General features: G+C 32.2%; 11 protein-coding genes, 1 long non-coding RNA gene and 2 pseudogenes across 12 annotated transcripts; 1 reads left to right on the forward strand and 13 right to left on the reverse strand.

The window, feature by feature from the left end:
• Nucleotides 1-16,514: 16,514 nt before the first annotated feature.
• On the reverse strand, nt 16,515-31,329 carry LOC128160300 (uncharacterized). The gene is made up of 11 exons (XM_052823592.1): nt 31,254-31,329; nt 27,933-28,042; nt 24,822-24,948; nt 24,568-24,699; nt 22,567-24,394; nt 20,325-20,480; nt 19,170-19,343; nt 18,478-18,798; nt 17,395-17,609; nt 17,126-17,198; nt 16,515-17,008 (listed from the first exon to the last, which is right to left on the reverse strand). Exons 2-11 carry the CDS (start codon nt 27,998-28,000, stop codon nt 16,635-16,637), a joined length of 3,468 nt encoding a protein of 1,155 aa, XP_052679552.1. The 5' UTR covers nt 28,001-28,042; nt 31,254-31,329; the 3' UTR covers nt 16,515-16,634.
• A 4,831-nt stretch (nt 31,330-36,160) lies between these two features.
• LOC128160965 (multiple epidermal growth factor-like domains protein 10) lies at nt 36,161-38,996 on the reverse strand (annotated as a pseudogene).
• A 4,907-nt stretch (nt 38,997-43,903) lies between these two features.
• Nucleotides 43,904-47,987, reverse strand: LOC128160366 (uncharacterized). Its single transcript, XR_008240275.1, has 3 exons — nt 47,924-47,987; nt 46,844-46,969; nt 43,904-46,383 (listed from the first exon to the last, which is right to left on the reverse strand). It is a non-coding gene; the product is annotated as an uncharacterized LOC128160366 (long non-coding RNA).
• Nucleotides 47,988-57,811: 9,824 nt separating this feature from the next.
• Nucleotides 57,812-59,583, reverse strand: LOC128158553 (multiple epidermal growth factor-like domains protein 10). Its single transcript, XM_052821429.1, has 4 exons — nt 59,519-59,583; nt 59,173-59,228; nt 58,849-58,974; nt 57,812-58,098 (listed from the first exon to the last, which is right to left on the reverse strand). The coding sequence occupies exons 1-4, from the start codon at nt 59,581-59,583 to the stop codon at nt 57,812-57,814; spliced, it is 534 nt and encodes a 177-aa protein (XP_052677389.1).
• A 6,116-nt stretch (nt 59,584-65,699) lies between these two features.
• LOC128161252 (uncharacterized) lies at nt 65,700-69,682 on the reverse strand. The gene is made up of 4 exons (XM_052824494.1): nt 69,471-69,682; nt 67,726-67,787; nt 66,640-66,765; nt 65,700-66,245 (listed from the first exon to the last, which is right to left on the reverse strand). Exons 1-4 carry the CDS (start codon nt 69,566-69,568, stop codon nt 65,752-65,754), a joined length of 780 nt encoding a protein of 259 aa, XP_052680454.1. The 5' UTR covers nt 69,569-69,682; the 3' UTR covers nt 65,700-65,751.
• A 3,801-nt stretch (nt 69,683-73,483) lies between these two features.
• LOC128160535 (multiple epidermal growth factor-like domains protein 10) lies at nt 73,484-76,408 on the reverse strand. Its single transcript, XM_052823873.1, has 4 exons — nt 75,938-76,408; nt 75,563-75,615; nt 75,326-75,451; nt 73,484-75,081 (listed from the first exon to the last, which is right to left on the reverse strand). Exons 1-4 carry the CDS (start codon nt 76,000-76,002, stop codon nt 74,741-74,743), a joined length of 585 nt encoding a protein of 194 aa, XP_052679833.1. The 5' UTR covers nt 76,003-76,408; the 3' UTR covers nt 73,484-74,740.
• A 3,377-nt stretch (nt 76,409-79,785) lies between these two features.
• LOC128160074 (uncharacterized) lies at nt 79,786-81,678 on the reverse strand. Its single transcript, XM_052823340.1, has 2 exons — nt 80,063-81,678; nt 79,786-79,898 (listed from the first exon to the last, which is right to left on the reverse strand). Exon 1 carries the CDS (start codon nt 81,649-81,651, stop codon nt 80,290-80,292), a length of 1,362 nt encoding a protein of 453 aa, XP_052679300.1. The 5' UTR covers nt 81,652-81,678; the 3' UTR covers nt 79,786-79,898; nt 80,063-80,289.
• A 915-nt stretch (nt 81,679-82,593) lies between these two features.
• LOC128160966 (uncharacterized) lies at nt 82,594-90,323 on the reverse strand. Its single transcript, XM_052824243.1, has 6 exons — nt 90,172-90,323; nt 89,364-89,889; nt 88,020-89,316; nt 87,802-87,904; nt 83,746-83,918; nt 82,594-83,595 (listed from the first exon to the last, which is right to left on the reverse strand). Exons 1-6 carry the CDS (start codon nt 90,245-90,247, stop codon nt 82,594-82,596), a joined length of 3,177 nt encoding a protein of 1,058 aa, XP_052680203.1. The 5' UTR covers nt 90,248-90,323.
• Nucleotides 90,324-92,186: 1,863 nt separating this feature from the next.
• On the forward strand, nt 92,187-95,831 carry LOC128160967 (uncharacterized). The gene is made up of 7 exons (XM_052824244.1): nt 92,187-92,654; nt 93,433-93,818; nt 94,002-94,243; nt 94,541-94,844; nt 94,987-95,120; nt 95,235-95,504; nt 95,714-95,831. The coding sequence occupies exons 1-7, from the start codon at nt 92,207-92,209 to the stop codon at nt 95,829-95,831; spliced, it is 1,902 nt and encodes a 633-aa protein (XP_052680204.1). The 5' UTR covers nt 92,187-92,206.
• Nucleotides 95,832-103,876: 8,045 nt separating this feature from the next.
• Nucleotides 103,877-105,794, reverse strand: LOC128160968 (multiple epidermal growth factor-like domains protein 10). The gene is made up of 4 exons (XM_052824246.1): nt 105,785-105,794; nt 105,668-105,703; nt 105,328-105,453; nt 103,877-104,556 (listed from the first exon to the last, which is right to left on the reverse strand). Exons 1-4 carry the CDS (start codon nt 105,792-105,794, stop codon nt 104,207-104,209), a joined length of 522 nt encoding a protein of 173 aa, XP_052680206.1. The 3' UTR covers nt 103,877-104,206.
• Nucleotides 105,795-122,836: 17,042 nt separating this feature from the next.
• LOC128158067 (uncharacterized) lies at nt 122,837-127,213 on the reverse strand. Its single transcript, XM_052820758.1, has 4 exons — nt 127,016-127,213; nt 124,899-124,960; nt 123,785-123,910; nt 122,837-123,374 (listed from the first exon to the last, which is right to left on the reverse strand). The coding sequence occupies exons 1-4, from the start codon at nt 127,111-127,113 to the stop codon at nt 122,881-122,883; spliced, it is 780 nt and encodes a 259-aa protein (XP_052676718.1). The 5' UTR covers nt 127,114-127,213; the 3' UTR covers nt 122,837-122,880.
• A 3,097-nt stretch (nt 127,214-130,310) lies between these two features.
• On the reverse strand, nt 130,311-131,649 carry LOC128158309 (multiple epidermal growth factor-like domains protein 10). The gene is made up of 4 exons (XM_052821093.1): nt 131,545-131,649; nt 131,156-131,208; nt 130,919-131,044; nt 130,311-130,674 (listed from the first exon to the last, which is right to left on the reverse strand). Exons 1-4 carry the CDS (start codon nt 131,607-131,609, stop codon nt 130,334-130,336), a joined length of 585 nt encoding a protein of 194 aa, XP_052677053.1. The 5' UTR covers nt 131,610-131,649; the 3' UTR covers nt 130,311-130,333.
• A 2,700-nt stretch (nt 131,650-134,349) lies between these two features.
• Nucleotides 134,350-135,344, reverse strand: LOC128158033 (uncharacterized; the record flags this gene model as incomplete). Its single annotated transcript, XM_052820705.1, has 2 exons — nt 134,350-134,969; nt 135,215-135,344. Coding segments are annotated over 2 exons (471 nt in total), but the record flags the coding sequence as incomplete, so codon positions are not given.
• A 4,882-nt stretch (nt 135,345-140,226) lies between these two features.
• LOC128159191 (multiple epidermal growth factor-like domains protein 10) lies at nt 140,227-141,293 on the reverse strand (annotated as a pseudogene).
• Nucleotides 141,294-144,179: the final 2,886 nt, after the last annotated feature.

Raw genomic sequence — 144,179 nt, forward strand, 5'->3', positions numbered from 1 at the left:
GCTTTTGGAATGCACGTCATCATGAAACAGAAGAGTTAAACAATATTTTATCTTCGACTTTAGTGGATTATTTCCATTTGCTCACAACGAAAGTGAATGAAATCCTTTGAAAAAAAATATCATACAATATTCAGTCGCGGCAGTTTCATTAATCAACGTTTTAAAGAACATTTATTCTATTGTATTTAGCTACAGATTTATTAAAATCATTTGAATGAATTCGGGAAAGTCACATATATATTTTATCGCTTCTCAGTACACTTCAACACGCATAAATTACTTGCTACATTAAACTTTTATAGTAAACTTACAACAAATATTGATTAATTATTCAAAATAAGTTTTTAAAAACATCAAACAAACAAAATCCAAGTTGAACGCACGTTTTTCTGACCTTACAGCTGTGTACATTTTGATTTTATTCTTCGCATGTACTAGACAATAGATCTAGGGTTCGCAAATCCCGGCAATATTTCCGGAAAGCTATAGTTCTGTAGCTCAGCAGAATACTACAGTCATCTATAAAGCACATTTTGTTGCCTTCATGATTCATGATTTATCGCAAATATAGCATGGATGTATACGCTACGGTCGATGTAGCATTGCGTTGGTTGACACTTTCTAACCGGTGTTTATTTTAATTGCTAGTCGCAACAAACTGGCACATTTATATAGTCCTGCCTATTTGTAAATGCATGTTGACAAAATGATGCGAGCACTTCGAAATAAATGTCGAAGAAAGCTCATAATAGAGTTGTACTCGCGAGTTAAAAATTATTTGAGAACAAACGGGGCGATGTTTACGTACATATGTAAATAATGTTATCAAAAAAAAATTCCCCCAAAACCAAAGAAAAGATTCTCTAATACATTTAGCAGGGACAGGCGCATATGGATTTGTACTTCGCTCATCGAATTGCGTTATTTAGTTCATTGTGAAAAAATTCGACAGAAACTGTTTAGTTAAAATTATTATATCTTACATTACTGTTCACAATGTACCATGAATGCATGTGGAGTATCGCATGAGTTGAACCGATTGTTTTTTCTCACAAAAAAAGCTAGCGTTTGCTGCAAATTAAAGATAAACGAGCTGACGCGCCGTGAAATCCACAAGACGTTTTACAGCATATGTCTTCAATCCCTTATTTGCTTACTAAAAATCTGAACTGAAAATCTTTGAAACATCGTAAAATTTGGTTTCTTTATATACATGTAAAATTGTAAAATGGCGACTCGATTTGCACGTGAATTTTACAATCCGACGTCGAATAGCGTGTTTGAGAGAAAGTCAGTATCAAGTAAAGCGTCAACATCGGTAGTAAATATTGTCTGATGAATATTGAGGTGCCTGTTATAAAATTAATGTTTCTACAGACTGAGTGAGTTACAAATAAAGTACATTGTAAATCACAGGTCAGTCCAAAATTATTAAACACATTTGTATCGTAAATTGAATGTTTATTGAAGGTTTGAAAACACATGCACACTTGTAGAAGAAAGTGTGCCATTGATCGGTTGAAGTTCGATTAATGTAATATTCATTGTCAGTATCTGTTGTGAATGCTTTGGAATAAGCTACAACAAAATAAATATACTGCCTCAACTAAAACTAATCCGTTGAAAATGAGTGAATTTATCGATGAAGCATAATTGCTCAAATATGAAATGGCGAACTAGTTTAAATAATGTGTTTCTGACAATTGTTTGCATCATAAAAAAAAACAAGAAGCGATTATTGTGAGATATCTTGGCCAATTATCGCAGTGATATAGTTTATGTAGTCCTGATACAGAGTTAACGTCACAACTGGCAGTTGGTGCATAAATTATCAATACCGCATATAAGCAGACAGGGTAACTGCTCATTTAAAATAAAACACAATTTCATACATTATTTAAATGAATGTACAAAATAATTAACAGCTATAATGCTTAAAATATCTGATAAGATTAAAATTAGTTCTCATACTGAAATAGACACATAGATAAAACATTGCCTGTAACACTGCATAGTTAACAGAGTTATCGTTCCTTATCCGCTAGGGTCCCCGTGAGAAATACTCTTCCGGTCAGGACCGTAGCAATAGACCGTGGCTATTTATAGCCACCGTCTAAAAAAGGATACAGTCACATTATATATGCATTATTCTATTTAATTTTGCTAGATTTGATCCGTTGTGGAAATTGTTATGGATAATTTTTTATCGAAAAATCTATTTGTTTTTTCAGGGATAAAGACTCACGCATAATGTTAAAAAGCAACATCAAATACTGCTCATGAGTATGCTCATAACTAGATCGTTGTTTTAAAACTTGCTGATTTTCATTCGGGTCATTTTTAAAGTCCACATTTGTAAATATAACCACAGGCGTAAAATGTCACTAGAAACTCATCTAACTGAATAAATCTTTGTTTTCTCTGTATAACGTATAATTATCGTTGATGACGTCACATGCATGTTTAATAGGGAAGATCAATGCCGTGAGACAAATCATCGGAATGCAGTGTGAACAATGCAGAAATTAGACTTATTTAATACAGATATCCAAAATTCAGATGAATATCAGTTAGGATATAATTATAATTATGATTATACAGGCATGGATGTTTTGTTTCATCAGCGCGTGTTATAAGGTATGCAGATAGACATTTATATGGCTTGACCGGCCTTTTCTCTGTCAATGTGTACAAAAAAGGCAAACATGTAACACTACCTCGAATATTACGAAAGTTAAATTTGGCAAATATCAAAAGCACATAACTTAAAATACTTGAAAAGTGCTGCTAGAATCCTGTGCTTTGTTGTTACAAATACGCAGTATTTGCAATGAAATTGAAGAAGTTGAGTGGGTTTCCGATAAATAATGACAACTTTTATGCGAATAACTATAGGATTCTAGCAGTAATACTGATAAACCTGAACTAATTGCTGATGTCATTATTGTATCATAAATACAAATGAACTTCGGGGTAGTGTTACACTTTCTGATTTTTTGTTAAGGTAAAAAAATGATCTATTTTTAAATGTCGAGAGTTACCATGGCACGGCAGCTTCAAAGATTGACTCGATTCTGAAGTAGAAAAATAATATCATGGCAAACACATTAACTTGATATTAATATTCAGCACTTTTTCATAAAAATACACATTTTTTTAAATTGATCATAATATCGACGGTAAAAAAAAGTAAGTTTAACTTCGTTGCCTTAACCTACCCGCGCATATGAAAAGTGTTGATGTTTTATTACATCAACCCATCCTTACCATTACCATCTTTTAAAAAAAAAATATCTTTGTAATATCCAAACGCTCTGACTCCATGTAGAAGTGCAAACAGTTCATAAAAAAGCCTTTTTCAAATAAAACTAAAATTAAACCGCTGAAATTTCTACATTAGACATTTTTTCGAAAAACGTTCAATAATATTCAAATAAACTTCTCAGGTATAGACAAGGTTATACACTGCGATATCAAATTTGATTGATGTGCTCCAATATGTAGCACAAGTTGACATTTTTTAAATGCACATTAATTTTTTTTTTCTTGTGCGTATATATACTCGGCTTTTACGTTTTTTCTAATATTTGGCGCTTCTCTGTCCGAAAAAAAATTTCAGATCTCTAATTTTTTTTTCTTCCTGACGCCAACGTTGATCCTTATTGAAATTTTCAGGTCTGATAACATGCCACGCGATGTTGTCGTTTCATTTTTTACTTGAGGGTCGGACTGATACTGGCTCTGCTTGTTCTATAAATAGCAGTGTAAAACAAAGTATAAGGATGTTATTTATTAAACATTGTCAAGCAAATATAGCTTTCCAAAAAAGTTCCATGATTGAACAAATATAAATTATTTCACTTGAAGCATGTATTAGTTACCCTAGCTGCATACCTGTAGATCTTGGTCTGAAATCAAAATCAGATCGACTACCATTCGAATTTTTCTATACCAGGGGCTTCAGATTTGCAGCAAATTTTACATTAAAAAAAAATACAATTTGCCGCTGTTCTTGAATTCTTTAAAGAGACGTGCATATTCAAGTAGACATAAGTCATTTGACATATGATTTATTACGTCCATTCATATTGTTTTCAATAAAATTATTTCATTATTTCAAGCGTTTTATTGAAATGGAAACAGTTATATGCAACATGGCATAAATATGACAAAATTTAATGCATTTCCGTCATTTTTAAAGGACTCTCAAAACAAGAAAATAAACTGCATGCATAGTTCATGTATGCGCTAGAGAACTCACATTGTATGATGTGTCTTAAAAGTTTGTATTTTGGACTCGTCCACTATTACGGTGCGTAAAAATTAATGAATGATACATTCCTGTGCAAAGTCCTATTTAATGAAACTTCTATTGGTTAGAATGGATTCTTCAATCAGGTGGGGGAATCATTCAGGGCTTTGAACTTGTTAAGATATAAAAGATATATAAGATATATAAGTTATATAAGATCGAATATTTTAAAAAGGACTTATTACTCTAACACACATGTACAGTTATTTTTTAAATAGGCTAGAGTGAGAAAATGTACATTCACTGAGACACGAATCTTTACACAATTATTTTGTATATATGTTCTGTTTTGACTGTATTTTCAATTTCTTTCCGTATTCTTACGATCAATTCAAACCGGTTTTCTTTTTATGTACTTCCACAGCATATCCGATGTATAGAGAGCTCCTGTCACCAAACTTCTCATACCTAAGCTATATTTTTGATACACATGATTAAGGTAAACTCAACCTATATTGAGATGACAGGGGTTCATTTTCATTCTTACTCTATGAGAAATTTACACTTCTTCTGCATTATTTTTTTGCTCCTCATGTTAGGTAATATTGAAACCAACCCAGGACCAAATAACAATACTTCTTTTACGAAACCTCTTAGTATTGTACACAATAATGTATGTAGCCTCTTACCCAAGTTAGATATTATTACTGCGGAATTATCAATGTATGATATAATTACAATTAGTGAAACCCACCTTGATGATTCTATTAATAACGAAAGTATACAGATAGATGGCTTTCATCCACCTATACGTAATGATAGAAATAGATATGGTGGTGGTGTTGCAATATATATTTCTGACAAATTAAGTTATTACCAGCGTACTGATTTATCAATGCAAGGGTTAGAAATTGTTTGGTCAGAAATTCAGACAAATAACAAAAAATTTCTGATAGGTACATTATACAGGCCGCCTTCTTCTTTAGTTAGTTATTGGGATTTACTCGCCCGAAACCTTAACAAAGTTTTTGATCATAATCTCCCAACATTTTTGGTGGGTGATTTTAATACCAATGTTTTTTCAAATCAAAGTACAAGGTTCAAACAAATACTTCAACAACTCAACTTACACAATTTAATCAATACACCGACAAACTTTACAATCACAGAAGGTACATGCATTGATTTAATAGTTACAAACAACCCAGCCTTAGTTAAAAATACAACTGTATCTCCTCCATTTTGTAGTACACACTCAGTTGTAGGCATTGACTTGCATTTCTGTTCACACAAACAATATGCTTATAGGAGAGAAATTACTGACTACAACAATGCTGATTTTGATGAACTCAATAACGAGTTGAGTAATGTTGATTGGGATGTAGAAGTCTTCAATTCCACAGATATAGATAAAACATACTCAAATTTTACAAACACTTTTAAAACTATTGTAGACAAACATGTACCCAAGAAAATGTCACAATAAGGCCACGGGATAAAGTATTTATGAATAGCACTATCAGAGTTTTAATGAGGAAGCGCAATCGTATCCACCATAAAGCTGTAAAAACCCAAAATCCTCTACACTGGGAAAGATATAGATACTTGCGTAATAAAGTTATAGATGAAATACGTGCTTCTCGACAGAAATATAATAAAAAAATTTCAGACCAAATTAATAAGTCAATTCCTCCTGGTAAATGGTGGCGAATATTTAAATCACTTTGTAAATTAAACAACAAACACAAACCATCACCTCCATTGAAAGTCAATGGTCAGACATTATTTCATCCCATAGACAAAGCTAATGCATTTAACAATTTCTTTACAAATATGTCTACCATATCTGTGTCCCAAAACTTAGCACACAATGTACCAGACCCACCTTTACATCACATGAACACTCACTATATTACTGACAATGAAGTATTGGATCAATTACAAGCTATCAATATATCTAAGCCATCAGGTCCTGACTCCATAACACCAAGAATTTTAAAACAGGTTGCACATGTTATTTGCAAACCTTTGGCTAAACTATTCAATATGTCACTAAGTAATGGTGTACTTCCCCACATATGGAAAATCGCAATGGTTACTCCTGTTTTTAAAAATAAGGGTACTCCAGATGATGTAAATAACTATAGACCCATATCAGTTACATCTGTTATATGTAAGTTATTAGAAAAAATTATAGTCAAGCATCTCAATAACTTCATTCTTGAAAATAACATTTTGTACAAATATCAATCAGGTTTCCAAAGTGGAGACTCAACCACTAATCAGCTGGTTGAAATCTACAACACCATTGTTTCCAATTTAGACAAAGGCAAAGACATAAGGTTCATATTTTGTGATATATCCAAAGCTTTTGATAGGGTTTGGCATGAGGGTATCATTCTTAAATTAAAACAGTATGGCATTTCAAGTCAAATTATTAACTGGGTAAAAAATTATCTATGGAATAGAAAACAAAAGGTTGTCTTAGATGGTTTTACATCTTCATTGGGTCCTACTAACTCTGGTGTCCCACAAGGATCAGTGTTAGGGCCATTCTTATTCCTATTGTACATTAATGATATTGCCTCTGACTTGTCCAATAATGTTCGACTATTTGCTGATGACACATCACTCTATGTTATTGTTGATCAGGATATTATGGAAGCAGCAGATTCTCTAACAAAGGATCTCGACAAGTTAGATAAATGGTCCAAAAAATGGATGGTTGATTTTAATCCTAAAAAAACTATAAACTTAAACTTTACTCGGAAAAATATTCCTCATCCTACTATTAAATTTGGTAATAATGGTCCTGATATTACAATACAAAATAATCATGTTCATTTAGGACTTCATTTCCAGTCTGATGCAAACTGGAAATTACATATACAAGGCATATATGAAAAGGCTTGTAGTAGATTAAACATGTTGCGTATGCTCAAACACACACTTTGCCGCGATGCATTAATAAAAATATATCTGTCCTTTATCCGACCTGTTTTAGAATATGGCGATGTTATTTGGGACAACTGCAATGACAGGGAATCAGATCTTTTAGAAGATGTTCAAATCACAGCAGCTAGAATTATCACAGGCTTAAGAATCAATTCCTCTAGAACAAAGTTGTATTATGAATTGGGATGGGATATGTTATCAGAAAGAAGAAAAGTGCACAAGTTAATTTTGTTTTATAAGATGGTAAACCACATGGTACCTACTTACCTTGAAAATCTTTTAGAACCATGTATTCCACCCATAACCCCATATCCTTTAAGAAATCATGATAAATCTACTTACACTATCCCTCAAGCCAGAACAACATCTTATTTAAAAAGTTTCATACCATCTACAGTTAAGCTATGGAATGATCTTCCACTAGCTATTAGAAGTCTTCCAAAGTTGGCTTGCTTTTCAAATGCTATTAAGAAATATTTTTTTAAGACTCCAACAAAACTTTTTAATTTAGGGAATCGGAGGGAAAACATTATACATTGTCAACTAAGAAATAATGCTAGCAGTTGAAATGCTGACTTATTTTGTGATTTTATTCGAGAAAATTCTGTTTGTGATTATTGTGGTTTTCATACTGAAAATGCAAATCATTTTTTCTTTGAGTGCCCAAAATATAATGATGAAAGAAATTGTTTCTTTCATCAAATATCTATGTTAAATCTCCAAAAACCAATTACCTTAGATCTATTACTGTATGGAGATAATGATGTTTCATATGATGAAAATGTTAAATTGTTCAAGCTTGTACATGAATACATTAAAAAATCCAGAAGATTTGTGTAAAGAAAATAATGTAATTAACACATATACTGAAAATGTAAACAAAATTATGCATATACCTATATTTATATATATATATGCTGTAACCTTATTGACAAAACTTGATAATTCTGTTCTACTTTTGTTATAACCGGTTTTGTCAATTTTATCTTTTTTCCCCTCTTTTTTTCTTTTGTTCACTTTGTTACACAAAAAAATCATGTATTCTTAATTGTATCATTTAACTCCACAATTCTTGTATTTTATACATATGACTACCTTGTACCTAGTGGAGAAGGCTTAAATAGGCTTTGCCTGCTGCCCAATCCTATTATGTAAATATTATTTTGCATAATAAAATATGTTCAAATCAAATCAATCTTTACACAATATTTAAAATGAATGAAATCGTCCAGCAGATAGAGAAACGGCTTCTGAAACAAAACTCCTTGGTATTTTAGTTCTTCCTGTTAACTTCTAAAACTGTATTTCAATCAAAACTTTGTTTATTAGTTAATAATAAATCAACATCAATTATTAATTAACAATGTCCAATACAAAAGTAATTAACAAACAAAATTGACCCCGATAAATATTATTAAAAATAAACCTTCAAAACAAGCTACACATTCAAACTACATCCGAAATATTGCCTTTTCGATCTTTGTGAAACTGTGATAAAGTTATCATTTTCTAGCCCTTAAAACCCCTATAAGAAGTCAAGAATTGTACTCTTTATTTTAAGCTAACAGAATTTTCAAAATATTTTAGAAATCGGACTAAAAATACAATAATTACAGCTAAAGGGTATTTTTCAATGTTGGCCCCAGAAGATCTCTCATTTCTTCAAATTGTTTTCCCATCACCTTTTCCGGTCTGCACATTGTGTGTATTATTTTAAAAAATTGAGAATGTACTCAAAAGTTTTTATTAGAATTTAAAATTTGTAATAAATCACTCCAATCAATCCAACACTTTGTAAACGTCTTGTTAAAATGTGTAAGGTTGCTTGAAGTTTTGTATTTTCATCCCCCTTTTTTCAAGGTTGAGGCCAAGATTCATAAAAACGGTAAGACATAAAAAATACTTAATATATATAATGCAGTTTTGTACAGTTGGGCAAAACACATCTTATTCTAAACATTGAATGCTCTAACTCAAACAGTAAGGACTATCGTGAATTTCCTTCAATTTTGAGTATTTGCCATGTGAAAACCGGAAGTAATAAAACTGGAATTCCAAAACCTTACATACGCGTTTCACTAGTTAATTGCTCAAAGTCTATTGCAGAGTTGTTTCAATAATTATTTCCGTTTTCAAAACATCGCTGACTTATATCCTTTCGAGAATGATAATAAATTAGACGAACAGGTCTTTCGATGGAAAGTCAAAAATCCGTAAAAAGATGAAAACAATAGGTCTTTTCAACCGAAATAACATTTCATGTACAAAATTAAAGCCAAAAAGGTGTTGAATGTTTCTATGGAATGATACATATCAAATGTCGTGTTTCATCTTCTCGTTTTACTCCATTTGCATAGAGCCATTAGTTACATTTACTACACTACCAAATGCTAATGTTTGAAAGGTTGATCTGAAGAAAAATAAAGCCCTAATGTTTGAAAGGTTATTCTGAAGAAACAATAAAGCCATTGAACCTATTTATGTACCTGCAACAATTACTTTTGGCACACCCAATTGTAGGTGTGTTTTGAAAAAAATGCTTGCAGTTTGATTAAATCTTGTAAAGAAAAGTCATTAGATACGTAATTAACCCTGCCACTGTTTTAATTTTATTGTTTTTATGCACACCAAAATTATTACAAAAACAATAAAGCTGTTTTCGACAATTTAGATATTAAATCAAAGTACTGAAGAGCTGACGGGAGTTGATTTTGTCGATGTTTATTTATTTTAAAATCAATGATATGTTATTTTGCATGACAAGTACATGTATACGTAGTTTCTAATTTGAATTACGCGTATGTTTATAATATGAATATTTGAAATGAACTTTTTCGACTAGAATGTCGAGAAACCTCCATATGAATCATGTTAAATAATATTTAAAGATAAAATTAATTCAATCAAACTATGTATCAGTGGTAGAAATATTTCTCGAAAATTGTATGGATCCAAGCAATATTGAACTCTAGTCTCGTTCAACCAAACGCTCGGCTGACACCGTAAATCTCCGACAAGGGTTTACGGAGACAGCCGAGCGTCGAGTTGAACGATACTATATTGAACTCTGGCGTAGAAATACATACGACTACAAAAAATATTTAAATTGTTCATATCATTTAAAATCTGACTATTTTTAAGGTATTTGTAAATAAGTTTCCTTGAAAAAAACAATGCTTTAGCATACATTACATCGAATTCATCAATTAATTTCAAGAACTAAGTCTTGTCAGGAGCAATGATTTGTGCTGAGGTCCAAACACTGTTTTACTTTCGGTTTCTCCGCGTGACTGCATAGGAGAGTTGATTAAAAATCAACTCCCAAAAATAACTCTTGCCTAGTCCACAACAATAAACAAAATGGCACTGCATGTTTTTCAATCAACCGAAATGTGACTGAAAAAGTTAACCGAAAGGTAAAGGAAAAACAGTTTATAATGCGTTATGGTTAATGTAGTTAAAAACTATTGGCGATATATTTATCTTTGTCTCTTTGCTTTGTTTGTAAGATCACCGAGATACATGTAATTTATTGACACCTCCCCCTTGTTAGGTTCAATTTATTAGAGGAAAAAATACAGCGAAGTAATGTCTCGAACTCCGCCTTCTACGATGTGAATGGACAGAGGTCAGTCAAAACATAACGTAGGAACATTTCTGGAGTTAACTCCTATTAAACGCTTCTATGTACTTCGCTGTAAGAAGAAATATGACATTTTCTTTCACTGTTGAGTAATCAAATTTCTTGTTTGAGCAATCGTCATCGTTTCTCAAAGTGCACCAGTTGTCTCTTTTAAAATATGTTGGTGTACACCCATAAACATTTTATTCTATATCAATTTTGGTTGATGTGCTCCAATAAGTAGCGCATTTTGATATTTTATTAATGTGCAAATTTTTTTTCCTGTGCGTAGACACCTGGCTTTTACGTTTTTCTAATACCTGACACTTCTCTCTCTCTTAATTCTGTAACAAAAAGGATACAGTCACATTTAATATTTATGGATCATTCCATTTAACTTTGCTTTTAAACTGCTGTGTAGATTAAAATACATAATATTTTTTTCCGAAAAAGTCTGTTATCAGTGATAAAGACTCAAACACAATGCTGAAAAAAGAAAAGCTATATCAAAAAGTACTCATAACTTTAATGGTGTTTTTTTAATGTTGCAGAGTTTGTTTCGTGTCAATTCACAAGTCACACCAATATAAATATTACATTTGAAAAGCTTTAATGTTTTATTGCACCCCACCTCATCCTTACTATGATCATCTTTTCCGAAATGAAATTTATATGTGTAATGCACCATCAATCAAACCGGTCGGATTCCAAGTAAGAGTGTCAATAGCTAATAAAATAAGTCTTTTCCAAATAAAACTAAAAACAAACTGCTGAATCATTTATATTATACATTCCTATCATCGAAAAGCTTTGCATAATATTTATAGAAACCTCTCAGGCATAAACGAGGTAATGCATTGCGATTTTTAAGACAGTTCAGGATCAATAAATTTGTTTCATTCATTTGTTCTTTTTTATGTTTCAAATATTATAATATACAATTAAGAATCTTTGCACTTGATAAACAACTAAAATATCTTGAAGAGATGAACCTATTTTTGGGTTGCATTATGTTATTAAACATTCAAGATGACCGTTGATGTATAATTTCTAAAAAAAAAATATATAAAAATATAAAATATCGAACAGTGTTTACAATACAAGCCATAATTCTCAAGGCAAAAACAAAATGGTATGAGTAATTTTAAATGTAATAAAAGTTACTGCTATAATACATTTACCATTTTTCAATTTTTATATCCAGAAATGTACTTTAAACATTTACTTTATTTAAGAATGACATTTTCAAATATAACATATTTTTTTCAGATTTGAACATGGCCTTGGAATTTATCGCTGTTTTATCTTCTTTTGTTCATTTCAATAGAGAAAAAGAGATATAAACATAATAAAGAAATAAAATTCTGCATTTTACTGTTTACAAATAAAAAGTGCGTAAAAATTCTTTTGTGCATTTTAAATATTTTTTAAAAGTGCATCTGAGGTGTCCGTATCATAAAATCGGTTGATGTACACTAAAATATAACTTTGTATACAATATACAATAAAATATATATTATTATAATATAATATTCATTTATTTATGATCCGAGATCAGAAAAGAAAAAACAACTTATTAAATGAACTAGCAACCACAGGCCGAAGATTATATAAATGTATTATTAAATACCGGCATGCAGTTACCAGCTGGATTCATAAACATTGCTACAGATTTTACTTTTTCTATTGTAGTTTTTATGCAAAACTATTCAAGTTAGCCCCTATGTTCATTACTTCTTCTGCATTCATTAACATATTCCTGGATGCAAATGGTTGGCCTTACAACCATAATTAACATTTCCAATTTCAAAAACAAATTAATTTAGTCAACTAATCAAAACATTTACCCAAATTACATTCAATGATGTGGTTACTCTAATTAATAGTTGTGATGTTAAGTGTGTGAATATTGCATGATAAGCCATTTTGTAACGTTTTATGACCTTGTCTTTATATGACCATTAATAAATAGAGATATCTTCTTCCAAAATTGACTTTTCCGAACAATTTGGTACAGTTTGTTTGAAAAAACCCGTACGAAAAATTCCACCCTGACTTAAGGCGGAATGTAGGCGAAATTTGAAAGGCGGATTCCGTCTTTCATTCCTCTGAATGTATAACAAATATCACAGATTCAGGGTGGAGTCCGGGTGGAATCCGGGCGGTATATGGCTCGAAATATTTAAATGAGATTAAGCGTATTCCGGGTAATAAAAATCCGCCTTAAAACAAACGGGAATCCGCCTTAATCCTAGGTGGAATCCACCTTATGATAAATTGGAATCCGCCATAATATAAGGTGGAATACGTAAGATTCCGCCCTAAAATAAGGTGGAATCCACCTAAATATATAAGGTGGAATCCGCCTTAGTATAAGGTGGAATCCGCCGTAATAAAAGGCTGCGTCCGAATCCGCCTTAGGGTAAAGATGAATACTTTTTACAATGGACAGAAAAACTTCTTTTGATTTATGCTTTTGAATCTGGTGACTAAATCCTTGTAAATTAGCACCGGATGAGGTGGAATCATTGCCTTCATTTCTTTTATAAATCAGTGGCCAGACTTAAAACATAAAACCATCTATAATTCCTGTGTATTTTCTTTTTTAAACACATCATAATACAGATATCACATCCAGAATATCTTTATATTTTCCTAATGTTTGTCTTCCACTTAATATAATAAGTTGAACTTTTTGATTTACAGTCCACGTTTTCACTCTTTTGTACAGGTAGTTCCTTGAAAAGTTTCTAGAGTAGCTCAGATCTTCCTCAAATCTTTTCGGTAATTGCATCACTAAACGCACTTCTCTCACATATTCTGAAAAAATTACATGTAATTTGATAAAGTATTACTTATAACCAAACACTCGATCAAATATAAATATATCAATATACATATATACCTTTTTGTTATTATCATGATTATAAATAATACCTTTCAACAATATGAACAAATAAAAAGAGATCCAATCCTTACCTTCCAAAAGTTTGATTTTGGTAGGGTTCATGTAAATGGTATGACTGACATTCTACTTTTTAGTACCCCATGTCCATTGTCCTTCTGCTTTTGAGCTAGTTTTTATTTTTATCAGGCTGTTTCTCAATGCTCATACTAGGACAGCTTACATATAAGAAGGCAGCTTGCCACCCTCCCAATGACTTGTTGGCATTGTTGCTTTCCCTGTTTTTTAATTGTTTAGCATAATGTCAGTTGTTTTCAACAGCTTTCAAATCTAAAGGAATGAAGGGATTTCTATAGTTTATACATTGTGTGACATTTACGCACTAATATCTTTTAAATGAAGAATAGTTTAAACCTATTTTTATCTTCACATACAATTAGAACAATTTTAACTGTACTTTAGTACTATTATCGATAAAGTCATGATCATAATTAAAATTTATATTGACTTACTTTCGATATTGACATTAAGGTTCCTGTGTTCATGCCCTTAGTCCACATAACGCGCACACTTTGCTTAACTCCATAAGACTTGGTTTACATCAAATAGCTGTAAATAAGTTTCACTGTATTTCCCCCTAACATAATCCTCATAACGGTTTACACATGTCTAAATTTTGTAACACAAAGATGATCAAGAAAGTTAGGCATGACCGTTAATGCCAAATTCAAAACTCACAAAGCGCGAGCCTCTGAGGCCAGAAATATGATAAGGGGTAACGCTTATTTTATGTTTACAAGTGCTTGATGGCCATAGGAAAACAATTTTTAGTAGCAGTTTAAAAGTTCAATAAATATGATAGCGTGTTCATAAGTCATTCCTGTTTTAAATATATTAATTAACATTGCGGCTAAAATAGTATGAACATGTTTAAAATTATGATAGAAAAAAAAAGATTTTCCCTGTTGACGCCCCTTTGCAATACAGGGAGAGGCTGCGGCTCTTGCCTATTTACAAATGGCAGCCTGTGTATTGAGGTCAAGATAAAATTAACCAGCCTGTGTGTAGAACATATATATATATAACCTGTTTGATAGTGTTATCGGATTATCAATTTGAATTTAAGGTTACAAAATTAAACAATTTGAAGAAAGGAGTAAAGTTTATTGAGTGAAGGCAACAGACAGTTTATAAGAAGGAGCTATTTATAAAACAGAAAATGAACTGTTGTGCGCCTGTAACACGATTTGGCCAAGTTTTAGCCGTAAATTTTATATTATAACTTGCAAAGAATTGCCAATTCGCTAGGTTAAGGCGGAATATTTAATGATGGTTAGGGGAAAACGGGCAGTGAGAAATAATACGGTTAACTTTGACAGAAAACGGCTATATGCTGAAAATACGGCTAAGGTTTGAGGTTAGGTCCGGTTATGAATAAGATGGAATCCGTCTTACATTCAAAGCGTTTTCCAGGTACGCCTTTGATACTCCTAAGTACGGCTATGTTTTAACCGGAATACGTCTAAGTTCACCCTGAATCCAGCCGGAAAACTGCCAACATTTTCGTACGGGAATAGACATCGATTGCATACAACCAGAAAAAAATATTCACTTTTGAGATGGGGCTTATTTTGTCCCTGAGAGCCTCTAGCTTTTTGTGGCTTGCAAAAATGAGATGACCACTGGGAAATTTAACTATAAGTATTGATAAGGGACCGCTTAATATCCAGAAACCCATATTTAAACATAATTCTGGTGTCGGGATGGGGTCCAAAGGTAGACAAGAAAACTCCCAAAAGGAGTTAGGTGAACACGGCCATTATCAGGTTTAGTTAGCCTGTTAAAAATCCAACAAATTCCATATAATATGGTTTTAATGGGATTATTATCTAAGGGGAGGCTAACATCCAGGGTGCCATAGTTAAATCTATCCTTGTCAGAATGGGGCTCTTGAAAGGGCAAGAACTGTCGACCCACAAAAGGAATATGGTTTCCACGACCATACCTTTTTTTCTAATCATGGAAAAGTAGTTGTGAATGTCTTGTAAATGCTGAAAGAAGAATCTATTAAACATTAATAGTTTTATGCTAAAGCAAATGCAATTGCTATAGTTCTTTTAATATTAATGTGATTAATATGTTTCCATTCAACACACATTACTATTATAACAGCTTAGGAAAAATTATATTCATAATAACGCAGTGTTGCGTTGTCAAGGCAGTTTAGGTTAAGTTTATAGTCAAGCCGCGTTAGGTAGGGAAAATACGACCACATAATTTATGGTGTAGGTCTATGGTATTAAATAGTCACAATTCTTGTATTGTTTTTTTTTTAATTTTCATTTTCTATCGTAATCAATATGTTAATTGTGCGACCCTTTCGGCGAGCGTAGCATGAATTTGAATTAAACGTACACATGTACGTATGTTGTCATAGAGTGGTTTGATGATGCATGATGCAATAAACATCGAATAACTGAAACCTTTTCCAAATGGATGGATGGGTGAGTACGTGCTTCCTTAGGCAAAACTTTTTTTACAGAATAGGTTGATCTGTTAAAGAAATGATTTTCATATGAACATTACAAGCTCAAAGGCAAAATCAAACAAATATTTAAACAACTATTGATATATTCAAAACCCGTATTGACGTCACTAGTGTTAACATCCGGCGACCAGACTAGACGTGTGTTAAAGAAATACACATTTTCAATGCAAACATAAGGAGAGTCATGCAATAAATGTAAATATTGTTTTTTATTTACGTTTTAATTTGTATATCAAATATAATGCCAACCAATATAATAAAACCAAAAGTCTATTAAGTTTACTGTTAGAGATAAGCACAAGCAAAGTAAGAGCAAATATATGTGTTAACTGACCCGATAAATTTTTATGAATTAAGACATCAATCGTCCAAATTGCGTCAGTATATCACTAAATCGATATACCGTCATTCCAAGAATCTGAATACATATAGGCACACAGAAAAGACAAAACAGAATTAGGCCATACAAAAGTCTGTCCATGAAGAATTTCATCAAAAGTGCATCCATTCCTATCCAAATGGCGACCCAGAGGAAATTAACAGATAAGAAGGCTATAGTGGCCTTCGTTCGGAGAGAGCGCAAACCTTTGGCCCGATCTTCTTGCAAAATTCCCGGGTTGACACCAACCCCAATACAGTCATTTACCAGATTCTGCCAAAACAAGGCCTCGTTCTCGCTTATATCTTGTAGGTCAATGGCTGAATTTTTAAATGCATTTTCTCGATCTGTTAAAACAGTCAAAAATGCAAAGACTCAATTGTATTGTATTTTTTAAAATTATAAACATATAAATATTTCAGTTTAATCGCAAAAACAAATAGTTTCTTTTTATATTTACGCACCTTTCAAACTGGAACTCTTCTTTTGTTTTCTGAATTTTGGAAAATGTAAAAAACTGGAAGCCACAGCATTTTGCTGAAATGTTTTTTAAATAGATTGAGTAACAACATTGACAACATCTTAGGTGTACATTAACAAGGTATTGTACGCATATAACAGAAAAAAAGATGGCAAAATGCACCATACATTTAGCTTATGTGGTTATTACAGATCTAGACCGATTTGATTCTTTTTCGGGTTTAGTTTAAAAAAAAACAAAAAAAAAACGTACATTATCTCTCGTTCCCCATGTTTGATCAACAATATTGCAAACTGCGTACAGTTGGATAAAAATAAAGACGAATGGGATATAAAACAGGTACACAATCCCAGCCAGTAACAAGTGTATGTCAAAAGGGTGCAGCAATATCGCGTAGAGGTGCAGGAATATTACTCCGAGCAAAACCAAAATTGCGATGTGGGAGGTCGCAAACAAGAAGCCTTTGTCTGTAAGAAATGAATGTTAGAGCCTTCAATAAGAAATACCGGAAAAATTAAAACGTTTTTATTGGTCCAATGAATGCATTAAAATTCAATGTTATTTAAAAAAAACCCATTACATTTAATCAGTGGGAATACCTACCTTTTAATTAAAAGACATACCAACTCATACAATTCTTCCCAATACAAAAAATTAAATAAAATTGGTCATATAAGGAAAGTATTTTTATCAAATGTAGCATTACTTCCAGAGACACTCTCAAAAAAAAAAATCTTAATTCATGTATACGTGTATTCTCTGAAAGCATAGAATTCGGGTAATTTGCAAAATGTGAGTTTCAATGAAATAAACTACAAATGGAAAAGCCGGGATACATGCATATGTAGGCATTCGTGATACCATCAGGTTAACAAAAAGGGTATACCGATTACGTAATCATTTCTCATTTTCTAGTTAAAGCATCAAATGTATTGTCAGCGGCTGTTCCCTTATATCAATTCGGCGTTGCGAAACACAACTTTTTATAATTGTTTGTTTACATTTTTACTTTTGTTTATCTTCAAAAATCCTTCAAAACATTTTTGAAAAGTTAAACAAAAGGACATAATTCTATGTTACATTTCAAACACTTAATTCTGAAATAAATACCAGTAGTTCAATACTTCATTTAAATACTTACTGTTGTAAATTTTTATTGAAACGCGAGAAATTATCATCTGTGTAAAATCTCAAGAAGCACAACAGGAGTATTTTATAATCTTGCTATGTTCCAGCTATCTTTCAATATTTGCGACTCGATGCTTAACATTTGAATCGCGGAACTAAGCACTCGCGTAAAATAAGGAACCTACAATTTGTTAAATTTAATATTACCTTTGATTACCATCTGGACAATGTAAACGCTGGTTGCAACAAACACATACGTAGTCAGAATGCCCAAAACTAGCGTTAAAAGTTTGCTTAAGACCAATTTTTTGTAAGCAGTCAAAGAACTGATTTGGACAATGCAGTACGCCAAACAAATCGCCCACAAAACGGCGGCGTTCACAATGAGTGGGATTCCAGCGACTAATTTTACTAAAAAGGACAGCATAAGCAAAGTCGATCCCGGGCAAAGGATCGTCACGATGGAGAGCTGTAGGAAATACAACGTGTACAATACGGTGAAGGCCGTGTTGTTCTTCATTAGATGTACTGCAAAATCAAAAAAAACAATCAAACAATTACATGTATAATAAAGAACACACTGTTCATTTTTATAAAGTCTGTTTGCTTGTGCAATTGCAAACATAAGTAAAAAAAAAACAAAAAACAAAAAAAAATAAAAGTCTGTAATTTATTGCATAAAACTGAATTGTATTATGATTAATCATTATTTTTTGCGTTATGTATTGTACACAACATAGTAAGATAAGGCACTAGTCATTTTTTACATGTATATTCTTTTGACATGGAAGTTAAGGCACTTTCAAGAAGCTAAAAGTGGCGGACAAAGATAAAGAGATTTTATAACTATCCTAAAGACAGTATGTACATGTATGTAATTACATGCTTAAAAAACTTACATAAGTTTTTTGCGACTATAACTGTGTTTGCAAAATCAGACAAGAGCCATCTTCTTCTCTGCTTCATGAATTCTTCTGTTTCTTCTGGACAGAAAGTCGAATTATATCCATGGCAAGAATATTTCAAGGTCCACCCTGCGTTCATCATAAGTGTACATATCCATCTATCTTCACCTGGCAACACAACACAAAAGCAAATTCAGTGTCACCTCTTAATTCGGTTTTTCATACCAGCTAATTCAATTCGACCTTACAAGTATTTTCAAATGTGCAAATCTATATTTGTTCAAATGCAACATACATCGTAATGCAGTAAAATCATTTATATTTTGTTTCATATCTGTCTTGCCAAAAAAATTCAATATTATAAGTTGACAACACTTTTACTTTTGTTTAGTCAATGCTTCTGATATGTCATTTTTCTTGCTTTTTTTGCTTATATATATATATATATATATATATATATATATATATATATATATATATATATATATATATATATATATATATATATATATATATATATATAATCAAAATTCGAGTCTATATTATAAGTGCCGTACGAGTTAACAACAGGGGTTCAAACTTTCATTTATAAACTCGGACGTCAATTTTAATTAGCTTATTAACTTAATTAGGCGTGAAGTTGGCAGTTGACTGATTACTTTTGAACGATCGGCGGCAGTCACAACACCTTCTTTTAGAATGTGAACAAATGTTTATAATGTAGCTCTTTTTTTATTTTTTTTTTTTTTATTGTGTCTAAAGTAGTTTAGTAGTAGCTTTAAATTTTGTTTTCTTTGTTTTTTACTCATTTAATTATATTTTTTTGATCCTGAAGAAGGGAGTGGTTGTCCCGAAAATTTGACAATTTCTATTGTTCGTGTCGTTAGCCGTATTAGTGCTTTATATATTCAGTTTACTTGCTTAGTATATATATACGTATAACATCTGATATTAAAGATGCCTAGTGTTGTTGATTCTATTCAGTGCTATATATATATATATATATATATATATATATATATATATATATATATATATATATATATATATATATATATATATATATATATATATATATATTTGTTGCTTTTCATTCCTTTTTTTTAAGATTATTTTTCAAATTTTGAAATATTCTTCATAATTACGTACCGCTATCTTTCGTAAAGACGTCTGAAATTAAGGAAGTTGGCATAGAGTAAGTGTCAATGCAGTCATGTAGAGCTTCAAACCGAAAGAGACTGAAACATCCCGGACAGCACATTACGGATCCAATTATGTTTTGAGCACTTTTTCCCATAAAAAAATCTAAAAATATATTTTATAATTTATTACAGATATAAATTTTTAGGTCACCCGAGTCACTCAGATGACCTATCGCAATTGGTCTTCGTCCGTCGTCGTGCGTTAACAATTTTACATTTTTAACTTCTTCTTGAAAACTACCAGGCTAATCGTTACCATTTTTTATGTGAAGCATTTCTATGGTAAGAAGAATCTAAATTGTGAAATTTATGGCTCTACAACCCCTGGGGTGCCACGGGCGGGGCCAAATATGCAAAAAAAAACCCAAATTTTTAAAAATCTTCTTCTCTTCTCCCACGCATGTGAGGAAAAAACTGGTTGCATGGTTATGATGTCCATGAGGCCCTCTACCAAAATTGTGAAACTTATGGCCCCTGGGTCAGGGATTCTGACTCTAGGGTGGGGCCAATATGGCAATATAATAAAAATGTATTAAATCTTAGAAAATCTTCTTCTCTACTATCATATACATTTGTTAAAAACTAAATGCATGATTATGATGTCCATGAGGCCCTCTACCAAAATTGTAAAATTCATGACCCCTGGGTCAGGGGTTCAGGCTCTAGGGTGGGGCCAATATGGCCAAATTGCAAAAAATGTATTAAATCTTAGAAAATCTTCTTCTCTACTCCCATATATATTTGTTAAAAACTAAATGCATGTTTATGATGTCCATAAGGCCTCTACCAAAATGTTGAAATTCATGACCCCTTTGTTAGGCGTTCAGGCTCTAGGGTGGGGCCAATATGGCCATATAAAAAAAGTTTTAAATCTTAGAAAATCTTCTCTACTCCCACACATGTGGGCAAAAAACTGAATACATGGTTATAATATCTACGATCTCCTTTACCTAAATTGTGAAATTCATGGCCCCTGGGTCAGGGATTCAGGACATGAGGCGGCGGGGGTGGGGGTGGGGGCAATTTGGCAATATAGAGTTAATGCATATATTGTTAAAAAATCGTCTTCTCTATTCTCACACATCTGTATAAAAAAATGACTAATTATTATGTTTACCAGGAAGTCCTCTACTGAAATTTTAATTTTCATGTCCCCTGGAGAATGGGTTATGACTCTGGGGCAGGGGCAAAATGGATGTATATAAGCCATGCATATAACGTTAAACAATTATCTTCTTTACTCCCACACACCTGTAAGGAAAACTGAATTCATGATTTTGTAGACCAGATCTTTTAGTTTTTCACCAAAATTATAGGTTTTACAGTTCTTTTTTAATTAAATGTGGTCGTCATTACAAATTTATAATTTTTCTACTCCAGTATGAAACCTAATTAATTAGATGCATATATGAGACTCCATGACAAATTTATGTATGGGATATATGCTACTCAGGTGACCGTTAAGGCCAGTTGTCCTCTTGTTTTAACAAGTTTTAAAAAAGTCGGTGTAGTATTTTCTTTCAACTATCATTAGCTCTTGCTATTTCTTTCTAATGTCCACACGTTTATTGTCAGTATCGGGGATGATTTATTGCTATGATCACAACCTCTAATATTTTTCTTCTTTTTTTTTTAAAGAATTTTTAGCCAAATATTTTACGGAGCATTTCGTTATGTTTGTGAAGTGTATTTGGGAAATAATTGATTTTTGAAAAATTGTTTGCAGTAAATGTAATTTACATTGTTGAATGATGTCTTATCTTAAAGCACATCGTGAATGATGTTATTTGTCGAATTTTACCTACATGTAGAATTAAGGTGCATGATATTTCATACTTCGTTAAAATATGCCTTCATTAAACAAACCTTGGTTCTTGCCATTTTGTCGTCAACATTATCAAATAATTAATAGAATCTACAGTGTTTCAACGTAATTTGAAGGATAATTCAAGATGGACTCAAGGATGCAAATTTATATTTTTAATTCGGGTTCATTCAGGCGATAAAGGTGTTTTTGTTTCAGATCAAACAAATTAGTTTGTTAATATGTATGTTGTTTGCAAAATTTGCATGCTTACAATACTTGCAGAGTCATACTGGAACGTTTAAATTCGATGTTTTTAGACCTCTAAGGCAAACATTAACAGAACATTTGAAATCATCATAATGCGATTTCAATGCAAGTTTACCTTTAGCATACTCAAATTTTTGAATCCAGACGATGGGATGACTCCGAACGCTTATAGGAACTGTTCTTCCACACACCCCGCCAATTTTATTGTCTTTTTCAATGGTTTCAAGTAGGTTTAAGATGCTTTGGTCATCGAAAGCCATATCTGAATCAGTGGCTAAAATAAAATCCTGGTTAATTTCATCAACTAAAATGTCCTTCTTTCGGTGTTCCTTGTCACAAAAAAATGAGGATTGAAAACTCGGACGAGAAAAGTCATTGCATAATTTGTTTTGTAAATGTGAATCCAGGCAATATTTTGTGGCAGAAGATTTTTTTTGAGAAATGAAGCTGTGGTCAAAAGACGATCTTCTTTTCTTGGTCGTAAAATGACTCATCGGAACCCTTAATGTTATTTCTTGATTTCGATCACCAGAAAGATTATATTCAGCGGAATCCGATGATCTGATCGCCCCCTCCCTTTCATTGTCTTGTTCTGCTAATTGAGTCGCAGACGGTACCCTTAACAAAGATTTCATGCTGGATGTGCTGTACGCGTTCGTAAAAGTATGTAATTTTGCATTACTTTCTGATCGTAGCACGTTTGGTGTAACATCAACTTCTGCATCAACAAAGTTTAAAGGCACGCTATAAACAGAATTGACGGGATTTGCTGCTTTTTGAAACAAGAGCTGCTCTTTTTCTCTGTATTGAAGAATGTATTTTATATACATTATTTGACTCCATCTTTTTTTGGCTTTAACAAGGCTAGAATCTTTAAGGTGTAAAAACAAAGGTGTTTGTCCCGGGACATTCCACGAGAATCTAATTCCATAAGGCGTGTTAATCATAGTTTCGTATTTCTCTTCCAATTTAAAGGTTTCACCAATAAGCGTTAAAAGCTGAATTCCAAAACTCTTTACTTTCATTTCATTCGCTCCATTGTCAAGAAAAATGTGAGATTCAATATATACATTGCGATCTTTCAGCACTTTTGAGGCAGATATTTTTTTCAGGCTACATAGCAGACGTCTCATTTCAATGACCGACTCTTGGTACATCGTACTGCAGACAAATACCCTACTACGCTTACTCTCTTTGAAACACTTTGGTTTGCACAACCTTCTTATAATCAAGTTTTGACAAGAAAAAATATTATCATAGAAGACCAGACAACATAATCTGATACAAAATTTTCCTTTGTAAATATAGTAAAATGTTGCAAAACAGATCGAAAGCACAGAGAGGCAAGTACATGAGTATAATATAATGTGGTACATTGAAAAAGAGACCGGAAAGCTTTTGATGTTTTCAAATAGTTTAAAATTGTTATCAACAAAATAGACGTACAAAACAAAGATGGATACCGTTAGTGTTGTGCAAAAGCATGTTATTGTTGATAAAATTGCCTTACGCGAACTCAGGGTAGGAATATATGAATCGATTTGACCCAAAAGGACGCAAGCACACACCATGGTTACTTTAAGGACAGTCGTATCATTTGTTATGGATACAAAAAATGTAGATAATGAATGGTCATCATTATCTTGCAGAAAAGCGATATATACCGATAAAACTAAGATAACTATACGCAGAAAGCGATACAAGATTCCGGCGTTTTGAGCCTTTGCGTTTTTGTTATCGGTTCCGAAGATATGGTTTTGCAAGGGCGTAGACCGAGTCAGGTTTAACATAAGTAAAGATAGACCAAAGAAACTCGCGTTTTCAATGTTCATTATACCGCAGAAAACAAGCGACGTTGTAACTGATATCAAGAGAAGAAACTGGAATATAGGTAAAAGGCATTTTCGTCCACTGCATAAATTTCCACTTTCTTTTTCCTTTTCCTGAAAATTTAAAAAAGAATACGTCAAATATCAAAATGATAAGAACTGATAAGTTTAACAGTAATCTTTTAAAATAATTATAAATAATTGTTTTTAGTTGTAATTAGTCCACTTATTCGTTTCGTGTAGTGATTTTTTTCTTTATTTGTAAGTCGCAAATTAAGTATATTTACAGCGAGCAAGTGATTCGCTGGAGATAATCCGATACAGAAAATACCAGGAAGTAAAAAGGGAGGAATCACTGGAAAGCCGACGGTCGTTAGGTACCCCAGACCCATGGCGTCTATGATTGATATCACTACACCCTGTCAACCAGCAAAAAAAGATCAAGGCTAGTTCAGTTTTTATCTCAATTCAGTGTAAAACAGAATCTAAAGAATGCCCAATAAGTTGTTTTACTGGGTTAAAAAACACACTAACATCTTACGTTTATCAGAATTTTGATTTCTGGCCACTCTTGGTATCTCTTTAGTGCAATTATATTTGACATCCAAACATCATACATCATCATCACCAGTTCCGGAAAAAGCAACAATATCAAAATATTTGCAAACCTAAAAAAAAATCAACTAAAACATGATATTTCAAACAAACAACAAAATCTACTTATATCTTAAATTAGTTTTGCGTTACAAATGAAAAATAATGGACATCTAAAGATCCAAGAACTTAATTTCAAAGATGCAAATACTAAGGACTAAAACGCAAATAGAAAGAAACTAACATTTTAGCTTTGGGGGGGGGGGGGGAAGCATGTTTGTTTATAATTCAATTTCAATTTAAATGATATCTGCTGTCTTGCATTCAAGATCAAACATTAATAATGCAGGCTAACGACAAACCGATCAATAACAATCTAAAGTAAGAATTTTTGTTCGCACTTTTCTTTTCTCGCCTTTAACTAATTGAAAAAAAACTAGACTCTTGTTGCAATAGCAACAACAAGATCTTCCTTTCCTCATGTTTAAATCTGTATAAAAAACCATTTCTCTTGTAAACAGAAAGAAATATAATATATACTGTACAGGAATTCCCAAGAAATAAAGAAAGGAAAAAGACAAAAAGTCAATTTCTGAGAATTTTCTGTGACGACCGGAAGTTATAGACCATATAGATCATAGTAAATATATCTTTATACATTGTTTTGTCTTTCGTCAAAGTTAGGATGTTCAAGTTTTTGTTCGTTATAATATCTCGTTGAGAAATTGTTTTTGTAGGTTTGTCTCGGGACCGGAAACGAACGAACGTAAGTGATTTAAGAAATTGTAAGTAGATAGATATTTAAGTGCATTTACCTACGGTACGTCACTGTTCATCAAATTGAAAAAAAAAATGTTTAAAAAATAAAAAGTTAAAAAATAAAAACTTATATTACTTGAACGCTTCGAATGAGAACCGGAAGTGACGTACGACCAAATGAAACCCTTAAAGGCCATATTCAATCGAATGTCCATTATCCATATAAATTTTGTGTCTTGATCTCTCACAGTTTCTGAAATCTTATTGGTACTTTGTTTCTATAAAAGAAAGCTACCTGAGATTTTTTGAGATGTCTCATCGAAAGTAGAATTTTTTTTTTGGTTTTTCACCATGTGTAGATGACCTTTCGTATTTCTATTGCTAAAATGTTACTTCCATGCTAAATATCCAAAATATATTAAAAAGACAAAATTAGCTGTACTTCCTATGACGACCGGAAGTCACGCCGGAAAAAAACAAAATAGTGTTAACGCATGTTTATACATACGTCTATCATCCCACACAGTTTGATTGTTCAAGTTGTTACCGTTTTTGAGATAGATTTTGTTTAAATAAGGTTTTTTGTCTCAGGACAGGAAACGGACAAACGGAAGAACTCAATGTAAATTGTATTAACTATGTCTTCTATACTTGCTTTTTCACATTATTGTTCATTTATCTAACTAACAAATCAAAGAAAAACAGTTAAACTGATAAACAGCTCGATTTGTTTGAACTCTTCCGGTGTGGACCGAAAGTGACGGAAGACAAAATAAAACCGGTTAAACACATCTTCAATCAAATGTCTATCATCCATGAAAGTTTCATGTCTTGATTACTTATAGTTTCAGAGATCTTATGGGTAAAAAATGTGTTTTAAAAAAGCTACCTGAGATAATTGAGATAGCTCACCGGAAGTTGAATTTTTTTGTTGATTTGACATCGCGTAGTTAACCTATGTATAGATTTATACTTATAATTTTTTTTTATGGAAAAAGAATTTAATGCGTAACAACAATTATTTTTGAAATGCTTCCGGTGACGACCGGAAGTTACCACACACAAAAAAAAAATTAAACACATCTTCATACACATGTCTATCATCCCACAAAGTTTCGATGTTCAAGTATTTGCTGATTTTAAGATCTCGAGGGAACAAGGTTTTTTGACGCGGGACAGGAAACAGACGACCGAAAATAAATTTTTAAAAAATGAGGAAAACTCCCCGAGATATTATCATTCTCTATCAGTCCTGAAAATTTCAGGAAAATCTATCGAGCCATCTCTGAGAAATTCTGCCAACAAAAAGGGGGAAAAATAAGAAAGAAAGAAAGAAAGAAACAAAGAAAGAAAGAAAAAACACTACAATCACTATAAGGTCTTCCGTTGGTAACGGAAGACCTTAAATATGCTAAATACATGTACAAGATTGTGTAAACAAGCCCATTATCACCATAGTAAGCCTTTTTTTTTTATTTTTATGTGCACTTTCGTCTTTGCAACAATACATCCTCTATGAAAACTATAAAATGCAAGTAGTCTTAAGTAAACACCAGCTAAACATCACTATGTAATGTATGGCGTTTCACCCAATGTGTTTTAATATCATGTTAGATACAGTAACGGTATTATAAGCATAAATACTTAATGACACCCATTATTTTGGAACAATTTCATAAGTACACAAAGGGGAGTGTTGTAATTAGAGAAACATTAGTTTCTTTCCCATTTTCCTCATTAAATTAGCAGGAAAATATGTTAAAAAGAAAACATATGTTTTGTTTATTACTTCTGAGGCATTAAGAAGCATTATTTTGATGATGGGAACAATTACACAAGGATATAAGCATCGATTTTTTTTACGTGCGAAGAATTTCATTTATAAGTGCACCTCCATCACCGAAGAGTAAAGCTTATTCAGTAATTGTTCGCAGAAGAACGCGGTTTCCCATTTTGTATCATATTGCTCATATGGCACTACATTTATGTATATATATATATATATATATATATATATATATTATGAAGCTACATGGTCAATTGATATTCCATGTCGATCATTTCGTTTGAAGCATTGAAAGAAATACCTGCTGACACCTTTATGCTTACGATCATGCTAAATTTCTTTTCACGGGTTGCACTGACGATCATAGAAGTTACTTAAATCTCCAAAGCCATATGATATTTAACGATATGCTAGCTTAGCAAGAACGATCATCAATTCATTCAGTGCATTCGATATTACACATAAATATCTTAACTACCCCCTAGGCTAGTTGCTACGATCTTCTTGACTTACCAGATATTTGAGTCAGTCGATCGCTTCGAACTAAATATTTCTGTTAGCAAAACCTGTGCCACCGTCATCCATGTAAATTGGAATAAAAAGTAGACTGAGACAGCTGCTGCCTGTTTGTAGAACGAGATTTTCACAAAAAAGTAAATTGTACAGACCAATATCTTTTTTCAAAATATTGATGAAATGATACATGTTCAATGATTGACAGTTAATTCAACTTATATATTTTATTACACATCATACATTTATTTATCAAAATGTAATATAACTACTAACTTCTAAGATTTATCAATAATGACCGACGTCATAATGGATCAAGCACCTAAAATCACTCTAATGCCATTTGCTACATTTTGACGTTAAATAAAGAAAAAAAAAACACAAGGTAGCTTAAAGGTGTCGTGAAGGTGGCTGAAAGGATATATGATCTTTTAGCCACTTTTAAGTCACCTTTAAGCTAGAGCTTATAGGCCCTAATGTCAAAGCTTTTTTCAGCCATCTGATAGCCATCTTTAACCTTTCTGACATACAATATTGAAAATGCTAGATGGCCTTAAAATAAAAAATACTTCTGCTTTTACCATGCGATTGCTACATTACGTCATCACTATGAACATAAAATATTGTTCTGTCATAAAAAATATATTTTTCCGAAATATATTGCATTTGAGCAACTATTATTGATTTTGAAAAGGACATGTCGTTAAACTAAAGTATACATGTTTTCGTCATAAAAAAAATCGCCGATATTTTTATTGGCCGGCTTAAATGTGGCTTAAATAAGTTTGGACAATAAGTTGCTCTTAAATGTGGCTTAAGGTCGCTTAAATATTGTCTTCAAGCAGCCTTAACACACCTTTAAGCCATCCTTACGCTTTCTTTTAGATCCCTTTAAGCAGCTTATATACCTTTAAAGTGGCTTAAAGATCGTCTTTAAGCTACTTTTAACCACCTTTAAGCTATCTTTAAGGAAAACTTAAAGATGGTCATTTATCCTGTGAATGAAATAGACAACGTCAATGAATGCTTTCACAAGAACTATAAATATCACTGATCTCCCCCGGAACAAAGCACAACCGTTCAACTTCTCAGTCCGGAAACATCATTTGTCCTAATGTTATCATTTCAGATAAAATATTTATTATAAATCGTCCTATTTTTACAGAATGTCTTTGGTATACCAAAATCAAAGCAACTTTTTTGTCTAAATTGTACATGTATGAATGGGTAATTCTTAATGATTTTGAAGGACATTCTTAACAATTATGACACCTTAAATAAGTTTTCTTTTTTCATTTACAGGTACAGTGGTAATAAGCGAGATCGTGCGCATGTCAGGAAAATTAGTTAACTTTGCGTTTTTTATCGTGCGTAATCGTGTGCGGTTTTTTTGGGTAACTTTTTACAGAATATCAGGATTTATTCTAAAACAACGACGAGTAGTTTTTAAAACCATTTGACTTTAAAACCTTTTATAGAAGACTATTGACAACTGTTTACCTTCATGTACATTTATCATGTCAGCGCTAATTTAAAGAAAAAATATTCTCTCTTTTGTCGTTGAATAGTGAGTATTTCATCCAATCAAAGTTTTGCATGATTTTGAGAGCAGTCTTTATCAAACCTAATGTATTTTGACACATAAATTAAAATCATTTTTGTGTCAAGCAAGAGAAACATGCTGAATTAAAGTGGTCAAGCTTATGTATTCCTCGATTAAAATTAAACAATTATTTTCTTAGATTTCTTTCAAATGAATATATTTGTCGCTTTTTAAAAATACACGAGCATTGTTGAATGAACATTGTTTAAACAAGATTTTTTTTTATAAATATTTAGCAATTAACTGTCGTTTGTCTAATAACTTTGATGCTTTTTGATATATACATGTACGTTCACATAAATTTTATTGTAACGCAGGAACTCTTTTCATGTTTTAATAGTTTCATTATTTATGCCCAACGTTTAAATTAAAAAAAAAAGTTAAATGATCCTTTGAGATTTTTCAAGAAGAATATCAAGAAAATAAACTTTATAAAATAAAAATAAATCTGTCAACATTACCTTTTTTATAGAAACCATATCGCACTCCGATTTTTCCCTTTCCTCTACTCTACATGAAATAGGGCGACTTCAACGGAACGTTTAGTTCTTTTAATAATTATGTACCAACAGTTTTTGATTTCACAAACCATGAATATATATGGGCTTTTAAATGCATCAAAACACGAAGTGAATCACGCAGTTGAGCAGGGTGTATGTTCAATATTACTTGACTTATACAAAAATAGCACTCCGATGACAGAGATAGTAAACTTGATCAATAGAAACATCCAATTTGATTTTTTACTCTCCTCTTTGAGTAAATTTATCTACCCTAACCTGTAATGCGCTTATAAATTTAGAAACATTCACTAATGTTTCAATGATTCCTAGAATGATTCAAACAAAGAATCAGACATTGGCGGCGACAGGCGATTTTTAAAATACTTTTTAATCCCCAAACTATCAATAAAATGTTTCGTATAAATTTTGTTTTTTGAATCAAATGTGTGCCCGGATACGAAAACATTAAAGGATTTTGCGCTTAGATATGCATCAGAATAAAAAAAAATTTCTGAACAGCAAATATTTTAAAGCTCTCGTTGGGTTGGGTTTGCTTTTCTTTAATGATTTTTTTAAGTAATGGCGTAAAAGGAGGTTTACCTTTGACGTTTTCTAAACCAATCTCACAACACCGAACCTTTTATGTTGTTGTTTAGCCCCTTTGAAATCTAATGTATCAAATTGTTCATAGAGTTATGTTTGATATAATATTAAGACAATTAACGCATTTCTCATTATCAAAATAATCTTACATTACTTACGATTTCCTTATTTTGTTTTTCAAATTTTACATTGCTCACAAACTATAACTTGTTACACATAACCTGTTACACAAATCAACCAACCTATTTTGACTTACATGATTGTATGAATGAAAAACCTTATTTTAGATGTGAAGATCGAGGATAGTACCTCATAACAATGAAAACTGAACAAATTCAAATTCGACGTAGTGAAAAATTGAATGATTAAAACACTTAACTTCAAAATTGAACTGAGTTGAAAAATGTTTGACTTTTACAAATATACAAAATAATTAGAGGTTCGAATTCAGTTAACAGTAAGTCATAAATTATTATCAGAGCAAATGATTCAACATCAACACTGCATGTTTTACAGAACCGACGATGAAAGCGGACCAATGACCAATGTAATCAATTGAAAAGGGCATGCATTCTGCTAAAAAATCATGCAAATCCTATTCTCTATACTTACAACACATGAGACGATTTGGCTACGTGAGTGAAAATAAAACCATTTACTCAGTAATGTGGCAGTTCTGCTTGTATGCTTTCAAGGAAGATGGGGATGCTATGGATTATACAGGTCTCGTGAGTGGGTAATTCATGTATGTATACGTAGAAGTCGTGCGAGGCAATTTACTTTGCGAGCATGACGTTAAACCCTTACCTTAAGCCTACCGGACATAAGAACTAAAATAGTACGACATTTTCTTTTGTGTTTTAAGATAAAGACTACAACAAAACCTAGATAGTTTAAGCGATCTATTTGCGATCTATTTGAGTCATTTCTCGATGAATTATTTTTTTTACTTTGTGATTTTGCTGCAGATTTACTCTTTAAAGCTCTTTTACTTGATTACAAAAAATGGGCTAGTTCAAAAACAGAAATGATTAGTTTTATAGAAATCAATTTGTGCTCCTATATTTCAAATGACCTAATTTCCCTTAGCTAGCATATAAGAATACATGATAACAAAGAATTACTTAAAATATGTATAATTCCGTTAATAACGCTAAAATGACCTACAAAAAATCCTTTTAAAGAGATTTTATATTTGCGACGGGGATTTATGCCTAAAAATTATTGTCATCCAGTGTTTAACACACTGTATAGGCAATATCTCTTATTAAAATGTGTGTTCTTCACTTACTTCCCTTTACTTCTCCGACATATTAGTTTTCAATTTCTATAGTAAAGTTTGCTAAACAACCCTGCATAACGGCGAACCCATTATCGATGTTTTACGCGGGGGTGTTAAGGAAGCTGAGTTGCATGTAATTCCGTGAAATCACAAATCTTAGTTATTATGTACATATTCAAATATCTAAGCAACAAAACGTAGATCAAAAACAAATAAAAATACTGAAGACAATTTTTTATCCAGAAATTAGTTTGTGTTACGTAGATTTACACATTGATGACGTCATGTCTGAAAGTTGAATGTCGTGTGAATTTGATCGGAAAGCATTGTAAACATATTCAAAATATAACTAATCTAAGAATTCAAATAAAGTATTGTGGTGTAAATTATTGAGAATTGAACATAAAAATACTGGGGGAGATGTTAGTTTTATCAATCATTCGCTAAAAGCCATGTAAATTTGCTTTTATTTCCCGGCCAGGCTTTTCTCTGTCGTTGTTTACGATGTGAAAACCCGACTAGAACAACACTAACCCGTATATATTGAACTTGGAATTTTATCGTTAGTTTGATAAATGCTTAAATTGAAAAGTGCTGCTAGATTCCCATGTTGTGTGTTGTTTTGATGCAATTTGCCGTTTTCCGTGCAAACTATATAAAAGTTGGGAAGGTTTTACTAGATCGGATAAATAACTTTTTAATAAGGACAAACATAGGATTTTAGCAGCGGTTTTGATTAAACGGAGATGTTTTGCTTTTACTTGATATGCTTATTTTATTTTGGAAACCGCGGGGTAGTGTTGTTCTATCTTATTTTATGTTAAGGAATATTAATACGTAAGCTATTTATAGTTGTCACGTGATAATGTACCAATGTAGCAGTAATGTACTACCCGATTTTATTGCACTGACATCTATTGTAAAGGATAATACTAAGTTTTTGATCTCATTCAAAATAATTATTTAAATTCACGATTTTGAATATAACAGTCAAAATAAGACGCTAAATTGCCCATATGCTTCCTTAACACCTCCGCGTAGTTCATTCACTAAAACACATTACAGTGGATACAAAATTAGGACACACACGTTTTTAAGGAAAACATGACAATCCTTGCACTAAAAAGGAACATCACATGAAAGAGACTTAACAAAACATACTGCAATCCAGCTATAGTCGCACTTTCAAGATCTTTGATTGTTGCAAGAAAAGTCTCCGGTATTATACTAATTCTGTCATATCAACGCACATGTGCAAACTATAAACTGCAGTAGATCGGGTTGATGAAAGTATGAACTTCAGAAAACGGAATGTTTATATGTATAAACTGATGAAAAATTGACAAAACGATGTTATTATCTTGCAGTTATTATTGTTTATGTAGTGTTGGGGAATAAAATATATGATGCAGACCTTATACCTTTCGTATGAACCACACACGTGTTTGATGTGCAGGCAAACAAAGATAGTGCTAATTGTGCTTAATAATTCGGATACCTTAATGAAAACATGACAATAACTCACCGTGAACCATCTCAAAAATCCATAAAACGAAATACAAATTCAAAGCAGAGCAACACGGACCTCCAAACAGATAGAGGTAGGATCAGGTGCCTAAACCGCTTTTTAAAAAATGCCCTATTTTTTCTATTGATAGCACTAAATCGCACGTGTGGTAGTGTCGATTTTGCGTGTGTTTGTATATTTGAATAAAAAGATCAATATGTATGTTTAAATAAAATAAAATATGTCTTCATGTTTATGTTGTTTTCATCAAATCATCATTTCATTCTATATTCATCTTCTTCCATTGCATGTAACTATTAATAACTAAACAACCTAACCGACGAGACAGTTGTAAAAATATCAACGTATTTGATTGGCCTAGCCACTTTGGCTACAGGTTCTGAGAGTGACCAGACCAGTTACGACTCAGGGCGTAGGCAGAGCATATTCTAGCCACTTACGTATTACTAAATAGTTACATACAGAACGCACAGTAAGTCGTTTTTATCTCCCACTAATATTTCCTCTTTTGAATGAGTGAATAAATGAATGTTTTTTTAGTCTGCTAGACGTATACATTAATTTAGTATTCTGATAATTTTACTTTATAAATAATGAAAACGTAATGTTGAAGCTTACTTGTAACGCTGTATTCTATCCTCTAATATTTCATGTACTTTTTAATTGAAATACAGCACTGTTCCAGGTATATGTGACAGCTACATTGCCCAGATATAGTTAAATATGCACATTATTACATTGATATTATATGTAATTCTAGACTACTACATGTATTTGATAGCCAACTATAACAAGTAACTGAGTATATAGTTGCTGATATCCATTTTAAATTATCAAGTTCAATAACATAAACGTAATTATTTCATTGCCAATGTTAGAGGCTATGGGACTGTGTGTTTTATTTATATAGCAAATACATGTGAGCGTGCAAATGACATTATTATTTGTCATATTGTATATTAATATTTATGTTGATTATTGTAGGGCTGATCCCATAAATACTATAGTCCTTGGGTCAGGCAATAAAGTGAGAATAACCCACAACCGGACTTGTTTTTCTTAATAAAACACCGGCTACACATGTTTCATGCATTTAGAAGTCCATACAACCCAAAAGCCTCGATTGGAGGGCAACCATACAAACTAAATCTCTCGACCAACAGTCGAAAATAATATGGTGCCCAAACTGTCGTCAGCTTTAAGGTCAGCTTTCATTCATCTTAAATTATAACATGCAATCATATTTTCGTCTTAAACGTATGTAGATTATGACAAATCTTAATTAAATTTATTCATTATTATTACTTATCATATTTTGTGTTTCAACACATACATGTATACTGTAGTCATACAGTTAATCTCCCGTGAACAATCTAATCCTATCAACAACAACCCTTTCACTGTGTCAATTTTCCTATGCCTCAATCCCTGAAGTTTACTAATATACAGTTCAAAATCATTTACAGCAGGTACATTTACTCCAAAAATGCCCGTTAGTATCTCGATGTATACATGTAATGCGTAATGCGTAAACATGAAATTTGTTATACCGTATATCAGGTTTTTTCCGCGTCATGTTTTTTTAGCGATTTAGAACCTAGAACGGTATATAAAATTTACGCGAATCAAATTTTCACTATTTCTAAGTTATAGTGAAAATATAATTTAAGATTGTTTAACCCTGTGAAGTAAGAGGGTAAAAGAATCTAAATTGCCGCTCTTTATAATTAAAAATTCGGACAAACCATTTACATGTACACGATTTCTTTAATGTTAAATAATTACCGATAATTATGTTCAGAGACGCAAACAGTCATAGATAAATAGATCATGTACCGTTACATATACCAGTAGCTCAGTTATGATTAGACATTGGTTTACGCAAGAAAAGCGACCGTTTTAATTAGCTTGTCAATGGATTATTAAATAAAGTATGAGGCTTACAAACCTATTATCTTGTGCTTGCTTCCGATCCCGCAATTTCTACTCTAAACTTACTGAACACAATTCATTGTACTTTTACATACCTGTTTACTTCATGAGGATAGAGAGAACTATATTTTAAGAACAACACTTTGTATCAAATTTACGCTGATATATTTTCCGCGATTCAGAAATTGTCGCGAACAAAGCGGAAATTGGATACACGCGGAAAAAACACTGATATACGGTATGTTATAGTGTAAATGTTAAAGTAAATCAGTAACTTCACATGTCGGCTCGAACGCATTCCAGGTTGGTATTCCAACGCAACGGGATATAACCCTAACTGACATGTTAAGCACCACGACATTGTCAGCATTAAGATATCTTCGTTAATATTCTCCGGCATATACAGCATACATGTACAATTTCTGTTTCTAAAGATTGGTTTTCCATGCTTGTTTTTGTCCATATTCTATAGGATATTTTTACGTGAAAACGAATGACTTTCTTTTTTCGACTATGAGATATAAACCAACGAAGATGCTTCCTGCTCTTTTATAAACTAATCTGTTTGATGTATTTTTCCGAGTCTGACTGTTAACTCTACGTCTGTTACAGTCATTGTTGATCTGTTTTCCTTGACTTGTCACTGTGATATCATAAGACCCATGTTTATCAATAAATATATAAATATTTCCTCTTCACGGTCTGTTGTGAAAGTGAGTGAAATTTTAATTTTTGACAGTGAAAAATGTAATTTTTTTATATGCCCCCCCCCATTATATTCGACTTTTCATGAACTTATGTGCTCGTGATAAAATGAGTGGTATCAAATCCGAATATATTTACAGCATTTCGATTTAAAATTTTATCGTTTCTGTTTATAACAACTGTTAAAAGCATATTAGAATCAATTTACAAAATAAATTCTCCAAACAAAATTTAATTTGAATAGAATTATAATCATAGTATTTTTGAACAAATTAATATAAGTCCTCCGATATTTTTATTTTTTTATTATTTTTTTTTAGGGGGGGGGGGGTCTTATATTATCATTTTTAGTGTATATACACATTAACACAAGGTTAAATAGAAACCAAAAAAAAAAAAATTTATTGAAAGTATTATGATGCAATATACATTGCTGTAATGTGATACCTAAAAACTGTGAATTTTTTTTTGCCTGATAGATACGAAGAAAAAGTAGATAATGAGATTCAAAAATCATTCTTGAATCAAAATGATAATCATTTGTATATTTATATTTTGCCCCCTAGAAATCCCCCAAAACACAGTATGTGTTATAATTTTTTTTTTAATTTCAACTCTTTTGGAAATATCAAAAAGAAATGTGTTCCAGTATACGATATTGAGGTAAGCTTTGTTGAATCGCTTGTTTTTTTTTAATTCAATTTGCTTCTGTATTGTAAAAAGTTATTTTCATTTCATTTTAGTTTTTGTTTTGCCATTAGTTCCAATTGTCTTTAAAAGATTGAATAGACTGACGTTAAATTTCACCTAATTTTTTACAAATGACTAAGCGGAGAATAAAAGAAAGCTGATATTCCCCTGATTGAATCAAGTTTCTTTACAGTCAGACGGAAAACATCGATCATAGATAAATGTTACCAAACTTTTGTCGATAAATGTATTATATATGCATTTTGTTATTACCTTAAACATTTTCTGATAAATGTTTTTTAGCACAATAGCATGATAATTAAGCACTAAACCAAATTTTACTTTTTTCCGCTGAGATTTCAAAAAGGCAAACCTCTCTTCAATGTGTTAAACTGCTAAATTTGAGGTCACTTCATAATGAACTGGTTCTGATAATCTGTCATTAGGACATTGATAACTATGCTTTTGAGAATGTCTTTTGTGTGTGATTTTGCGTACAAAAATAATTAAAAGTGCTATCAAAACTAAACCAACTATGCAAATCATCGTAATGGACATGCTATTTGAGTTAAACCAGGTTCTAAGCCGTTCCAGGAAAACATCATCACTAGATCCTTCTATATCAGGATTCAGATTACCCATATTGTTCATCGTAATTGAAGACGAGATGTTGAAAGGAGTAGCTCTGTAGTCTCTCACATCATCTTTAGCGTAAACTTCATTTGTTGTTTCGTCTTCAATTAAAAAGTGTAAAAAAATATATAAACTTTTTTTTAACAAATTTAAAGATATAATTTTTAGATAGCTATAACCCAACAGAAAAAAATGGAAATGAATCATGTGGTAAGTAGTATAACAACCCTTTGATACTGTAAAAAGGGGGCGAAATTGATAAAACAAAAAATAGTAAAAATTTCTTTGCAAATCCTTTTTCGTACTTTTGCTAAATTAACTACATTCAGACTGATAATTGTAAAAAAAAAAATTAAAAAGTCTATAGGTCACATTGTTTACTCAAGCATTAAATCAAAAAGAATCTATTAATGATCAATATTGGACTATTCTTTACATATGTCTTGGTTCAAACAAATGTAATTTATCGGCAAACACTTCAGTGCAGGTAGTACTGCCTTATGAAAGCTCATAGCTTTTAGATTAAATTCCACTGCATGCAGTTGACATACCTGAGATATATAGATTCATTTTAATGAAATGATGTCATGATTTTAAAATATAAAAGCGTTTAGGAGAAATTATTAACTTAAATTAACAGCACCAAACTGCACCTTCCTAATGTCTTAGCAGTTTCATGAGTACTTTCCAGCTAATTAGTTGGTTTGTAAACTCAACATCCCTGCCGTTTTCTATTGAATTCTTTAATTAATTTATTAACGCATGACATTCACAACTTATTCAATCATTGCTTAACTGTTTCCCCAACGTTTTCTTTAAATACGAACTAAAATAGCCAATGCAATCGAATTCGACCACTTTGAGTAAAGCAATTCGACATTGTACTCACTTGAACAACCTTTTGCAAAATCACATACTTTTGAGAACAATTTTTTTGGCAACCATAACCAAAACTAGGATATGGACAGGTTTTGTTACAATTTATTCCATAAAACCCCGGCTTACATCCTGAAATAGGAAACAAAAAGAAAGTAGGTTAAAACTTTGTTTAATGCACTTCTACAACCATCTGCATGGCTTTATACCGTCCTGTGTTTTTTTTATAGTACGAAAGTGTCAAAGATATTAAAAAAAAAACTGTGCATGGAATATGTAAGTTTTATTCTAGAAATTGCACCCTTTGTTTTGAAAAAAAAAATAAACTTACTTGTACAGTTTCCCAGAATTCGGTCCCATTCATAGTCTGTACAACAGTTATTGTATCTGAAAAATGTTTTTACTTGTCACTTACGAAGAGACAACCTACGTCTTTGTTTTTTAATCTTTAAAAAGTGCCTAATTAGAATGCACTTTGTACTACACAAATAATAGGAAATTGTTTTTGTCTATGGTAGATGATTGAATTTAATAATCAACCAGTCAGCCGTCAACCATTGCATATAATATATATAGTACAACAAAACAAGACTTCAAAGTAAGTAAATGGTATTGCGTGTTACAGCAACGGTGACGATGATGATAGCATAAAACAAAAAAAATCTTACCCTTTTTCTGGACACTGAGTGACACAGGTTTCAGCAACAAATTTCACGAAATCAACATGACCATGTCAAGAGAAAGAAAATACCATATAAACTATTTGTTACTTTTCCAAAATAAAAATGATTTCCTTTCGACATAACAAGAATAATTCAACACATGAGTGAATTTATTTCCCTAAATATTTTTCACAGGGAAACGTTTTACATTTATAATAATGGTTTATATTGCGATCATTCCAGGAAGGGTAGTAACCAATCAGTTACTTACATGTACTATCCCTGAATGCATTATTAATAGACATAATATTGTAAGTTGACAAATAAACTTGTTAGGTTATCTTTACAAGTTTATAGCTTATAATACAACATGTGTTATATGTTCATTTAAAGTATTAACAGACAATATTAAATTTGTTGCGTTCACCCTGAGCATTTGACATTATTTATCGACTGTGATTTAAACTTAAAGTGAAAGACTAATTCAGCTTAGGTACAGTAAACCTATGGTAACACTCCATTGAGGATAAAACTGTTCGCCTTCGCATATACTTAATCAATAAAATAAAGTGAGTGACATTTTCTTATTATTTATTCTTTATGGCGATCAGAGTGTTTCACAAAATGAAAAACTAAATAAATATACAATATATTCGAACGTTAGAATGGCTATTACACATTTTAAGAAGTATTGGGTGAGCCCGTGCAAGTCCATAAAATTGTGCTCACTTTACCGCTAAAGTTTCGATCGATCAAGAAATAACATCAATCACATTTTAAGCAGATTTTAAAGAATTAAGGAATGCAACCATCATACACCTACGTTGTGACAGTGGATTGCGAAGATTGCGAAGATTACCGTCTAGTCCTCAGGTTAATTTTGCCAATTTCAAACCAATTGCGGACTCCTCATAAGTTCCTAAGTTTATATTGTACTGCAAGATTACAATATGTAACCATGAGAAAGGCGACTTTCTATACTGGAATATCCTTAAAGGCAAACATGTCTATATTCGATTGTCATTATGGCATTTACGAGTACAACGGTTTCAATTTCCGTCTTGCCGAAGCTCTAATGTATTTCCTTTGACTACTAAATTTAATAACACACATCATTAAAATGAACCAATTAGTATGCAATTGATCATAAGAGACATTTTTCATACGTTAAGCCCCTTTCACAATTGGCGCACGAGCAGAAGCGACCAAATATTCGTGCGACCGAAAAAATTAGATATGAATCGCCAAGTGTTGCCGATATAATCGCATATGAAAAAAAGTATTCGTACGAATTTCGCACGATCTAAGCGAACGTTGTGCGACGAAAACGCATCGAATCTTGCGATATATCTGGCGGCTATATGCGACTGTTGTACGATGAAAGCAACTGTTGAAAGATAATACGATAGGAACACACGAGAGACTAGGTGATCGGACGATTGAACGTGCACCAATGTGATTGGACGTGCGATTATGCCTTCCATAGTACGAATGATCGTGCGAGTCAGCGGGGGCATGTTCACCGCCCACATTCAGTAGGCATAGTTGGAAGCGAGAAAAGATGAGGCCCAAGAAGGTATAGATATGCAGCAGCATTTATTATTATACCTCAATATGATTATTCTATTTTATCTGATTGGTCTAGAAAGTCACGTGACAGGGAGATATCATAGGAATGAAAAAGCAGATATGAGCATACGATGTAGACAAATATGATTAAATCAAAAATATTTAATCATTATGATTCTCTTTATATCTCAGAACCAACTTAACTATCTATGATTTATGAAAAAAAAGTGAGACATTTGCATGGGAAATCAAACAATCACGACGTTAATGTTGCAACTGTTGAAAAGTAAAACATTATTAGAAATCAACGTATTTAGTGTAATCATATGTTGCTTGGTATAAAAAAACGTTTATTGCATTAATGTTCAGGGAGCATGAGGATTTATTCCCTAGAAAAAAAAAATCTCTCGGGCGAAGACCTTGGGAAATATGATTTTTCTTGAGGGAATAAATCATCATACATGCATTTCCCTCATCATCATACAATAAATGAATATTGTTAATTTTGTTCTGAAACAGAGATACTTATATAGGGTATATATACTAATGGCAAAGCATGGCATATTGAGGCTGATAAGTCGTGCAATGATAGTAAAACGTTGCAAGATTACATGGGATACGTTGAGCAACAGTTTCACGGTCACAAAACAGACGCATAAACACCAGCAATTTATCTTACAATCTTTATAAATCGTGTATCACTCTTGCGAGTACACAAAACGTTGTAAAAAGTTCGTACTATTGTTCGTGCGTTGCACTGCGATAATTTGGATCGCGTTGGGTCGCGTCTGAATAGTGTGCATGTCCACTATTCAGAGGAGACTTGATGCGACCAGTAAAACGTATGCAAGGAATGCGAGAGCTCGTGCAACGTAAGCGAGAGCTCGTGCAACGTATGCGAGAGCTCGTGCGAAGCTCAACAATTTCGATCGCAAAATGGTGTAAAGTGGTCGTGCGCCAATTGTGAAAGGGGCTTTAAATAAAGCTGTAAATAATTCAATTAAATGATTTAAATCAACAGGTCAAAATCTGTGAATTTCATATCTAGTGATTCTAGAGAAGTAGCAATAGCAAGCATTTTATACTATAATGGTAAAGTCTCAATTACTATGAGAAAAGGATAAATTATGTTACGATTCAAGAAGTCCGGTTACGTCAACGAAATAGTTTTTCTGTCTCCTTAATCAAAAGGAATCAATGTAAAACACACATGTTCAAGTGCCCTGACCATTGAAATGTTTTAATTCAACTTGATAGGCCAGAATTTACGCGTCCATTCCAAGTGTTTTTTTTTTTTTTTCAGATGAATGGTTAACTATTTTCATTCATTTTTAAAAAATTTCAATGACCATGTCTGCTAAAATGGGGAAGGGGAGGCGGGGGGGGGGGGGGCTCGGAACCATTTGGATAAAATAATTGACTTACTTTTTAAGTGAACTAAGGATATTGGTAAAAGTCTCTATCTTTTAGAATTAAAAAAAAAAAAAAAAAAAAAAGAATACAAACTACTTAAAGTCTTTCCAGAGATGTGAAAGAAAACTCTACTTGTTATAAACACTTCATGCACATCAGCAGATAACTTTGAGTTTTTATAATAAAAATTGATCAGATAATAGATTTGTCTTTCAAAGAAATGTCTTCTATGTATTGAAATAACGTTCCATATTCGAAGTTGAAATAGTAAATGTTAATTGCTCTCCGAAATTTTGAAATATTCCTCAAAATTCTTGGATATATACATACTGTGTTTATCTAAATTAGTTCTATACTTTATTGACCTGTATCACTGTATATATATTCAATATTTGATAAATAGTTAAAAGTATATACTAAATATTGGAGAATATTCTACGTTTTAACATATGCACCTAATAAAATATTCTCAATCGTTCGAAGTGCATTTTAATATCATTTTACCAACACTCATTTGCCAGTGAAAATGGCACAGAACTTTAGTTCCTCAAATAAAAAACACTTTTCATTTACGATGCACAAATCCGTGCTCAATTGTGACTGATTAGTTTTAATTTTTACCCATTTTGTGGGAAAAAAAACTTATTTATTTTACAACTTATATGTTGTAGCTTAACTAGCAACACATTTTCTCATGAATACACTAACCGACCTCAAACAGTGACAAATGACAACTCAAGAGTAATGAGTTGTCATTTTTATATTTAAACAAACCATAACTCACTTAACGATGCTGATAATGGTGTTATAAAGAATTGCGGGTACAGATTATGAGAAACCTTCTGTAGTGAATTTAAGAGGAATGTTTTCATTACAAATCATATTGAACAAAATAAGTTGAGCCATGTCGGTAAATCAGTTCGAAACTAGCCCAGATTTTTGTAAGCTGCGAATTGCAAGGGTAATGTATTTCAAGCATTGTAGCTGTACATCTTGTTATCCCGAATTTTTTTCGCAAAGCTTTTAATCTGAAGATAGATAAAAAGGAACTTCTTGACTTTGAACAGAACTTCGTCAAATTGTGTAGCAAAGCTATAATATGAAAGAACACAAAAATGCACTTACACTGTATTTTACCCAAATCGCTGCTTTAATTTACCGGTGTTTGTTGCCAACAATTTTGTTTTATTTTTTTTATTATCAATATTGGTAATTTTTCATTTCTACTTAATTGAACTCTATCATAGAATTGTCAATAAGCAACGAATGAGGTTTCGATGATCTGTTATAACTTGAAGAGTTTTTTTACCATACAATACTTCTCATGGTAATGGTGCAATTAGACTTTAAACAAAAACATATTAGGGAAATTAATTAAATCAGCATAAAAAACTTTAGAATATATACAAGGTGTATTATCAATTTTTATTAATGATTGTGTGAGAGCATGTTCCAAGTTGTTAACACTCATTCTATCTAATGTTTAACATGACTAGTCCAAAGTCTTCAAAAACCCAAATTAGAAAACGTTTGGAAAGCTTTTATGAAGTGATACATGTGTCATGACAAATATTCTTTATTTTTAGCGGTCTTAAAACTTTCAATATTGGCTCAATTCAGAATATTGATTATTGAAACAAAATGATCAATGTAGAATATCAAGTGTGGTATAACATACTTGTAGGTCATCCAATATTTGTTATCTAGTACACACTAATAGCAGGATATCGCAAAGTTGAATAGGGTCCTTGGCAAAATTCTACATAACTCCTTATTCAAATGTCCAAAATTCGGATATACGTGTAATAACAAACCCACATTTTAAATACGTCTATATATTTATCTTTTCTCTAATTAATCTAGACAAATAATTATTATACTGAAAATACATTCTATAGAGTGTCAATTGTTTATTGATTGATCTAAATTTATTTACACCTACATTTTATAAACATACGCATACATGTCACTACAAACAAACATTGCAATTCTAAATCGTACAAAAACAGATTCTGACATAGTAATGGAAAAAAATCTCATCCTGGTTGTTAACGAGTTATATCGTTAGGGTTAAATATATGTAACCAATACAGATATTGTATATAGGGCCTCCACTTGATAAACACAGGTGCAAGAAAGATTCAATTTAGGAGCAAACACTTGAGTGTGAATATTACTGCCGTATGACAGCATTAAGTTTTCATTGAAAGTCAACCAGAAGAATTATGAAATTTTTATTATACTTAGTTGTACGGTTTATTATTATACAGTTGTTGACTGGGTAAGTAGGCGACTGTTGGACCGGGTCACAAACTGTTGCCCAAAGCCAAAGTCCACGGGAAAAGTTTGTGAGCTGGTACGACAGATCAAATGTTGCCCTCGACCCCAGTCAAGAACTGTTTTGTTATACCACTACTAATTCAATAACGTTTTGAACAGTCGATTTTTAAAAGTAACAATCAAGCAATCAACATGCTGGACTTTTTTGTATATAGAAGGGTATAACAAGGGTATAACAAATTGCTATATTGAGAAACAATTTATCAAATTTTTACCTGTTCAAAGTAGATTGACCAGTCAATATATTTGTTTAGTACTGACATGCTAGAAATAGTATTCTATGAATGTCTCCACTATTTCAGTTATTTTAATCTTATTTGTAGGTCCGTTGACTATAACAAAAAAAAACAATCGCGAATCGAAAAAAGTGACGTTTTTAGGCGAACAGTTAAGCTGGTAAAAAACGACAAAAGTTTATTATTTTTAACGTGTGCATAAAGAGCAAGAAATTTTGTAAGTACATAAAACTTCTCACAGGGTGTTAAATCTAATTTAAAAACAGGTGTTGAAAGTCATATTTATAGTTGATCATAATATTTTGTCTATAAAAGTTGTCCAGTTATTACATTTACTAGTTGATAAAAATAACAAAAAAAATCTTTGCTGTCTTTATTTGGAGGCACATGCTCAGCATTACAGAGCTGCTTCTCCATTTTATGACAGTCCTACTAAAAGACAGATCTCTTTTAAGTAATTAAAGAATAATGGGATATTTTACAAAACGATAAGAAAACATATCACATTATTTACAGAGATTTAATTAAAGTTGCAGTCAACATTTCCATTCAAATAACGTTGAACTGATCCATAAATCAAGCAGATTATTTAACATAACTGCATATACTATATTCAATTTCATTTATTCTTTTGTTTAGCTGTTCTGTAAGCTAAAAAGGTAATAAGCAGGTTTAAACATTTAGATTGTTTACCTTAGTACATGAAATAATCCCAAAACAATATGTTTCCATCGTATTTTGAATGACAAAAATACTTATATTCCATATGTTTCAACATTGTCCCATTCAAAATGCAAGTGTATTACATTTTCCTTTTGTTTACAATGTACACCCTGACATATTTTTTTCAATGTTTGCACGCATACATTTTTACATAATGCATTATTTAAAAGCTTGTAACTGCTACTTGATTATATTCAATATTTCTAATCATGCGTTCATAAAAAGTTTTTTTCTAATGTTTCAAGTCGTATATTCCAAATCAATTACACAGTCTGGATTTAAAACAGAATGAAAGAACAAAATTGATATGTCATTTAAAGCAATTAAGACTAACTAATATATTTAACTGAGATGGTTTCAATTTCATGCAGAATATTTTTATTCTATGTTACAGTTTTGCATTCACAATAACCAGGAATACATATAACAGTTAAAAAGTCATTACTACTATCATCTTTATTTGAAAACCGTGCCATATAAAGATTTTTACATGTTTTCATTGATGCTCTTACCAAACCTCTTGTTGAATAATTTGAAAGCTAATATCACCAAGAAAACATTTGCCATATTCTAGTGGAAATGCATACATCTAGGTTTTATAAAACTCGCTAAAATACACACTTGAACCATGTTATGTAAATGATCTTGTTTGAAGCTTTCTGTTTAAACTGATGGCTTACAAACCTACTCAAACATTTTTTTTGTTAGCCATTGTCAGATTGATGAACTGATTCATGACCTTCTACCGTAGATAAAACTGTAATATTCAAAATTTCTTCATAATGTACTGGTTCTTGCATGCTGTCATCTGGAAGATTTTCTTTATTATGACAATTCAATATACACCTTTGTGAACATTTCTTACGTATCTGTTTACATGCAAAAACAATCATAAGTGTTATCAAAATCAAGCCAACTACAGAAACAACCATTATTGACATGTTATTTGTATTAAACAGTGTACCTAATGTGCCCTGGAATAAGGTTTCTTTAGATTGGCTTATCTCAACAGTCTTATTATCCATCTCAATAATCTTAGTATCCATCTTAGCAGTTTTACTATCCATCTCAAAAGTCTTGGTATCCATCTCAGCAGTCGTATTATCCATTTCACTAGTCTTTTTATCCATCTTAACAGTTTTATTATCCATTGCTGAAATGAGAAGGGAGGCTATGACGTACATGGTCGTTGTCTTGTCTAAAAATGATTGAAGCTGTTGAAAGTATATGTTTAGTATATCACATTGTTTTTGCTTTTGTCGTGTTGTACACTAGACTTATTGGTTGTCAGTATAATAAGCTATGTAAAAAATAATCTTAAGATATGTAAAATTTAATGGTCCCAGTTTGTTTACCTGCATTTGACGTATTGTGAGTATTTTTTTTTTAATTTGCATCACCTAACAAAAATCATTTCATTTACTTTATTTATCTTTTTATTATCTAAAACAAAAGACCATATCTGCAGTATACGAACATAAGTGGTAATCTATAACTATCCAACTTAGTTTGTATTGAATTTTAACTGATCTTGTAATAGTAAAAGAGTCGAACTCTTAATTTATGAATATAATATATTTCCTTTTATAATGCCATCAGACAAACCAACTTACTTGAACATCCAATCGAAAAATCACATTGTTTCTCACGACAGGTGCACATTTGTTGACAACCAGCTCCAAAAGTAGGATACTTACAAGACTGACTGCAATTACTACCATAATACCCAGGCTTACATCCTCAAAATATAACAAGATAAAAGCATATTATTCATGATATTCATACATGTTGGTAGATGATACATTTGCTCCATATCATAGAATCATTAGGTAAATTTTAAAATGCCAGAAGGGATAATTTGGGGATGGCAACCTATTGCAGAATTTTGTACATGTTCATCGCAATTCATTCCAATTAATTAACCGTTTCTTGTATAAAAAAAGAAGATTTTTTTATATATACGTATTATTTCTTTTAAATAAATTTAACAATAATCACAATAAAAACAATATAAACACTCTATGTATTTGTTATTAAAAAGCTCAAAAAAAATTTAAAATAGAATTTTCATTTGATGATTGTTTTTTAAGAACATATCTTCAACAACGAGCAAATAGTCAATAAATATTTTTCCACATGTCATGATTTTATGGTCTGTTCAACTTCTAAATTTAAAAAAAATATTCAAATTTTGTCAAAGACAAGGTTTATATGTAAACCGTCGTTTAAAATAAGTATATGTTTAGATCTCATTCATCATGTGCCTGTTTAGAAAATTGCATTTTTTATGTAATGGAATAATGCCAGGTTAAATGAAAACTTTAAGGTAATTCAAACACGCTCAACGTACCCTTACCTGTAGCTGTAACGGATTCAAAAGTGCTTGTTTCATTTATTGACAATTAACAAAAAGTTAAGTTAAACAGACAGGCACTTGTTGTTATAAAAAAACAATAACACATACAGACTCATTTCTTTCCACGATCTCAGTCCTGGGACCTAAACAGCCTCCAAATTAATTTGATTAGAGAACAGCTTCGAATTTAAAAATCAAAATTGAAATGAAATTCCTTTAAATGTATATCATTTTCATTTTATCCGACTTACCAATTACTATTTTTGTAACCGGTTATGAGAAACCGGTTAGAATTTGTTCTATCTGACATATATGCATTTTTTTTTAAGAAACTTACCTGAACAGTTTTTAGAGGTTTCGTTCCAAACAGGTTCTTGGTAGCATTTAAATGGCGTTTTTCTGTGGATTAATGATAAGTATTGTCAAGCCAAATGAGCTGCAGTTTTAATGCTGCATTTTTTTTAACGAAAATGTTATTTTCTACTAAAATGACAAAAAATATCATGTTTTTTTTTTTATTTTATTCTAATGACCTTCTTTTTCTTGTAAAAGTCGTTAAGAAGCCTTAATTGAAGCAAAATTGAATTATTGTTGTCTTGTACAAAAGTTGAACTGCTTTTTATCCCTTAGAAGAGACATTTTTATTCTGACAAAAAATAATGATTTTTTTCACATCTAATTAATTATAAAAGTTAAAGTTACATGCAGACTTAGCATATTAGCAGGTTTTTGTGCAATACAGTAATAAATAAGTATGATATGATTTGAGCTTTCTGCTAACATTTTCATAAAAAATCGAGGTAATTAAAAGTCATAAAAAAACAACAGGAAATCATAACTTTAAAGAGCGATTATGAGACTATCGGGTATGTATTTTGCATAACACTGCCTTGAAAACGTTAGTAACATATTTTCTGTAATGTAAGTAGAATTGTCATGAACAATGCCTCCTTCAATTTTATCATATTTCAAAAAATATGTTTGATATATTCTATTCAACAAATTAGGATAATAATGCTTTAATGTATTTTCCAGAGTCTCTTCAATACCAGTATCTCAACCAATTTCAGATTTGTATCCATATAATGTTGCTGAATTATGATCAGAAAAAGCTGACTAGATACGGAGACTTGTATTTATGTTGAGGTTCTGGGTTTTTGACGTACTCCTGTAAATCTCTGCCAATGAGAAACACTAATATTGGTTAACACACTTTTCAAAAACTAGTAAATGCAAATGGATTCTATATTTGACGCTGATATTATTATTTTGTGATGATATATGAAAATCTCATCATAACAGATCAATCTGATTTTCTTTTAACAATGATTAATACATCGATGAAAAAAAAAACTCAAATAAAGGCAATAGTACTTTTGAATTTGCCAAATAGTAACCTTTCCGTCTTTGATTAATTATAATCTTTTGCACATTACTAATAGTGCATTTTTTCACTTCGTTATTCTTTGTCCTAAACGTTGTTCCACATACAAAAAAGAGCTCGGGGTGGGATATTTACATATCCCAGGTAATGTTGAGGAAATTCTTGTGATTCTTAACCAACACTACAAATTTTAACACCATTTGAATTTATTTCTCTTTTCATTAATTTTCTTTGCAGATTTCAATATATGTGCAATAGACATTTCGTATTTATACACAATACTGTGGTTTCATTAATTTTCGTGGGTACCAATTTTCGTGGATTTTTTAAAAACCACAGTTTCAAGGATACGTAAATTCGTGGCCAATGATCCTATCAATACAATATGTTAGTTGAAATTGAACTTCAATGCACATTTAATTTCGTGGATCAACTTAAGAACGAAATCCACGAAAATTGGTATTCAACGAATATTGATGAAACCACAGTAGACGGTCAGTTGCAATACATTTATACTCTTAAATGTCTTGAGTAAAATGCCCTGTATCCAATAACGGCTTCTGTTCTTAAATATCCCTCCTAGCTTGTGAAAAATATGATTACATATATGTATCAGGCAATCAATCAACCAAGAAATTTTCGAAACTAACTGTTATTATGAAATATGAATGAACTATCAACATAACAAAACTTAAACAATCGTTCGTGGTCATTGTACCATTTGAAGGTTGACAAATTATACATGAATGTCTACATATTCTTTTATATTGTTAAATATTGTTTTACATTACCTTTGAGTTTAAAAACAATTATTTGTTGAACTGAATTACAACTTACCCTTTCTTGCTATCGCAGCTGGTTTCGGTCAATGTTAATGTCAGAATTATCAAGATTGAAACATTAATGGAAAACCAATAGTCCAAACGTACTCCCATGTTGTTACAGTCAACTTTTTCTTCAAGTCTACTGCACTAGCACTATATTTTACATTTTGTTAATTAGAAACGAGGAAAAATTGAAAACGCAATAGCATAAAGACTTATCTATAAATCTACATGAATTTATTTCAGAATATAGTCTAATACGTCCTACAAAAGTACAGGGAAAATATTTCAATCAGCAGGAAATGCTTTACAATTACTAAAACTTTGCATAATATTACAACATGTGTGTAGAGGGGAAAACACTGATTTAATGTTTTCTGACATTCGAAGTTTTTGTTTGTTTGTTTTAATTTTCCTTGGGTATTTGTTGTTTTGGGTTTTTTTTTTTTGCAACGTCAACAAACCTTTATATTAAAACAAATTACCGTTATTATATAACGGTTGCAAATGTTCGGGCTGATATAATCATTAATAGTTTCAATAGTACTAAAACGATCATTACTTACTCAATACTCAGAAAATAAGTTTCTAATACACAATGATTCATATTTCACGATATCAAGTAATTTGGTATAAATGTGAATATTACTAAAGTATCCAGTCCTAGTATTGAAGTTATAAGTACATGTACCTGCAATACCAACAGTTTGACAGTATATAAATATACTCTGCTTGCTCGTGCTTCCTTTTCATTCGCGTTGTAAAGAAAAGTAAAGAAATCAAAGACGTATTATAAATATAACATCAAATTAAACTCGTTATATTCCCGCGTTTAAATGCACAGGTGGATTAAGCATGTTCCCTCTGATAAATGCATTACACTTTAAGTTACGAACACAAGCACTACGCCGTTTAGTATAGACTGCGATTCCCACCCAATACATAGTTGTATGATTTATTTAAGGTTTAGATAAGAGGATGATGAACATTTGCAATATGAAGCTGTCATATCTATTCAAACATACATTTCCATTGTAATGTAGAACGGGATATACAAAGTGGGGGAAAAAAACATCGGCAGGAGTGAAGAGAGACAATTTGTTATGCATTGAAATATCTTTGAGTCTTATGGACAATCGGAAGCAAATATCCAATTATTTTAGCTCACCTAATACCAATAATGCAGCATGTCACCATGACAACACATTTAAATATTCTTATGCAATGGGGCTTTACTTTAATGATGCTTATAAAAGGGTATGAGGTGGTTGGAAACAAGAGTGTAACCCCTGGATTGGGTTAGAGATTATCCTTTTTAAAAAAGAGATACTTCTTTTTTGGAATTTTGACAAGATTAGTTGACAATGAAAACAATCATTTATAGCTCTTGCTGCGCTCAATCAAAATATCACATAGTAAAGCATTTCATTAATGAAAGTTTCCGTTTTCAACGTAATATCTAATTGCTTCAGATTAGATTTCTCCATAACAGGAGGAAGTACGTATTGAGTGAGTATCATGTTGGTGTTTAGAATCAATTAGATCAGAAATCATAGTTGGTAAGTAATTCATAAAAGTATTAGAGATGTTGCAATTTTGTCAGGATATCAGCTTAAGGTTCCTTTAATATTTCATTCAAGTTTTTTAAGATATGCATACATGTGAAAATGTATGCTTATATGTACATAACGTTGGCCATCTATATGATACAGTTTAGTTTTTTTTTATTTAAAAAAGTTTGTTCAATTAAACTATGTAGTATAAAGTACAGTCGTTCTTTAGACGCTTTCATAAAGTTTTCCTTGTCTTTTTTTGCTGATCGAGATCTTTTATTTAAATGATTGCAATTGTGCTAAATAACGCCTTACGTGTTTTACAGTTGAGAGCACTCACGTTCATTTGTTCATATTTTAATTTATATTTATTACATTTTCGCCTTTGTGATTATGTACAAATCTTTTTTTTGGTATTCGTTCAGAAGAAATATAAAAACCAATTGTTGTTTCGTTCGAATTCTGAAAGCCCAGTGTTTATGAAAAACGTAAAGTAATTACATGTGATCCGTGCAACATTTCTTACTAAAATTCTGCAAAATGAGATTTCAACCCCGAAAGGCAATTTGTATTGGACAACAAGTTCTATAAATGTCAGTCTTTTACGCACTTAATTAAACACCAGATGATTCAACACAATCTTTCGAAATGTATAAATTACAGGAATACAACGACAATAGTATTATTATAAGAATTCATATTTGTGTGAATATTGAAAGTGTATTCTATTATTTCTAATCTGATGTTTTTGTAAAATATTATTCAAACATTCAGCAGATCATTTTTATTGGGATTGTGAACACGTACGTAAAATCATGTTATGAACGATTCCTGATTTAACTATTTTGTAATTACAAACCGAATGTTCGCTCTTTCAATAAACAGAACGTTTGATACATATTTTTGTAATCTAAACTAATTTCCTGCTAATACCAATATGATCATTTTAAAGAGTGGAGCATTATTATTTCCGCAATTATTTTCAGTTGTAAACATTTTACTTTATTAGTTTGGACACAGTTTAACAAAGCGATCATTGTTAACAAAGTAAAGGTATACAAATAAAAAAAAGTTGAAATAAACATCGATCTTTGTAACACAGAAATTGTGGAGCATTAAATTTGTGATGCACTTACATTTCTAACATTAAAGTGGTGTTTTGCTTTATTAGAGTAAATTAAAACCACTTTTTTTCTGCATTGGTACCAATGTGTTCGAATCTTCTCCTATCTTAATTTTAGATAAGTGAATTTGCTCTGTAAATAAGCATTTGATGAATGATATTTTGGCACAATGTATGGTTTTGTTTGTTTTGTTTTTTGTTTTTTGTTTTCTTCTGTTGTTCGGTTTTCTTGTCGTTTGTTTTCAGGTTATCGAGCAGATGAATGAAAATTAATTGACTCATGCTCGACACAGTTAAATATAGATACATGCATTGCATGTCTGAGACATGGATGAAGCTACTCTAGGGAAAGCACATTCTATATTTCCAAGTGTCTGTAAGGGACGATAGAATGGGGAAGGAAATGTTTATACCGATAGACAAAGACTGGCCTGGCAGCTGGCAGCTGTCACTGAGCTGTTTGTCGGAGGTCATCGACATAACATTATGTGGAATAGAGTCTCATATTTATCTGTTGACATCAATTTCCGAAAATTTAGTGAAAATTACCGTATCAAAAACATGTTATTTTGTGGGCAATAACTCTAGGTCTGTTAAATAACGTCAGTTTGTTCCGCCCTCTTTCTGATCTCTTTCCCACAAGTAGGGTTCTTTTCACACATCAAAGAACATATAGATTGGGCAAGCTACTTTAGCATTTTGTATATTAGAATTGATACCTGTTTTACTGCTGATGTAGTAATGTACAACTCAATAACACTTGAAGTAAATATCTTTTCCGGAAACAAAGTTAATGTAATATCCATGCGGAAACTGTTCATTATAGTCACTATTTGCATCAATTCTGATGCTTTTTGGATCTTCCCCGCTCTTTGGGTTAATTTAATTAGTCATGAAAATCACATAGTTATCTTGTTATATTTATCAGTTTTAAGATGTAATACTCTGTTTTAGGAATCAATCTCTCTGCTTCCTTTTAGAGGTGAACATTTTATTTTTAATCAAATCTTGAACACGTTTCCTTTTTCCTATGTCTCGAGCAATTTTTCGCTTAAAAGATATGTCATATGATATTAAACTTTCAAGACTTGGAACATCAAAATATTCCTCGTTGTTTTAGAGGAATAAAAAAGTGAATTGTAGAAAGTAAACACTTCAATTATTAGTTCAATTATGCGTCACAAATTTACATCATTTTTAAAGCTAGTCAGAATGAATTTTAAGTCATTTAATTCCGACTCCTGATTGATGATTCTTCCCCTACATCATATTATAATAAACCACATTAATAAAAGTTGTCAGTTTTAAGATATTTTTTTTATAAAATTTTATGAATATCAAAAAAATCATTAGGATGATTACTAAAACGGGATGTAACAAAGAGAAACAGTAGAGTAATAGTATTATAGTTAAAATCTCCCTCATCGGAAGCCCATACACTATATGGGTGTGACCGGTCAGCAGAGGTTGCTTACTCCTCCTAGGCACCTGACCCTGCCTCTAAGGCGTTCCAGAGGTCCGTGATTGCTCTGCTCTATATTAATAATTGAATACCGAATTGTCCACGGATTTTTTCTCCGTTTTTCCCGAGTATGAAATTTTCTCCAAATTACGACATTTTCTCCAATAATGACATTTTTTACCAATATTACATTGGGCACACGGTGGGTGAGACCGGTCAGCGGAGGATGCTCACACCTCCTAGCCACCTGTTCCTATATCTATCTATTTGGAGGTCCGGGTTGTTCTGCTCTGAATTTATATTTCGTTTAATTGATTTTTGAGATGGTTCACGGTTTATTATTGTCAATTTTTCATAGTATAAAAACTAATCGTTTTTAGATGCAAAAATGCCTGGAGATTGTCCAAAGTCATATACATGTTGTCTTTGCAAGCATTGCACGATTCCTTCTGAAAGAGTTGCTATCAAAGCAGAACATTTAAGACTTTTAGAGGGACGCTTTTGTGTATTGGCACAAGATGCGATTTTCGTTGTTCTAAATGTAGATTAAAATGCTCAAAAAAGAAAACAAGTTAACAAATTTGGAATGCTTTTCAGTGTATTAGACTCAAGATGATTACGAACCTCCAATAAAAAGAGCCAGAACCATACATCAGTCCTCCTCTAGTCCGTCATCTGTTACCCTTGACCAACAACCAGTAAAAGCCATGCATTTTGCTTTGTGTGTAAAAGGCATTGGCCGAAAATTATCACTGTTCTACCAACTCCACGTTTCGACTTGTATATACGTAGAACCATTTTTGTTCCAGCGGGAGTTAGGTGCTGCCCTGTTCGTTTAGACGGCAAACAGTTTATGGACGATGCATTAGATAAAATAAAACCAGTCAGCAATGAAGTCTTGAGCAAGACAAACATCAAACTTCTGTTGGAAAATGGTAGGTCAATTGTGATTAAAGGAACAAATTATAGACTTGATTTTTACCACACACATGCTTTAACATATAAAGACTACTTTACCCTCACAGGCATCTCAAAGACAGAGTTTGATATTTTGATGACTTACTTCGATTGCTTCAATCTTCGAGAAACAACAACAAGAAGTGTAAGCACATGTATAGCCGTTATCTTGATTAAACTTTGATGTGGATTGAGCAACAACCTTCTCGCAACGCTTTTTGCATTGAAAAAACAGTAGGTATTGACTTAAAGTTTTTTTCATATTAATGTGTTCATAAGACATTTCTATTTAATAAACTGTTCATTTGAACTTTGATTTATTGAACTGCATTTTCTAACTTTAATAGGTAAGAAAAGCACTTAAATCGGCTACAAAAGATTTGAAGTCAAGATTCGTTCCATAATTTTAAGGATTTCCCCACATTCACAGAGAGTAGGTGATAGAGAGTCACACTCGACCGCTGACCAAGGAACTGTTTACCAGGACAATGACAGAGAACTTATTCTCGACGGAATTTATATATATGTGCAGAAAAGTAGGAACTTTTCATTTTCGAGACGATCCTACAGCCTACACAAACACAGGCCTTCGGTGAAGCTTATGATGGTCGTTACACCTACTGGGTACATTGTTTCGGTGCTATGGCCGTATATCTAGGCGATTCGAAGAACAGCGAGGCAAACTTACTCAATTACATGATTAGGTCAAATGCTGAACAAATTAAAGAGTTGGTCAGAGAAGGGGATATCTTCTTTGTGGACAGCCTCCCGGTTTTTAAGGACTCGGGTGAAATACTAAATGAACTTGGTATAACTATGGAGATGCCCACGTTCCTTCATAAAGGGGCCACGCAGCTGTAGACCAAAGATGCCAAGTGTTCGAAGCTTGTAACAAAGGTGATTAAAACTTAACGGTTATCTTTTTTTTACTTAATATGAATAAACATATAATTTGACTCGTTTTAATATCATCATCAATAAATTAATGACATATCAGATGGATGGTCGAATCGACGAATAGCAGACTGAAGACTGCTTGATAAAACTCCCCCAAACACGCACACCCCAAATATTGGAGATGATGCCCAAATCATTTGTGCATTATGCAAGAAATTCAGGCCACCTCTTAGCTGCAGAACTTTTGTAAAAGATATTGAGGTAGCAGCAAAAAGTGTTGGCAAGGTCATCAAATGAACTTCAAACGCTCATAATTGACCAATGTTAGTATTTTCAGACATCATACTATGTGATATTTAATCTGAAATTTCAAATTTGCCCAACAAAAATAGTTCAATTACTAGTATACAATTTCTGAATATTACAGAACTAGATCGGAGATCAAATAAATGGACTCCATTCGACGCATAAGAGGCATGTCCGTCATTCCCTTGACTGAGTGAGGATGAAATCAGGGAGCTGACTCTTGGTGTATACAATGTACCAGGTTAAATTGGCCCGCTCTTACACCCAAGAACATTGTAGTCATGATGGAAGTTATGACATTCTTGTAAGCAGTGACGTACCAATGATCCTTTCTGCAAAAATATAAAGTTGCCACATCTCTGCTAAACGCTACAAGATATGGATCAAGTACAGCGACAGTATTGTTGAAGGGTGGTATTGCACATGTAGTAACGGAAGTAGAGTGGCGGGCATGTGTGCTTACATTATAAGTGTAATATGGCATATTTCTTATATGCGACATGAAGCCAGCCCGCTCAAGGGCATTCCAAACTGGGCAGATACAATCGAGGACGTTTCAAGGATTCCAATAATTGACGAATCGGACACTGATGATTCAGAGGAATATCAATCTTATTATGCATCCAATTATTTCTGTAACTTTGTTTCTAAATTAATTATCATTAATCATTTTTATGATTGTTTGTTTTCAAGTATGCTTGCATTAATGCAAGTTTCTTTTATTGACATATACCATTGAACGTCAAAAACTTCATTTCTTGACTCCATTTCAGTGCATCTTTTAAATCATTCCTTCATTATTTGAGACATGCTCTGTGACACAGTGAAACGTTCCTTAGGACGAGCTGCGTCTGTTAAACATGAATGAATGTTATCAATGTTACATTTCTTAATTGGTTTTCTTAAATGTTTAGTGCTTTTAATCAATATTTTGCCCTACAGAAAAGATCAATAGATCCATTTCTAATTCGCTTATTATCTATTATAAAGATTGTATTAAAGTATTAAAGTTCTCTTTAATTTTGTAAATTGAATTGTCTTTTTCCTTTTGATTGGAGGGTCCGGCGGATTTGAATGTTACAAGATGCGAACCCATCTTCACTTGTAAAGCGCCAAATCCAATAATTTACGACGAACCTCTTCACTTTTAAAACGCATATTCCAATAATAGACGACAAAAAGAAAAAAAAATATTAGTTAACTAAAAAAACCCAGCAAAGTTAACAAATTATAGATTTAATTACTAATAGTTTTAAAATGTTCTTCGCACTTATCGTTTTATAATATATATAAATTTTTTCAAATGAAATTGAAGATGAAATTTAACAGATACTAAATGAATTAAAAAAAGATGCCGATATTGATAATAATTGTTTTCATTGGGGTCATTTTTGACGTTAATATTAATTATGAACGTACGTCATAACGTCATTGAAATACCAAAACGATGCTATGTTTGAGGGACTATAAAATGAAATTAAAGATATTCATTAAAAACAAACTGTTTAACAAATGAATCCCGTATGAAATTTTATAAATTTTTGTTACAGGGCCGATTTTGCCTCTTGCCGTGTCCATTGTTTAGCACTAAACCAAATTTTGCCTTTTTTATGCTGAGATTTCAAAAAGGCAAACCGCTTTACATTGTATTAAACTACTATATTTGAGATTACTTCCTAATTAACTGGTTCTGATAATCTGTCATTCGGACATTGATACTCAGTAACTATGCTTTTGAGAATTTCTTTTGTGTATCATTTTGCGTATAAAAATAATCAACAGTGCTATCAAAACTAAAACAACTATGCATATCATCGTTATGGACATGCTATTTGAGTTAAACCAGGTTCTAAACCGTTCCAGGGAAACAATATCCTTTGAATTTTCTATATTAAGAGTCAGATTACTCATATTGTCCATCGTAAATGAAGATAAGATGTTGAAAGGAGTAGCTCTGTAGTCTCTCACATCATCTTTCGCGTAAACTTCATTTGTTGTTTCGTCTTCTATTAAAAAGTGTGAACATTATAAGCATCTTTTTTCTTTCATTTTAAGATACATTTTTATATAGCCTACAAAAAAAATTGAAAATATATTAAGTGGTAAATGATGATACAAGCCTTCTTTGATACAGTTAAAAGGGGCAAAATTGGTAAAAATGTCTTTGCAATTCCTTTTAGAACTATTGATTTATTAACTATACAGACTGATAATTGTGAGAAAAATTCAAGAAGTGTATTGCCCACCTGCTTTTCTAAAAATAAATAAATGGTATATGGTAAATGGTAAATGGTATCCCTTAATGATCAATTTTGGACTATTCCTCAGATATATAGGCAATCACTTTAGTGCAGGTAGTACTATCTTATGACAGCTCATAGCCTTAAAATGCAATTCCACTGAGTGCATTTGACATACTAGAGATATAGAGAATCATTCTAATGAAATGATGTCATGATTTTTAAATATTTAAACATTAAGAAGAAACATATTTACGTAAATTAACAGCATCAAACTGTACATTCCTAATATCTCAGCAAATTGCTGAGTACTTAAAAGCTAGTTATTTGGTTTGTAAACTTAACATTCCTGCCGTTTTCTATTACATTCTATAATTAACTTACTTATGTATGACATTTTCAACTTCTTCTATCATTTATTACTTTTATCCCCAACATTATCGTTAAATACAATCTACAATATCCAATGCAAACACATTCGACCACTTTGAGTAAGCAATTCGACATTGTACTCACTTGAACAACCTATTGTAAAATCACATACTTCATTAGAACAGTTACACATTTGTTGGCAACCATAACCAAAAAGAGGATACGGACAGGTTTTGTTACAATTTATTCGATAAAACCCCGGCTTACATCCTGAAATAGGAAAAAATAAGAACATAGGTTAAAACTTTGTTTAATGCACTTCTACAACCATCTGCATGACTTTATCCCGTCCTGTTGTGTGTTTTTTATAGTTTGAAAGTGTCAAAGATATTTAAAAACTGTGCATGGAATATGTAAGTTTTTTTTCAATATAGATATTGCACCCTTTGTTTTAAAAAATAAGCTTACGTGTACAGTTTCCCAAAATTTCGTCCCATTCATAGTCTACACAACAGTTATTGTATCTGAAAAATGTTTTTACTTAATTACAAAGATACACATGTACCAAGTTTAAAATGTACATTGAAATATCTCTTTTAATCTAATTAATGTATCTGAAACATCCCAAAGTTCAAAACTTTACAGTCTTTGTTATATAATCGTTTGTCAAAGGAAAATGATCGAAATCAACAATCAACTTCTCAGCTATTATTACAGATGCATATTTCAAAACGCCACACCTTAAAGTAAGTATGTGACATTGCGTATTACAGCAACGATGACGATGATGATAGCACAAAACAAAAAATCTTACTCTTTCTCTTGGCACAGAGTGGCATAGGTTTCAGCAACAAAAATCATGAAAATCAACATGACCATGTCAGGAATATGAAAATACCATATAAATTAACTGTTACTTTTCCAAAATAAAAACAATTTCCTGTTGACAAAACAATACGAATTCAACACATGTCAAAGTGATTTTTTTTCCGTAAACATTTTTCATAGGGAAACAATTTACATTTATAAGAATGGTTTTTATGATATAATTGGCTAATTTCTAGCTTTCTGATTGGCTCATATCCAACTATTTAATAAAATCAGAACGTTATATTCACCTGCACGTGACCTAGGAGGTCAATATAACATTTGATGTTTCTCTACATTAGACTAAAGATAGATCGTCCAATGAAATATCGCGTTTCTCAATTTGTTTTAAAGTAAAATCTTCGCTTGATAACACCCAGATTAAAAATCATATAATAAAATAATAATTGCTGGGGTTTATTCGATCAATACGATGATTAAGCTACCCTCGAAGTAAAAGAATAACCTCGCCTCCGGCTCGGTTAATATTGTACTTTTCGCGTATCTAGGTCGTATTGACCTTAAAAACAATAATAATTGTATAATATTGCGATCATTTCCGGGAGTGAATAACATAAATTAACCTAAGCGTAGTAACCAATCAAATACAATTAGTTACATGCATGCATTATTAGTACACATAATATAATTGTAAAATGCCAAAAAAACTTCTTAGGTTATCTTTACATGTTTATACCTTATAATACAACGTGTTTTATGTTCCATTAAAGTATTACCGGACAACATTAAATTTTTTGACGTTCTCTCTCGGAACATTTGACATCATCTCGCGAGTTTAACATTAACCTTGAAATCAAAGAATAATTCAGCTTAAGTATATGTAGAATTGAACAACTAATTTGCAATGTATTCGAGAGTTACAACAGTGACTTCAAACCTAGGAAGTCTTGGGTCATCCCATGTAAGTCCAGGAAATTGTGCTCACTTTAATGCTAACGTTTCGATCGATCAAGAAGTTACATCAGTCACATTTCAAGCAGTTTTTAAAGAATAAAGTAATGCAATTATCATTCACCGAACTTGTATTACTGAATTGCGTAGATTAAACAGCATTCTTTTTTAAAAGAAGAGTTGTCCTGAGGTTAATCTTGTCAATTTCAAAACAATGGGGGGGGGGGGGGGGGAGACTCCTTATAAATTCATTTTTGGGAGTTGATTTTAATTAACTCTCCTATGCAGTCACTCTGGCAAACCAAAAGTGAAACTGTGTTTGTACCTAAGCTCTAATCATCACCACTGACAAGACTTAGTTCTTGAAACTAATAGAAAAATTCAAAGTAACGTATGCTGAAGCATTGTTTTTCAAGGAAACTTATCAATAAACACATTGAAAATAGTCAGATTTAATAAAATACTAACAACTAAGATATTTTTATCGTCTCATGTATTCCTACGCCAGAGTTTAATCAGATAGCCTCATTCATATAGGAATGAGAGTACCAATGCACCGGATGTTGACATCAGGCCAGTGTTAATACTAGATTGAGCCGAGCAGAAAAAGGTAAGGCTTAGGTGATTGGCTGGCTAAATTGTTGAAATAATGATCATTTTAAAGTAAAATTATCAGTGTTTAAATTAAATGATGGAATGAGGAAGTACTGCAGAAAGTAAAGAAATTAGAGGGGTTAAAGTAGGAGGTGGGTGACATTTTAGAGACTTGGGTTAATTTTCCGCGGATCAATGTAAGTTGTAAACAAGTTCAATTTTGACCTATAAACGCCATGGGACCTTATATATTTCTTGTAATTTTAGTTAGTGCTTAGCGTGAACTTTCAGATTTTACCAAAGATATGTCTGTAAGTAATATAGCAAAGTAGCTAGGTTTAGGTTAACATTGAGTTCTATGGGAAATTAATTGGTACTTTTTTTTCCTTCAAATAAACGCCGTAAATCTCCGACAAGTAGAAAGGCTCTCTTGCTTCGGAGATTAACGGATACAGCCGAGCGTCTGGTTGAACAAGACTAGAGTTCGATATCAATAGTTCTTGGATCCATAACATTTTTGGAACTGCTTCGATTACTTATTCTTAGTTTGAAATATATCTTTAAATATTACACAACATGATTCATATGGGTTTCTCGAAATTCATATAATAAAAAAGTGCGTAATTCAAATACAGACTAGAAACTAATTGCCATGCAAGATAAGTCGATTTTAAAATAAATGATAATCGATAAAATCAACTCCCGTCAGTACTTCAGTACATACTTATATGTAAGTTTATATTGTACTGCAAACTTAACCATGAGTTCGGCGACTTTCTATACTGGAATATCCAAAAGGGCAAACATGTCTATAATCGGTTGTCATTATTGCATTTAAATGTACAACGGTTTTAATATCCGTCTTGCCGAAGATCTAATGTATTTCCTTAAATTTAATACCACACATCATTAAATTAAACCAATTAAAATCCAACTGATCATAGAAGACTTTTTCCATACGTTAAATAAAGCTGTAAATTATTCCATTAAAGGATTTAAATCAACAGGTCAAAATCTGTGAATTTCATGTCTTACCATTTTAGAGAAGTAGCAATAGCAAGCATTTTATACTATAATGGAAAAGTCTCAACTACTAGGAGAAAAGATTAAATTATGTTTTAATTCAAAAAGTCCGGCTACGTCAACGAATTAGTTTTTTCTGCCTCCCTGAACAAAAGGAATCAATGTAATACACAAATGTTCAAATGCCCTACCCATTGACATTTTTTAGTTCAACTTGATATGCCAGAATTTACGCGTCCATTCCAAGTGTTTCGGTTTTCTTCAGATGAATGGTTAACTATTTTTATTCATTTTAAAGCATTTTAATGGGAAAGTCTGCTAAAATGGAAAGGGGGGGGGGGGGGGCTCGAAACCATTTGGATAAAAAAATTGACATACTTTTTAAGTGAAGTAATGATATTGGTAAAAGTCTTTATCTTTTAGAATAAATTAAAAGAAAAAAGAAAAAGAATACAACTACTTAAGTTCTTTCCACATATTTGAAACATAGACCGAAATACTACATGCACACCAACACAGAACTTTGCATTTTTATAATAAAATTGAAAAATTGATCAGATAATCGATTTGGCTTTCAAAGAAATGTCATCTATGTATTGAAAAACCTGTATGTACTATGTATTGAAATATAAGTTGAAATAGTACATGTAAATGTTAATTGCTCTTCGAAATTTTGAAATATTTTTCAAAATTATTGGATGTATATATACTGTGTTTATTTCATTTAGTTCTATACTTTATTGATCTGTATCGCTGTACATATATTGAATATTTGATTAAAAGTTAAAACTATATACTGCATTTTGGAGAATGTTCTACGGTTGAACATACATGTATGCACCTGATAAAATATTCTCAATTGTTTGAAGTGCATTTAAATATCATTTACAAACACTCATTTGCAAATGCAAATGCCACAGAACATTAGTTCCTCAAATATAAAACACTTTTCATTTACGATACACTAACCCATGCTCAGTTTTGACTGATTACCTTTATTTTTAACCCATTTTGTGTGTGTGAGGGGGGGGGGGATTTGTACTTATTACCACAAACAATCTATTTGCAGTGTTGTAGCTTAACTTGTAACACAATTTTTCTTGAATACACTATCCGACAAATGATATTCCTGTGCAGATCAAGAGTTAAGAGTTGTCATCTTTATTTTTAAACAAACCACAACCGCTGCTGATAATGGTGTTAAAAAGAATTGCGGGGACAGATTATGTGATACCATCTGTAGTGAATTTAAGGGGAATGTTTTCATTACAAATTATTTTGAACAAAATAAGTTGAGCCATGTCGGTAAATCAGTTTGAAACGAGCCCAGATTTTTGTAAGCTGCGAATTGCAAAAAGGTTATGTATTTAAAGCATTGTAGCGGTACATCTTGTTATCCCGAATTTGTTCGCAAATCTTATAATCTGCAGATATTTAAAAAGGAACTTACTGACTTTGAACAATACAACGTCGTCAAATTATGTTTCAAAACTATCATATGAAAGAACACAAAAAAGTACACTTCCACTGTATTTTAGTTCGACAGCATTAATTGACCGGAGTTTGCAGCCAAAAATTATAACATAATCATCATTATCGGTAAAAAATAATTCACATCTACTCGATTGAACTCTATACTAAACTTGTCAATAAGCAATGAGTGAAGTTTTGATCTGTAATAACTTGAAGGGGTTTTTAACCCTTTAATACTTCCCATGGAAGAGTGCAATCAAACTTTCAACAAGAACATACTAGGGAAATTAAATAATCAATAGAAAACACTTTAGAATATATACAGGGTGTATAATTAATTGTGTGAGAGCATGTTCCATGTTGTTAACAATCATTCTAGTTAATATTTAACATTAATAGTCCAACGTATTCAAACCCACAATTTAGAAAACGTTTGGAAAGCGCTTACAAAGTGATACATGTGTCATGACAAATATTCTTTATATTTAGCGGTCTTGAAACTTTCAATATTGGCTCAATTCACAGAAAATTGATTACTGAAACAAAATGATAAATGTAGTAATATCAAGTGTGGAATAACATATGTGTAATTCATCCAATACTTGTCATCTAGTACACACCAATATCAGGACATTGCGAAGTTACATAGGGTCCTCGCCAAAGTTCTACATAACTTCTCATTCAAATGTCCGAAGTTCGGATAAACATGTAATCACAAAACCACATTTTAGATACGCCTATGTACTAATCTTTTCTCTTATCAACCTAGACATGCAATTATTATACTGTAAATACCTTCTTTAGATTGTTAATCGTTTATTGATAATCTAATTTTATTTACACGTATATATTATAAACATACACATACATGTCATCACATACAAACATTGCAACTCTAAATCGTACAAAAACAGATTCTGACATTGTAATGGAATAAGATCTCATCCTGGTTGTTAAAGAATTATATATTTAGGGTTAAATATATGTTACCAATACACATATTGCAAATGGGGCCTCCAGTTTGATAAAGACAGGTGCACGAAAGGTTCAATTTAGGAGCAAACACTTAAGTCTGTATATTACTGTCGTATGACTTATCACGTTTTCATTAAAAGTCAACCAGAAGAATTATACATTTTTGTTATACTGAGTTATATATTTTACTATTATACAGTTGTTTACTGTGTTTAAGGGCAACTGTAGGGCGAATAGTGGACCGGATCGCCAACTGTTGCCGAAAGTCCAAAGTCCTCGGGAAAAGTTTGTGAGCCGGTATGACAGATCAAATGTTGCCCTCGACCACAGTCAAGAAGTGTTTTGTTATACCACTACTAATTTAATGAATTTTAACAGTGACAATCAAACAATCTACATGCTGGACTTTTTTGTATATAGAAGGGTGTAACAAGGGTATAACAAGTTCCTCTATTGAGAAACAATTATTCAAATTTGTACCTGTCCAAAGTATATTGACCAGTCAATATATTTGTTTAGTATTGACCAGCTAAAAAAAGTATCCTATAGATGTCTCTACTATTTCAGTAATTTCATTCTTATTTGTAGGTCCGTTGAATGTAATAAAAAACCCGCTCCGATTCGAAAAAAGTGACGTTTTGAGGGCAAACAGTTAAGCTTGGAAGGAAAAAAAAAGTTGGTTATTTTTAACATGAGTATAAAGAGCAAGAAATTAATAACTTTTCACATGGTGTTAAATCTAATTTCAAAACAGGTATTGAAAGTTCTATTTATAGTTAATCAAAATATTTAGTCAATAAAAGTTGTTCTGTTATTGCATTTACTCAAGGATAAAAATAAAAAAAAATATCTTTGCTGTCTTTATTAAAAGGCACAAGCTCAGCATTAAAATGCTACTTCCCCATTTCATGACAGTCCTACTGAAAGGCAGGTATCTTTTAAGTAATTATGGAATAATGGAATATTTTACAAAACAATATTAAAGCATTTCACATTATTTTCAGATATTTCATTAAAGTTGCAGTCAACATTTCCATTCAAATAACGTTGAAATGGTCCATAAGTCAAGCATATTATTTAATATGATTCTGTATACTATATTTACATCATTTATTCTCTTGTTTAGCTGTTCGTAAATAGTTCATTTTGAAGCTTTCTGTTTAAGCTGATGACTTTTAAATTTATTCAAACATTTCGTTTTTGTTAGTCATTGTCAGATTGATTAACTGATTCATGACCTTCTACCGTAGATAAAACTGTTATATTTAGAATTTCTTCATAATGTACTGGTTCATGCATGCTGTCACCTGGAAGATTTTCTTTATTATGACAATTCAATATACGCCTTTGTGAACATTTCTTTCGTATCAGTTTATACGCGAAAACAAACATAAGTGTTATCAAAATCAAGCCAACTACAGAAACAATCATTATTGACATGTTATTTGTATTAAACAGTGTACTTAATATGCCATGGAACAAGGTTTCTTTAGGTTTGCTTATCTCAACAGTCTTATTATCCATCTCAACAGTCTTATTATCCATCTCAACAGTCTTACTATCCATCTCAGCAGTTTTACTATCCATCTCAACAGTATTCTTCTCCATTTCAACAGTCTTATTATCCATTTCACCAGTCGTTTTATCCATCGCTGACATGAGAATGGAAGTTATGACGAACATGGTCGTTGTCTTGTCTAAAAATGATTGAAGCTTTTTAAAGTATGTATACTGTGTTACACAATGTTTTTACTTTTGTGGTGTTGTACATTAGACTAAAAAAGTCTGTATAATAGGCCATGCAAAAAAAAACCTTAAACAGTTTGGCATTTGTTTACTTGCATTTTACTTGCATATTATGGGTATTTTTTTTATCTGCATCACCTTATTTCATTTACTTTGATTATTTTTTTTATTATCTAAAAACAAAAGATCATATCTTCGGTATACGCATATAGGTGATTATCTATAAATATCCAACTTAGTTTGTATGGAATTTTATCGGATCTTGTAATTGTGAAAGAGTCGAACTGTATACTCCTATTTTATTAATACATTTCCTTTTACAATGACATCAGACAAACCACTTACTTGAACATCCATTCGAAAAATCACATTGTTCCTCACGACAGGTGCACCTTTGTTGACAACCAGCTCCAAAAGAAGGATACTTACAAGACTGACTGCAATAACTACCGTAATACCCAGGCTTACATCCTCAAAATATAACAAGATAATAGCATATAATTTATGATATGCATACATGTTGATAGATGATACATTTGCCCCATATCATAGAATCATTAGGTAAATTTTAAAATGCCGGTTGGTAATGTAAAACTTTTGTCTATGAAGATATAAATTGAGGATGGGCAACCGATTGCAGAATTTTTTTTACATGTTAATCGCAATTCGTTCTAACTAATTAACCGTTTCTTGTATTAAAAAAAAAAGATTTTTTGATGTATGTGTATTATTTCTTTTAAATAAATTTAATAATGATCACAATATTATCATTCAATGTATTTGTATATCAAAATTTAAAATAGAATTTTCATTTGATGGTTATTTTTAAGGACATATCTTCAACAACGGGCAAATAGTCAATAAGTATTTTTCCACATGTCATGATTTTGTGGTCAGTTCAACTTCTAAATTAAAAAAAAATATTCAAATGTTGTCCAAGACAAGGTTTATATGTAAATTGTCGTTTAAAATAAGCATATGTTTGGATCTCATACATCATGTGCCTGTTAAGAAAATTGCATTTTTTATGTAATGGATTAATGCCAGGTTAAATGAAAACTTTAAGGTAATTCAAACACGCTCAACGTACCCTTACCTGTAGCTGTAACGGATTCAAAAGTGCTTGTTTCATTTATTGACAATTAACAAAAAGTTAAGTTAAACAGACAAGCACTTGGTGTTATAAAAAACAATAACACATACAGACTCATTTCTTTCCACGATCTCAGTCCTGGGACTTAAACAGCCTCCAAATTAACTTGATTAGAGAACAGCTTCGAATTTAAAAATCAAAATTGAAATGAAATTCCTTTAAATGTATATCATTTTCATTTTATCCGACTTACCAATTACTATTTTTGTAACCGGTTACGAGAAACCGGTTAGAATTTGTCCTATCTGATATATATGCATTTTTTTAAAGAAACTTACCTGAACAGTTTTTAGAGGTTTCGTTCCAAACAGGTTCTTGATAGCATTTAAATGGCGTTTTTCTGTGGATTAATGATAAGTATTGTCAAGCCAAATGAGCTGCAGTTTTAATGCTGCATTTTTTTTAACGAAAATGTTATTTTCTACTAAAATGACAAAAAATATCATGTTTTTTTTTATTTTATTCTAATGACCTTCTTTTTGTTGGAAAAGTCGTTAAGAAGCCTTAATTGAAGCAAAATTGAATTATTGTTATCTTGTACAAAAGTTGAACTACTATTTATCCCTTAGAAGAGACATTTTTCTTCTGACAAAAAATAATGATTTTTTTTCACATCTAATTAATTACAAAAGTTAAAGTTACATGCAGACTTAGCATATTAGCAGGTTTTTTTGCAATACAATAATAAATAAGTATGATATGATTTGAGCTTTCTGCTAACATTTTCATAAAAAAATCGAGGTAATTAAAAGTCATAAAAAAACAACAGGAAATCATAACTTTAAAGAGCGATTATGAGACTATCGGGTATGTATTTTGCAGAGTCTCTTCAATACCAGTATCTCAACCAATTTCAAATTTGTATCCATATAATGTTGCTGAATTATGATCAGAAAAAGCTGACTAGATACGGAGACTTGTATTTATGTTGAGGTTCTGGGTTTTTGATGTACTCCTGTAAATCTCTGCCAATGAGAAACACTAATATTGGTTAACACACTTTGAATATCAACCGTTTTCAAAAACTAGTAAATGCAAATGGATTCTATATTTGACGCTGATATTATTATTGTGTGATGATATATGAAAATCTCATCATAACAGATCAATCTGATTTTCTTTTAACAATGATTAATACATCGATGAAAAAAAAAACTGAAATGAAGGCAATAGTACTTTTGAATTTGCCAAATAGTAACCTTTCCGTCTTTGATTAATTATAATCTTTTGCACATTACTAATAGTGCATTTTTTCACTTCTTTATTCTTTGTCCTAAACGTTGTTCCACATACAAAAAAGAGCTCGGGGTGGGATATTTACATATCCCAGGTAATGTTGAGGAAATTCTTGTGATTCTTAACCAACACTAATAATTTTAACACCATTTGAATTTATTACTCTTTTCATTAATTTTCTTTGCAGATTTCAATATATGTGCAATAGACATTTCGTATTTATACACAATACTGTGGTTTCATTAATTTTCGTGGGTACCAATTTTCGTGGATTTTTTAAAAACCACAGTTTCAAGGATACGTAAATTCGTGGCCAATGATCCTATCAATACAATATGTTAGTTGAAATTGAACTTCAATGCACATTTAATTCCGTGGATCAACTTAAGAACGAAATCCACGAAAATTGGTATTCAACGAATATTGATGAAACCACAGTAGACGGTTAGCTGCTATATGTTTATACTCTTAAATGTCTTGAGTAAAATGCCCTGTATCAAATAACGGCTTCTGTTCTTAAATATCCCTCCTAGCTTGTGAAAAATATGATTACATATATGTATCAGGCAATCAATCAACCAAGAAATTTTCGAAACTAACTGTTATTATGAAATATGAATGAACTATCAACATAACAAAACTTAAACAATCGTTCGTGGTCATTGTACCATTTGAAGGTTGACAAATTATACATGAATGTCTACATATTCTTTTATATTGTTAAATATTGTTTTACATTACCTTTGAGTTTAAAAACAATTATTTGTTGAACTGAATTACAACTTACCCTTTCTTGCTATCGCAGCTGGTTTCGGTCAATGTTAATGTCAGAATTATCAAGATTGAAACATTAATGGAAAACCAATAGTCCAAACGTACTCCCATGGTGTTACAGTCAACTTTTTCTTCAAGTCTACTGCACTAGCACTATATTTTACATTTTGTTAATTAGAAACGAGGAAAAATTGAAAACGCAATAGCATAAAGACTTATCTATAAATCTACATGAATTTATTTCAGAATCTAGTCTAATACGTCCTACAAAAGTACAGGAAATTATTTCAATCAGCAGGAAATGCTTTACAATTACTAAAACTTTGCATAATATTACAACATGTGTGTAGAGGGGAAAACACTGTTTTAATGTTTTCTGACATTCGAAGTTTTTGTTTGTTTGTTTTAATTTTCCTTGGGTATTTGTTTTTTGGGTTGTTGTTTTTTTTTTGCAACGTCAACAAACCTTTATATAAAAACAAATTACCGTTATTATATAACGGTTGCAAATGTTCGGGCTGATATAATCATTAATAGTTTCAATAGTACTAAAACGATCATTATTTACTCAATACTCAGAAAATAAGTTTCTAATATACAATGATTCATAATTCACGATATCAAGTAATTTGGTATAAATGTGAATATTACTAAAGTATCCAGTCCTAGTATTGAAGTTATAAGTACATGTACCTGCAATACCAACAGTTTGACAGTATATAAATATACTCTGCTTGCTCGTGCTTCCTTTTCATTCGCGTTGTAAAGAAAAGTAAAGAAATCAAAGACGTATTATAAATATACCATCAAATTGAACTCGTTATATTCCCGCGTTTAAATGCACAGGTGGATTCAGCATGTTCCCTCTGATAAATGCATTACACTTTAAGTTACGAACACAAGCACTACGCCGTTTAGTATAGACTGCGATTCCCACCCGATACATAGTTGTATGATTTATTTAAGGTTTAGATAAAAGGATGATGAACATTTGCAATATGAAGCTGTCATATCTATTCGAACATACATTTCCATTGTAATGTATAACGGGATATACAAAGTGGGGGAAAAAAAACATCGGCAGGAGTGAAGAGAGACAATTTGTTATGCATTGAAATATCTTTGAGTCTTATGGACAATCGGAAGCAAATATCCAATTATTTTAGCTCACCTAATACCAATAATGCTGCATGTCACCAGGACAACACATTTAAATATTCTTATGCAATGGGGCTTTACTTTGATGATGTTTGTAAAAGGGTAGGAGGTGGTTGGAAACAAGAGTGTATCCCCTGGATAGGGTTAGAGATTAATCTTTTTAAAAAAGATAAACTTCTTTTTTTGGAATTTTGACAAGATTAGTTGACAATGAAAACAATCATTTATAGCTCATGCTGCGCTAAATTAAAATATCACATAGTAAAGCATTTCATTGATGAAAGTTTCCGTTTTCAACGTAATATCTAATTGCTTCAGATTAGATTTCTCCATAACAGGAGAAAGTACGTATTGAGTGAGTACCATGTTGGTGTTTAGAATCGATTAGATCAAAAATAATAAATGGTAAATAATTAATAAAAGTATTAGAGATGTTGCAATTTTGTCAGGATATCAGCTTAAGGTTCCTTTAATATTTCATTCACGTTTTTTAAGATATGCATACATGTGAAAATGTATGCTTATATGTACATAACGTTGGTCATCTATATGATACAGTTTTGTTTTTTTTTATTTAAAAAAGTTTGTTCAATTAAACTATGTAGTATAAAGAACAGTCGTTCTTTAGACGCTTTCATAAAGTTTTCCTTGACTTTTTTGCTGATTGAGATCTTTTATTTAAATGATTGCAATTGTGCTAAATAACACATTACGTGATTTACAGTTGAGGTCACTGACATCACTTGTTCTTATTTTCATTTATATTTATTACATTTTCGCCTTTGTGATTATGTACAGATCTTTATATGGTATTCTTTCGGAAGAAATATAAAAACCAATTGTTGTTACGTTCGAATTCTGAAAGCCCAGTGTTTATGGAAAACCTAAAGTAATTGCATGTGATCCGTTCAACATTTCTTACTAAAATTCTGCAAAATGAGATTTCAACCCCGAAAGGCTATTTGTATTGGACAACAGGTTCTTTAAATGTCAGTCTTTTACGCACTTAATTAAACACCAGATGATTTCCCAAAATCTTGCGAAATGTATAAATAACCGATATACAACGACAATAGTATTATTATAAAAATTCACATTTGTTGTCATATTGAACGCGTATTCTATTATTTCTAATCTAATGCATTTGTAAAATATTATTCAAACATTTACGGATCATTTTTGTGGGGACTGTGATCACGTACGTAAAATCATGTTATGAACGATTCCTGATTTAACTATTTTGTAATTACAAACCAAATGTTCGCTTTTTCAAAAAACAGAACATTTGATACATATTTGGTAATCTAAACTAATTTCCTGTTAATATCAATATGATCCTTTTAAAGAGTGGAGCATTATTATTTCCGCAATTAATTTCAGTTGTAAACATTTTACTTTTATAATTTTGGACACAGTTTAACAAAGCCATCATTTTTATGGGGACTGTGATCATGTGCGTAAAACCACCATGTTATGAACGATTCCTGATTTAACTATTTTGTAATTACAAATCAAATGTTTGTTTTTCAATAACAGAATGTTTGATACATATTTGGAAACCTTAACAATCAATATGATCATTTTAAAGAGTAAAGCATTATTATTTCGGCAATTAATATCAGTAGTTAACACTTTACTTTTATAATTTTAGACAAAGTTTAACAAAGCGATCATTGTTAACATAGTAAAGATAATAAATAAAATGTTGATCTTTGTAACACAGAAATTGTGGAGCATTAAATTTATGATGCACTTACATTTCTAACATTTCTAACATTAAAGTGGTGTTTTGCTTTATTAGAGTAAATTAAAACCACCTTTTTCTGCATTGGTACCAATGTGTTCGAATTTTCTCCTATTTCAATTTTAGATAAGTGAATTTGTTCTGTAAATTGCATTTGATTAATGATATTTTGGTTATTCTTTTTTTTCGTTGTTCTTGTGTTTGACACATGTTTGACACACTATACCTACACTGTATATCTGAGACATGGATGTAGCTTCTCTTGGGACAGCAAATTCTATATTTCCAAGTGTCTGTAAGGGACGGTGGAATTGGGAAGGAAATGTTTTTGAAAACAGATAGACAAAGACTGGCGTGGCAGATATTACTGAGCTGTTTGTCGGAAGTCACAGACGATAACATTATGTTGAATTCTTTATAGAATCTGACCTACATGTATTTTTCGTTTGATTTATATATGTTGATATCAATTTCCGAAAATTTTGTGAAAATTGACACACTATACCTACACTGTATATCTGAGACATGGATGTAGCTTCTCTTGGGACAGCAAATTCTATATTTCCAAGTGTCTGTAAGGGACGGTGGAATGGGGAAGGAAATGTTTTTGAAAACAGATAGACAAAGACTGGCGTGGCAGATATTACTGAGCTGTTTGTCGGAAGTCACAGACGATAACATTATGTTGAATTCTTTATAGAATCTGACCTACATGTATTTTTCGTTTGATTTATATATGTTGATATCAATTTCCGAAAATTTTGTGAAAATTGACACACTATACCTACACTGTATATCTGAGACATGGATGTAGCTTCTCTTGGGACAGCAAATTCTATATTTCCAAGTGTCTGTGAGGGACGGTGGAATGGGGAAGGAAATGTTTTTGAAAACAGATAGACAAAGTCTGGCGTGGCAGATATTACTGAGCTGTTTGTCGGAAGTCACAGACGATAACATTATGTTGAATTCTTTATAGAATCTGACCTACATGTATTTTTCGTTTGATTTATATATGTTGATATCAATTTCCGAAAATTTTGTGAAAATTGCCGTGTCAAGAACACGTTTTTTATGGGCAATAACTCTAGATCTTTTAAATAACGTCAGTTTGTTCTGCCCTCTTTCTTATCTGTTTCCCACAAGTAGGGTTCTTTCACATATCAAATAACATATAGATATGGCAAACTATTTCAAAGCATTCCATATATTTAATTCCAAACCCAATTTAATGTTGATGTCATAATGCACAACTCAATAACATACTAAGACAAAATCATTTCCGGAAATAAAGTTCATGCAATATTCATGCGGAAACTTTTCATCACAGTCACTGTTTGTATCAGATATAGTGAAACATCAAGAGTTTTGTGCAATTTTGATGCTTCTTGGTTCCTCCTGGATCTTTGAGTCAATTTGAATGGTCATGAAAATTCACATACTTAGTCTAGTAATATTTATCAATTATAAGATGTGACAATTCGTTTTAGGAATCAATCTTTTGACTTCCTTTTTAGAGTTGAAAAGTTTTATTAGAATCAAATTCTGAACACGTTAAAAACTTTATTTGTTCCATGTCTCAAACATGTTTTTGATTAAATATATATAAAGATGTACCATATGATATTCAATTTTAAAGACATCAAAGACCAAAGTATGCCTTATTATGTTAAAGACAAAGCATTTAACAAAGTGAAATGTTAAAACGAAACACTTGGTTTGAATTATGTGTCATTATTACTACTATTTCATTTATGAGTCACAAAAAACATAATGTCGTGTTAAACATTTTATCTGTCATTTTCACTTTTGAATTAAAACATAAAAAATAAAAATTATTTGTATTTTGTAAAAGTAAAACATATGTTGGTTACAGAGACTTATTTTGCCTTTTGTTTGCCTTAAGATGTTTCAAGATGATTGTTAAGTCCTAGCTCTCCGGTTTTCTAATACTGTATATCTATTATTTTGCGCGAGTACTTAATACCGCTATTCAACTGTTTTGCATCAAATCGCGGAAATATAAAATCGCAAACTATTAAATTTTGCTTCCATTTCATTTCAAGAATTCAATTGACCGTAAGAAAAAATCCACCAATATTTTTAAACAAATTAAATCACCATCAAAATAAACTGACTGCCAATTAAGCTTGAAGTAAAAAGAGAAACATGACATTGCTTCTCATAACACGGGGTATATTAACAAACAAAGGGAGCGCACCGACAAAATAATAACGAAAGTTTGGCAGATAATTGAAAATGTGTTCATGTTTGTTTTTTCTTGAATGTTTCATAAGATGTATCACAATAATCTATCACCTAACTAAACATATATGTTTGTATGCAGGGCTGTCGAAATGAACGAAACGCTCGCCAGTGTATTAAACTACTATATTTGAGATCACTTCATAATGAACTGGTTCTGATAGTCTGTCGGTTGGGCATTCATAACATTTTTTTCTTCGCCGTTCAGAATATATTTTGAGTATCACTTTTCGAGTAAACAGAATAGCAATCGTTATCAAAATTAAACCAACTACGGAAAATATCAATATAGAGATGTTCTTTGTTGAAAACCAGGTTCTAGAATGTTCCAGCAAAATAGAATCTTTATCTCTTTTCATATCATTTGTCAAATTACCCATAGTTTCCATGGTGAAGGACGTAGTACTAGAGTCTTTCACATCATCTGGTATATAAACATCCCCGCTTGTTTCTTTTTCTATTAAAGCATACCAAAAAAGTTCAAATTGTTTATTAATAGAGCTGCAAATATTTTCTATAAACACTTACTTATCTGAGATTTATAGTTTTAAAGATAAGAAAAAATCCTTATAATTACTTTAACGTATATACATTTAACACATATGCTTGTATATCAACAGTCCAATTGATCGCTCGATTTATGTATTACCGCGGAATACATTATTTGCTATGTCACGAGACTAATAAACTAGCTCACTTGCCTGGACAACCTTTTGCAAAATCACATTTGTCATCAGGACAGTCGCATTTACTTTGGCAACCAATTCCATAAAAAGGCAGTTTACAAGTTTGGTTGCAATTAAAACTAAAATAGCCCGGCTTACAACCTGAAATAGGAATTATTTTGAGAAAATAGGTTAGCTCAATGCGTGTTAAAATATACATCTATATTTTTTGACTGGTCTTGATATTTTTCTCAATTGTCCTCCTTAACTTACTTCTGCATTTTCCTAGGAATTCATCCCACTCTTCGTCTAAGCAACATTTTAATCTGAATACAACTATCACATATTAAAGAGACGGAATCACAAAATATATTTAAACACCTTTTATATCTAGATATAAAGCTATTGAAAAAAAATAATTAATTGAATGATACTTTTACAGGACACGATTTCACCAGTTTCTGATTAATATAATATGCAATAATAGTACGATATTAGTGATGCATGTTATATTGGCAGGCATTGTTGCTAACGTCATGAAAGTGCAATATTATACAACAACATCACACAATTTTAATACTGATATATGTATGTGCATATTACAACAACGATGATGAGAGTCATACAAAGCATAAAAAATATTCTTACCCATCCCCCTCACACTGAATGGCGCCAGTTTCAGCAAGGAAAAATATTAAAATCAACCAGACCATTTCAAAACAAAGAACATAGTATAAAACTCTCGGATACTATTCTGAAATAAAATAAATTCCCTGTTGATGTTGCAATAAGAACGTCAACACATGTAAAGGGGAAATATGTCTGTAAGAATTTTAAAAGGGAAACACTTTACATTTGAATTACACATAAGTTCGGTTCTGTTAATTATAATAAAATGTAGGCATAATATTTATTTAAACAACGTAGACGCTCTAACTACATGTTGTATACAAAAAAATGCTATTTCAAGCAACTAGTCTATACCAAAAATACAACAATGTGCTATTTATTCAATTACTCACGGACAGCAATCTTTTTTCCCCTCTATTTTTTTTTGTCATTCATCGGAATAAATATAACCTATTTTTTGCAATTGCGACATTAATTCTAACGTCAGCTGTTAATTTTGCTAATTTCCTGTTAATAATTGTTATCATTTCCGCAATTAATTTCAGTTCTGAAAATTAGGAATTGATATAAGATATTTTGGTCTTTTTTTCTGCTTTTTTCTGTTTTACGGTTTTCTTGTTTGTCTTTTTCAGGTTATAGAGCAGATGTATGACAATTATCTGACACATGTTAGACAATGTTAAATTTGAATACATGTACATGTATTGCATATACGACATGATTGATGATACGTATTGATGAATGATATTTTGGTACAATGGTTAGATTTGTTTGGGTTTTTTTCCCTCTGTTTTTCAGTTTTCTTGTGTTTGACACATGTTTGACACACTTAAATACAAATACCTGCATTGTATATCTGAGACATGGATGTAGCTTCTCTTGGGAAAGCACATTCTATTTTTCCATGTGTCTGTAAGGGACGATGGAATGGGGAAGAAAAGGTTTATACAGATAGACAAAGACTGGCTTAGCAGCTGTTACTGAGCTGTTTGTCGGTCACAGACGATAACATTTTGTGGAATAGAGTCTGACCTATTTCTCGTGTGATTTATATCTGTTGACATCATTTTCTGATAACTTAGGGAAAATTATTAATCAAAAACATGTTATTTTGAGAACAAAAACTCTAGATCTGTTAAAAACGTCAGTTTGTTTTGTTCTTTTTCTGACCTGTTTTCCACAAGTAGGGTCCTTTCACATATCAAATAACATAGCACAACTCAATGCAATATTCATGCGGAAACTTTCATTACAGTCACTGTTTATATATATATATATATATATATATATATATATATATATATATATATATATATATATATATATATATATATATATATATATATATATATATCTTCTTTGTAATGATATACTAGTATCCATTGTTTTTTTTTCAAAAGTTCTTCTTTACATCTCCATATTTTTTTTTAAATATATGAACTTAATATATATTATCCATAAAAAAAACTCCAAAATGTTGGTTTAATTCTTTTATATTGCCGTTATATGTTTTCATTAAGGTATAGGAGGATAACCAAAACATTTTGAGGAGACATCTTTTCAATAGTTCGCTATTAGCTCGAAAGTCTCACCATAACATATCAATTGCATTTTCTTTTAATAATGTTTAAAAAAAAATAAAGGACAATAGTGCTTTTGAATGTGCTAAATAACAACCATTCCGTCTTAATAATTAACTGATAATAAGTTTTGCGAATTTCTAACAGTGCATTTCTTTTCTTTATTCTTTGTCCTAGAAATCCACGTTTTTGCTCTTATGGATATACATTATTATAAAGACTATGGTTGAATTGACGATAAGCAAATTTCTCTTTTCAAAGTGTTTGTTGTGTAAACAAGGCATGGATTAGGGAAAAAAATGTCATTTTCAGCAATTTGGATAGAAAAGAGAAGTGTGTGTAATGGACATTTAAGCTAATTGTTATACATACAAAAATCTAACAGCTTGGGGGGGGGGGGGGGGGGGGGTTTGGGGAAGAAATTCAAGTGATACTCAACCAATGCTGATATTTTTTAAACAATTTGAATTTTTTTTTATCATTTTGTTCAGGTTTCAATAAATATGCTATATACATTTCGTATTTAAACACGATGGACGGTCAGCTTATTTTCATTTACTAGTATACTCTAAAAGTCTTGAGTAAAATACCCTGTTTCAAATAACGGCTTCTGTTCTTAAATATCCCTCGTAGCTTGTGAAAAATATGATTACATATATGTATCAGGAAATCCATCAACCAAGAAATTATTGAAACTAACTGCTATATGATATATGAATGAACTATCAACATGAAAAAACTTAAACAATTGTTCATGGTCATTTAACCATTTGAAGGTTGACAAATTATACATGAATGTCTACACATTCTTTTATATTGTTATATTATGATTTACATAACCTTTTAATTTAAAAACAATCAATAGCTGAGCTGAATTAAATCTTACCCTATCTTGCTATCGCAGCTGGTTTCGGTCAATGCTAATGTCAGAATAATAAATATTGAAACAATTATGGAAAACCAATAGTCCAAACGTACTCCCATGGTGTTACAGTCACCTTTTTCTTCAAGTCTACTGCACTAGCACTATATTTTATATTTTGTTAATTAGAAACGGGAGAAAGTTAAATACGCAATAGCATAAATACGTATCTATAAATCTACATGAATTTATTTCAGAATCGAGTCTCTTGAGGCCAAAAATACGCCCTACAAAAGTACAGGGAAAATATTTCAATCAGCAGGAAATAATTTACAATTATTGAAACTTTGCATAATATTACAACATGTGTGTGGAGGGAACAAACAGTGTTTTAATATTTTTTGACTTTCGAAGTTTGTGTTTGTTTGCTTTGATTTTCCTTCGGTAATTGTTGGTTGTTTTTGTTTTGTTTTGTTTTTGGTTTTTTTGCAACGTCAACAAACCTTTATATAAAAACAAATTACCGTATATTATATAACAGTTGCAAATGTTCGGGCTGATATAATTATTAATAGTTTCAATAGTTTTAAAACGATCATTACTTACTCAATTCTCAGAAAATAAGTTTCTAATACACATTGATTCATGATTCACGATATCAAGTAAGAGCCGGGTACGTTAGTTATAGCGAACCGGCCCTATGAAATGCTTCAAAAATAAAGAGAGATGATTTAAATAATCCATATATGGTTTTAAAGTTCATGATCTTAGGGACAAGTATGCAAAAATATTTGGGCGGATCGTAGCCCTATCATCAAGATATATAATACCCAAACCTATCCGGGATCCGGAAAACACTAACTTTTTCTGATTTTTCACATTGTTTTTTCAAAAATTTGATATGGTCACAAGCATCGGCCAAGAAAATGAATTAAACAAAAATGCGTTGACTTAAATGCAAACAATTGATACTGGTTTTATTCCGGCCGAAGGCTGTTGCCACTTTGAATTCTGAAATTTTGTGTCATCAGTCGTCTGCTTACTTTGACGTTTGCGAATCATGGCGAACAGAGTAAGGCAATTCAACGATGCAAAAGGAATATTCTGAGGACAAGCGATTCAACTTTAAGGTATGTATTAATTACAAGGAATCTAGATAACACACAACATGACACAAATAATGAATTTTAGAAAATTCCTTGCTACACAATGATTTTATTCATTTTTTATAGCCTAATGCGTCACAATCGACTTTGAAACTATAAAACAGAATCAAATGCACACACACGCATTTATGTCGTAAAAACTCAGATAGTGAGTTGTAAAAACACATTCTTTAAATGTTACTAAGGTTAATAAATCATGTAAATGCATTTAATACAAATAAATAGTTGCTTTTAGTGCTGTACCCGTAGTCTAAAAATAGAACTGTTTACATTGACTGTTCTGCCACAGGCCCATTTTGTATGTTGAAGTAAAACGCCCAGCTTTTTACATTCTTTATTCAGCCAATATAGCAGGAAATTGACGGTAACAACTGAAATTTAACAACATATAGACATTCTAACTATACCTAATATAATTAGAAAAATTTATCAAACACTGCACTTTCATACACACTTGCCAAAAATCTTGAATGAAGTTTTAAATAAATAATCAGAAAATATTACAAATATGTAGGTGTAAGAAAAAAAGACATACATCGTTGCGCCTTTGCACCACGAAAATATGGAAGACGAAGCGTCCCTGACGCTGTAGAGGGTCTTCAAATGGATCTGTGCGTCCCAGACGCGCGGGAAATAATGTCTCCCAGAAACAGCTTACCGGATGTAATTATCACCAAGTAAATTAGAAACCCAAAACTGACCGGCACCGTAAATTCCGGTGACGTTACACTCCCCGCCTGACGTTCTATAATGTCACTCTGCTTAAGGTGTAAATAAGTGAACTATCTCGGTGATAGGTCTCACATAAGTAATACAAGTTCCGTTTCTAACAGTGCGTAGCTCTACTTTCCGAACATGTCCATCTTTACCTTGGAAGGTACGTTGAACAACTGCCATTGGCCATTCGTATCTAACGGTGTCAGAATCCTTTAAGAGTACTACGTCATCAACTTTGATGTCTTCCTTAGAATAAGTCCACTTCTGCCTGGTTTGAAGACTGTAAAGGTATTCTTGCTGCCATCTTTTCCAGAACTGGTTGGCTAATAGTTGTGTGTGTTTCCATGATGATCTGTACATGTCCTTCACATCAACTGCTTGAAATGGTCCATAATCAACTTCAGTCTTTTGTGTCAGCAATACTGAAGGGGAAAGAACTGATGGCTGTGTTGGATCTACCGACACGTTCGCTAATGGTCGACTATTGATAATAGCACAAACTTCATACATAAATGTATTCAAAACATCATGTGTAAGTGGTTTCTTTGACTCCATGATGATAGCATTAAGAATTCTGCGCACTGTTCCAATGATCCTTTCCCATATCCCTCCCATATGGGATGCATGTGGGGGGTTAAATATCCAAGTAGAGCCATTTTCCACCATATACTTCTTCAGGGTTGGAGATTCTATGTTGATTGCATTGATGTTAAGTGCATCTGTACTTCCAACAAAATTAGTTCCTCTATCTGAATAAAACTCAGTGACTTTACCGCGCATTGCTACAAAACGCCTGAGGGAATTGATAAAGGCACTGGATGTCATCTCGTCCACCAGCTCTATGTGTACTGCTCTGCTCGTCAAACATGTAAATAAGATTGCCCATCTTTTAGCATTAGCAACTCCTCCTCTAGTTTTTCTAGCTGTCACCTCCCAGGGCCCAAAGGTGTCTACTCCCACATACGTGAACGGTGGTGATGGCTTGCATCGAAAGTCAGGTATATTTCCCATTTTCTGTGTTTCAAGTTTACGGCGTAACTTTCTACAAATTACACACGAGTTTAATAATGATGAAATAAGTCTCTTGGCACCCATTACCCAGTAACCTGCGGATCTCACAGCACCTTCAGTGAGGTGACGTCCCTGATGTTTACATTTCAGATGATGGTGCTTTATAAGCAATCTTGCTACATGCGACTTTTTCGGAACAATAATAGGTCCGTTGGATCCAGCCAGTACATCTCCGGTGAGAATTCTGCCTCCTACACGTAGCAGACCTTCGTTATCCAGATAAGGGTCTAGTTTTTGTAGCGGACTACCTTTGGTGACTGGTTTGTGCTCCTTAAGTCTTTCTATATCCTGTCCATAAGCTTCAAACTGTACACTTTTGATAACAATCTTCTCCATACTTTGGTAAAGCTTTGTTTGACTGAGCTTTTCAAAGTTGATTTTCTGGCGAATAGCATTACGCATGAATGATAGTCCACGAATTAGAGAATCCCAGGTGGAAAATCTTATGAACACATTTGAGTTCAATCCATGAAGTACACTTGTCTTAACTACAGTGGCAGTCCTTCTTATTTCACAGTCATTATCAGGTTCCAATAACGGGTATTTTGAATAATCTTGTTGATTATGATCCAAAGTAATCTTTGGCCCAGTTAACCACACAGATGTTGCAAGCTCGTTTGCAGAAACAGAACGTGTTCCTATATCAGCTGGATTCTGGTCTGATTTCACAAAGGTCCACTGTTCTGATTTTGAATTTGTAAGTATCCGTTGGACTCGGTTTGACACGTACGTGTGAAATCGTCTGGTCTTGTTATATAAGTATCCTAATACGACACGACTGTCAGAGTAGAACTGCATATCATGAATCTGTGTATCAAGTTGACGCTCGACAAATGAAGCAATTTCTGTTGCAAGAAGAGCTGCGCATAGTTCTAACCTTGGAACTGTATGTCCATGGTGAGGAGCTAGTTTAGATTTTCCGGTTACAAATCCTATGTAGGTTTCTCCCGTGTTTGTAACTTTGATGTAGGTAACAGCAGATATAGCTTTTTCAGATGCATCAGCAAAGGTGTGGAGCTCGATCTTTTCAGCATTTTTCATAGATACTGCAACATATCGCCTAGGTATCTTCACATCGCATAGGTGATGAAGAGAGCTTCGCCATGACCGCCAACGCAGGATTATGTCTCTAGGAAGAGGATCGTCCCATCCAAGTTGTAACTGTGTAATGTCACGAAAAATAAATTTTCCAGCCAAAATGACAGGTGACAGGAATCCTATAGGATCGTACAGGCTATGTAAACAAGATAGCACACCACGCTTTGTTTCTGGTACATCTTAGAGATCTGTTGAGAAGATGAAAGCATCTAGTGATAAATTCCAGATTAAGCCCAAACTACTCTGTGCAGGAGTTGTATGTAGATCTAAATGTACATCGCTTAAATCCTTTGCTCTATCCTCTGGTGGCAAAGCATCCATAACAATTTGGCTGTTGGAGGCAAATTTGTGAAATCTAATTTTACCTCTATCTCTTAGAATTTTCTGTGTTCTTAACAAAATATCTAAAGCTTCATTGTCTGTATCGTAAGACGACAGTCCATCATCAACATAGAAGTTTCTTGTAACATAATATTTCACATCACTATCACAAGGTTCTTCTACACATTTGTGGAGACAATATGTGGCGACAGCGGGTGACGGTGAATTCCCGAATAGATGTACACACATTCTGTAGTCTTGAAGAGACTTGGTAGGATCATTGTCTCTAAACCATATGAAACGAACGAAATTTCTGTGTTCTTCATTAATGTGAAACATATGAAACATCTGTTCTATATCTCCAGTGATGGCGACACGCTCCTTACGAAAACGCAAAAGTACGCCGAGTAGATTGTTAGTAAGATCCGGTCCTTGAAGTAAGGAAGAGTTCAAGGAATGTCCTTGATAAATGGCTGAAGAGTCAAAAACCATACGGACCTTGTTGGGCTTTTTTGGATGGAATACTGGGAATATGGGAAGATACCAACATTCTTCTCCCTCTTGGACCTCTGGAGCTTCCTCTGCAAATCCATTATCAAACACATTTTCCATAAACTTTATGGCTAAGTTCATTTTCACAGGATCACGCTTAAAAGTTTTCAGCAGTGAATAAGTCCTTTTCAACGCTTGTTCTCTGTTGTTAGGTAGTCTATTTCTGTTTAACTTGAATGGTGACGGAGCTGACCAATGTCCTTTCTCATCTTTATGACACTTTTTCTTCATGATTTCTAAGAATTCTCTGTCCTCGATTGACATTCCTGGAATGTTATCGTCTTTGGTGCGTTCAAAGATCTGAGAAAGCTGAATTCAATTCTTACACGAACACTGAATGTCTGTATCATCTTGATATGTTGAAATTCTCAGATTTGATGAACATGGGGTAAAATGAGTTCCTCGTCCAGACGGTAAAATCTGAGTCTTGTTCACAACCACATGTTGAGGTCTGTGTACTCTACCTAGGCAACATTCTCCTATAACGGCCCAGCCTAAGGGAAGTCGCTGTGCGAAAGGTAGGTTTAGTTTATCAATCTTTTGTTCCAGCACATGATGAGCACTGGGAACATCCCGTCCAATAAGAATCACTTCTGCTTTATCGTCTATTGGTGGGATCTCAGACTCCAAGTCTGATAAATGTTTGTATGGTTTAACTACCACTACTGAATTCAAAATCCACTGATATTCCCAAATATTGACTGACATTGTCTGACATCCACTGTACATTGACTGTACCTCACTGTACATTTCACTGACTTACACTGTACCCCACTGTACCCCACTGTACATTTCTACTGAACAGCACTGTATCCCACTGTACACCACTGTACAGTCCTACTGACTTCCATTGTACCCCACTGTACGCCACTGTACAGGGCACTGACCAGCACTGTACCCCACTGTACGCCACTGTACCGGGCACTGACCATCACTGTACCCTCACTGTACGGCACTGTACTACATTTTTTATTAATTTGAGAAAAAAATCAGATTTTTAAATCTTCAGTATATTTTTTTTCTTCGATATTTATTTTTATTATGCTGTATAAAGCATTATCATTATGTATACAGATAAATTGACAGAAGAATGCAACAGGTCGTACAATTTATTTAATACGTTTTCTTTATTAATAAATGTCTATCGTTATTGAATGTTACGATCATTAAAGTATGATAATTCCCCTAGCTATAAGGTGAAAGTATTGAATTTTACATGTTGAATCTGATTATTAAAAAAGTACATGTCATTATGTTCATTCTGCCAGTCATTCGAAAATACGCCCCCCCCCCCCAAACCAGCAAGGTTACATAATCATTTCTTATTCATGATACATGACAAGCCCTCGTTTAAATGATTGGGTTGTTAATTCTCTGTGTCTTATAAGCTGCGTTTTAGCCACTAAAAACAGTCAAACAGAGAATCCACAAAATCTATGTTGGAAGTGGCGGTTGTGATGCCGTAAGGGGATTTTAACGTGCTTATACCTTTCTGACTCGGGGCCTCAAGTTCTAGAAAATTCATGAATGAGAGAGAGAGAGAGAGAGAGAGAGAGAGAGAGAGAGAGAGAGAGAGAGAGATCCATTTATCAGAAATCGATTAGAATAATGACATTGATTGTCTATTAATCTGCTTCGTTTACATATCGATTATTTTTCTTTATGTCTTACGTTTATTTTTGCCAACCAACCCCGTGGTTTAAAAAAATATCTGCCAACTTTAAGTCGAAAAATGAAATGTAATGATATGGATTATATCACCCCCCCCTTTTTCGTCCCGAATCCGCTTGATACCCCTTGCAGTACTGTGTAATGTCGAAACGATTTTTTGTTTAAACAGTGTATTTCCCCGACGTTTACATCTATTTATTCCTAGGCCCCAACACATATACACAGGTGGTCAGTTTTCACACCTTGACACAGTCACCCGGCCGTGTGTATAGTCTGAGCCTTTGTTAGTTCCGGGTTTTTCGTTGTTCCCAGACAGACAAACGATTTTTTTCTGTAGACATACACAAAGAAGGAGACAGTACACTGTCGATATAAAATATTACTTTTAGCGTTGACTTTCAATCAGTAAGAATTCTTAAGACAATCATGGAATAACGAACTTCAAATCATTTGAATCTATGGACATTATCCCGAAACTAAAGATAAATACATACTTTAATTTTTTCAATGCCAATATGTAGATTTAGCCGCCGTCAACATTACTACATGTTACCGGTAGTACTTAATTTAAATACTAAAAATATGCGTACGTTAGCATGGAGAGAGAGAGCGAGAGAGAAAGAGCGAGAGAGAGAGAGATTTTATAGAAGATTCAAAATGTTTGCTATGATACAATATACCGGTTTCAGTAAATGAAGAAAAAAAACAGAAGAAAAAACGAACGATCGTTTTAAAGGCCAAACTTTTTTACCGGGTGGTAAATCTCAGGGGAAGGCGGGGCTTAATTTCTAAAGGTGTGAAAGCCTCCGGGGATGGAAGTCTACCTGCGATCGTGAACGCTGCTAATCACTATACACGGGAAGCAAAAATTACACAAGATATAAATAATAAGTCAGAATTCGTCATAGTTTGAATATCTTTTTGTTTTAATGACCATACGAAGCGATTTTATACGGAAATGTCGTCCGAGCACGTGTGTAAAGCACAATTAAAAATGTCAGTAAACTAATTCTGCTTTAAAGATTTAACTCAGTTCATTGTGTTTAGCACTTGACATTGTTTAAGACGTTAATTTTAACAAAGATAATTGTATAAGAAAATCATACGATCAGTAAAAATATTCACTTGAATGTAAAGGCAGCCATTATACGATGACAACCGGTGCCGGACATCTCATCGAAAGACAACTCGCCGAATGCGACAACTCATCGAAAGTCAACTAATCGAAAATAAAACTCATCGACGTGACATGACAACAAATGGAGTTCGTTTTCCATGGAGTGACGTTTTCGTGCAACAAGTTCCAATTGAGTGTATAATCAGTAAATACAGCTTTAATAGCTCATAAGTTTGTTTTAAAAAGGAAAATTTTGTATGCATGTTTTGGGCTGCATGCTCATTTATCGTCGTGAAATTTATTAGGTCATATACATTCAACATGATTCAAAAATAAATTGCGTATTTTCAATTACTGAATAATAAAACTATTTTTCTCATTTATCCGACCCTTACACAATTCACTTATTACGGAAAGAGAAAACAAACATGTTTGCCTATTAATTAAGGTGCGCGGGGGGGGGGGGGGAGAATAGTTACAACATGAGAGAGAGAGAGAGAGAGAGAGAGAGAGAGAGGAGGGAAGGAGGGGGTATATTTGCATTTTTAATTTAACACAAAACTTATTGTGATATCAGCGACTGGGGGGGGGGGGGGGGTGAGGATTTATAAATGTTTAACATGTTTAATATCCGACTTGATTTAAATAATAAAAAACGCATCTAAAATGATTAATTTAAAGAGTATTTCGTTTGTTCATACATGTTATGTTTTTAAAAAAAATATATTTCAAATGGATTTAATAATCTAAAGACCACAAATACCCTTATAAGGGAATTACATAATATCTTGAACAAGGTGTCAGACTGACAATTTACAAGGTTGAATATTGGGACATTCACACCTTTTGATCTACTGAAAGTATGTATACTATACACAGATACTGACTCGCTGATCGTCCTGTGAAGTAAAACTTCAAAGACATTTTAAAGTCCAGACCAGTTATCTTCTCTCTTTTGAAAAAAAAGTCAGTATGTTGAGCAATATGGTGGAATTTTTTTTTATCGTTGAAAAAGTTGCCCCTCCTCCACATATATGTTACATTAAAGTTTTAAAATGCAGATAATTTAAAACTATCTATAGATTGTAATTCATAGTTTAAAATTCTCTTAATTTTAAAACTTTAATGTAACATATATACTAATATTTATGTGACAATATTGATTAAATGAAATTAATTGTAAAGAAAAATCAACTAGATATTTAGGAACTGTTACTAAAACATTGATTTTGAAATATATAAAAATATTTTCCCCCTTTTATTGAATAAGTTGCTATATTTTGTATAATAATTGGATTCCAAGTTTTAAGATAAATACATGCGTGGATCGGAGAATGGAGGGTGGGGGTCAGGGGATAATTTAATTTTTTAAAACTTACATAGTACAACTATCCAAAATATGTCTAAGCTCCCCCAGAAAACAAGTATCCCTGCCCTTTCCCTGGAAAGAATTCTGACCGCGCATGTAATTATATACGAACTTAAAGAAATAGAAGCCCATTTTCTCTCTTGTAAGCAAAAGGAAAGAATCATAACAAATCCAGATTTTGGTCTCAAATAAAGTAAATATTCAATTCATTGTTTAAACATAATAACTTATAAAAACATACATGTACTAGGTACAGTGGGTTACAGTGGTGTACAGTATTTGTCAGTACCCTGTACAGTGGGGTACAGTGGGGAACAGTGCTGGTCAGTGCCCCGTACAGTGGTGTACAGTGAGGTACAGTGCTGGTCAGTGGGTAGGTACTGTGCTGTCCAGTGGAGTACAGTGGAGTACAGTGGCTCTGTACTGTGGGGTACAGTGGGATACAGTGTGGTACAGTAGCTCTGTACAGTGGGTGTACAGTGAATTTACAGTAGGGTACAGTGGTTATACAGTAGATGTCAGACAATGTCAGTCAATTTTTGGGAATATCAGTGGATTTTGAATTCAGTAATGTACAGCTGGGGTTGGAATCTCCTCGTATGAAACAGGGATGTCATCACATTCAATAATTGATGGTAAGTGTATTTGTTCGCCACTCTGTATTGAAGATACAACGAAATCAAAGGCTTGTCTCCCAGAGACCATGGCCGAACCACAGCATGATGACAATGTATATGAAATTTCTTGTCCCTTGATTCCGAACTTGTCAAAGAATGATGACTTCGCAAGTGTCCTGCTGCTTTGGTCGTCAAGAATCACATATGCTCTTTTCTTTAAATCTTCACGGCCAACTGGAAAAATGTTCACTAAAATAATCTTTGCACAAGATTTGCCACTGAATGCGGGTGAGCAGACTTGAGTACAGTTAGTTGTAAAAGATGATATACTGTTCTCCCCGCCATGCGAATTTTCCTTATCCTCCCCGCCCTGGGAACTGTTAACATGTAAGGCACCACAATGTCTGTCACTTTGACACATGTCACACTTTAATTTCACATTACAGTCTCTTGCTAAGTGTTCTTTGGAATCACAACATCTAAAGCAAATTCCATTTTCCTTGAGAAGCTTTTTCCTTGAACCGATAGGAAGGGTACGAAACTTGCGACAGTCTTTGATATTATGATTGGATTCAACTCTATGTTCTAAAAAGCATGATTTTCTTTGTCCTGTTGACTTGCTAGGCTTAACATCAGTTTTTCTTGAACGAATCTGTCCAGTGTTTTTGGTTTTAGTCTCTTTCTTTGTTGGTTCACTAAACTGAAATCCAGGGTCATTTCTCACACGACATAAGTCTTGTATAAATTTCACAAAGTATGTAAATGGTGGGTATGGAACACTATGACGCTCCTTATATTCTGAGGCCTTGTTGATCCATTTTTCTCTCCATTGATAAGGAAGTTTGCTTACTATTGGTGCAATTCCAAGAGAGGTGTCATAATAGGATAATGCTGCTGAATATTTAGGGTTCTTCTTCACACCATCCACTTGTGTCAGTAGATCAGACAGTTTGTAAAGTTCTTTAGGGTCCTTTATCATAAGTTGCGGAAAAGCGGCCAACTTCGATTTTAATGAATCATCGATGAGTTCGATTGCCCCATATCTCTCATCTAATCTTGCCCAAATCTGATGTAGTCCCCTTCCAGGATTTCCGGCGTTTGCTTGTTGGATGTCCGCTGCATGTTTAGAGGACTCCGGTCCTAGCCATCTCACAAGTAACTTAAGTTCCTCGAATTCTGAAATCTGCAGGTCCTTTATGATTGAGGTAAAGTTTAGTTTCCATGCGTTGTAAGCCTCTGGTTCATCATTAAAGTTACTAAACCGGGATAACAACACTTCCTTCCTTAACAAGAATTTAGTCACAGTTTCCACTGAATCCTCCTTAAAGGAACATCAAAGTTATAACTTGAGGGAATTGGTTGAACGATTTTTGGGTTCACATGTGATCTAACACTTGATTCTTGATCTCGAGAAACACTTTCCACATAATCTGCAACACGCTGACCTCTGTCTTTGGGTAGTTCATCTAAGATGGAATTTCTTTCACTTTTGGTTTCACTTTCTTCTCTTTCGAACACTTTGGCTTCTGCATCCGCGATTGCTGCTGAACACGTTTGATTCAGAATTTGTATTTGTCCTTCAATTTTTGACTTCTCGGTTTGAAGGTCAACTTGCTGTCTGACGAAAGCTAATTTAGCTTTTTCTGCTTCTGCCTTCTGTCTTAACAGAACACGAGACTTTGACATTTCACTGACAGAACTTCTACTCTGTGATCGGGATCCTTCGGAACCACTTGCTCGTGATATGGTGTCTGCTGCGTCCAGAAGGGCGTCCTCAATACGGTTCATGAGCTGATCTATGATGTCAGAACGTTTACGAAATCTTGGTTCTTGAACAGAAAATTCTTCATTACTTTCTCTTGTGTTTGTTCTTTTAAGAAATGAAAGAAAGTCATTTGCACAATCAAAGTAAGTACGTTTAAATTTCTGAAGCTCTGCTTTAATCTTGCGTAAGTCTTTAAAATTCTTCTGGTCTATATTTTCATCTATATCAACTAAGATTTCTTCAATCATTGTCCATGCCTTCTGCTCTTGAGAACTATATTTCTTAAGAAATGTCAAAAACTGTTCCATGCCTTTCTTTGTCTGCGTTTTCAGTCGTTTTCCCTCACCTTCCTCTGAAAGAACAGTCTCCTCTTCACTTTCCTCCTCGTCAACTATGGGTATGGGTTTTCCACCAGATGCCATACTGATAATACTGTAGTGATTTTCACATGAAATTATGCCATGAAATTTTGAAAATATATACACATGCTAAAAATGGCATTAGAAATGTTAGATGAGAAAAAATGCAAATTCAATGCACACCACAAATACGTGAAAATTAATGCTTCCTTTCGAAGTACTGATGCATAGAACAGAGTTATCTGGTATTGAGAAAATATTCAACACCAATGGACCAGAAAAAATATTTGACATAGCATATGATCATGATCAATCTATAATATCTGTACTATTGTTCATTTCAAATAATGTCAACATATTATTTGATATAAAGTTACCGATATGTCACTAGTGTTTGCACATATACACACAATGTCCAGGAACACCATGCACCACAAATACCACGAAAAATCCTCCAGCGAAGGTATGGACCAAAATGGGGGGGGGGGGGTAGTTGGTTGGAAATCCCAGCTTCACAGGAATCTGCTGTCCACCAGAAAGTCGTCTTATCCCAGGATAGGCTGCAATCGACTCTCAGAATGGTTGAGGTGGTAAACAAAACGATTTGTTACTGTTCTGCCACAGGCCCATTTTGTATGTTGAAGTAAAACGCCCAGCTTTTTACATTCTTTATTCAGCCAATATAGCAGGAAATTGACGGTAACAACTGAAATTTAACAACATATAGACATTCTTACTATACCTAATATAATTAGAAAAATTTATCACACACTGCACTTTCATACACACTTGCCAAAAATCTTGAATGAAGTTTTAAATAAATAATCAAAAAATATTACAAATATGTAGGTGTAAGAAAAAAGACATACATCGTTGCGCCTTTGCACCACGAAAATATGGAAGACGAAGCGTCCCTGACGCTGTAGAGGGTCTTCAAATGGATCTGTGCGTCCCAGACGCGCGGGAAATAATGTCTCCCAGAAACAGCTTACCGGATGTAATTATCACCAAGTAAATTAGAAACCCAAAACTGACCGGCACCGTAAATTCCGGTGACGTTACATTGACAACTACAGGGGCATTCAAAATTGTCTTCCGTGATTTGCGCATTTTTTCGGTTTTGTTGAACACAATTAAAAATAAGTTGAAGTTTTTACATTTTGAAATTCGTCATGAGAGCATCAACCGTTTCCTTTTGAATGCTAGAATATGCAAGAATTGTAAACATAATACATATTTCAAACATATAGGCCTAATTATTTTTTTAAAAGGTGAAATAAATGAATCTCTAGCTCAGGTCTCAACACTGACTAAACCTATTAAAACATGTAATTGTTTCCTAGACATAAATAAATAATGTATGTGAGTTTATTAAGTAAAAGATGACAAATTTAAAAAAATAATCATATACCATGATGTTTAATATTTTTGAAAAAAAATAGACCGGTGTTTTTTTTTTCCCTTTCAAATGCATGTATAAAGAGAAGCTATCACAGTAGGCTAAAACTAATTGTACTGTAGACATGTATATATAATCCACTGTATTTTATTAAGATTGAATAAAAACTAGGTTGTTTATATATCTGATAAAAAATCTGTAATCTTTTAAAACTGTATTTAATTAAATTATTTAAAATTAACTTTAACATATTTACCGTACACAATCACAAAAAAACACAGCATAATATATTATATATATGTGATCACCTCTTTCATCTCATTGTTCATTTCTTTATTCAATTGAGGATGTGTTTTATGACTATGATGAATTCATTAACAGGTAATTAAATTAAAATCTATAAATTAATTGCAGATCAATAAAATTATAATTTTAATACATGTATTTCAAATGATGTAAATAATATGCTAATTTTAAAACCAAATAAAAATAATTATTTATGATGATCAAGACTGTCAATACAAACAAGAGAGAGAGAGAGAGAGAGAGAGAGAGAGAGAGAGAGAGAGAGAGAGAGAGATGTAACATTCAAATCAGATACCAATGGTTTTAATTTTAAATAAATGCATAATTTTGTTTTCTTTAAAGATATGCCTGGTAGTGGTCCTAAGAATTATCCTTGTACACTCTGCAAGAAGCGAACAAAGCCAGATGAAAGGAGACCAGTGAATAAAGACACCAGGAAAATTCTACGAAAATGTTTTATGATAGACTGTGCAGATGGCGTTTTATGCAGAAAATGTCGACACAAGTGTGGTAATTTAAAACCAACATCATCTCGTACAGAGAAGTCATGTGTCCCACCCTGTGCAACTTCCATACAGAGTCCTTTGGGAAAAAGTACTGTTGTGAGCATGAAGAGTCCACCCTCTGTTACTTTGCCTTTACAAAGCACAGCAAATACACATGCCTACTGTGTATTGTGTAGAAGACCTGGTCCCAAACTTGTTGTGGTTCCTGCACAGACCAGGTTCACCTTTTTCCTAGAGCAGAACATTTTGATATCTTCAGGTACCAATTATTTTTTTCCTTTAAGGTAGCTCGCTACTCGTAAAATTCTCTGAGGAAAGTTGAAAAACCGAACTGATTTCGACTTAATAGACCTAAATGTCATTAATTGTTAGAAAAAATATGCATGTCATCACACTTTTTGAGATGCCAGATAAACATAAACTAAAGCATATTTTAGCATTAGAAAAATGTATTTTTTTGTTGTTAAAAGTAAAATATTGTAGGCAGAAATTTGTTTTTCTTATTTAATTTTAATGTCAACTTTATCAGAAAACTAAAATTACAAAACTATTTTAAAATTAATCGTTGGAATAAGAAAAACTATAGCATTTAGACGTACAACTGAGAGGAAAGTCAGAAAAAGAGTTATTTCCCCTTTGCATAGATAAAATATAAACATTTGGAAATTTAGTATAAAATTAAGTGCGAAAATATCTTGAACCTACCAATAATTCTAATTACATCCATGTGATTATATTCATATAAAATAAATAAAATTATCTTGCACAATTTTTAAAGAATTCAAAGTTTTACAAAAATGTGTGACGTCACAGAACACTGGATCTACTTTAAGCTTATAAAATTAAAAAGAGAATTAGCTTTTAAAAATCTGTAACTAGTACATTCATGCTTGTCATGGTACATTTATATACATGTATTTACTGTAGTTTTTTATGATTAAGTTTATAATAAATCAATGTAACAAATGCAGATTAAATGAGCATTTTGACTATACGGTAATTTTGTAAACTTAATTTTAAACTCTTCATTTTAACAGGTGCTCGTTGTTGTCCAGCCCACATTGTAAATGACACCATCAACACAGAGTCAATAGAAAATCTGGTTCCACCCAAAGATACAAGTTTTGTCAACAGGACGACTATCATGGAACTTGTAGAACAACTTAGAGAAGAGGCCCTACAAAGAGGATCCAAGAGAATAGATTTCGATGACCCTTCATCATTGTCAGACAGGGACTATCTCACTTTGACTGGGCTTAGGAAGTGCGACTTTGATGACTTGCTATTGCATGTTCAATCGGCAGACGTAAGACCATCAAAGACAAGAACTGTGAGAACTTGCTTAGCAATTTTTCTGACCAAAATGAAGACAGCAATGGACAATAACATGCTGGGAGTTTTGTTCAACATGTCAAAACCTCAGGTTGGTGAAAAGCTTATTACAATTAAACAGGCAATTGATAAATATATTTGAATGAAGAGAATCAGAAGTGATTCATATGTCAGGTTATACTGGTATGCAAGTTTTTTAGGAGTATATTTCATGTATTTTTACTAGTTGGAATTCAGGAAATATATACCTCAATATTCATGTTTCTTCACTCAGATAAGGCGAGCTGTATCTTCTATAAGACAAGTCCTGTCCAACAAGTTTGTCCCAAACCACTTGGGTTTCAAACACATCACCAGAGATGCTGTGATTAGTGAGCACACAAGACCTCTTGCTAAGGAACTTTTTTCTCCCACCATCAACCAAGCCATACTGGTCCTTGATGAAACATACATATATGTTCAAAAAAGTTCACAGTTTTCCTTTCAAAGGCGGTCATATAGTATGCAGAAACAAAGGTAAAAAAAACTAAAGATAGAATAAGTATTGACTAGTATTGTATCAATTTTGTTTTTAACATATTTATTAAGTTAGATCAGGGAGAAAATATTTGTGCAATCTCAGCACAAAAATGTTTATACATGTATAACATGCTACACATTTACTGTTAAACAAATATTACATGTACCAGTCATATATGATGGAAAAAATATTTGATCTTTTGAATCATGTAATACAATATAATCCTAATTAAGTCATTATCACAAATATTTAGTAGTAGATATTACTAATGACTTGAAATATTTATTAAACAGACATCTGTTGAAACCAATGATGATTGTCACCACCACGGGGTACATTGTTTCTGCCATAGGACCATATTTGGCTGATGGCAGAAATTCTGATGCCAAAATCCTCAACCATATCATTGGTACAGACACGGAAGAAATCAAAACGTGGCTCGAAGAGGATGACATTTTGATAGTGGACAGGGGCTTCAGAGACTCAGCAGGTGTATTAGCTGATCTCGGTATCCAGAGGGAGATGCCGTCCTTTTCACAAAAAGGACATAAGCAACACAAAACTGAAGATGCCAATAGTTCTCGGTTGATTACAAAGGTACATTCATATACACATATTAATTGTGTTTGGTCATTGAAAATTAAACATTATATACATGCACATATATATCTAATGTACATTGTAATGTATTGGTAAATGTATGGAATGATAAAGTTTTTCTTAACCATGATGATTACAGATAAGATGGGTAGTGGAATCCGTAAATGCAAGAATTAAGACATGGCGCTACTTGGCAAGACAGCTCCCGAATTCTCAAATTCCATATGTTGGGGAATATGTACGAATCATCAGTGCTCTCTGCAACAAATACAGGTGCTCATCAAGCATATTTGTAATCTATCTATATAGTTACAAAACCAACAATATCCTGAACATGTAATCTTTAGGTACTACAAAAAATCTTACTGAATTGGAATGTTATTGTAGGCCACCTCTTAGCAGTGGAGATGAAGAGAATGACTTGCAGACAGCTGTAAAGATGCGTCACCTCTCTACACAGACTAATCTGCTGCAGACTGAGGTAGAATCAAATAATTTGCAGAAGAAACGATATGTCTGGAGAAGGATCGATGACGAGAACATTGATGTCTCCGACTTTCCCCGATATACAGAAGAGGAAATCCGGGAACTAACTCTTGGAGTTTACCAAGTTAAGTTGGCGAAACATTACACCCAGGAACACATGAGCCAAGAAGGGTATGAACTTTGGGTCGATCATCACCAACCAGGTCTCCTTGCTGTTTTAAGATCCAAAGTAGGCATACATCAAGCAAATCCTACCTATGCTGGATTAGATTTGAAGAGGGAGCAGTGACTTTGTGGTATTGTTGTTGCAAATCAGGCGCAAGAGTAGTTGGAATGTGTGCACACATTGCCAGTGTTATATGGTATTTGTCTTTTGCCAGACACTCCTGTGTAAATCTTGAACTAAGCAAGAACTGGTTGGACTCTGTATGTGATGCAGCCATTATTCCTGAGGTTGTTGATGAAAGTGACAGTGCGTCTGAAGCCACGGAGGAATGACATTGAATGTATCTAGTTGTATACTGGGGTATTTTTGCAATTCAAGTGTGTTTATTATTTGTTTATTCATGTCCAGATTTGTTCACTTGGTGCTTTTTTAAAACCCTGGAACTTGATGCCACCTTGTTTAAGATGCAAGTATATGTCCTAAAATTCATTTTTACATAATTATGTGAATTTGTATACATGTGTATTATGCTCTCATCTGTTATTCACTTTTTAAAACATTTATAAATTATAATTGTGTAAATTAATGTACATATAGAATACATTACTGCTACTCTAAATAGATTCAAACATTTAACTTTAAGTTTAACTTAATTTATTTTGTCAGATTAAAGATTAAAAAGCTTGCATCGTAAATACGTGTACATGTAGGGCATGTATAAGTTATAATGCCATTAATGATGTAGTTTTTAATTATTTCTTTTTTAAATACTGTTTATTTTGAGGGCTTCACAAACAATATGTCATTTATATCATTGACTTTCATCTGACATTTATCAAGCAATCCTTCATAACTTGTTATTAATGGCCATATTAGGGAAATTGTGCTTGTATTACCATTTAGATCTGTTGTTGAATTTCTAGTGCAAAAAGGTCAAATCTAATGCAGAGATGGATTATGTGTTTGTTCTTATTATCTTTAATTGTGAATAAACCTCTTTACAAACATATATATGTACTTTAATTACATTTGGTTCTGAGTTTTTGGTAAAATTAATGAGGAAAAATGTGCCATGTTAATGAATCCATTGCAAAAATGATGATGGGGTATGTACATAGATATCGTCACTTTGGAGTGCCGTATTTTCAAAAGTAGTGATAGCTATATATTAGTTTAAATATTTTTAGAACTAGCTTTCCATAGACATTATTTTTGCCAGTTCTTATGAGATTTGAAGAAAGGGCCAATTTTCAGTACTAACGTACCTGGCTCTTTGGCATAAATGTAAATATTACTATAGTATCCAGTCCCAGTTTTGAAGTTATAAGTACATGTACCTTCAATACCAACAGTTTGACATTATATAAATATACTCTGCTTGCTCGTGCTTCCTTTTCATTCGCGTTGTAAAGAAAAGTAAAGAAATCAAAGACGTATTATAAATATAACATCAAATTGAACTCGTTATATTCCCGCGGATTAAACATTGAAATGTTCCTTCTGAGAAATATATTACACTTTAAGTTACGTGCACAAGCACCTCACCGTTAAGTATAGACCGTGATTCCTACGCGATACATACTATTAGTTGTATGATTTATTTATGGTTCAGATAAGAGGGTGATGAACATTTGCAATGTTAAGCTGTCATATATATCCAATCAAACAGAGTTTCCGTTGTAATGAGGAACGGGATACAAAGTGGGGAAAATCAAATATCGGCAGGAATGAAGAATGACCAAAAGAGAGAAAACTTGTTATGCATGAAATATCTTTGAGTCTTATGGAAATTTAAAAGCAACTATTGAATTATTTTAGCTCACCTCATACCAATAATGCAGCATGTCACCAGTACCACACATGTATATATTCTTATGCAATGGGGTTTTACTTTGATGATGTTTGTAAAAAGGTAGGAGGTGGTTAGAAACAAGAGTGTAACCCCTGGATTGGGTTAGAGATTAACCTTTTTAAAAAAGATAAACTTCTTTTTTGGAATTTTGACAAGATTATTTGACAATGAAAATAATCATTTATAGCTCTTGCTGCGCTCAATTAAATATCACATAATAAAGCATTTCATTAATGAAAGTTTCCGTTTTCAACGTAATATCTAATTGATTCAGATTAGATTTCTCCATAACAAGAGGAAGACCGTATTGAGTGAGTATCATGTTGGTGTTTAGAATCAATAAGATCAGAAATCATAGTTGGTAAATAATTGATAAAAGTATTAGAGATGTTGCAATTTTGTTTTGTTTTTTTTTAATTCAGGATATCGGCTTAAGGTTTCCTTAATATTTTTTTCAAGTTTTTAAGATATGCATACATGTAAAAATGTATGCTTATACATACATAACGTTGGCCATCTATATAATACAGGTTTATTTTTATTTAAAAAAGTTTGTTCATTTAAACAATGTAGTATGAAGTACAGTCGTTCTTTTGACGTTTTCATAAGATTGTCCTTGACTCTTTTTCTCATTGAGATCTTTTATTTAAATGATTGCAATTGTGCTAAATAACACCTTACGTGATTTACAGTTGAGGGCACTTACGTTCATTTGTTCATATTTTAATTTATATTCATTACATTTTCGCCTTTGTGATTATGTACAGATTTTTCTTTTGGTATTCTTGCAGAAGAAATATAAAAACCAATTGTTGTTACGTTCGAATAAGGTAACATATCATGAAGAAATATAAAAAACGACTTAAAACCATTTGTAGGAATTGTTACGTTCGAATTCTTAAAGCCCAGTGTTTATGCAAAACGTAAAGTAATAACATGTGATCCGTGCAACATTTCTTACTAAAATTCTGCAAAATGAGATTTCAACCCCGAAAGGCAATTTCTATTGGACAACAAGTTCTATAAAAGTCAGTCTTTTACGCACTTAATTAAACACCAGATGATTCAACACAATCTTTCGAAATGTATAAATTACAGGAATACAACGACAATAGTATTATTATAAGAATTCATATTTGTGTTAATATTGAAAGTGTCTTCTATTTTTTCTAATCTGATGTTTTTGTAAAATATTATTCAAACATTCAGCAGATCATTTTATTGGGATTGTGATCACGTACGTAAAATCACGTTATGAACGATTCCTGATTTAACTATTTTGTAATTACAAACCGAATATTCGCTCTTTCAATAAACAGAACGTTTGATACATATTTTTGTAATCTAAACTAATTTCCTGCTAATACCAATATGATCATTTTAAAGAGTGGAGCATTATTATTTCCGCAATTATTTTCAGTTGTAAACATTTTACTTTATTAGTTTGGACACAGTTTAACGAAGCGATCATTGTTAACAAAGTAAAGGTATACAAATAAAAAAAAGTTGAAATAAACATCGATTTTGTAACACAGAAATTGTGGAGCATTAAATTTGTGATGCACTTACATTTCTAACATTTCGAACATTAAAGTGGTGTTTCGCTTTATTAGAGTAAATTAAAACCACTTTTTTCTGCATTGGTACCAATGTGTTCGAATCTTCTCCTATCTTAATTTTAGATAAGTGAATTTGCTCTGTAAATTAGCATTTGATGAATGATATTTTGGCACAATGTATGGTTTTGTTTGTTTTGTTTTTTGTTTGTTGTTTTCTTCTGTTGTTCGGTTTTCTTGTCGTTTGTTTTCAGGTTATCGAGCAGATGAGTGAAAATTAATTGACTCATGCTCGACACAGTTAAATATAGATACATGCATTGCATATCTGAGACATGGATGTAGCTACTCTAGGGAAAGCACATTCTATATTTCCAAGTGTCTGTAAGGGACGATAGAATGGGGAAGGAAATGTTTATACCGATAGACAAAGACTGGCCTGGCAGCTGGCAGTTGTCACTGAGCTTTTTGTCGGAGGTCACAGACATAACATTATGTGGAATAGAGTCTGACCTATTTCACGCGTGATATTTATCTGTTGACATCAATTTCCGAAAATTTAGTGAAAATTACCGTATCAAGAACACGTTATTTTGTGGGCAATAACTCTAGGTCTGTTATATAACGTCAGTTTGGTCTGTCCTCTTTCTTATCTGTTTCCCACAAGTAGGGTTCTTTCACATATCAAAGAACATATAGATTGGGCAAGCTATTTTGACATTCTGTATATTAAAATCAAAACCTGTTTTACTGCTGATTTAGTAATGCAAAACTTCAATAACACTTGAAATAAATATCTTTTCCGGAAACAAAATTAATGTAATATCCATGCGGAAACTTTTCATTAGAGTCACTGTTTCCATCAGATATAGTAAAACATCAAGAACTTTGTTCAATTTTGATGCTTTTTGGTTCTTCCCGGCTTTTTGGGTCAATTTAATTAGTCATGAATATCACATAGTTATCTTGTAATATTTATCAGTTTTAAGATGTAATACTCTGTTTTATGAATCAATCTCTCTGCTTCTTTTTAGAGGTGAACATTTTATTTTTAATCAAAACTTGCACACGTTTCCTTTTCCCCATGTCTCGAGCAATTTTTCGCTTAAAAGATATGTCATATGATATTAAACTTTCAAGATTGGAAGATCAAAATATTCCTCATTGTTTAAAGGAAGAAAAACGTGAATTGTAGAAAGGAAACACTTCAATTATTAGTTCAATTATGAGTCACAAATTTACATCATTTTTAAAGCTAGTCAGAATGGATTCTAAGTCCATTAATTCCGACTTCTGATTGATGATTCTTCCCCTACATCATATTATAATAAATCACATTAATAAAAGTTGTCAGTTTTGAGAGTTTTTAAATAAAATTTTATGAATATCAAATAAATCATTAGGATGATTACTAAAACGGGATGTAACAAAGAGAAACAGTAGAGTAATAGTATTATAGTTAAAATTTCTCGCATCGGAGGCCCATACACTATATGGGTGTGACCGGTCAGCAGAGGATGCTCACTCCTCCTAGGCACCTGACCCTGCCTCCGAGGCTTTTCAGAGGCCCGTGATTGCTCTGCTCTAAATTATTGATTGAATACCGAATTGCCCACGGTTTTTTCTCCGTTTTTCCCAAGTATGAAATTTTCTTCAAATTATGACATTTTCCCCGATAATGACATTTTATACCAATATTAAATTGGGCACACGGTTGGTGAGACCGCTCAGTAGAGGATGCTTACACCTCCTAGGCACCTGTTCCTATGTCTATCTATTTGGAGGTCCGGGTTGCTCTGCTCTGAATTTGTATTTCGTTTAATTGATTTTAGAGATGGTTCACGGTTTGTTATTGTCAATTTGTCATGGTGTACAAACTAATCATTTTAAGATGCAAAAATGCCTGGAGATGGTCCAAAGTCATATCCATGTTGTCTTTGCGATTCCTTCTGAAATAGTTGCTATTAAAGCAGAACATTTAAGACTTTTAGAGAGACGCTTTTGTGTATTGGCACAATATGGCGATTTTCTTTGTTCTAAATGTAGATTAAAATGCTTCAAAAAGAAAACAAGTTGACAAATTTGGAATGCTTTTCAGTGTATGAGACTCAAGATGATTACGAACCTCCAATAAAAAAAAGCCAGAACCATACATCAGTCCTCCTCTAGTCCTTCATATGTTACCCTTGACCAACGACCAGCAAAAGCCATGCGTTTTGCTTTGTGTGTAAAAGGCCAGGGCCGAAACTCATCACTGCTCTACCAACTCCACGTTTCGACTTGTATATACGTAAGGGCATTTTTGTTCCAGCGGGAGTTAGGTGCTGCCCTGTTTATTTAGACGGCAAACAGTTTACGGACGATGCATTAGATAAAATAAAACCAGTCAGCAATTAAGTCAACTTGAGCAAGATAAACATCAAACTTCTTTTGGAAAATGGCAGGTCTATTGTGATTAAAGGAACAAATTATAGACTTGATTTTTACCACACACATGCTTTAACAGATAAAGACTACTTTACCCTCACAGGCATCTCAAAGACATAGTTTGATATTTTGATGACTTACTTCGATTGCTGCAATCTTCGAGAAACAACAACAAGAAGTGTAAGGACATGTAAAGCCATTCTCTTGATTAAACTTTGATGTGGATTGAGCAACAACCTTCTCGCAACGCTTTTTGCATTGAACAACGCTAGGTATTGACATAAAGTTTTTTTCATATAAATGTGTTAATAAGAATTTTTTTTTAATTTTTATTTTATAAACTGTTCATTTGAACTTTGATTTATTGAACTGCATTTTCTAACTTTAATAGGGAAGAAAAACACTTAACTCGGCTACAAAAAATTTGAAGTCAAGATTCGTTCCATAATTTTAAGGCTTTCCCCACATTGATAGAGAGGAGGTGATAGCGAGTCACAGTCGACCGCTGAACAAGGAACGGTTTACCAGGACCATGACAGAGATCCTGTTCTCGACGGAATTTATATCTATGTGCAGAAAAGTAGGAACTTTTCATTTTCGAGACGATCCTACAGCCTACACAAACACAGGCCTTCGGTGAAGCTTATGATGGTCGTTACACCTACTGGGTACATTGTTTCAGTGCTATGTCCGTATATCTAGCCCATTCGAAGAACAGCGACGCAAACATACTCAAGTACATGATTAGGTCAAATGCTGAACAAATTAAAGAGTGGGTCAGAGAAGGGGATACATGTATCTTCTTTGTGGACAGGGTTTTAGGGACTCAGGTCAAATACTAAATGGTATAACTATTGAGATGCCCATGTTCCTACATAAAGGGGCCACACAGCTGCAGACCATAGATGCCAAGTGCTCGAAGCTTGTAACAAAGGTAATTAAAACATAACGGTAATTAATAATTTGACTCGTTTTAATATCATCATTAATAAATTGTTGATATATCTGATTGGTAGTGGAATCGGCATATAGCAGACTGAAGACCTAGCTAGCGACTGCTTGATAAAACTCTCCCATACACTCACATCCCAAATATTGGAGATTATGCCCAAATCATTTTTGCATTATGCAACAAATTCAGGCCACCTCTTAGATGCGGAACTTTTGAAAAAGATATTGAGGTAGCCGCAAAAATTGAGAGTTTTTAAAGGTCATCAAATGAACTTCAAACGCTCATAATTGACCAAGGTTAGTATTTTCAGACATCATACTATGTAATATTTAATCTGCAATTTCAATTTCAATTTTGACCAGCAAAAACAGTTCAATAAAAACAATTTCTGAATAGTACGGGACTAGATCCGATATCATATAAATGTCCGCCATTCCCTTGACTGAGTAGGGATGAAATCCGGGAGCTGACTATTCGTGTATACCAGGTTAAATTGGCCCGCTTTTACACCCAAGAACATTGTAGTCATGATGGGAGTTGTGACATCCTTGTAAGCAGTGACCTACCAATGATCCTTTCTGCAAAAATATAGAGTCGCCACATCTCTGCCAAACGTTACAAGCTTTGGATCAAGTACAGCGACAGTATCGTTGAAGGGTGGTATTGCACATGTAGTAACGGAAGTAGAGTGGTGGGCATGTGTGCTCACATTACAAGTTTGATATGGTGTCTTTTTTATATGCGACAAGAAGCCAACCCGCTCAAGGGCATTCAAAACTGGGCAGATACAATAGAAGATGCTTCAAGGATTCCAACAATTGACTAATCGGACAGTGATGATCCAGAGGAATAACAATTTTATTATGCATCCAATTATTTCTGCAACTTTGTTTCTGAATTAATTATCATTAATTATTTTTTATGATTATTTGTTTCAAGTATGCTTGCATTAATGCAAGTTTCTTTCATTGACATATACCATTGAACATCAAAAACTTCATTTCTTGATTCCATTTCAGTGCATCTTTTAAATCATTGCTTCATCATTTGAGACATGCCCTGTAACACAGTGAAACGTTACTTAGAACGTGTTGGGTCTGTTAAACATGAATGAATGTTATCAATGTTACAATTCTTAAATGGTTTTCTTAAATGTTTAGTGCTTTTAATAAATATGTTGCCCTACAGAAAATATCAACATATTCATTTCTGATTCACTTAATTGAGCATATTATTTTTTATAAAGATTGTATTAAAGTCCCCTTAAATTTTGTAAATTGAATTGTCCTTTTCTTGTTGGTGGGAAGATCGGCGGAGTTGAATGTTATAAAATGCGAAATCATCTTCACTTTTAAAGCGCCAATTCCAATAATTGACAACGAACCTCTTCACTTTTAAAACGCATATTCCAAAAAAAGACGACGAAAAGAAAAAAAATGTAAGATAAGAAAAACAACAGCAAAGTAAACAACCCATAGATTTTATTACTAATAGTTTAAAAAAGTTCTTCACACTTATCGTTTCATTATATATCTATAAACAATACTTAAATTATTGCAAAATGTTGCAAAATTTATCAGAAACTAAATCAAATAAATAAAGAAGCCGATAATGATAACTATTGTTTTCCTTAAAGTCATTTATGATGTCAATATTAATTCTGAACGAACGTCATAACGTCATCGGAATACTATAAACGACGCTATGTTTGAGGGACTATAAAATGAAAACAATTAAAGATATTCACATAAAAAACAAACTGTTTTACAACCAGCAAATTGTCAAGGTATCTCGTATTAAATTTTATTAGTGTTGGTTACAGGACCGATTTTGCCTCTTGCCGTGTCCATTCTTTAGCACTAAACCAATTTTACTTTTTTATGCTGAGATTTCAAAAAAAGCAAAGCGCTTTTCATTGTATTAAACTACTACATTTGAGATCACTTCATAATGAACTGGTTCTGATAATCTGTCATTTGGACATTGATAACTATGCTTTTGTGAATGTCTTTTGTGTATCATTTTGCGTATACAAATAATCAGCAAAGCTATCAAAACTAAACCAACTATGCAAATCATCGTTATGGACATGCTATGTGTGTTAAACCAGGTTCTAAACCGTTCCAGGAAAACATCACCTCTAGGTCTTTCTATATCAAGAGTCGGATTACCTATATTGTCTATCGTAATTGAAAACGAGATGTTGAAAGGAGTAGCTCTGTAGTCCCTCACACCATCTTTCGCGTAAACTTCATTTGTTGTGTCGTCCTCTATCAAAGGGTAAAAATACAAAAAAAAATTTAAAAAAAAATGTAAAGACATATTTTTCAGATAGCCCAACAGAAAGAAATGAAAACGAATCAGATGGTAAGTAGTGACACAACCCTTTGATACTGTTAAAAGGGGCAAAATTGGTAAAACATTGATAAACATTTCTTTGCAAATCATGTTTAGTACTTTTGCTTAATTAACTACATTCAGACTGATAATTGTAAGAAAAAATCAAGAGGCCTATAGGCCACATGGTTCACTAAAGAATTAAATTATAAAGTATTTATCAATGACCAATATTGGATATTCAACAGATATGTATTGGTTCAAACAAATGTAATTTATCGTCAAACACTTAAGTGCAGATAGTAGTGCCTTATGACAGCTCATAGCTTTTAGAATCAATTCCACTGCATGCAATTGACATACCAGAGATATAGAAAGTCATTTTAATGAAATGTTGTCATGATTTTTAAATATTATAACGTTTAGAAGAAATTATTTAGTATTAAAATTAACAGCACCAAACTGCACCTTCCTAATATCTCAGCAATTTGATAAATACCTACCGGGTAATTATTTGGTATGTAAACTCAACATTTCTGCCGTTTCCTATTATATTCCTTCATTAACTTACCAAAGCACGACATTCTCAAATTATTCAATCAATGATTACCTGTTTCCCCAACGTTATCTTTAAATACGAACTAAAATAGCCAATGCAAACAAATTCGACTACTTTGAGTAAAGCAATTCGACATTGTACTCACTTGAACAACCTTTTGCAAAATCACATACTTCTTTAGAACAGTTACATATTTGTTGGCAACCATAACCAAAATGAGGATATGAACAAGTTCTGTTACAATTGATTCCATAAATACCCGGCTTACATCCTGAAATAGGAAACAGTAATAAAGTATATTAAAACTTCGTTGAATACACTTATATATTATATATTCACTTCTACAACCATCTGCATGGCTTTTACCGTTCCTGTTGTTGTTTTTTTATAGCACGAAAGTGTCAAAGATATTTAAAAATTGTGCATGGAATATGTAAGTTCTATTATGGAAATGGCACCCTTTGTTTTAAAAAAAATTAGCTTACTTGTACAGTTTCCTAAACTTTCGTTCCATTCATAGTCTTCACAACAATTATTGTATCTGAAAAAGGTTTTTACTTATTTACAAAGTGACAGTACAATGTACCAACTTTCAAATTTACCTTGAAACATCTCTTTTGATCTGATTAAATGTATCTAAAAGATCCCAAAGTTCATAACTGTATAGTCTTTGTTTATTAATCGTTTGTCAATGGTAAATGGTTGAAATTGACTATTAACTTCCCTGCTACAGTGCTGCTATCCTGAAAGTTGACAAGGATAGGATAGGATAGGATGCAGTTAATTTCTATCCTATCCTATCCTATCCTGCATCCTGTAGCCAATCAGATTCGATTATAAATTTCAGAGTTATTTAGCGAAACGAAAACTGGCTTAACAATGTATTTTCAATGTCAATTTAATACGTTTTACAAGTTAAACCATCTAAGAATAACTATTATATCAAGAACGCGGTGCATAACATTGATGCGCGCTAAAATGTCGGCGCTACATCTTTGTCAATTTGTACGCAAGTACGGAGTTACTGCGAGAATTCGATGGAACATTTGACAACGTCAGAAATAGATTTCTGTATTTACTTCTTTTAAAGTCTGCAAAGTAATAAAAGCTTGAATTTATAAACGACAAACTCAGCATTTTAAAAGATAAACATGTATACAAGAAAACATACATTGTTTCACGTTTCATGTAATTTCTTCGATGCCCAATAACAGGGACACATATTTCTGTCCGATATTAACCTGAACATATCGAATTAATAAATGTTAGCTAGCTATAAATGTTTAAATATTTATACTTAAAAAATAACTCCGAGTGGTTTAACTATAAACGATATAAACTTACTAAAGGAATTCTTTATTTCCAGATCGTGTATACATTTATCGCCGAACGAATCGCTCGAATAATGACAATTACGCTCAGTTATATATGCTAAGAAAATAATTTGATAAAAATATGTTACTAAACAGTTCCTCAATAAGTGCATCGAAATTATTTATCTGTTTTTTATGCATAGATATAATAAAATCAAAAATCGAATCGCTTACCTGTTTGTTTACGTTATTGTGTCCATCCCGCGTAAGATTTAATTTTACCGTAGCTCAGGTAAATAAGTTATACCGCTCGAAGAATATTCGGTCTTAAGATTTAATTATTCATTTTGAGTACTACATTAATTGATAAAATCATTAAGGTCTTCCGTTTCCAACGGAAGACCTTTCTATTATTGTGCGGGTTAAGATTTTTCTTATTTTTCTTTTTAAGGTCTTCCGTTTCCAACGGAAGACCTTTCTATTATTGTGCGGGAAAAAAATTAAGATTATTCTTATTTTTCTTTTTTTTTTTTTGTTTCCTAGACGCGAACTTTGAGGCTTCATATCTTGCTCATTTCTAAACGGTTTTTGCTCAAATTTTCAGGGCTAATGTACTTTACAAAACACTATCTTAAGCAATTCATAAAATGTAGAATTCCCTTTCCGTTAAAGAGTTATTCCCCTTTTAAATTTTTTTAGGGCCTTTTGTTTCCAGACAAAGGCTCCGAGACTATGATAGCAGGGAATGGGAATCCAACGAATTTGAATAACAGAGACATTGTAGTTGTGCACATCTGTTTATGTTTTTAGATTACGTTTTTTATTTAGGAAAAGGTAGGGGGTCAAAAAACAGGATTCAAAAAAGTGCAAAAATTTAGACATGTTTTCCTTTATATCTTTTGAACGAAAAAAAATTTGTAAAGACATGTAGAATAAAAGTTGTGCAAAATAACAAGGGCTTTCATTTGACACCAATAAAAAGGGGCTGGCCCCTTAAATTAAGGGCCAATGGCCCCTAAAAAATTTTGCTTAATAACTCAAAAACGGTTAGGATTTTGATATGGCTGTCGGTGGAAAAGTTGTTTGTTGGGATCTCATGAAAGTCGTTTCAATGTTATTTTGTAAGTGGTTTGTGTAGTATGAGTGTAAAAAGCTTTACATGTTAGCATGTACCTGTTTTTATTTGACAAGTTAACGAAAGACTTTGTGCGTACAACTGGCATGAAGTTACCGCAGAAAGTATGCTGGTTTATACAGGAGGCATTAATTCATAAGAATTTTTTTTTTAGAATACATGCTTTTTTTTAGGAGTTTAAGTCGTTGTTAAGTTCTTATAGTGCACAATCCTTAAAAACGGGAATTGGAAAACAAAACATTCTTTTTCCCCTCTAGTAAAACACAAAATATGGAATGAAAAAATATATGCATTACCTTTTTAATATAAACATCATGCATTCAAAATCTACCTTGAATCAGAGCTGTGTGTGTACCATTACGTAAGCTCTCCCTCGCCCGCGGCCGAGAAAGTCGGTCACCGTGGTCGCGGCTGGACTACCTAGCGGTCACTGGTTATCTAATACACGAGAGTTGCGTCTCTCATATATGAATTTATTTAGCCGCGAACTCAAGAATTGTTTTAGTTTTGATTACACAAAATCTTTTGTGGATTAAACGATTGGATGTCAAGTAAGAAATACATGTAGTTCATTTAATTAATAAAAGCAATGTCATTCTCTAAAGCAATAATAGACATAGATCAATTGTGGGTTTTTAGTTTAAAATAAAGAACTTCTATTTGATAGAGTAAGGTCATTATACTGCAAACTTTTCAAATCTTCCTTGGTTCTGAGCTGTGCGTTTCTGTGCGTTGTACCTTTACGTAATCTATCCTTCGCCCACGGCCGAGGAGATCAGCCACGGCTGCATTACCTAGCGGTAAGCGGTTATTTAATACACAAGATTCGCACACCGCGACTTACACTTGCATGCATATGAACGTGTTTGAGTTAAAGCTATACACGCTATAATTTGCGTCAATTTTGAATAAAGGGGAAAATGTATGTGTTTGATTACTAATAAAAGTTACCTTTATTCTGTTAATTATAATGCTCAATTCGATCACGTAACAAATATATCAAATATTAAACAATAAAAAATATTTATTTTCCTGCCAGGAAAGTGATGCCTCCTCGTGAATATCAATCTATCACGTGATATCGACAGCTAAATTTAGCCTATCATACCAAAACTGGTGAAGGGTCAACATCTTCATAATTGTGATAGTTTCACAAAGGAAAGGATATTTTCAGTAAAGCATAAATTTGTCCGATATACGAGTACAAACAAAAGAAAAAAATACAAGCCTGTGAGTAGATATGAATACTTCCTTTAAAAAAATGACGTAGACCTGTGTTTTTCCCCTATGTGCTATTTATAGATCCTATAAGTATTAATGCAGAAGTAAGGGTATCGTGAATGACAAGCGTATTTTACTCATTATACATGTATGTATTTCAATTTAACAACTGTTAAGCAATTAAAAAATCAAGTTGGATATTTAATTAGGCAAACAATAACGACCACCTAGTTCTCCGCGGACATGCGCAATCAGGTCGGTTTGCTCTTCCTTCATCAATATTCATGAAAATGTATATTTTCCTGGCAGGAAAATAAACAATTAAAAATCTATATCTTTGTAACGAGATGGAATTCACCCTTGTAATTTACAGATTAAGGATAACTTTTATAAGTAGACAAACACATGCGTTTTCACTGTCATTCAAAATTGACGCAAATTATAGCGTGTATAGCTTTAATATAGCCGTATATACAAGAACTGTTTTAATTTTATGTTATAAAGGTTTGTCCTACTTGTATATATTTAATTAAATATTTGAGTGTAAATGAATATTAATGAACGATATTACTCCATATCGGAAAAATCGTTAGACATAAACTAATGGTTGGTTGGTTTATGTAAACTACTTTAAAAACTGTACAATTAATGTTTTAAATCAACACCCCCACCCCACCCCCCTCAAATATTAAACCTTTAAATAATGATCATCCCTCGCACATGGCTGAGGAGATCCGGCGCGAGTGGTTAAGTGATCCGCGGTCGGTTCGTGTTCTTCTACATGTACCTTATGACGCGTTTATGTTTCATATTTTGCACGGACACAACTTTATTTTATTATGTTTTCAACTATTATATTGGTTTAAGATAAAGTTGTTTTACTTTTACAGTTGATTAAGCATTGATTTATACGATAGCGTACAAGGTAGTTTAAAAATCAAATCAAATTATAATCAAAGTTCCATGTTACATGTTTGCGGTAGGTGCTAGCACGATAAAGGAATGCCCTGAATTGAGGCATTCGATGATTATTTTAGTAAATATTCACATGAGTTTAAACAACTTTAGATTAGATTCTATCGGTCACATATTAATCACTTCTGTAGTTTCATTGTGGAAGCGAACTCATTGCTGCCCCCCCCCCCCCCCCCCACTCCTCCCGCCCCGCTGACAGGTGCTCGCGCTGGATTTTTTTTTAATTGGAGAAAAGATATCAAGATCTGTCGAAAAACATTTTTGGTGGTTTCTTCTTATGTGTAACATTTTGTTTCACTTTCCCACCCCTTTGTTTATTCGGCCAGTCTGTGTTAATTCAATTGCCGCATGCGATCGAGAATCTTGTGCCGCTTCAGCGCACACAGCTCAGAACATTTATAGCCCCAGGTCATCAATTGTTATGTAATTGAGTAACAGTTGGAAGGGTGATTTTACTACATAAAATAATAAAATCATAATATAATTTATTTTAATTGAGTACCATGCGTATAGATTCCGATAATAATTAATTTTTTTATTTCCTTTCAATGTTTACATTTAATTTTGTTCAAATAATTAATAAATTTTCTATCATTTAAATTGTGTGCTTTATCAAATTCTGATTCCGATTACCTTGAATTCATTAAGTTTCCATTGGCTTTTGACAAAAGAGAGACGCCTGACCATCCAATGAAAACAAATACACAGAGTTTGATTGACAGGTTCAGCCAGGTGCAGGTCTCGCCCGATGTCCGAGGTTATGTGTGCTGCTTGTACACAGCCGAATGGTCTCAGTAAGAGTTATCGATGTAAATAGATAATAAAAATACATGCTTATCAAAACATGATCGTGCAAGTTAAAGTTGATTTAGGTTTGTTCCAATAGAAATCATGTTTCGCTAACTGTATTTAATATTTTTTATGTATAGCGAATTTTAATATTGTTTCAGTACTGAAACATCGCATGAAAACGTTAAATATACATGTACTCTGTAACTAGTCGTCTTTTAATACATATACCTTTCTTTTGTTTGTTAAAAATTCGTTCAATTTTGTTAAAGTAATGTAAAACACGCGCGCCATTTTGAAACAATTAACTTGTCAGAGAGTTCCAAATGAAATCTGATGAACGTTTCAAACGGTTCTCGCACGCTTTGCTCGAAACGATTTACACGCTTTGCCCGAAACGCTAAACGGTTTACATGAAACTCTAAAAGGTTTACACGAAACGTTTCTCGCACGTTGGCCGCACGCTTTTTTGGTGTAGTAGTACGTTTTAGGGTCTGTAAATTTTGTCAGCACGCAATTCTAAACTTGCACATAGTCTTCTAAAATTTAGAAATATTTTAATATAGAAGTTATCTTTGAGAAAAGTTTACGTGTTTTGTAGGCGAGTTCAGTTTAAAAAAGAAATACAATTCCTGACATGAATCATGAGTACATACTGTTTAATGTTTATAACAATGCTTGCTACCCTTTGAAAATTTAACTCGCCATTAAACATGATCTCATTTTTTAAACAATGTTTGAAACGATTACATAAACTCTGCTCGACAAATAGTTTTCCTAAAATATTTTCTTCCTTTCTTTTTTCAAAACACGTTTTATATACAGACTTTCAATTACAACACATTTTTATAACAAAAGCAGAACTGAAAGTATAGTCATTATAATCGTAACATATATTTTCAACTCGCAGCAACAACGGAAGACCTACTCGGGGCTTTGCCACGAGCTCTGCTCTAGTTTTTTTTTTGTTTCCTAGACGCGAACTTTGAGGCTTCATATCTTGCTCATTTCTGAACGGTTTTTGCTCAAATTTTCAGGGCTAATGTACTTTACAAAACACTATCTTAAGCAATTCATAAAGTTTAGAATTCCCTTTCCGTTAAAGAGTTATTCCCCTTTTAAAAATTTATAGGGCCTTTTGTTTCCAGACAAAGGCTCTGAGACTATGATAGCAGGGAATGGGAATCCAACGAATTTGAATAGCAGAGACATTGTAGTGGTGCACATCGGTTTTTGTTTTTAGATTACGTTTTTTATTTAGGAAAAGGTAGGGGGTCAAAAAACAGGATTAAAAAAGGTGCAAAAATTTAGACATGTTTTCCTTTATATCTTTTAAACAAAAAATATTTTGTTAAGACATGTAGAATAAAAGTTGTACAGAATATCAAGGGCTTTCATTTGACACCAATAAAAAAGGGCTGGTCCCTTAAATTAAGGGCCAATGGCCCCTAAAAGTTTTTGCTTAATAACTCAAAAACGGTTAGGATTTTGATATGGCTGTTGCTGGAAAAGTTGTTTGTTGGGATCTCATAAAGGTCGTTACAATGTTATTTTGTATGAGATTTGTGTAGTATGAGTGTAAAAAGCTTTACATGTTAACATGAACCTGTTTTCATTTGACAAGTTATCGAAAGTCTTTGCGCGTACAACTGGCATAAAGTTACCGCAAAAAATGTATGCTGGTTTATACAAACGGCATTAATTCATAAGATTTTTTTTTAGAATACGTGCTTTATTTTAGGAGTTTAAGTCATTGTTGTTAAGTTCTTATAATGCACAATCCTTAAAAAACGGGATTTGGAAAACAAATCATTGTTTTTCTTTTCTAGTAAACCACAAAATATGGAATTAAAAAAAAGCTATGCATTACATTTTAGTTATTAACTCCATGCATTTAAAATCTACCTTGAATCAGAGCTGTGTGTGTGTACCATTACGTAAACTCTCCCTCGCCCGCGGCCGAGAAAATCGGTCACCATGGTCGCGGCTGGACTACCTAGCGATCAGCGGTTATCTAATACACGAGAGTTGCGTGTCTCATATATGACTTTATTTATTCGCAAACTCAATAATTGTTTTCGTTTTGATTATACATATTTTTTTATGGATTAAACGATTGGGTGTCAATTAAGAAATCGTTCAGTTAATTAATAAAGGAATGTCATTTTCAATCTAAAGCAATAATAGACATAGATCAATTGTGGGTTTTAAGTTTAAAATAAATAATTTCTATTTGATAGAGTAAGGTCATTATACTGCAATCTTTTCAAAGCTTCCTGGGTTCTGAGCTGTGCGGGTCTGTGCGTTGTACCTTTACGTAATCTATCGTTCGCCCACGGCCGAGGATCTCGGCCACGGCTGCACTACATAGCGGTTATTTAATACACAAGATTCGCACACCGAGACTCACACTTCCATGCATATGAACGTGTTTGAGTTAATATAGCCGTAAATACAAGAACTGTTTTAATTTTATGTTATCAAAGTTTGTCCATTTTGTATTTTTTTAATTAAATTTGAGTGTAAATGAATATTAATGAACGATATTACTCCAAATCGGAAACATCGTCAGACATAAATTAATGGTTGGTTTGTTTATGTAAAATATTTTATAAACTGTACAAATAATGCTTTAAATCAACAACAACAAACCCTAAATATTAAACATTTAAATGATGATCATCCATCGCACATGGCTGAGGAGATCCGGCGCGAGTGGACAAGTGATCCGCGGTCGGTTCGTGATCTTCTATATGTACCTTATCACGCGTTCATGTTTCATATTTTGCACGGACACAACTATATTTTATTATGTTTTCAACTGTTGAAACGATAAATTTATTTTACGTGTACAGTTGATTAAGCATTGATGTATACGATAGCGTACAAGGTAGTTTAAAAATCAAATCAAATTATAATCAAAGTTCCATGTTACATGTTTGCGGTAGGTGCTAGCACGATAAAAGAATGTCCTGAGTTGAGGCATTCGATGATTATTTAAAAGAATATTCACATGAGTTTTAAACAACTTTAGATTAGTGCTATCGGTCACATATTAATCACTTCTGTAGTTTTTTTACATGTTCGTTTTATTGTGGAAGCGAACTCATTGCTGCGCCCCCTCCCCCCTCCCTCCTCCCGCCCCGCTGACCGGAGCTCGCGCTGTATTTTTTTATTTTGGCGAAACGATATCAAGATCTGTCGAAAATCTTTTTTGGTGGCTTCGCCTTATGTGTAACATTTTGTTTCACTTTCCCACCCGTTTGTTTATTCGGTCAGTCTGTGTTAATTCAATCGCCACGTGCGACCCTTACATGTACATGTATAACGGCGTACATTGTATAGATAATCATGATCTATTTGAATTAAGTACCATACGTAAAGATTCCCATAATAATTAATTGCATGACTGTGTACATTGTAGGCAAATCCCTGTGAATTAATTACTTCTAAGACCTCTTGTTTTCCGTTAACAGTGGTTTAAATAATTATAATAATTACTTGTAAAAATATCTATAATTGGGATTCCAAAGAACTTACTTACCGCAATTCATAGAAATGATCAGTATGTTTTCTTTCTATGTTTACATTTAATTTTGTTCAAATAATTAATAAATTTTCTATCATTTAATTGTGTGCTTCATCAAATACTGATTCCGACTACCTTGAAGTCATTATTTTTTCCATTGGCTATTGACAAAAAAAGAGACGCTTGACCATCCAATGAAAACAAATACACAGAGTTGGATTGACAGGTTCAGCCAGGTGCAGGTCTCACCCGATGTCCGAGGTTATGTGTTTATGTGTGCCGCTTGTACAAAGCCGAATGGTCTTAGTAAGAGTTATCGATGTTAAAAAAAAAAATACATGCTTATCAAAACATGCTCGTGTAAGTTAAAGTTGATTAAGGCTTGTTCCAACAGAAATCATGTTTTGCTAATTGTATTTAATATTTTTCATGTATAGAGAATTTTAATATTGTACAGTCATTTTACCGGTAACGAATCAGTATGCGGTTTCTTCGTGCATGCAACTATTATTGTTATACTTTCATGTTAAATACTGAAATCTGATTGGTTAAGACGCAGTTAATAATATTTACTATTACCCTCAGCGTTAGCAACGCACTTGGCAACGGGTAACATTATATAAATAGTGCTTGTTTGGGAGGGTAACAGTTGAAATTGACATCCCGAGAAAACCATTGTCAACCGACGCGAAGCGGAGGTTGACAATGGTTTTCGAGGGGTGTCAATTTCAACTGCTATCCTCCCAAACAGGCACTATTTATTTTGTTATACTGAATGTCTTTTTAAAATTTTTAAGAAAATTTTACTGCTTTTATATAGGAATATCGTGAATTCTACAGCGAACCGTACGCGCATAATTTTCGCGCATGTAACATTTTTTAATGTTACCCGTTGCCAAGTGCGTTGCTAACGCTGAGGGTAATATAAAATATTATTAACTGCGTCTTAACCAATCAGATTTCAGTATCTAACATGAAAGTATAACAATATATAAATAGTGCCTGTTTGGGAGGGTAACAGTTGAAATTGACACCCCGAGAAAACCATTGTCAACCGACGCGAAGCGGAGGTTGACAATGGTTTTCGAGGGGTGTCAATTTCAACTGTTATCCTCCCAAATAGGCACTATTTATTTTGTTATACTGAATGTCTTTTTTAAAATTTTTAAGAAAATTTTACTGCTTTTATATAGGAATAGCGTGAATTCTACAGCGAACCGTACGCGCATAATTTTCGCGCATGTAACATTTTTTAATGTTACCCGTTGCCAAGTGCGTTGCTAACGCTGAGGTAATATAAAATATTATTAACTGCGTCTTAACCAATCAGATTTCAGTATCTAACATGAAAGTATAACAATAAAAAATATTACATGCGCGAAAATTATGCGCGTACGGTTCGCTGTAGAATTCACGCTATTCCTATATAAAAGCAGTAAAATTTTCTTAAAAATTTTAAAAAAGACATTCAGTATAACAAAATAAATAGTGCCTATTTGGGAGGATAACAGTTGAAATTGACACCCCTCGAAAACCATTGTCAACCTCCGCTTCGCGTCGGTTGACAATGGTTTTCTCGGGGTGTCAATTTCAACTGTTACCCTCCCAAACAGGCACTATTTATATATTATCGGAATCCCAAATAATTATTTTTTTATGTTTAAATCGCGTTTCTTTGTCCTTCTAAACTGTAGTATCAAACTTCCAAAAATATAAAGGAAGTAATTTCAACACCCCCTCCATTTTCCTAGTTTCGAATTCGTTTCCCAGTATCGAATTAAGCGCCTTTTATCACTTCTGACCGAATATTTTGAGGCGAATTAATTTCAAAAATATACTAGAGGTACATTTTAATAGAGAATAAATGAAGAAGGAAAAACAATAATGGGAATATGTCCTTTAAACAAATAATATGATCGTTATTTTTATCATACCATTTTCCCGTCAAATTAAAACTGCACTTGAACAGTTTCCATTTGCGTTACTTTATAATATTGAATTATCATAAAAACACTTTATAATAGTAATTGATGATAAGTAGATGCCATTTTCCTTTGTTGTTCCCGTATATCTATCAATATATGAAGCCAAATAATACTTCTGTCGCAATGAACCGAAACTAGGAAAACTACACGTGGTTCTATTTGAAGTCGTAATTTCATTCAAAGCTCCATTATCATTTGATATGATGCATTATCTTTTTAAATGAATTATATTTACTTATTATCCACTAAATAGGGATCAATAACAAACTTATTTTCATAGTAAGGCTTAATTGTTTTCACATTTTCGTTTTATCTGCTTTGAACTTCCGGCAGCTCATATCTGGGTCACATTTGTAATTTGTAAACAATTCGGTAAATAATCGTGCAAATGGCAAACAACTTCACGCACTGATAGAATATTTATTTCTGTTTTATAATTACCTAGCTATGATTTTTTAAAACCTCAACTTCGTCTTCCACTTGTAATTTTTCTAAAAATTATTCGATTCTGGCAAATATTCGTTGTAAAAAGATAAGTATATAATTTCCTCTAGATTTTATTTCATGAAAATACCTACAAAAGAGTTTTGCCAATTACAAACAGTTTAAGGTACATGTAATGTAAAACACGGGCGCCATTATGAAACAAATTGTCAGAGAGTTCCGAATAAAATCTGATTAACGTTTCACATGGTTCTCGCACGCTTTGCTCGAAGCGATTCACACGCTTTGTCCGAAACTCTGCACGCTTTGTCCGAAACGCTAAACGGTTTACACGAAACGCTTCACGATTCACACGAAACCTAAACGGTTAACGCGAAACGTTTCTTGCACGTAAGTCGCACGCTTTTTTGGTGTAGTAGTAAGTTTCAGGGTCTGTAAATTTTGTCAGCACGCAACAATTCTAAATTGTACACTGTTTTCAAAAATTTAGAAATATTTAGATAAAGAAGTTATCTTAGAGAAAAGGTTACGTGTTTTGTAAACGGGTTCGGTTTTAAAAAAAACCCCACAAATTCTGACATGACCCATGAGTACATACTGTTTACAACAATGCTTGCTACCCTCTGAAAATGTAATTCGCCAATAAATATCTCATTTTTTAAATACATGTAATGTTTGTTACGATTACATAAACTGTGTGCGACAAATAGTTTTCCTAAAACATTTTCTTATTTTCTTTTTCAATACACGTTGTATATGCAGGCTTTCAATCACAACACGTTTTTATAACAAAAACAGAACTGAAAGTTTAGTAATTATAATCGTTTGACACCACATCACATATATTTTTAACTCGCAGCAACAACGGAAGACCTACTCGTGGCTTTGCCACGAGCTCTGCTCTAGTTTAATTCTTACATTTCTTTTCATTTAACTTGCATTCGTATGTTTTGAAGGTATAGAATAGGATAGGATAGGATAGGATAGGATAGGAAAGAGCTTATTTGCAGGATAGGATGCAGGATACAGGATATAGGATAGGATAGGATAGTTTTGTCAACTTTCACGATAGCAGCACTGTGCTATTACAGATGTACATTACAAAAAAGCCAAGCCTTAAAGTAAGTACGTGACACTACTTGTTACAGCAACGATGCCGATGATGATAGCACAAAACGAACAATCTTACCTTCTTTCTTGACACTGAGTGGCACAGGTATCAGCAACAAAAACCAAGAAAATTAACATGACCATGTCAGGAGAAAGAAAATACCATATAAACTCTTTGTTACTTTTCCAAAATAAAAACGGTTTCCTGTCGATACAACAATAAGAATTCAACACCTGTCGAAGTGAAATTATTTCCCTAAACATTTTTCATTGGGAAATACTTTACATTTATAACTATGGTTTTTATTATATGCTTGATTAATTTCTAGCTCTCTGATTGACTCATATTTAACTATGTATTAAAAACATAATGTTATATTCGTCTGACCGTGATCTGGGAGGTCAATATAACATTTGATGTTTCTCTACATTGGACTAAAAATAGATCGTTCAATAACATATCGCGTTTCTCAATTTTTCCGGCTATGGTTTTAAAGTAAAATCTTATCTTTATAACACCCAGTTTGATATGAAAATATCAACTCGTCACAAAATCATATGATAATATAATAATTGCTTGTTTTTTTTTCGATCAATACGATAATTAAGTTACCTTCCAAGTAAGATATTAACCTTGCCCCGGCTTGGTGAATATTGTACTTTTCAGGTATCTAAACCATCGTATTGACCTTAAAAATTAGGTATATTTACTATACATGTATTCATTATTAATAGACATATATAATATTGTAAGTTGACACATAAACTTGTTAGGTTATCTTTACAAGTTTATACCTTAAAATACAACATGTGTTATATGTTCATATAAAGTATTACTGGATATTTAATTTTTTGACGTTCACTCTCGGAACATTTGACATTATCTCGCGATTATGAAATTAACCTTGAAGTCAATTGCAAAGACTAATTCAGCTAAGGTATACGTAGAATTGAACAACTAATTTTTAATGTATTCGAACGTTACAACGGTTACAACAAATTTTTAGAAGTCTTGGTCATTCCGTGTAAGTCCAGGCAATGTGTTCACTTTACCGCTAAAGTTTCGATCGATCAAGATATAACATCAATCACATTTCAAGCAGATTTTAAAGAATTAAGGAAATCAATGCAACTATCATACATAGACATTATGTCAGTGGATTGCGTAGATTACAGTCTAGTTCAGGCACGTAGCATCCTTTTTGAAAAGAAGAGATGTCCTAAGGTTTAATTGTTAATTCCTCTTCGAAATTTTGAAATATTCCTCAAAATTTTAATGCATACATACTGTCTTTAATATATAAATTAGTTCTATACTTTATTGATCTGTATCGCTGTACATATATTCAATATTTGATAAATAATTAAAACCATATATTGAATATTGGAGATTATTCTATGTTTTAACATATGCACCTGATAAACTTTTCTAAATCGATTGAAGTGAATTTTAATATCATTTTACTAACACGCATTCGCAAATGCAAATGGCACAGAACATTAGTTCCTCAAATATAAAACATTTTTCATTTACGATGCACAAATCCGTGCTCAATTGTGACTGATTACCTTTATTTTAAACCCATTTTGTGGAAATACATGTACTTGTTCCCATAAAACTATTCTCACAATTTATTTGTAGTGTTTTTGCTTAACTAACCAACACAATTCTCTTAAATACACAAACCGACCTTGGAAAGTGACAAATGATATTCCTGTGCAGATCAAGAGTTAAGCGTTGTCATATTTATCCGCCACTCTCTTTACGCTGCTGATAATGGTGTTCAAAAGAACTCTGGGGACATATTTGACGCCATTTATAGTACATTTTCAAGGGGATGTTTTTGCAAATTGTTTTTACGCATTGTAGCTGTTCATCTTGTTATCCCGATTTTTTCGCAAAGCTTTTAATCTGCTGATTTATAAAAAATGAACTTATTGACTTCGAACAATACAACGTCGTCAAATTATTAACAAAGCTATCATAGGAAAGAACACAAAAATATACACTTGCACTGTATTTTACCCTAATTCTGACTGCTCTTATTAATTTGCCGGAGTTTGAAGCCCAAAATTATGATATTATCATCAATATTGGTAATTTTTCATTTCTACTAATTAAACTCTTTCATAAAATTGTCAATAAGCAATGGATGAGGTTTTGTTTTGTAATAACTTGAAGATTGTTTTTTTAACCTTACAATACTTCCCATGGTGATGGTGCAATGAGACTTTAAACAAGAACATATTAGGGAAATTAATTAAATCTACAGAGAACACTTTAGAGTATATACAAGGTGTATTATCAATTTTAATTAATTAATTGTGTGAGAGCATGTTTTTAACACTCTTCTAGTTAATGTTTAACATTAATAGTCCAAAGTATTCAAAACCCCAATTTAGAAAACGTTTGGAAAGCGTTTACAAAGTGATACATGTGTCATGACAAATATATTTTATTTTAAGCGGTCTTAAAACTTTCAATATTGGCTCAAATCACAGAAACTTTATTACAGAATCAAAATAATTAATGTAGAAATATCAAGTGTCGTATAACATATGTGTAAGTCATCCAAAAATTGTATCTAGTACACACCAATAGCAGCATAAAGCGAAGTTACATAGGGTCCTCGGCAAAATTCTACATAACTTTTTATTCAAATGTCCAAAGTTCGGATATACATGTAATAACAAACCCACATTTTAGATACGTCTATGTACTTATCTTTTCTCTTTTTAACCTAGACATGTAATTATTATACTGTAAATACTTTCTATAGATTGTCAACCGTTTGTTGATAAATCTAAATGTATTTACATGTATATATTACAAACATACACATACATGTCAATACATACAAACATTGCAACTTTTAATCGTACAAAAACAGATTCTATTGTTAGACTTTCATGTTAAATACTGAAATCTGATTGGTTAAGACGCAGTTCATAATCTGTTCTATTACCCTCAGCGTTAGCAACGCACCTAGCAACGGGTAACATTACAAATTGTTACATGCATGAACATTATGCGCGTACGGTTCCCTGTAGAATTCACGTTATTCCTATATAAAAGGAATAAAGTTTTCTTTAAAATTAAGACATTCAGTATAATAAAATAAATAGTGCCTGTTCGCGTCGGTTGGCAATGGTTTTCTCCGGGTGTCAATTTCAACTGTTACCCTCCCAAACAGGCACTATTTATATAATATTGTACTGGAATAAGATATCATCCTGGTTGTTTAAAAATTATAGCTTTAAAGTTAAATATATGCTATCAATAGACATATTGCATATGGGGCTTCCAGTTTGATAAAAACAAGTGCAAGAAAGATTCAATTCAGAAGCAAACACATAAGTATGTAGATTACTGTCGTATGACATATCACGTTTTCATTAAAAGTCAACCAGAAAAATTAAACATTTTTGTACTGAGTTGTATATTTTACTATTATACAGTTGTTGACTTGGTTATATGGCAACTGTAGGCGACTGTTGGACCGGGTCGCCAACTGTTGCCCAAGGCCAAAGTCCGCGGGAAAAGTTTGTGAGCCGGTATGACAGATCAAATGTTGCCTTCGATCCCAGTCAGGAACTGTTTTGTAATACCGCTACTAATTTAATGACTTTTTGAACAGTCGAATTTAACAGTTACAATCAAACAATCACTATGTTGGACATTTGTGTATATGGAAGGATATATCAAGGGTATAACATGAGTAAAACAAATTCATCTATTGAGAAACATTTATTAAAATTTATTAAAAACTTTACCTGGCCAGACTATATTAACCAGTCAATATATTTCTGTAGTATTGACCAAATATGAATAGTATCCTATGGATGTCTCCACTATTTCAGTAATTTCATTCTTATGTGTAGGTCCGTTGACTGTAACAAAGAAAACCGTCGCGAATCGAAAAAAATGACGTTTTTTAAGGCGAACAGTTAAGCTGGTAAGAAACTAAAATTCTGTAAAAGAAATTTTGTGAAAGAAAGAAATTCTGTAATTACATAAAACTTCACAGGGTATTAAATCCAATTTCAATCAAGTATTGAATGTTTTATTTATAGTTGATCATGATGTTTAGTTTATACAAGTTGTTCAGTTATTATATTATAACTTAACAACTTGTATAAACTCAAATAGTTGATAAATAATTTTAAAAAAAAGCTTTGCTGTTTTTTTTAGGCACATGCTCAGCATTACAGTGCTGCTTCTCCATTTTATGACAGTCCTACTAAAAGACAGGTTTCTTTAAAGTAATTAAAGAATAATGGAATATTTACAAAACGATAATAAAACATATCACATCATTTTCAGAGATTTCATTAAAGTTGCCATTAACATTTTCATTCTGAAACGTTGAACTGATCCATAAATCAAGCCAATTATTTAACATGATTGCAAATACTATATTAAATTTCATTTATTTTCTTGTTTAGCTGTTCTATAAGCTGAAAAGGTAATAAGCAGGTTTAAACATTTATTTGTTTTAGCTTTGTACATAAAATACTTACTTACATTCCATATGTTTTAACATGGTCACATTCAAAAAGCAAGTGTATTACATTTTCATTTTGTTTACAATGTACCATCCTTTTTTCATTTTTTCTGACACACATACATTTTTACATAACGCATTATTTAAAAGCTTGTAACTGCTACTTGTTTATATTCAATATTTCTAGTCATGCATTCATAAACATTTTTTTTCTAATGTTTCTTACCGTATATTCAAAATCAATTACACAGTATTGATTTAAAACAGCATGAAAGGACAAATTGATATACCATTTAAAGCAGTAAAGACTAACTCATATATTTAATTGAGATGGTTTCATTTTCATGCAAAATGTTTTTATTTTTATGTTACAGTTTTGCATTTACAATAGCCAGGAATACATGTAACAGCTATAAAGTCATTACTATAATCATTTTACCTGAAAACCGTGCCATATACGTATTTGTACATGTATTTATTGATGCCCATACCAAATTTCTCGTTGAATAATGAAAAAGCTAATATCTCCAAAGAAAAGGTTTGCCATATTTTACTGGAAATGCATACACTTCTAATAGGTTTTATAAACATTGCTTACATACATATTTGATCCATTTTATGTAAATGGTCTCTTTTAAAGCTTTCTGTTTAAACTGATGGCTTGCAAACCTATTCTAACATTTTCGTTTTAGTTAGTCAATGTTAGATTGATGAAATGATTCATGACTTTCTACCGTAGATAAAACTGTTATATTTAGAATTTCTTCATAATGTACTGGTTCATGCATGCTGTCATCAGGAATTTTTTCTTTATGATGACAATTGAATATACGCCTTAGTGAGCATTTTTTACGTATCAGTTTATACGCGAAAACGAACATAAGTGCTATCAAAATCAAGCTAACTACAGAAACAACCATCATTGACATGCTATTTGTATTAAACAGTGTACCTAATATGCCATGGAACAAGGTTTCTTTAGGTTTGCTTATCTCAACAGTCTTTTTATCCATCCCAACAGTATTTTTATCCATCTCAGTAGTTTTATTAACCATCTCAAAGGTCTTTTTATCCACCTCAACAGTCTTATTATCCATTTCACCAGTCTTTTTATCCATCTTAATAGTCGTTTTTTCCATCGCTGACATGAGAACGGAAGTTTTGACGTACATGGTCGTTGTCTTGTCTAAAAATGATTGAAGCTGCTTAAAGTATATATACCGGGTAACACAATGTTTTTGCTTTTGTGGTGTTGTACATTAGACTACAAAGTTGTCATTATAATATGCCATTTAAAAAAAAATAAAAGCAGACAAAATTAAACGGTTTTACTTGCATTTGACGTATCATGAGTATTTTTTTTTATCTGCATCCCCTTACAGATATCATTTCATTTACTTTTATTATCTTTTTATTATCTAAAAACAAAAGACCATATCTGCGGTATACGCATATAGGTGATAATCTATCACAATCAAACTTAGTTTGAATGGAATTTTATCTGATCTTGTAATAGCAAATGAGTCGAACTGTATACTCTTAATTTATGAATACAATATATTTCCTTTTACAATGACATCAGATAAACCCACTTACTTGAACATCCAATAGAAAAATCACATTCTTCCTCAGGACATTTGCACACATGCTGACATCCAGCTCCAAAATGAGGATACTTACAAGATCGACTGCAATTATTACCGTAAAACCCAGGCTTACAACCTAAATAAAAAACCAACAAGATATAAGCATTACATCTATGATATTCATACATGTTGGTAAGATGATACATTTGCTTCATATCATGGAATCATGAGGTAAATTTTAAAATGCAAATTGGTAATGTAAAAGGTATTTTTTTAAGAAGAATATATTGGGGATGGCAACTGATTGCAGAATTTCTTACATGTTAATCGCAATTCGTTCCAACTAATTACCGTTTCTCGTATCAAAAATGTAGATTTTTTTACATATATGTATTATTACTTTTAAATAATTTTTACAATGATCACAATAAAACAATATAGACATTCTATGTATTTGTATATCAAAATTTAAAATAGAATTTTCTCTTAATGATTATTTTTCAACAACATTTCTACAACAACGAGCAAATAGTAACTAAATATTTTCCACATGTCATGATTTTGTGGCCATTATAACTTCTTAAATTTAAAACAATATTCAAATTTTGTCCAAGAAAAGGTTTAAATGAAAATCTTCGTTTAAAATAATTTATTTGGATCTCATACATCCTGTGCCTGTTTTAGATAAATGCATTTTTAGGTAATGAATTAATGCCACGTTAAATGAAAACTTTAAGATAAAATTAACACATTCATCGTACCCATTACTGTAGCTCTAACGGACTCAACAGTGTTTTTTCCATTCATTGACAATTAACGAAAAGTTAAGTAAAAAAGGCAAGCACTAGTTGTTGTTATAACATACAGTAACACCTACAGACTAACTTTCTTTCCACGATCTCAGCCCTGGAACCTAAACAGTCTCAAAATTAACTTGATTAGAGAACAGCTTCGAATTTTAAAAACCAAAATTGAAATGAAATTGCGTTTAAACGTATATTATTTTCATTTTATCCGACTAACCAATTACTACTTTGTAACCGGCTACTACCGTACTGATCGAGTAACCGGTTAGAAATTGCCATCTCTAACATATATACCTTTTTTTTAATAAAGAAACTTACCTGAACAGTTTTTAAAGGTTTCTCTCCAAAGAAATTCCTGGTAGCATTTAAGTGGCGTTTTTCTGTGAATTAATGATAAGCATTTGAAAGCAAAATAAGCTGCAATTTTCATGCTGAAATTTTTCTTAACGAAAATATTATTTTCTACTAAAATGACAAAAATATCATGATTTTTTTAATTTCTGGTAACCTTAATTTTGTCGGAAAAGCCTTTAAGAAGTCTTAATTGAAGCAAAATTGAGTTATTGTCGTCATGTACAAAACTTCTTTATAAGGGAAAACTTAATTCTGGCGAAAATGAATGAGTTTTTTCAAATCTTATTAATCTTAAAAGTCTAAGTTACATGCAGACGTAGGATACTAGCAGGTTTTGCAATGCAATAAGATATAAGTATAATATGATTTGAGCTTTCTGCAAACACTTCCATTTAAAAAAAAAATCAGAGTAATTAAAAGTCTTAAAAACAGCAGAAAAGCACAACTTTATAGAGCGATGGGGAAGACTATAGGGTAAGTATTTTGCATAACACTGCTTTGAAAACGTCATTTACATAGTTCCTGTGGTGTCAGTAAAATTGTCATGAAAAAAATGTATTCAATTTAATCATATTTAAAAAATCATGTTTGATATATTCTATTCAACAAACGAGAATAATAATCTTTTAATGATGACAAAGCATTTTCCCGATGTTCTTCAATACCAGTATCTCAACCAATTTATAGTTTATATTGCGTTTTTCTTAGTGAGTTTTTTTTTTCAACCATATAGTGTTGTTGAATTATGATCAGAAAAAGTTGACCAGATACCAAGACTTGTATTTACGTTGAGATTTTGTGTTTTTTATGTACTTGTGTAAATTTTGGTTAATGAGAAACACTAAATTAATATAGGTTATCACACTTTGATTATCCATTTTCAAATACTAGTAAATGCAGTTAGAAACTGATATATATTTTACGCTGATATTAATATTTTGTTTATAATATCTCTTTTGTAATGATATACTAGTATCCATTTTTTGTTCAAAAGTCCCTCTTTACATGTTGATAGTATTTTAAATGTATGTACTTTATATATATTCTCCATAAAAGAGACAAAATGTTTGCCAAACTCTTTTATATTGCTGTAATATGTTTTTATTAAGTTACTGGAGGATAACCAAAACATTTTGAGGGGATATCTTTTCTAGAGTTTGCTATTAGCTTCAAACTCTCATCATAATAGATCAATCGCATTATCTTTTAACATTTTTTTTATACATCGATGACAAAAATCAGAATAAAGGCATTAGTGCTAAATAAAAACCTTTCCGTATTTAATTATTATAATAATATATTTTTTTTTTGAAAATTCCTAATAGTGTATTTTTTCTTTATTATTCATTGTCCTAGAAATTTACGTTATTGTTCTTAAGGCTGTAAATTATTACAAAGACTATGGTTGAATTGCGTTGACGATAAGCAAATTTCTTTTTTCTAGGGGTTCGTGTGTAAACAAGGCACTGATTAGAAAAAATGTCATTTTTCAGCAATTTTGATAGAAAATAAAATAAAAGTGTGTGTAATGGAAATTTAAGCTAATTGTTATCCATCCAAAAAAAAAATTAACAGCTTTGGGGGAAAATGTTTACATATCCAAGGTAATGTAGAGGTAATTTAAGTGATTCTCTACCACTACTAATACTTTTAACACCGTTTGAATTGATTTCTTTTTGCAGATTTCAATTTACATGCTATGGACATTTCGTGTGTATACACAACAGACAGTAAGCTCATTTATATGTATACTCTAAATGTCTTGAGTAAAATACCCTGTTTCCAATAACGGCTTCCGATCTTAAATATCCCTCGTAGCTTGTCAAAAATATGATTAAATACATGTATCAGGCAATCAATCAACCAAGAAATCATCAAAACTAACAGTTACTGTTATTATGAAATATGAATGAACTATCAACATAACAAAACTTAAACAACTGTTCATGATCAATGTACCATTTGAAGGTTGACAAATTATGCATTGATGTCTAAATATTCTTTTATATTGTTAAATATTGATTTACATAAACTTTGAATTTAAAAACAATCGATAGCAGCGGAACTGAATTAAATCTTACCCCTTCTTGCTATCGCAGCTGGTTTCAGTCAATGCTAATGTCAGAATAATCAATATTGAAATATTTATGGAAAACCAATAGTCCAAACGTATTCCCATAGTATTACAGTCACCTTTTCCTTCAAGTCTTCTGCACTAGCATTATATTTTATATTTTGTTAATTAGAAACGAGGAAAAGTTAAATACGCAATAGCATAAAGACTTATCTATCAATCTAAATGAATTTATTTTAGAATCTAGTCTCTTGAAGCCAAATATACGCCCTACAAAAGTACAGGGAAATTATTTCAATCAACAGGAAATACTTTACAATTAATAAAACTTTAATAAAACTAATAATATTACAACATGTGTGTAGAGGGAACAAACAGTGTTTTAATGTTTTTTTGACATTCGAAGTTTTTGTTTGTTTGTTTTGATTTTCCTTAGGTAATTGTTGGTTGTTTTTGTTTTTGTTTTGTTTTGTTTTTGTTTTTTGTTTTGCAACGTCAACAAACCTTTATATAAAAACAAATTACCGTTTATTATATAACAGTTGCAAATGTTCGGCCTGATATAATCATGAATAGTTTCAATAGTCATAAAACGATCATTACTTACACAATACTCAGAAAATAAGTTTTCTAATACACAATGATTCATGATTCAAGATATCAAGTAATTTGGCATAAACGTGAATATGAATAAAGTATCCAGTCCTAGTCTTGAAGATATAACATCATGTACCGGCAATACCAACAGTTTGACAGTATAAAAATATACTCTGTTTGCTCGTGCTTCCTTTTCATTCGCGTTGTATTAAACAAAAGTAAAGAAATCAAAGACGTATTATAAATATAACATAAAATTGAACTTGTTCTATGCCCGCGTTGAAATGCACAGGTGGATTGAAATGTTACTTCTGATAAATGCATTACACTTTAAGTTACGTGCACAAGCACTACGCCGTTAAGTATAGACCGTGATTCCTACCCGATACATAGTTGTATGATTTATTCATCGTGAAGATAAGAAGATGATGAACATTTGCAATGTTAAGCTGTCTTATCTATCCAATCAAACAGAGTTTCCGTTGTAATGAGGAACGGGATACAAAGTGGGGAAAATTAAATATCGGCAGAAATTGTGAATGTCTAAGAGAGAAAACTGGTTATGCATGAAATATCTTTGAGTCTTATGGAAATTTGGAAGCAAATATCCATTTATTTTAGCTCACCTTATACCAATAATGCAGCATGTCACCAGTACCACACATGTATATATTCTTATACAATGAGGTTTTACTTTTAGATAAGTGAAATTGCTCTGTAAATTGCATTTGATTAATGATATTTTGGTTATTCTTTTTTTCGCTTTTCTTGTGTTCGACACATGTTTGACACACTATACCTACACTGTATATCTGAGACATGGATGTAGCTTCCCTTGGGAAAGCAAATTCTATATTACCAAGTGTCTGTAAGGGACGGTGGAATGGGGAAGGAAATGTTTTTAAAAACAGATAGACAAAGACTGGCGTGGCAGCTATTACGGAGCTGTTTGTCGAAGGTCACAGACGATAACATTATGTGGAATCATTTATAGAATCTGACCTATTTCTCGTTTGATTTATATATGTTGATATCAATTTCCGAAAACTTAAGCTTAGTGAATATAACCGTGTCAAGAACACGTTTTTTGTGGGCAATAACTCTAGATCTTTTAAATAACGTCAGTTTGTTCTGCCCTCTTTCTTATCTGTTTCCCACAAGAAGGGTTCTTTCACATATCAAATATAATGTTAAAACAAAACACTCGGTTTGAATTATGTGTCATTATTATTTCATTTATGAGTCACAAAAAACATAATGTCGTGTTAAACATTGTATCTGTCATTTTCACCTTTAAATTAAAAGATTAAGAATTAAATTCATTTTTGTAATGTAAAAGTAAAACATATGTTGGTAACAGAGATTTATTTTGCGTACTGTTTGTCTTAAGATGCCTTAAGATAATTGCTAAGTCCTAGCTCTCCTGTTTGCTAATACTGTATATCTTTTATTTTACGCGAGTACTTAATACCGCTATTCAACGGTTTTGCATCAAATTGTGGAAATATTAAATCGGAAATGCAAAATTTTAATTAGGTTTCATTTAGTTAACATCTTTACGAAAAACAAAAGCAATATACTTTAAAATCCGCGATATGTTAACGCGGAAAAGTGGCTTATCTCTCGTCCAATTTTACAGTCGATCTTATCAAAATCTCATTCTCACTTTTCAAATAGTCTTTGAAAATGTATATTGCACCTGTGTTCTTTCATTACGTATTGTTGCTGTTAAATTCTAAAAGTTTTCTCCCTTTCCTACATAAAAGTTTGAGAAAATATAGACGCTGCCATTTTCTTCTGCTCCAGACACAACAATCTGATTCAAAGCGCAACTATTCTAATTTAAAAAAAAAAATTTAAGGAGAAACTGCTCCAATTATGTTAAGAACTTAAAAACGCGATTTTTGGTATTAAATATAATAATGAAATGTCGGGATGAGTGGGCGAAGTGTCCGCCATATTGCCGAATATTATTCCTCATTAGATGGACAAAAAGATAAATCCGGCAGTCATATGCCATATAGAAACCAATAAAAGTGTGACATTTCAGTTCGAGGGAAAAAAATGTATAATCTTGCATATCAACTATATAAACAATAATTCTTAATTACACTTTTTGTCAAAGAAACTCAGACTTTTGATATAGGCTTCCTTGTTAACAATAACACTATTCATACACTTACATGATGTCAAAGAATGATATTTATTATAACTGCGAGATCTCAAAGACTGATTTTTATAAAATATCAATATCAACGTTACAATCAATCAGCTTTACAATCAATAACTCTGTAAAGTTCCTTTATTTTAGTGATTGTTTGTTTCGTTTTTTGGGGGTTTTTTTGGGGGTTTTTTTTAAATATTCAAAAAAATTATAGTATCCTATTAAATTTCGCTTCCATTTCTAGAATTGAATTGACCGAAAGAAAAAATCCACCATTGTTTTTAATAAAATTAAATCACCATCAACATAAACTGCTGATTAACTGACTGACACGCTTGAAGTAAAAAGAGGAACATGATATTCCTTCTCATAACACTGGGTATATTAACAAAGAAAGGAGCGCACCGACAAAATAGCAACAAAAGTTTGGCAGATAATTGAACATGTGTTCATGTTTCTTTTTTCTTGAATGTTTCATAAGATATATCACTAGAGGTATCACCTAACTAAAATATACATTTTTGCATGCAGGGCTGTCGAAATGAAGAAACTCTCGCCAGTGTATTAAACTACTATATTTGAGATCACTTCATAATGAACTGGTTCTGATAGTCTGTCGCTTGGGCATTCATAACATTGTTTTCTTTGCCGTTTAGAATATATTTTGAGTATCACTTTTCGAGTAAACAGAATAGCAATCGTTATCAAAATTAAACCAACTACGGAAACAATCAATATAGAGATGTTCTTTGTTGAAAACCAGGTTCTAAAATGGTCCAGCAAAATAGACTCGTTAGCTCCTGTTACATCAATTGTCACATTACCCGTAATTTCCAAGGTAAATGACGTAGCACTGGAGTCTTTCACATCATCTTGTATATAGATATCCTCGCTTGTTTCTTTTTCTAATAAAGCATAGCAAAAAAAGTTAAAATTTTTAATTTATAGAGCTGGAAATATTTTCTATAAACACTTACTCATCTGAGATTTATAGTTTTAAAGATAAAAAAAATCCTAATTATTACTTTCACATATATTCATTTAACACATATACATGTATATCAACAGTCCAATTGATCGCTCGCTTTATGTATTACTGAGGAATACATTATGTGTGATGTCACGAGACTATTAAACTAGCTCACTTACCTGGACAACCTTTTACAAAATCACATTTGTCATCAGGACAGTCGCATTTATGTTGGCAACCAATTCCATAAAAAGGCAATGGACAAGTTTGGTTGCAATTTAAACCAAAATAACCCGGCTTACAACCTGAAATAGGAAATATTAGAAGAAAATAGGTTGATTCAATGCGTGTTTAAATATACATCTATATTTTTTGACTGGTCTTTATATATTTCCCAATTGTCCTCCTAAACTTACTCTTGCATTTTCCTAGGAATTCGTCCCACTTTCCGTCTGAGCAACATTTTATTCTGAATAAGACTATTACATATTAAAGAGAAGGAATCACAAAATACACTTAAAACACCTTTTATATCTAGATATAAAACTATTGATAAAAGCCCAAAGGATAAACAAAAATAAATAATTGAATAATACTTTTTCACGGCACGATTTTACCAGTTTCTGATTTATATAATATGCAATAATAGTACGATATTAGTGATGCATGTTATATTGGCAGGCATTGTTGCTAATGTTAAAAAAGTGCAATATTATACAGCAACATCACAAAATCTTAATACTGGTATGTGCATATTACAACAACGATGATGAAATTCATACAACTCATTAAAAAATATTCTTACCCATCTCCTTCACACTGAGTGGCGCCGGTTTCAGCAAGGACAAATACTAAAATCAACCTAACCATTTCAAAACAAAGAAAATAGTATAACACTTTCGGATACTATTCTGAAATAAAATAAATTCCCTGTTGATGTTGCAATAAGAACGTCAAAACATGTAATCGGGAAATATGTCTGTAAAAATTTTAAAAGGGAAACACTTTACATTTGTATTACACATAAGTTCGTTTCTGTTAAATATAATAAAATGGAGGCATAATAATTATTTAAACAACGTAGACGCTCTAACTACATGTTGTATACGAAAAAACTTGCTATTTCAAGCAACTAGTCTATACCAAAAATATTACAATGTGCTATTTATTCAATTACTCACGGACAGCAATCTTTTCACCCCTCTATTTTTTTTTGTCATTCATCGGAATAAGTATAACCTATTTTTTGCAATTGCGACATTAATTCTAACGTCAGCTGTAAATTTTGCTAATTTCCTGTTAATAATTGTTATTATTTCCGCAATAAATTTCAGTTGAGAACAGCTAGCTTTATGATCTTGGACATTGTTCAACAAAGCATATCTGTTTAACAGAGTCAAAATATGAAATGCATGAGACATTGAAAAACATCGATCTTTGTTACACAAGTAAATTGTAGTGTATCAAATTAATGATGCAGTATTACACGTATAAATTAAAAGGGGTTTTCTTTTTACTAAGGATAAATCAAAAATATTTAAAATACTTTTTTTCTGCGTTCGAACCGATGTGTTTGTATCTTTTTCTCTTTTTTAATTTTAGTTAAATGAATAAGCTCTGTAAATTAGCAATTGATATAAGATAATTTGGTCTGTTTTTCTGCTTTTTTCTGTTTTACGGTTTTCTTGTTTGTCTTTTTCAGGTTATCGAGCAGATGTATGACAAATGTCTGACACAGGTTAGACAATGTTAAATTTGAATACATGTATTGCATATATGACATGATTGATGATACGTATTGATGAATGATATTTTGGTACAATGGTTAGATTTGTTTGGGTTTTTTCCCTCTGTTTTTTAGTTTTCTTGTGTTTGACACATGTTTGACACATTTAAATACAAATACCTGCATTGTATATCTGAGACATGGATGTAGCTTCTCTTGGGAAAGCACATTCTATTTTTCCATGTGTCTGTAAGGGACGATGGAATGGGGAAGAAAAGGTTTATACAGATAGACAAAGACTGGCTTAGCAGCTGTTACTGAGCTGTTTGTCGGTCAAAGACGATAACATTTTGTGGAATAGAGTCTGACCTATTTCTCGTGTGATTTATATCTGTTGACATCAATTTCCGAAAACTTAGTGAAAATTACCGTATCAAAAACGTGTTATTTTGAGGGCAATAACTCTAACTCTGTTAAAAAACGTAAGTTTGTGTTGTCCTTTTTCTGACCTGTTTTCCACAAGTAGGGTTCTTTTAAATATCAAATAACATATAGGTATGGCAAGCTATTCGAAAGCATTCCATATGTTTACTTCCAAACGTAATTCACTGTTGATATCATAGTGCACAACTCAATGCAATATCCATGCAGAAAATTTTCATTACAGTCACTGTTTATATATATATATATTGGTTTGAATTATGTGTCATTATTATTTCATTTATGAGTCACAAAAACATTATGTTGTGTTAAACATTTTATCTGTCATTTTCACATTTGAATTAAAAGATAAAAAATATAAATCATTTTTATTTTGTAAAAGTAAAACATATGTTGGTTACAGAGATTTATTTTGCGTACTTTTTGCATTAAGATGCCTTAAGATGATTGTTAAGTCTTAGCTCTCCGGTTTGCTAATACTGTATATCTAATATTTTACGCGAGTTCTTAATACCGCTATTCAACTGTTTTGCATTAAATTGCGGAAATATAAAATCGCTAACGCCAAATTTGAATTAAAATCCGCAATATGTTTACCCGGAGAAGTGGCTTAAAGTTTGTCCAATTTTACAGTCGATCTCTTCAAAATCTCATTCTCACTTTTCAAATAGTCTTTGAAAATCTATTCTGTACCTGTGATCTTTCATTACGTTTTGTTGCTGTTAAATTCTATGTTTTCTCTCTATCCTACATAAAGATTTGAGCAAATCTAGACGCTGCCATTTTCTTCTGCTCCAGACACAACAATCTGACGTCAATTCAAAATTCAACTACTCTAATTTAAGAAAAATAAATAAAGATAAACTGCTTCAACTATGTTATAAACTTACGGAACGCAGTTTGTGTATTAAATATAATAATGAAATGTCGGGATGAGTGGGCGAAGTGTCCGCCATATTGCCGAATATTATTCCTCACTAGATGGACAAAAAGATGAATCCGGCAGTCATATGTCATTTTTAAACCAATAAAAGTGTGACATGTCAGTTCGAGGGGAAACAATGTATAATCTTGCATATCAACTATATAAACAATAATTCTTAATCGAACTGTCTGTTAAAGAAAGTCATACTTTTGATATAGGCTTCCTTGCTAACAATAACAATATTCATACACTTACATGATGTCAAAGAATTATATTTATTATAACTGCGAGCTCTCAAAGACTGATTTTTATAAAATAACAATATCAACTATAAATAAAACTCTCTGAATCTCTTTTACTTCAGTGATTGTTTGTTTGTTTAGTTTTTGTGTTTGTTTTTTTTTTTTCTTTTTGTTTAAAAAATAATCAAATAAATTATAGTATCCTATAAAGTTTCACTTCCATTTCATTTCAAGAATTGAATTGACCGTAAGAAAAAATCCACCAATAGGTTTGATCAAATTAAATCTCCATCAAGATAAACTGCTGATTAACTGACTGACATGCTTGAAGTAAAAAGAGGAACATGATATTGCTTTTCATAACATTGGGTATAATAACATAGAAAGGGGGCGCATCGACAAAATAGTAACAAAAGTTTGGCAGATAATTGATAATGTGTTCATGTTTTTTTTTTTTTTTAATGTTTCATAAGATATATCACTAGAGGTATTACCTAACTAAAACATACATTTTTGTATGCAGGGCTGTGGAAATGAACGAATCTCGCCAGTGTATTAAACTACTATATTTGAGATCACTTCATAATGAACTGGTTCTGATAGTCTGTCGTTTGGGCATTCATAACTTTTTTTTCTTTGCCGTTTAAAATATATTTTGAGTATCACTTTTCGAGTGAACAGAATAGAAATCGTTATCAAAATTAAACCAACTACGGAAACAATCAATATAGAGATGTTCTTTGTTGAAAACCAGGTTCTAAAATGGTCCAGCAAAATAGACTCGTTAGCTCCTGTTACATCAATTGTCACATTACCCGTAATTTCCAAGGTAAATGACGTAGCACTGGAGTCTTTCACATCATCTTGTATATAGATATCCTCGCTTGTTTCTTTTTCTATTAAAGCATAGCAAAAAAAAGTTAAAATTTTTAATTTATAGAGCTGAAAATATTTTCTATAAACACTTACTCATCTGAGATTAATAGTTTTAAAGATAAAAAAAATCCTAATTATTACTTTCACATGTATACATTTAACACATATACATGTAAATGAACAGTCCAACTGATCGCTCGCTTTATGTATTACTGCGGAATACATTATTTGATACGCCACGAGACTATTAAACTAGCACACTTACCTGGGCAACCTTTTGCAAAATCACATTTGTCATCAGGACAGTCGCATTTATGTTGGCAACCAATTCCATAAAAAGGCAGTTTACAAGTTTGGTTGCAATTAAAACTAAAATAGCCCGGCTTACAACCTGAAATAGGAAATATTAGAAGAAAATAGGTTGGTTCAATGCGTGTTTAAATATACATCTATATTATTTGACTGGTCTTGATATTTTTCTCAATTGTCCTCCTAAACCTACTTACATTTTTGAAGAAATTCATCCCACTCTTTGTCTACGCAACATGTTATTCTGAATAAAATTATTACATATTAAAGAGAAGGAATCACAAAATACACTTAAAACACCTTTTATATCTAGATATAAAGATATTGAAAAAGCCAAAATGAAAAAACAAATAATTAATTGAATAAAACTTTCTCACGACACGATTTTACTGGTTTCTAAATGATATAAAGCAATAATAGTACGATATAAGTGATGCACGTTATATTGGCAGGCATTGCTGCTTATTTAAACAAAAGTGCAATATCATACAACAACATCACAGAATCTTAATACTGATATATGTTTGTGCACATTCCAATAACGATGATAAGAGTCATTAAAATCATTAAAGAATATTCTTACCCATCCCACTCACATTGAGTGGCGCTGGTTTCAGCAAGGAAAAATACTAAAATCAACTTGAACATTTCAAAACAAAGAAAATAGTATAAAACTCTCAGATACTATAATTCTGAAATAAAAAAAAATTCCCTGTAGATGTTGCAATAAGAACGTCAACACATGTAAACAGGAAATATGTCCGTTAAAATTTTAAAAGGGAAACACTTTACATTTGTATTACACATACATTCGGTTCTGTTAATTATGATAAACTGTAGGCATGATATTTATTTAAAAAACGTAGACGCGCTAACTACATGTTGTATACAAAAAACTCGCCATGTCAAGCAACTAGCCAATAGCGAAAATATTACAATGTGCTGTTTATTCAATTACTCACGGACAGCTTTTTTTCCCGTCTATTTTTTTTCTTTTTTGTCATTCATCGGAATAAATATAACCTATTTTTGCGATTGCAACATTAATTCTAACGTCAGCTGTAAATTCTCATTAGGTGACTAACGAATTTTATTAAAGAACAAGTTATATCAGGAAATCGTATCGATGTAAAAACTTTTAAATTTACATAATATAGATGTATTCTCACATGTAAATTAAATGCACGGATCTAAGAAAAATGTTCAGAGGGATATTTTTTTACTAATTGGTTTCAGGGCCTATCCATGGTACATTGTAATTTTGGTGCTCTAGTTTGATTAATTAGAACTAGTACTACCTTCACCCTGCATCCTCTAGATTAGCGCATGAGTGGAGCAGCCTTACCCAGGTCATAGATATCAATTACGTATTACTTACGGCAATCCACTGAGGTCAATTCTTTTAAGTTAAAACTGAACCCTCTCAGTTTACCGTATATACAAAAAAAAAAAAAAATCTGGCTTACATCTTAAGCTATTTTCTATTATAGTACTAGTATGGTGTAGAATAGATTATATCATATTTCATTTTGAGACCACAACATAGTGAGCTGATTCTAAAAATCTGTCATTGAGATGTTCATAACATTTTGTTCTCCTTGTTGATTCTCTTAACAAAAAAGTAACATATGAAATTGATAACATGCAGTAACATGGCAAATCAAACAAACAAAGCAAGTGATCATTTTATTTATATTCTTTGTAAAAAAAAAAATAAAACATTTTTGTATTTTAAAAAAAATCAAATTACTCTTACTGTCCAAAGTAATTAAGGAATAATTATAACAGGAGAAGATACATAGTCCTTTACATGATATTCTTCTGTGTTAACACTCTTTCTGCGCGGATCTAGAGAAGGTCACGGGGGTCCGGACTTCCTCCTGCAAAATTCAAATTTATTTAAATTACATTATAAAGTATAATTATTCGCATTTTGTTAACATTGAATGTGTTCTCTATTAGTTCAAATCTGTTGCATTTGCAAAATATTATTCAAACACGTACGTAAAACTGTGGCAATATGTACAATATCTCAATTGGACTGTTTTGTAATTACAAATCAAATGTTCGCTTTATGTAATAAACGGAACGTTTAATACATGTTTAATTATCTTTGCTAATTTCCTGTTAATAATTGTTATTATTTCCGGAATTAATTTCAGTGGAGAACACTTAAGCTTTATGATTTTGGACAAAGTTTAACATAGCATCTCTTTATTTACAGAGTCAAAATATGAAATGGAATAGGTATTGAAAAACATCGATCTTAGTAACACGAGTAAATTGTAGTGCATCAAATCAATGGTGCACTTTTACACGTGGTTTTCTATTTTCCAAGGGTAAATCAAAAACATTTTTTCTGCGTTGGTACCGATGTGTTTGTATCTTCTTTTTTTTTTATTAAATGAATAAGATCTGTAAATAAGCAATTGATATAAGATATTTTGGTATGTTTTTCTGCTCTTTTCTGTTTTACGGTTTTCTTGTTTGTCTTTTTCAGGTTATTGAGCAGATGTATGACAAATTTCTGACACATGTTAGACAATGTTAAATTTGAATACATGTATTGCATGTATGACATGAGTGTAATATCTCTTGGGAAAGCGCATTCTATGTGTCCAAATCTCTGTAAGGTACGATGTAATGGGGATGGAAATGTTTTTACAGATGGACAAATACTGACTTGGCAGCTGTTACTGAGCTGTTTGTCGGAGGTCTAGACAATAACATTTTGTGCACTAGGTCTATTTGTCGTGTCATTTAAATCTGTTGACACCAATTATCGAAAACTTAGTGAAAATTACTGAATCAAGAATATGTTATTTTGTGGATAATAACTCTAGATCGCTTAAAAAAAAACGTCGGTTTGTTTTTTCCTTTTTCTGGCCTGTTTTCCAAAAGTAGGGTTCTTTCACATATAAAATAACTTAAGATAGGGTAAGCTATTTCAAAGCATTACATATATTTATTTCCAAACCTAATTTACTGTTGATGTCACAATGCACAACTCAATAATATTCGAAGACAAAATAATTTTCGGAAATAAACTTAATGCAATATTAATGCGGAAACTTTTCATCACAGTCACTGGAGAGAGAGAGAGAGAGAGAGAGAGAGAGAGAGAGAGAGAGAGAGAGAGAGAGAGAGAGAGAGAGAGAGAGAGAGAGAGAGAGAGAGTAAAACGTCAAGAGTTTTGTGCAGTTTCGATACTTTATTGTTCCTCCTGAATCTTTGTCATTTGTCATGAATGATCACATACTTATATTTATTAATTTTAAGATTTTATTATCCGTTTTAAGAATCAATCTCTTGACTTTTTTTTAAAGTTGAAATGTGTTTTTTTAGAATCAATTCTGAACACGTTTGTTTTTTCAATGTCTCAAACATTTTTGGCTTAAAAGATGTATCATGTGATATTCAACTTTCACGACCTGATAGACCAAAGTATGCCGTATTATGTTAAAAATAAAGCATTAAACGAAGTGAAATGTTAAAACGAAACACTCATGTTAATTATATGTCATAACTATTTCATTTATGAGTCAGAAAAAACATAATGTCGTGTTAAACATTTTATCTGTCATTTAAACCTTTGAATTAAAAGATTAAGAATAAAAATCATTTTTATTTTGTAAAAGTAAACATATGTTGGTTACAGAGATGTATTTTGCGTACTGTTTGCATTAAGATGCCTTAAGATGATTGTTTAGTCCTAGCTCGCCTGTTTGTTAATACTGTATATTTATTATTTTACGCGAGTACTTATTACCGCTATTCAACTGTTTTGCATCAAACTGTGGAAATATAAAATCGCAAACTCCAAATTTTAATTAAGTTTCATTTAGTTAACATCTTTACGAAAAACAAAAGCGATACTTTAAAATCCGCGATATGTTAACGCGGAAAAGTGGCTTAAAGCTCGTCAATTTTATAGTTGATCTTTCAATATTTCATTCTCACTTTTCAAATAGTCTTTGAAAATATATTCTGCACCTGTGTTCTTTCATTACGTTTTGTTGCTGTAAATTCTAAAAGTTTTTCTCCCTTTCCTACATAAAGGTTCGAGCAAATCTAGACGTTGTCATTTTCTTCTGCTCCAGACACAACAATCTGACGTCAATTCAAAGCGCAACTACTCTAATTTAAAACTGCTCCGATTATGTTAAGAGTTTACGGAACGCGGTTTTTGTATTCAATATAATTATGAAATGTCGGGATGAGAGGGCGAAGTCTCCGCCATATTGCCGAATATTATTCCTCACTAGATGGACAAAAAGATAAATCCGGCAGTCATATGTCATTTATAAACCAATAAAAGTGTGACATTTCAGTTCGAGGGAAGACAATGTATAATCTTGCGTACAACTAAATAAACAATAATTCTTAATCGAACTGTCTGTCAAAGAAACTCATACTTTTGATATAGGCTTCCTTGCTAACAATAACAATATTCATACACTTACATGATGTCAAAGAATAATATTTATTATAACTACGAGCTCTCAAACACTGAATTTTATAAAATAACTATATCAGCTTTACAATAAATTTTGTTTGTTTAGTTTTTTTGTGTTGTTGTTGTTGTTTTTTTAAATATTTAAATAAATTATATTATCCTATTAAATTTCGCTTCCATTTCATTTCAAGAATTGAATTGACCGTAAGAAAAAATCCACCAATAGTTTTAATCAAATTAAATCACCATCAACATAAACTGCTGATTAACTGACTGACATGCTTGAAGTAAAAAGAGGGACATGATATTGCTTCTCATAACACTGGGTATATTGACAAAGAAAGGGGCGCACCGACAAAATAATAACGAAAGTTTGGCAGATAATTGATAATGTGTGCATGTTCCTTTTTTCTTGAATGTTTCATAAGATATATCACTAAAGGTATCACCTAACTAAAACATACATTTGTGTATGCAGGGTTGTCGAAATGAACGAAACTCTCGCCAGTGTATTAAACTGCCATATTTGAGATCCCTTCATAATGAACTGGTTCTGATAGTCTGTCGCTTGGACATTCATAACATTTTTTTCTTCGCCTCTTTGAATATATTATGTATCACTTTTCGAGTAAACAGAATAGCAATCGTTATCAAAATTAAACCAACTATGGAAACGATCACTATAGAGATGTTCTTTGTTGAAAACCAGGTTCTAAAATGTTCAAGCAAAATAGAATCTTTAGCTCCTCTTTTATCAATTGTCAGGTTACCCATAGTTTCCATGGTAAAGGACGTAGCATTGGCGTCTTTCACATCACCTTGGAAATAAATATCCTCGATTGTTTCTTTTTCTATTAAAGCGTATGTAAATAAAAATCGTTCATTCAAAGAGCTGAAAATATTTGTTTGAACATAAATCTATCAGAAATTTATAATTGTAAAGATGGAAAAACCCTAAATATTATTTGTATATGTTATACATGTATATCAACAGTCCAAATTGATCGTTGCTTTGTATATTATTGCGGAAAACATAATTTGTTACGTCATGAAACTATTAAACTTTTGTTTACGTACTTGGACAACCATCTGCAAAATCAAATTCGTCAACAGGACAGTCGCAAGTAAATTGGCAACCAATTCCAAAATAAGGCGATGGACAGGTATGATTACAATTAAATCCATAAAAACCCGGCTTACAACCTGAAATAGGAAATGTGATAAGAAAATAGGTTGGTTTAATGCGTGCCTTAATGCACATTTATGTATGTTGACAGGTCTTGATAATTTTCTAAATTATAGTAATTAACTGTAAAGTTAATAGAAAATTGCCATTTTTAAAATGCTTTTAAGAAGTGTACCTTAAACTTACTTTTGCATTTGCCAAGAAATTCATCCCACTCTTTGTCAAAACAACAAATAGTTCTGGAAAAAAGCATTTAACCATTAATAACAGAAACCACAAAATACATTAAAAACAATAACACTTACACTATTAAAAAATAAATCTTATCCTTTTTTTTTTACACTGAGCAGCATTGGTTTCAGGAAGAAAAAATATAAAAATCAAACTGACCATTTCAAAGCAAAGAAAGTAGTGTAAAACTATCGGATCCTATTCTAAAATAAAATAAATTTCCTGTTGATGTTGCATTGAAAACATCAACATATGTAAACGATAATTATTTCCGTAAACTATTTTATAGGGATGCACCTTACATTTGTTTTACACATAATCTCGGTTCTGTTATTTAGCTTGAAGTCCATGTATAATATATATCAAAACAACTCAGGTGTTCTACATGTAATTACATATTGTTTAAAAATAAACTTTCTAATTCATAATACTAGTCCATATCGTAAAAAATCATACTGTGCAGTTTGCTCATTGACATTATTCACGGACAACATTCATTTGTTTCTTTTTTGCATTCAATCGGAATAATTATAAGCTATTTTTTATGCGATTGCGACATCAATTTTAAAGTTAGTTGTAAATTTGGCTAGGGGACTTACAAATGTAAATAGGCTAATTAAACAACAAGTAATATATGACAATCATATAGATGTACAGACTATGAACTTACATGGTATAGAAGTATTTACACATGCAATTGCCATGCGCAGATTCAGAAAAAGATGTTTAGAGGGATATTCTTGTTTACTAATGGGTCTCAGGGCCTAGTTGTGGTGTGCTGTAATTTTGGTGATCTAGTTTGATTAATTGGTTTATCGCACATAACGAAAACTATCAAATTTTGCCTATATCTACTGTAATTTTCTGTAATGACATTTAAGAAAGAGCAGATCTCTCTTTAATAGAAAAACACTTTATATATTTGAAACCACGCCAAAGTGAGAAAGTCCTTAAAATCTGTCATTATAGTATTCAAAATGTCTTTTTTCTCACCTTCACTTCTACAAATACGTTCAAACCTTTGGTCTTACGTCTTGTCCCTTGTTTCAACTCATAGTGGTTTAGCCGGTTTAACGAAGAATATTGACCCGGGTTGAAAATGACCCGGGATTCATCTCTGCCCTTTACAAGGACCACAGTTTCAGAATTGGTGCAGCCACTCGTGCAACACAATTAGGTTATTCTAAAAACTGCATTCAAAAGAGAGGCAGACGGAAATCTGATACATTTCGCAGATACGGTCGTCAACCATTACCTTTTACTCACTAGCTCCGTCTCGTACAATGACCACTGCGGTTAAGTATAATGTCGATATTCTTAATTCTGGTAACAGGTCAAAACACAGGGCGAAAAGAACATATTTAGGCAAGTCCTTAAAGGTGGCTTAACGAAGGCATAAAGGTGGATTAAAGGAAATACGATCTCTAAGTCACCTTTAAGTCACCTTCAAGCTACAGCTTATAGGACCTTAATGTCCAAACTTCTCAAACCCATCTTTAAGAGATGTTTAAGCAATCTTTAAGCATCTTTAAGTGGCATATTTACGCTCCCTTTAAGTTGTCTTTACACCATCTTTAAATTCCCTTTAAGTCTGATCAAGCTGAACAGATTCATCTTATATACATATACTAAATGTAAAAGCTCTTTTGTAGGGATGAAAGGATGTGATCCGAGTGATGATGTAGTTTCAAGGGGGAAGGGGGGGGGTGGCGAGCGCAGTCCCTGTCTTTAAATCTGCGCATGGAATTATATTAAAGTATGTTTGTTTCATATTTTAACTATTCGGTGAAAGCTCTCTCTCTCTCTCTCTCTCTCTTTCTCTCATTAGTAATTAATATTTGATATTTTACTAAATGATTCTTAGTCGAAAACCATTGATTGTATGACTCTTAGCATATGATGTTAAATTCATAAATTTCATCGCACTTGATTCAAAATTCAATGATACAAATCTACACAAATTCGTTTTTATTTTTATTTATTTTTTTCGTTAAAGAACAAGAATTCACACAAACTTAGTACGACATCCGGTTTCTTTCATTTCTTTTTATCCGGTTTTAAAACTAAAAAAATAAAACAAATAAAACTTGATCAAATTTGATAATCAGTTTAAGATATGCATTTTTTTTTCAATTCTAAATATTCCTAGGTCTTATTCTAGATCTGCTATATACAAATTGTACTTATTAAAGATGGAAAAACTCTCAACGGTCTTTGTTATACCGGGCGAGATATTGCTGCTTTGTTTGTCTAGACATGATTTCATTCTTTTGTGTATATCTAATTAAAGTCTATTGTTTGTTCAACTTGAGAAAATCCCTGGAACTAACACAGAATAAACAAGATATACACAACAGATGTGTCGTGTGCCCAGGGCACGTCGGGGATTCTTAAGATGTTTAAATCTTAAAATGTACATGCATACGATAAGTGAATGAAAGTTCATTAACATTTGAAGTTCATTCTTACAATTTCATTTCCTCATCCTTGGTTAAAGAATATTACGTCTACAAATTAAAGATACATGTATGTAAGAGTAAAATCTAGAGAGTAATTAATTACAGTACCGGTTAATTATTTAAGTATATGTATGAGCTTTAGGGTAAATATGTCACATATCCGGCCGGGTGCATCATATGTACATGTATATATATACATGTACATCATTTGCAATTGCCACAAGCAGTAAATACGTCACCGGTACATGTAATTGGTGACATTATATGTTTTAGAATTGATAGTATAGAAATCATGTATACAATTAAATACATAACATATATCTTTTAATTTGTTATTCTAGATCTGTTGTAAATGTATAATAATCAATATTATTAACATTATACATTATTCAACGGCGTCGTGATCATGAAAACCGGGAATTTGCGTATAACTATTACTTTAATAGTTTCAATGCATTAAAAAAATAGTTTCATCTTCTTCCTTGCGTTTCATAGTTATGAAATATGAGTTATGAATTGGCTGAACGTAATATATCTACCCGGTTTAAATTTATGAACTAAGTATTACTAGTAAACCTAACAGTTTCCA

The sequence above is a fragment of the Crassostrea angulata genome, chromosome 8 (genome assembly GCF_025612915.1).
Source record: "Crassostrea angulata isolate pt1a10 chromosome 8, ASM2561291v2, whole genome shotgun sequence".
NCBI classification, from domain to species: Eukaryota; Metazoa; Mollusca; class Bivalvia; order Ostreida; family Ostreidae; genus Magallana; species Magallana angulata.

What these genes read in the sequence shown, in the direction of transcription:
- LOC128160968 (XM_052824246.1), bottom strand. An exon ending in AAGTTTAGGAAACTGTACAA is followed by an intron (nt 105,454 to 105,667) that starts GTAAGCTAATTT and finishes TTCCTATTTCAG; the next exon opens with GATGTAAGCCGGGTATTTAT. An exon ending in TTTTGCAAAAGGTTGTTCAA is followed by an intron (nt 104,557 to 105,327) that starts GTGAGTACAATG and finishes ACCCTTTGATAG; the next exon opens with AGGACGACACAACAAATGAA.
- LOC128158553 (XM_052821429.1), bottom strand. Translation starts at nt 59,583, where the DNA reads ATGGTCATGTTGATTTTCATGATTTTTGTTGCTGAAACCTATGCCACT. An exon ending in AATTTTGGGAAACTGTACAC is followed by an intron (nt 58,975 to 59,172) that starts GTAAGCTTATTT and finishes TTCCTATTTCAG; the next exon opens with GATGTAAGCCGGGGTTTTAT. An exon ending in TTTTACAATAGGTTGTTCAA is followed by an intron (nt 58,099 to 58,848) that starts GTGAGTACAATG and finishes ACTTTTTAATAG; the next exon opens with AAGACGAAACAACAAATGAA.
- LOC128158309 (XM_052821093.1), bottom strand. Translation starts at nt 131,609, where the DNA reads ATGGTTAGGTTGATTTTAGTATTTGTCCTTGCTGAAACCGGCGCCACT. An exon ending in ACTCAGTGTGAAGGAGATGG is followed by an intron (nt 131,209 to 131,544) that starts GTAAGAATATTT and finishes AGTCTTATTCAG; the next exon opens with AATAAAATGTTGCTCAGACG. An exon ending in ATTCCTAGGAAAATGCAAGA is followed by an intron (nt 131,045 to 131,155) that starts GTAAGTTTAGGA and finishes TTCCTATTTCAG; the next exon opens with GTTGTAAGCCGGGTTATTTT.
- LOC128161252 (XM_052824494.1), bottom strand. Translation starts at nt 69,568, where the DNA reads ATGGGAGTACGTTTGGACTATTGGTTTTCCATTAATGTTTCAATCTTG. An exon ending in AACCTCTAAAAACTGTTCAG is followed by an intron (nt 66,766 to 67,725) that starts GTAAGTTTCTTT and finishes TTATATTTTGAG; the next exon opens with GATGTAAGCCTGGGTATTAC. An exon ending in TTTTTCGAATGGATGTTCAA is followed by an intron (nt 66,246 to 66,639) that starts GTAAGTGGTTTG and finishes AATCATTTTTAG; the next exon opens with ACAAGACAACGACCATGTTC.
- LOC128160300 (XM_052823592.1), bottom strand. Translation starts at nt 28,000, where the DNA reads ATGACGGTGGCACAGGTTTTGCTAACAGAAATATTTAGTTCGAAGCGA. An exon ending in TCGACTGACTCAAATATCTG is followed by an intron (nt 24,949 to 27,932) that starts GTAAGTCAAGAA and finishes ATTTTTTTTTAG; the next exon opens with GTTTGCAAATATTTTGATAT. An exon ending in CGTCTTTACGAAAGATAGCG is followed by an intron (nt 19,344 to 20,324) that starts GTACGTAATTAT and finishes TTGTGTTGCCAG; the next exon opens with GTGAAGATAGATGGATATGT.
- LOC128160074 (XM_052823340.1), bottom strand. Translation starts at nt 81,651, where the DNA reads ATGGAGAAGATTGTTATCAAAAGTGTACAGTTTGAAGCTTATGGACAG.
- LOC128160967 (XM_052824244.1), top strand. Translation starts at nt 92,207, where the DNA reads ATGCATAATTTTGTTTTCTTTAAAGATATGCCTGGTAGTGGTCCTAAG. An exon ending in TATAGTATGCAGAAACAAAG is followed by an intron (nt 94,244 to 94,540) that starts GTAAAAAAAACT and finishes TTTATTAAACAG; the next exon opens with ACATCTGTTGAAACCAATGA. An exon ending in GCTCTCTGCAACAAATACAG is followed by an intron (nt 95,121 to 95,234) that starts GTGCTCATCAAG and finishes ATGTTATTGTAG; the next exon opens with GCCACCTCTTAGCAGTGGAG.
- LOC128158067 (XM_052820758.1), bottom strand. Translation starts at nt 127,113, where the DNA reads ATGGGAATACGTTTGGACTATTGGTTTTCCATAAATATTTCAATATTG. An exon ending in AGCTGCGATAGCAAGAAGGG is followed by an intron (nt 124,961 to 127,015) that starts GTAAGATTTAAT and finishes ATTAATTCACAG; the next exon opens with AAAAACGCCACTTAAATGCT. An exon ending in TTTTTCTATTGGATGTTCAA is followed by an intron (nt 123,375 to 123,784) that starts GTAAGTGGGTTT and finishes AATCATTTTTAG; the next exon opens with ACAAGACAACGACCATGTAC.
- LOC128160535 (XM_052823873.1), bottom strand. Translation starts at nt 76,002, where the DNA reads ATGGTCTGGTTGATTTTAATATTTTTCCTTGCTGAAACTGGCGCCATT. An exon ending in ATTCCTAGGAAAATGCAGAA is followed by an intron (nt 75,452 to 75,562) that starts GTAAGTTAAGGA and finishes TTCCTATTTCAG; the next exon opens with GTTGTAAGCCGGGCTATTTT. An exon ending in TTTTGCAAAAGGTTGTCCAG is followed by an intron (nt 75,082 to 75,325) that starts GCAAGTGAGCTA and finishes ATGCTTTAATAG; the next exon opens with AAAAAGAAACAAGCGGGGAT.
- LOC128160966 (XM_052824243.1), bottom strand. Translation starts at nt 90,247, where the DNA reads ATGGCATCTGGTGGAAAACCCATACCCATAGTTGACGAGGAGGAAAGT. An exon ending in AGGAGGATTCAGTGGAAACT is followed by an intron (nt 89,317 to 89,363) that starts GTGACTAAATTC and finishes ATCCCGGTTTAG; the next exon opens with TAACTTTAATGATGAACCAG. An exon ending in CCTACCCACTGACCAGCACT is followed by an intron (nt 83,919 to 87,801) that starts GTACCTCACTGT and finishes AACATTTATCAG; the next exon opens with ACTTGGAGTCTGAGATCCCA.